General features: G+C 43.9%; 4 protein-coding genes and 1 pseudogene across 6 annotated transcripts; 2 read left to right on the top strand and 3 right to left on the bottom strand.

Moving 5' to 3' along the window:
- LOC109698548 (E3 ubiquitin-protein ligase TRIM31-like) overlaps positions 1-7730 on the bottom strand; it is a 10702-nt pseudogene extending 2972 nt beyond the window's left edge.
- Positions 7731-20277: 12547 nt separating this feature from the next.
- On the bottom strand, positions 20278-41922 carry LOC109687299 (E3 ubiquitin-protein ligase TRIM31-like). Its single transcript, XM_074084811.1, is given in 8 exon segments — positions 20278-20804; positions 29978-30046; positions 31028-31098; positions 31647-31669; positions 33186-33416; positions 34392-34487; positions 40923-41384; positions 41911-41922. Coding segments are annotated over 8 exon segments (1491 nt in total).
- Positions 41923-73960: 32038 nt separating this feature from the next.
- Trim40 (tripartite motif containing 40) lies at positions 73961-97154 on the top strand. Of its 2 annotated transcripts, XM_020165127.2 has the most exons (5): positions 73961-75222; positions 92914-93009; positions 93589-93807; positions 94115-94137; positions 94336-97154. In XM_020165127.2, the coding sequence occupies exons 1-5, from the start codon at positions 74878-74880 to the stop codon at positions 94400-94402; spliced, it is 750 nt and encodes a 249-aa protein (XP_020020716.1). In that variant the 5' UTR covers positions 73961-74877; the 3' UTR covers positions 94403-97154. The 2 variants fall into 2 exon arrangements, with proteins under 2 accessions (XP_020020716.1, XP_073938730.1); XM_074082629.1 differs by lacking the exon at positions 94336-97154 and having other exon boundaries at positions 73961-74041; positions 74689-75222; positions 93589-94126.
- Positions 97155-98454: 1300 nt separating this feature from the next.
- Positions 98455-106796, bottom strand: Trim10 (tripartite motif containing 10). Its single transcript, XM_020165119.2, has 7 exons — positions 105991-106796; positions 104738-104833; positions 103912-104142; positions 103273-103295; positions 102851-102966; positions 101492-101524; positions 98455-100710 (listed from the first exon to the last, which is right to left on the bottom strand). The coding sequence occupies exons 1-7, from the start codon at positions 106417-106419 to the stop codon at positions 100193-100195; spliced, it is 1446 nt and encodes a 481-aa protein (XP_020020708.1). The 5' UTR covers positions 106420-106796; the 3' UTR covers positions 98455-100192.
- Positions 106797-108469: 1673 nt separating this feature from the next.
- On the top strand, positions 108470-114940 carry Trim15 (tripartite motif containing 15). Of its 2 annotated transcripts, none has more exons than XM_020165107.2 (7): positions 108470-109053; positions 109415-109510; positions 110489-110719; positions 111397-111419; positions 112528-112643; positions 113091-113123; positions 113979-114940. In XM_020165107.2, exons 1-7 carry the CDS (start codon positions 108565-108567, stop codon positions 114494-114496), a joined length of 1506 nt encoding a protein of 501 aa, XP_020020696.2. In that variant the 5' UTR covers positions 108470-108564; the 3' UTR covers positions 114497-114940. The 2 variants fall into 2 exon arrangements, with proteins under 2 accessions (XP_020020696.2, XP_073937809.1); XM_074081708.1 differs by lacking the exon at positions 113979-114940 and adding an exon at positions 113738-113959.
- The last annotated feature ends 6749 nt before the right edge of the window (positions 114941-121689 follow it).

Here is a 121689-nt window from a genome sequence, read left to right as displayed (position 1 = left end):
GATTATAAAGTAATAGCACACATCTACATAAAGTCTGTTCTCAGTTGGCTTTCTTGTCATTCACCCATATGGGGCCTCATGTTCCCAGAGAGAGAGAATTCTTCCCCTTTGCATTTCTCACTTCCCCAAATGGCAGAAAGCAGCCACCAGCCCCACTTACAGCTCTTTTCCTTTTCACTCATGCTTTTGAGGAATCTGCTTTTATCATTCTTCCTATCAGCCTGGAGTTTGTCTAGGGGAAGAAATGGAAGGAAATGAAAAGTCAGAAAGGGGAAGCAAGGAAACCTGGATCACACAGTCAGGCACTGACTTGAAATACCTGGGAGAAGTGGGAGCTGTATATTTTCTCATATCTTTTCTCTTGTATTCCCTTATATTCTCCACTGTTGGTAGCCCAGGCCTCTCCCTGATGTTCTGCTCCTTCAGTGGGACCAAGATGATACAAAACACTGAGAAATGCCCTTTGGGCTTCTCTGCAGTGGCTCTCTACCCCAGGACTTTCCAGAAGAAGTACAGTAGGATTCATAAATGTGAACTTCTTAATTTATAATTTTCTAGTAGTCACATTAAAAAAGCAAAAAGAGCCATGTGTCAGTTCTCTAAACCTAGCTACTCTGGAGGCAGAGATTAGGAGGATCTCAGTTCAGAGCCAACCCATGCAAATAGTTCATGTGACCCAATCTTGAAAATACCCATGACAAAAAAGTGCTGGCAGAGTGGCTGAAATGGTAGACTCCTGCCTAGCAAGTGTGAAGTCCTGAGTTTAAGTACCACCAAAAAGTAAATGAATAAATAAAAAGAGCTGTGCATGGTGATCACACCTGTAATCCCAGCCCATTTGAGAGGTAGAGGAAGATGGATTATGAATTTAAAATGATCCTGTTTCCAAAATAAGTAAAAAGAAACTAGTAAAAATGTTAATTATTATTTTAAATAAAAAATTTTAAAATATTGTTATTCCAACATATAAAATATAAAAAAGTTTTTACTAGCTACATGGTAGGCAGTTATCAAGAAGACAGACATTCAAGGACAGACAGAGCCAAAATGTTAGTGAGACTCCATCTCAGTCAACATGGTGGTGTGAGACCTATGATCCCAGCCTTACAAGGAGGCATAAATAGGAAGTTCACATTCTGGGGAAAAATGAGAGACCCTATCTGAAAAAATAACTGAAAGAAAAAGAGGGCTGCAGGGCATGGCTAGATTGGTAGAGTGCCTGCCTAGTAAGCATGGAGCCTTGAGTTAAACCCCCAGTATTGCTTAAAAGAAAAAGAAAAGAAAAAAAATATAGCTAGCTGAGCAACATGGCAAATACCCACAGTCCTAGCTACTAAGGAGGCTAAAGTAGAAAGTTCATTTGACAAAATCAAGACTACCCAAGGCAACATAGCAAGATCCTATGTCACAAAAGCTTATTGCTGTATTTTACACTCTATGTTCACTGTGTCTTGTGGGATCCAAATGTATCCACATTTAAAGCACATTGGAATTCAAACTATATCTCAGTGCTGGATGGCACATGGAGCTTATAGCTACCAGACTGGTACATCTAGTCACTCACTACCTGATTAAGAAAAAAAAAAAAAAAAGCTGAAACAAAAGACACTTTGTGGTCTAGCCATTTAGTTGCAGAAAAATGCCTGCTGTGAGGCTAGCCATCTGGGAACAGGGATGGCACTGGATGGAAATTCCACCCTGTTCTCCCTGAAAGAGGACTTGAGGGAGAAAGGAACATGCTCCTGAAGCAGAAGCATGGCCCCCTTCTCTCCCCAAACAGACATGGATGTCCTGTCCTGTCCACATCACCTCTGTGCAGGGGCAAGAGACTCCTCTGCACAATTAGAGGATGAACTCAGAAGCCCGTGACAAAGGTTCCTTCCTGGCCTCTATTTATGTTAGTGGTGCTGGACTAAGTGAAGATCTGTAGGGTGGGGACACTAGATGAGGGATTCCTTGTGGGTCCTGTGCCCTGACAGCCGTGGAGGTAGGCAGAGGGAGAATCATGAGCAGCTCTCTTGACAGCTAATAGACCAGCTTTGGGAAACAATTAGGAGAGACACAGTGACCCTCACATGGTAGGTTGGCACACCTAGGGTGACAGGAAACAATGCTTGGGAGCACTTTATCTACTAGGTATTCAGGCATTTTGGGGTCAGGCACCTCAACTTCCAACCCTGAATTTTCAGTCTTATTCATCCTCCAACAACCTTCAGCCGAGGAAATGGTGGAGATTGGCCTACTGTAAGTGGACTCCTTATCACCCTTCCATTCCCTCATTCCTTGGGTTTTAGGAATGGTGAGGGGAGACTCTGGGTGTGTTTGTATGCATGAGAGAGAGAGGGAGAGAGGAAAAAACAAAACATACCATGCCTACCTACTCACTCTCAAATCTACCCTGTGCTGGATGGAACAGCAGAGCAGAGGGTCCCTTCACTGAAATTCTAAACAACAACCAAACGATTTTAGACTTGAAGTGACTAAAAGATTGTTGGATTGGTTGCAGTTTTACTCAGTGGGATGGGAGAGCTGGGCAAAGCTGAGCAGTTACTGCTGAAAAGAAAAGCTCAAACACCAAAGTTGAGAAATACAAAATACAGTTCCACTTATAGCTGCTTATGTGTGCCTAGAGAGTCCTGTTGGAAGGGGTGGGCTTTTGGGCACTGCTCTAGTCCTACTTGTCTGTAGGTGTCAGGAAGTTTTTGTGTGTGGAGGGAGTGTGGAGCTCCTGTCATATTTCTAGAAAGAAGACTCCATTCAGGTGTCTTTATTCCCAGCTGAGACAGCAGAGCCTTTGTGTCAAGGGAGTCCTTACAAAGGCCAACCCTGCTTCCTAAATGCAAATTCAGACAAGTTTGTGAAAAATATCTTACTGAACATCCTAAATCACCCATTTGTGTTCTGGTAATTTCTGTTTCCTTGAACTGGAAGAAGAAGGATTTCCTCACTATTGTCATCAACTTTCAATCATTTCTCTCTTCTTCTGTAGTCAGTAAGGCCCAATAGCTGGACATCACATAGTGTCTGCCTGAGGGCCATGGAAAAGCACCACCTGTCTCTTCTTTGGTCCCCAGACAACTCAATGCCAACTTGCTGACAGCCATTGCACTAAGTCTAGGGGACCACTTGGGGAATAAGTCAAGGTCCCCTCTTATAGCTGTCACAAGACAATTAGAGAAGCAAATAAGCACCACATGATAGCTGCAGAGAGAAGAATTTCATGAGAAGGAAGAAGATTAATGCTTGGAAATGCTCAGTAGAGGGTCTGGCATTTGAAGGACCCAGAAATTATCACTGGCATCATAGTTACAGGTCACTTTCTATGAGGTGATGGGGAGAGAATTCCCTAGTGTAGATGAATGGAGGAGGTGAAGCCCTTATCTTACCTTTGAATTTCTTCAGGCTGTCTGTGATGGAAGCATGACTTGATTTTGATTCACTGAGTTTCTTCTTCAACTCCACAGGAACTGGGGTTGGGTTGAGAAATTGAAATCCTTTGTGCCTGTAAAGACATAGATGAGGTGGTGAGGGATGGAGGGCCAGTGGCATGGACATGTGGGATGGAGATCTGGGGCGAGTAGGCTTAGTGCCAATCAGGAGCTAGTGAGCTGGGAGTCTGGAGGCCAGGACTAGGGATATGGGGCCTGAGTGAGGTGGGACTTGAGGAGAGGTAGAAATAAAGATGGTAGATGGAAGCAGAGAAGAAAGAAGGGAAAGGGCGTGGGGAGATTGAGTAGTGGACCTGTGACCCACCCAGATGAGCAAGGGGGCATGAGGGAGGCACCAAAAAATGACTTCATGGTGAACAGTCAGGAAGCTGGAGAAAATAGCTTGTTTTTACAAAAACCATCCCACCTGCTCATGTGCTCAACTTTGTCTTCCCAACTGCAGTCTCCATAGTTGGTTGCAAAGTGTGTGGCTATTTGTGAGGGTGTATGTGGAGTGGGTTTGGATGTACGTTGAGTGTTGTATTCATGAATATGGTAGGCATAATACACTTGAGGTGGCCCATCATACCTGCACAGGATTGCTTTGATGTCCTGGAAGAGAAAGATCAGTACAGTCTCAGTGCATGGCTGGATCATGGGAGTCAAGAAGGAGGTTCAGACCCTTCTGGATCCTCTCTCTCTCTGTCTCTCTCTCTCTCTCACTGTGTGTGTGTGGGGGGTGGTGAGCCTGTCTGTCTGCCTTCAAGAAGCCCCTGATACACCAGTAGACAGGACAGGACAGTAGTTAGAACTCAAGATGAAATGAGTGAGAGGGGAAGAAAGGATGATATTATGAAGATTAATTTTTATCTCTGAAATTGAACCAAGGTCCTGTGTGCAGGGTCATGGGAAAGGCTGAAATGGCTTGCATGGTATTTCTTGGAAAAAAAAAAAAGAAGTAGGTGCTGGAGGTAATGCTATTAAGAGATGAATTCAGGAGGGAGCTTCTTGGTTTATTTTGTGCATTGTGTGACTATTGTACACTTGAACCATGGCTCATACAAAATATATATTAGAGCTCAAAGACTCAGTACTCAAAAAACCCACATGTGTAAAATATCTCACTAATACTTTAAAATGTTAATTCAGCCACTGGTGATAGGTCACACCTACCATCAGGAGAGTCTCCATTAGGGCCCTCTCCAGCAGCAAAAAGGCAACCCATCCCAACCAATAAGAACTGTATGTGTTGGCACATACTTGTCATCCCAGCTACAAGGGAAAGTTTAAGTAGGAGGATGGGGTCCAGGCCAGGGGGGACATAAAGATAAGATCTTATTTGAAAAATAACTAGTTGGGCACTGGTGGCTCATGCCTATAATCCTAGCTAGTCAGGAGGCCAAAATCAGGAGAATGGCTGTTAGAAAGCAGTCAGGCAAACAGTTTGAGAGACCCTATCTCTCTATCCAACACAAAAAAGGGTTGGCAGAGTGTGTGTTGTGATAGGTTGCCTGCCTAGCAAGCATGAGACCCTGAGTTCAAAAGCTAGAACCATCAAAAAAAAAAAAAAAACGTTGACTAGAGGCCGAAGTGATAACATTTTGGGCATACTGGGTTAAATGGTTTTTTAAATTTTATTTTATATATTTTATCTTTTTAATGTTGACACTAGGAAAAAGTTAAATCACTTATGTTACTTAAAATATATTTCTAAATTCCATATGTGGCTCACATTATATTTCCAAATGACATGTGGCCCACATTGTAACTCTAAATTGTAGTGTGGTTCACATATTTCTGTGGGACAGAGTTGGACACAATTGGGGTAGTGTATGCTTTGGGCAATCTCAGGTAATCTCCCAGGTGGTCCATGCTCTGGCCTGAACCTAGGAATGGGCTGCTTCCGGTTTGCAGTTCTACCTCCAAAGGTCTCATCCTCAGCACCTCTCTGGGTGGCATTTGCTGTGCGGCCTTCAGGGAATCAATGAGCTTCCTGAGAGAGTTCAGCTGCACCTCAGTGGAAGTGGTGTAGAATTTCCTACCCTTGGCAACCTCATGCCCCAGCCAGCAGAGCCTGGACAGGAGGAAATTCTCCTCCTCCTCTAGTTCCTGTCACAGGTGCTTGAATTCCATGAGGATCCTTCTTCTCTCAAACTCCATGTGGGCCTGGGTCAAGGGAAAAGGATGCAGAGAAGAGAGGGTCCTTCTAGCCACTATTCAACTTTAAGTGTATAAAGTTTATAGTGAGAACCAGTGCAGAATAGCGTGCTGTGGCAGCAGAAAAACAGAGGTAAGAATGAACTTTAAAAGCATTTCCTATGTTTTCAGTTTTAGGTTACATTATGTTTTATCGCTTTTGCCTTCAAGGACCTCAGTGTCAAAAACTCATATTTCCAGAAGGCTTATCAGTTTATAATCTACTTTCACATAGATACACTTTGGATACATCAAAAAAAAAAATAGGTAAAGGTGTTGGGTCTCATTACAGTCTTTCTTTTCTACCTGGACAATCAGTCTCCAGTTAGGATTTGGGAAGGCAGAACATAGTTTTAAAGCCCGTATTTCTCATTCTTAGGTCAGTGTGGGTTTTCCATATACCACCTGTGGGCAGGTGGAGGAGAAAATCTGCCCTCCTGCTCTGCTAACCCAAGTTGGGGGGAGGGGGAGGGGGAGGAGGTGCTGCAGCCCAAGCAGGTCAAGTGCAGCAGTGCAGCCAGGGTGTGAATACAACTAACTTTGATGGCACCTTCTAGGTCCATCTCTGACCCTAGACTGTTCCTCCTGCAAAGGGTCCTACTCTGAACCATTTTCTTGGTCACTGGGTCTTTTTCAGAGGGTCAGTGTGATAAGGGATTCTAGGAGTGTAAGCAGAGATGCTTCTGCTTCTGGGACCACTTCTCTTACCAAAAAGTCATCAATCTTCTGTTCCCCTCTTGTCTTTTCTTGTACAATTTCCTTTTCCTTTTGCAGCAAGATCTGCACATGTGACTGAATCTGCTTCTGTGGTGAGCCTTTTGGTTAGCTGTGCCTGGAGTTCTCTCTGCCTCATAAAACTCTTCTTATCTCTCATGGGAGCAGTGGAGACTCTCTGAAGGGGTGGGGACTGGTGTAATTATGTAATAGATCTCCCTGTTCTTTCTCACACTTGGGACAAGGATGGGGTGATAGGAATGGAGAAATCTGGAACTTTAGTGACTTAAAAGAAGAATGTCGTTATGTATGACTAATTATGATAAATATTTGGATGGTACTTTGGGATTATTAAATGACTCCCACAAACTTGATCTCATCTGTCCCAGTAACAAGTATAAGAGATGGGCTTTATTCACCCCAATTTCTTGCTTCCCTCCACCTCCCCATGCTGAAGATGGATCCCAGGGCATCACACATGGTAGTCAAGCATGTTCTTCACCACTGAGTTACACTCCCAGTTCTGTTTGCCCCATTTGAAAGGTGAGAATCATAAAAACAGAAACAAAACACAAAGAAAAAAAGAAAGGTGAGGATCAGGCCTGGGGATACAGCTCAGATGTAGAGCATTTGCCTGGCAAGCATATTCCAGGCCCTGGGCTTCATCCTTAGCATGGTGGTGGTGTCTGGTTCAGGTAGGTAAAATGTTTTCTTGGAAGTCATCTATAAACTCAGAAATCTGGACCTGAGCCCAAAATATGAATTCTGGCCATTCTCCCTCTTTCCTCATTGCAGCATTTGCCAGACTCAGCTCTGAACCCACTGTGCCCGACTCTGAACTGCTCACTCAAGTGCAAGAGGAGGGCCAGTGGGCCTCAACCAACTAGAGCATGTGACAGTTCTTAAAATCCCCACTGAACTCCTCTGACGGGGGAAGGGGGTAGAGGCATGCAGAGAGGAGGCCCAAATGCCTATCTGATATTTCTGGGCAGTTTCTTCAATGAACCTAGCATTATGGGTTTTGTGGTCCTTGGAGTGATGACACAACACACAGAGGAACTCCCAATCTTGCTCACAGAAGTAATTGAACCTTTCCCCATGCCTCTGACATTTCCTCTCTTCCACTTCTGGTTGGATCTCAGTAGGATCAACAGTTTGTATTTTCTCCACCAGACTTGCCAACAGCCAGTAGTATCTGAATGTGGTCCTCTTCACAGAATTCTGGCAGAGGGGACATTTGAGAAAACTGTCTGATGCTTCCCCAATCTGAGAGATGCATGTGAGGCAGAAATTGTGTCCACTGTCAATGGTGACAGGCTCTTTCAAAATGTCTGTGCATATGGGGCACACCAGCTCTTCTTGCCGTGTGCTAGTGAGCTGCTGGCTGGCCATGACTGAGCAGCAGGGCTGTTTCCAGAATTGAATGTCTCCAGGTCTTAGGTGGACACTGGTTCTTGAGAAAGAGAAGGAAACAGAGAAGGTGGAGGTCAGAGATTCTACCAATTAGAGGGTCATGGAGGGTAGAAATGAAGAGAGAGAAAAAGCAAATGAATGATAGAAAAGAGTAAAAATTCAAATGTATAGAATGACATAAAGAGAGGCAAAAAAAGAAAGGTGAGGATCCGGTCTGAGAGAGGCACTCCTATCTCACTACCTTGAGAACAAATGGATATGATGAATGTATGTATGTTGCTTATAAAATGCAGTAAAGTATCCTGAACGTTGGATTAATTAAAGATATTTTTATAAGACAGATGACTAAAGTCAAAAGGAGCAGGGTGCCAAATCCACTCAAGGAGGACTTCCTGTCAGCTTCAGGTAGGGAGTGGAGGGCCTGACTGGCACTTCCCAAGAGATTCTTGACTCTGGTGGATATTTTACTTCCCCACAGCACTTGTAGCATTCAGTACTTTGCTGGGAGTTTTCTACCACATGTCTTCACTACTCTGCTGTCCTATATGCATTCTTTTGTGTCTCTTATGCATGTGTCTTCCTCCTTCTTGGTGCTTCTCTGATCCTTGAGTTATATTGTCTATGGTCTTTGTCCTGATAAGAAAATATCCACCACTGTCACTTCAATGCCTTCTGTAGCAGAGCACATTCATGTCTGAACCCTTTCTCCTTCCCTCTTGTCTCAGGAGAGAAGACAACTCTTCCCATCTGTCTGGTTTATATCTTCTACCCTCTCCACCTTCTCTTCAACATCTGCCATGTATTTCCACCAAGAAGCACAGTTGATTAATTTTTATCTGGTCTCAATCTTAGGTCAAGCAGGGATAGTGAATGACTTTATAACTATAGCCAGGGTGATTTTACATTCTGCTTTCCCTGGGACAGTCCTGGGCTTCACCTTTGTCCTGGTGTAAATACCAATAGCATTCCTTTTATTCTCAAATATACCCAGTTTGGATGGTAAATTACATGATTACCCTAATTACAGCAAGCTTTGGAAGCCAAAGACTTTCAGAAATACAGCTTCCAGGCATTTCTGTTTGTCTTAAGGTCAAATCAAAGCAGCTTAACATTTGTATGAATTTTTACTCCTCCTAAACTTCTGGCTCCTGGAGGTTGAGTTTGATTGGTATAGTGATTTAACCAAGAATGACACTTTAAGTGCCTTTAGAGGTGGCTATTTTCCCCAGCATTCCCTATTATCTCATGTTTCCCCAGTCCCTGAAGGCATTTCCTTACTTACAGGTTTCTTTTGACTATTTCATATAAGCCTCACCTGTAAATGATCTCTGTCCAGGAAACTCAGTATATTTCAGAATCACCTAGAGGGTTTGTTAAAACACACATTCATGAGCCCCAGGAGAGACACCATTTCAAACAGGTCCATGGTGGACCTGAGATTTTACAGTTTAAGGGAATTCCTAGGAGAGGTGATGCTGCTACACATTGAAAACCACTCGTTTAGAGACCACATCTTGCTCCTGCTGATAATTGAGAGAGCTGAGATTTTATCTCAGGTTTTCTATTCCATAGCAGGTGAACTTTCTTCTACAGAGTATGAATGAAAACATTTGTGATTTTAAAAACTATAAAAAAAATCTTTTCAAAGAAAATTTGGTATTACAACTTGGGCAAACCAGCAGAGAAGGGAAGTACTCAGATGAACCCCACTGGAGACTTTCAAATTCATGGAATATTACTGCCAGCTTCAGTGTGGGGTGGGGGGTTTAGATATAAAAAAAGGGGACTAGTGATGCAAAGATGTTTTACTCTTTTAAAGCTATCTTTGTTATCCTTGGATTATCTGTCCACTGGTGTTGTACCCTTATCCAAAATGCCTCTAAGTTTCAAGGGCTGTGCTCTTAAAAGAGAGCTGATAGTGTGTGTTAGTTCCAGAGGTTTATAATTTCCAAAAATAGAGTTTATAAAAACCTGCTGGGGTCCAAATCTGTAATCCCAGCTATGTGGGAGACACATATAGGAGTATTGAGGTTCAAGGTCTGCCCAAGAAAAACATTTTAAGGAGTTCCTATCTCAAACAACAAGCCAGGCATGGAGGTTGTTATCCCAGAAGGTAGAGGTAGTAGGATTGAAGTCTAGGGCTGTCCCTGGCAGAAGCTGGAGACCTTCCTGAAAGATAAACTAAAGGCAAAAAGGGCTCCAGAGTGACTCAATGTTAACATACTTGTGCAAGGCCCTGAGTTTAAAGCCCAGTATTCCCAGTAAGAACAAAACCCCAAAATGAATCATGCAAGATAGTAATTATGGACAGACAGAAAACAGATAGGAGTGTGAAGAGCAGGTGGTAAGGATCCAGTTTTCTGTAGGGAACTCAAAATGGGTCAGAGAAGGTGAAATCAAGTAGTTAATAGTGATATGTCAACAGTTGTAACTGCAGTTTGTTGAAATTTTGAAGATTTTATATATATATATAAATTTTGGATATATATGAATGTATATATATTACAATTAACATACTTGCTTTTACAATTTAAAAAAGTCATAATAAACAAAATAAAGACAAGAACAAAAAAATCACAATTAGTATTAATTTTTAGAAAATGCTTTCAATTGAACCCCCTTTTTCTATAGGTTAAAGTCTGAACTACTCCTCCACATTCCTCCTCCTTTCCATCTAAATTTACCTTTAGTTCTCATATCTGTCTTTTCTAGTCAGAATGATACACTGTGACCCGGATTAGCCAAGAAGGGTTGCCAGATTCAGCAGATAAAAGCACAAGACACCTAGTTAAATATGAACTCCAGATTCTCAATGAATAATGCAATATCTGAGATGCAGTAAAAGTTATTTGTTTATGTGAAATTCAAGTTTAAGTTAGCATCTTATGTGTTAGCTGACAACCTGCACATGCTCTTCCTTCCCCTGTCTGCTGGAATACTGCAATCTCTTTTCCATTTTCCCAAATCATTCAGTAAACCTGAGTGGGAAGGACGGGTATGGGTAAGTGGAATGAAAGACAACCTGCCTATCAATTCCCCTATTAGAATAAGAGAGTAAACTTGGGGGAGGAATCATAGATAAAAGAGCTCTTTCTTGACCTTGCTGATGACTGTCCTGTAGACAAAGAATGCATCTTTGATCAGAGAACCCTGACTGAGAATTGGGTAAATAGATGAATGTCTAAAATTCTCCCAAGGAAAAGAAACTCTATTTTAGCAATACCAGGCATTTCTTCAAAATTTTCATTGATTTTAACTTAAGTTAAATGTCCTTGTTTTTTACCCCAAGTGTTTTTAAAATTTGTTAGTATTTTTTATTTTCAATGTTGAACGATTTAAAGGACCCTTAAAGATTGGACAGTTTTTGTTTCAAATGAGGGTGCCTCTGCGTGTGTTTCCAGCTCCCTACCCTGTCCATTAGCTCTACAGAGACCTGACAGCACCTTAAAGTTGATCTCTGAGTCAGAGTCAGGGTCGTGGCACAAGGTCAACTCACATCTGAAATCTAACCTCTTATGTCTGCATCTTCTGCAGACTGATTATGCCCTGGCCCAGAGCTGCCTCAGGAGATCTGCTGGACCTAAGGTGCCAGAAAGACAGGGTGACATCCAGCAACCTCAAGGCACAAAGCTGGATAGCACCTGGTCTTGGTGATGCATGGCTGTATCCCTGCACTCGGGAGGCTGAGGCAGGAAGATCATGAGTTTGAAGTCATTCTGGGTTACATAGAAATACCCTGTCTAAAAAACAAAACAAAACAAGAAAGCCAAAACTAAGTCAACTAACTAACCAAACAAAAATCTTTAAACTCTATTTACTATGTGAAAAACAGAATGGTATTTAGCCTGTGAAATTTTGCCTAATAAAAGACAGAGATGCTACTATACATTCTTGCTTTGAATGCATACACTAGAGACTAATAAAAATATTTCCCTGTGGGGTAGACATGTGAATATGAGCAGGTGGTTTGAAGAGTGTCTCATCTTCACTTCTTTCTGGGTTCAAATGTGGCCCAAGGCTGTCATACTTGACTTTCATGACATTATAGCACTTGTGCCCATCACTTCCTCATTGTAGGATTTTTTTTCCCCAAAACTATGCTGTGCCACTTCCACTTGTTACAATTTGAGTTCTTAGTTTTTCAAGCATGGCTTTAATCTCCTTGGGCACAGCATACACATAGTTATTATAGATATTATAGAGTCTGTTTCCAATTATCCCTGTCTCTGGAGATCCTGTGGGTCTCATTCTGTTATCTGTTGTTTCTGATTTTTAAACTGACAGTCTCTTACCTATCTGGTTCCTGGTTATCTTTGCTTATTTGCTAGATGTATTTGGGACAAAATTTTGTAGAAATAAATCAAGGCCTAGGACAATCTTCTCTTCCCCCCAAAAGAATTCTAGTTTTTGATATTAGCAGTTAAGAGTATCCTTACCCAAGTTCAATATTTTACTTTTCATGGCTTGAGACTCCACCTCATGTTTCCTTAAGCCCTTAACATCCAGAAATGCAGCTTGAGTTCTACAGTCTTCTTCAGGGTCAGCAAATGGTCTCAGAACAGAAGCAACAACAAGTCTCAGCTCCCCTCCAAAAGACTCCTTTCCTTCCTAAATTTTGGCTCAGCGGTTTCTCAGTAGCCCTTTTAGAAAGATATTAGAACATTTTGTCCACCTTTTTTAGTTGTTTCTTCAGTTGGAGGGTTGGTTTGAATTACTCCTTAATTAGTCCTTGTGATCCAGGCCTCAGTCTTTCAGTGGTTTGCTCTTCTCTGTACCCTTAGCTTTCAGAAAACATTTGTATTTTGCTGCTGCTGTTTATCAGTTGATTACTAGGTTTGTTTTCCTTTAGTAGTAAAGTTTGCATGGATTTTGCTTGCACACACACACACACTATCTCCCTGGCCCCCCATTTCTGGTTAACAGAGCACCCTGCATCCCACACACCTGATATCCCAGGGAACTGGAGTCAGAGCAGTCATTACCAGGCTCACAGAGAACATGCTTTCACAGATATTCTGGCTGGGACCTCTGTAAGGCAGATGCAGGCTGCTGAGGCTTTGAGGATTCGAGCTTCAGGGTCACACCAGCACAAGTTGTTGCCCTGCATATCAAGGCCACTGATAGTTCCCAGTTTGGAGACCAGAATGTGACAAGAAGTTTGCAGCTGCAGCCACCTCTCCAGGTAGAGAGAGGAGCCAAGCAGAAAGCACTCAGGTGCTAAATGTTATAATAAAAACCTGTAAGCCCACTAAGATTTTCACAGGCTTCACTTTTAAACACAGCCTTTCATTCCATTGTTGTGTGTGTGTGTGTAGGGGGGGCTGTTCCCAGATTTTTGCTCATTGAATTGCTAGGATTGAGAAAGATTCCCAGGGAAGAAGAGTAGGAAGCCAGTTTTCTGAGGCTTCTTCTGCTGTAGGAAAACAAACATGAATCTTTTGCAGAACCACAGGCCTGTGGGGCCTGCCTCTCAGGGCTCTGTACTCAGTTTTGCATCAGTAGAATGAGGATGGCTGCACTGTGAGAGATCTGAGATCCATGGCATACAGGAACCAAGTGAGGCTCTGGTGAGTTGAAGACTACAGGGTTAAACAGAACAGAAGGAGGAGGCTGGTGGTGAATGGAGGGCAGTTGCCTGTGGGTTGCAGGCTCTACTGCTGAAACCAGTTTGGTGCAGAGAGAGGCCACACTGGAAGCCTCTATGTCAAAGGGCAGTGACAACAGTTTAGTTCAGAATGAATACCTCCTTATTTCCTGACATGGTCAATAAAACTTAAAATATTTATTTACTTATTTTTGGTTGTAATGGAGATTTCACTCAGGGCTTCCCACTTGCAAAGCAGGTGCTATACTGGTTCAGCCATGCCTCCAGTCCATTTTTCTCTTGTTACTTTGGAGATGGGGGGGGGTCTCAATAACTATTTGCCCAGTCTGGTCTTAATCTTTGATCCTCCTGATCTCTGCCCCCCAAGTAACTGGGTTTACAGGCATGAATCACCTGAGCCCAGCAATTGTTTACTTTTCATGTCAGAAGAACTTCTATTGGGTTTATGGAGAAATATGTAAAAAAAATAATTTGATCTCCAGATGCCTAAAGGTTCATGTTGCATTGTAAGTATTTTCCTGAAGATCAGAGCATCCATTTGACTAGACATTGATAAGATTGGATTTGATACTTACAATCTTCTACATCCAGGGATTGGAAGGATTTATTGGCTCCACTGGACACATTCTTATCCTGACAGGTGTTGTGACCTTGCACTTCAGTTGCTGTTGTCAGGTGTGTTGTCCCACTGGGTGGCAGAGGTGTTCCTGGAAGCCACTTCTACACGGAGACAGTGAGCAATAACCTGATTATACACAGAAGTGTTTATGAGCCATGCACATTAGAAAACCCAAACCATGTAAGCCCAACTCAGTTTTTCCTTAGCTGGATCCCCCTAAAACCAATGGATACAAGAGAAACTATGACAGAGAGAGGTTGGAATGGAAAGAGACAGAAATCCTACCTATAGGCAAAAGATAATTTTGACTCTACAGGTCAAAATACAGTTTTGCAAATTTTACAAAATAGTTTGATCCCAGAGTCTTGGGAAATGCCAGTGCAAAAGTGATGCATTCATGGTATATATATGCTCTAACTCAGCGACTGTAACTGTGAGGTGGTCTCCGACTTCAGGCTGATGCTCACTATCAGCCTCATCTTCATCATGCTCAGCGTTTGCTTAGTCCTTTTGATTCCTCTCAGAGTTTCGGTGAGTTTGGAATTGAAAATTCACAAATAACCCTATCACAAGGAAGTGTATAATAGAGTAACCCCATCTTCCTGGAGGGCCAGTGGAGGATGAGCCTTGGGATGGGCAAGCTTGCCAGCATCCACAGCTTGCCCACGGAGCAAAGGTCTTCCAGGTCCTCCACCATGTGCGGGATCTGTCTTCAAGCAACTGACTGATTGTTATGGTGTCCGAAGACAGCCTTTATCTACCAGATCACCTATTGAGGGTCCCCCTACAGTCACCCAAACCCCATCTTCGTTTTTCAATTTTCTTTTCTCTCCAATGGGGGTCAAGGGAAATGTGAAGCGGAGAGGTCTTCTTGCAAAATTAAGGTGGATGGTTTCCAGATTCTAGGTCTTTGTCACACATAATAAAGCAACTGGAAAAAGCAAAAGATTATAAACGCGGGGCGGGGGTGGGGTGAGGAAGAAGATGGGGAGCTAGAGGGAGACAGTTGTAGGGACTTCTTTTGTCCACTAGGGGGCAACCAGCCAAAGCCATAAGGAGAAGCCAAGCACGTCGGGTGGAGTGCGGGGAGAGCCTGCGGGCCTGGATCGTCTTCCTTCCATTTTGCTCGAGAACGCGATCACGTCACCTCCAGGTCTTCACCACTGTCACTCCATCTCCACTGTCGGCACCGGGCCTCTCCCCGACGCTCCGCTCGCTCCACCCGACTCTGCCTAATCGGGGCCCCGCCCGCCTTCAGCCACTCACTCAGTGCAGCCTGGACGTCCTCAGTGCCCCCCGCGTCCGCAGAGCGGGTTCGGTCTCGGGGGACATCAACATAAGAGGCCCTGCTTCGCGCCTGGAGTAAAGCTGAAGGGGCGGCTGTCCAGCACATGAGGCCCCAAATAGGTGGTGAAATGGATTGGGGAGTTTAGTTGTTCCATCGCTGTTGAGGGAGAAGGAAAAGAGAAATGAGAGGTCAGTGGCACAAGTCAGCAACAATCCTCCATGGCCAGAAAGTGCTGCTGAGCTCTGGATCCGGCAGCAGGAAAATCTAAACACGAAAGGGGTGCGCCGGTCAGTGGGTCTGATGCTTCCTTCTGAGGCGTACTTTGGGAGACAGAGGATGTGGTCACTCAGTGTCTGCCCGTCCACCTCTGGCACCTGAAGTCTTCAAGAACGATAGGTCTCACAACCTCCTTCCCCACCCAGTCCCTCTTATGGTCTCTGCAAATCCCTCTTTCTGCTCTTCCCCACTTTGAGCAATCGTTCATTCTACCTGTCTCTAACCAGGAGAGCGATCTGTATGTTAGGAGATTCTTTTTTTAAAATTTAATTTTAATTGTACAATGGGTTTTATTGCGATATTTCCATCCTTGCATATAATGCACTTTGATCAAATTCACTCCCTTGATTACTTTTGTTGGCAATAATGGCGCCGATAGGTTTCAGTTCTTACTGCGCCCTTAAGCTTCTGTTTTCTAGGGTCACGGTCCTGCCTCAAGTCTAGCTTGAATCCTCCTTCTGCCCCAACCTCCAATCAGCATGAACCATAAGATCCCAACCAATCAGATCATGCTGAGTCTCACTGAGGGGGGTATTTAAGCCGCTGCCCTTCCTGCTTCTCTCTCTCTGCTCTCTCCCTCTCCCACCCAGCAATAAAGAATCTCTTGGCCAGATCACTCCTCTCCATGTGGTCATTTTGGGGCTTACATTTCCAACAACTTTCTTATCTCTTTACAGTTTTGATTGTTTCATTGTTCTATTTTCAAGCATACATATACACCCTCTCCTTTTGCCCTCCCTCTTCCAATGGCTCCCCAACGAAAACATAGGTGACTGTTTTACATTCATATCTGTTTTGTTTTATTTTTGTTTTTTTATTTGAGGCCAAGCGCATGTACTTGCTAGGCAGCTGTTCTACCATTTGAGCCACTCTGCCAGCCCGTTTTGTTTTGTTTGGGTCTAGATTCTGACCTTGAGAGAAAACATGGGATGTTTGCCTTTATGAGTGTGGCTTTTTCTACAAATAACACAATTTAATTCTTTTTCAATGGCTGAATAATACCCCATAGGGTATATATACCACATTTTCTTTATTCATTCATCAGTTGATGTGTACCTAGGCTTTTCCATTGCTTGGCTATTGTGAATAGTGCTGCTGTAAACATGGGCGTGCAGGTATCGCTTTTGTATGCTGACTTAGATTCCTTCAGGTATATCCCAGGAGTGACATTGCAGGTACATTTTTAGTTTTTGACGAACCTCCATATTGATTTCCACAGTGGCTGCACTAATTTTCATTCCCACCAACGGTCTGTAATGAATGGTCCCCTTTCCTTGCCATCCTCACCACTAGTTGCTGTTTTTTGCTTTCTTGGTGATTGCCATTATGACTGGGATGAGGTGGAAGCTCAATGATATTTGGAGCTGCTTTTCTTTTATGGCCAAGGATGTTGAATGTTTCTCCATGCATTTATCAGCCATTTGTACTTCATCTGAGAACTGTCTGTTAGGAAGTTCTTCACCTTTCTGTGCTGTATCAGTCCAGTGCACTCCCACCTACGCTTTGGGTGGCTAGAGCATTTTGACCTGTAAACCTGAAGGTCTCTTCACATCTGCTGGAATAGTCCAGTGTGTCTGGCAGGACTCCTACCTGGAGAGGGTGAGTCTGGATTATTTTATTTTCTAAAAGTCACCCTAGAAATTGCAGAGAAAAAAATTATATTTTGGTTTTGATAACCAGAAGCTGTTATCAGTAACAACAGTCAGTAGTTAGTTCTAGGTAGGGATCACCCCCACTCCTGGGGAAGTATGGAGGTTGTCTCCATGACAGCTGGAGTGGGTCCTCTACTGGCCAATAATGCTGGGACCAGGGATGTTAAACACCCCATAGGGCACAACAAGAAACACCTGTCCAAACTCTAGCAGCAAGTCTTGTGCAGAAACACTGGTCAAATAGAATCCCTAAAATCCTGCTGTCTGGCTCTGGAATGCCTGATGTATTTCCTGACTTTGGAGAATGAGTTCTAATTTGTCCCTTTACTTAATCATCACATGACCTGGGAAATACCTCTCAACCTGGAGCTCCAGGGGCCTTACTGTAAATTGCTGATAACAACACCTACCTAGAGGGACAGGGAGGGAATGAAACAAAGAGGGAAAAATGACAGGAAACAGTAAAATTCAAATGTAGGGAATATTATAAGAGAGAAAAACAGGAAATCCTTCCTCACTACTGAAATGAGCTCTTACATGCTTCTGGTTATTACTGAACCTAACTGGGCCTAACTGGGCCTAACTGGGCAGTGACAGGAGATGCAGAAAGTACAAAGGATAGACAGACAGACAGAAAGTTAGGGCCAGGTGTTCTAGGCGCTTAGATGGAGATGCACAGCAACCTCATTACTTCTTTTCTTTATTATTCTCTTCATTTACTCTGCTTCTTTTCTCTATCTTTATTCTTTAAGGTCTTACTCCTTTACAGTTCTTTAAAATCTTGCCTCTAAAGTCTTCTTTAAAACCTTGCTCCACTATTCTTTAAAACCTCTTTCCTTAGACTCACTCTGTCCCATGTTTTCTCTTAGTTTTTCTTTAGCATAATCTCTCTTAAAGTCTTTGCCCCCAGACTTGCACTCTGCACTGTCCCATGTTCTTTTTAGCTTAGCTTTTTTAAAGTCTATGTATAAAGTTTTCCTTCAGTAATCCTTTTCCCTTCAGCAATCCTCCCTTCAGCAATTTCCCTTCAGTCATTCATTTCCCCCTTCAGCAATCTCCCTCCAGCACTTTCCCTTCAGCAATTCATTTTCCCTTCAGCAATCCTTTTCCCTTCCAAAGCCTCCCACATCAAAAAGCCTCCCTTCATCCAAAAGCCAAAAACCAAAAGCCCAAAAGCCAAAAGTCCAAAAGCCTTGCATCCTCCTTCAGTGAGTCTTTTATACCCAGTGGTAAAAAAGGTGGAGCAGCAGTTCTCAGGGAGGGGTGTGACGTTGTAACAGGAGAAACCTGCATTCTACCTCTCTGAACATAAACAACTTAGGAAAAGCAGCTGTTCTGCATTTTCCTTTTCTGTGGCTGGGGCTATGTCGATCTCAACCTGCAGAACATTGGGTACAGCTACACTAATGTCCAGTTCTCATAGGCTTCTCATAATCTACTCTCCACACACTACCTCTTGGGAACATATGGATGTTGCTGCTTATGAAATGAGTAAGGTATCCTGAACCTTGAACTAAAGATACACTGATAAGCAGTAGATTGTTGTTGATATGTTCTTTAGTCTCTTTTAGTTTGTACCTTTTCTCCTTTCCCCCCCATCAAGTGTCTTTTTATTTGAGTATATTGATTGTACAAAGGCTCCAACAAGTTTTGTTTTTTTTAATGAAGAAACCTAGTTCTTTGCCCTGTGAATTCTTCCAAACTGGGATCATCAGACTGCATCTCCATGGTGTTTTTAAAGTGATTCTGATAAATGAGGATCAAATGGGTTTTAGATTGGTTACTTTTAGGTACTTTTTTTGAATAAAGTAAAAAAAAATAAGTTTTATTATTTCCAGAAAAAACAGTATAAGTTTATATTGATTTTCCTATTCAAACTGAAGATTATTATGCATTTTTCTCTTCTTTAATGTCATATTCATAAAAATATATTAGAAACATTGATATAATTCATTATTTGCTTTATCCTACTGTGTGTATATACACAGACCTAATAGGTTCAGAATAACAACAGTAATGCTATTATTACTGATATAACTGAGAAGTTAAGAATTATTTGGAATTATTTTGTCCTTAAGACACACCCTGCTAGGGACAGAGTCAAATCTCTGCATTTCAAAGTTTCTATTTTCCTTTTTTTGGAATGGGAGTCTTACTATGTTTCCTGGACAAGTCTTAACTTTTGTGCTCAAGTGATCCTCCTGCCTCACCCTTCTGAGTGGCTGCAACTACAGGCCCACACCAAAGGCCTGGCTGAAATCATTTAAAATAACTTCTCTCTGCTGTGTAAATGCCAACTGCACAGACAGATTCATTTTGTCTCATTTAATTATAATGATGCAAAATATTTACATGGGATCAAAGTCAAATGTACAAGACACATTCAGAAAAGGCTGATTTCCACTTAGGAAACTTTTTATTAGGTTTGGTTTATTCTCCTAATTAAAAAGGGAAATATAAACAAACAAGCATGCATACATACAGATCTTTCCCTGTACTGCAGGTTGAACTCAGGGCTTTGCACTTGAGTTCTCTACAACTTGAGCCACTCTGCCAGACATATTCCTCTTTTTTCTTATATGAATGTAGCATACCGTGTGCATGGCTCTCCACCTTAAATTTCATCCAAATTTGAAGACCATTCTGCAATATACAGTCCTAATTTGCAAAATGGTGTTGGATCGGGTTTGGCTAATTCTGAAGAGTCAAAACGTCATGGTTTTCAGGTCTCAGGAAAGGATGGGGTCTAGATGGGCCCAGGCCATTTTCAGAGTCACAGAACTGCAGAAAATGAGGTGGAGGAGAAAGGAACCACCTGGGGTCAGCTGTTCAGTCCCCTGCATCTGTATCTGAGTCAGGATGCAGCTGGATTCCTTCTCATCGTGGCTTTTTCAACCTTTACCTGTTGATGGATGTTGAGCTGCTTCCTGCCTTATCCTGTTACAAACAGTGCTGTAGTGAATAGCCTTGTGCATAGTCTTGTTGGGTATTGAGACTTTCTTTTCAACTCGGCATATGGAAGGGGAGGAAATGTGTAAAACCTACATCAGGAAGCCTCGCTCAACCCTACCAGCTGCAGCACAACTCTAGGGACTCAGGGTGATCTGAGTGCCAGGCAACAGGAGCTGGAAAAAGGGAAAGATCTGCCCAGGGAAGGAGGTGTGGAAGGTGTAAATGTGATTGCTGGTGGTGGCATCGTAGAAGACGACCTTCCTGCAGTTGTGATCCACGTGGATGCCCACTTTCCTCGGACGGATGAGCAGATTTCCTGGGGTTCCTCTCTCAGTGAGGGCTTGACGGGTGGAACCATATATGAGCAATGCCCAAAAGTCTGACAAGGGTTCCAGAGTCAGATAGCCCTGTCTGCTGACTAGCTCTGAGGCCACGCCCACCACACAGGCCCCGCCCAGGGGCCCTTGGAGCTCCGCCTCCCAGGCCTGGTACCCTGAGGAAAAGCCAGGTAAGCCCTAAAAGCAGCAGACAGGGTAGAAGCACCTGGGGTCAGCGGGCTCTTTCGAACCACTAGAAGGTTCAGAGTACAGCATCACTGTCTTCAGATCTTCAGAACAGTTGAGGTTTGGGTGGGCAGAAGTCACAACCAGGGTCATAGAGGCTGTGAGAAGATAAGGAAAAGTAAGAGTGATAGCCTCCCGAAGTTGCCCAGCCCCTACTTTTCCTGCTTCCTTTGATGCAGCTGGGGGGAGGCTTTCTCATCCCAATCACAGCTCAAATTCCCAGAGAAGTCCCAGGCCCTGTCCTCTCCTTAAAATTAATCTGTAGTTTCACTATGTCTGTCCTGTAGGTGCAAAGGGGACCTGTTGGCAATAATGGCATAGATGGGTTTCAGTTCTTACTGCACCCTTAAGCTTCTGTTTTCCAGGGTCACAGTCCTGTCTCAAGTCTAGCTTGAATTCTCCTTCTGCCCCAACCTCCAATCAGCATGAACCATAAGATCCTAACCAATCAGATCATGCCAAGTCTCACTGAGGGGTATTTAAGCCCCTGCCCCTCTTTCTCTCTTTTTTGGCTCTCTCCCTCTCCCACCCAGCAATAAAGAATATCTTGGCCAGATCACTCCTCTCAGTGTGGTCACTTTGGGGCCTACATTTGCCTTCATTTGGTGCCTTGACTCGGATTGGGTTTCCCCACTAATCCTGGTGGGACCCTGATTCTGACTCACCCCACGACCACCCTGAGGACGAGACTGGCCAGGACTCATCCTCCTGATTGCCCTCCTCGCATCCAACACCAGACATTCTTTGGTGAGTCCACATACCCTTATTGGGCTCCCTTTATGGTCTCTCTCTTTGGTGTCTCCAGGATTCCAGCGTCCCCCCCTTTCCGATCATCTCTGGGGCTCAGACGGTAGAGGAGAGACCTCTTTCCCAATTAGCCTTGGCTTGGGTCTATCTTTGTCATTCTCAGTCTCAGAGGCCGCCCTCCGAAAATCCCAGCACCGGGTGACCCACAGCCCCCTCGGCCTTTTGACCCTACAAGCCACTAGAATGCAGTAATGACTGCTTCTCGTGCGTCTTTTACCATTCTCGGATATTTGAGCTGCGTGGGGATGCCCCGCGATTCATAATATCCTCCCAACCCCTTTTTGGGACCAGGTCCCAAAATGGGGGCCTCATCCTCTTTGTCATCTGACTCCCCACTAAAATGCCTCCTCAATAATTTAGACACCTTGGGTTTGACCCCACATATAAAACCAAAAAATTTGATCCGCTTTTGCACTCAAATCTGGCCCACTTACTCTTTAGACAACCAAAGTCACTGCCCCTTTTCGGGTCTCTAGATCCCAATCTCCTGAGGGACCCATATAACTCCTGTGAGTGATTGGGATGATGGGGAGAGATTCCATATGCCCAAGCTTTTCATACCTCTGTCTAAATCTGGCTCTCTGCACCACTTGGAAGCCGAAACATGTACTTCTTGCTCTGATGCCCTCAACCTCAACCTCCACCCTCTCTTCAGATTTTGACCTGGCCGATGAACCTCCTCCATACTGCTGACAGGCTCTGCCCAATCCTCCTCTTCCGCAACCTGCTCCGTCATCTTTAATGGCTCCTCCACTTCCTTCTTCTTCATCTCCTTCATCGCCACCACCTCCTATCCCCACTGCACCTTCTGCCCCTTCTCCTCCCTCCCCCTCCTTCAGACCCCCTGTTACTCGATCACACACACTCGCTGCCCAGCCTCCCCCCCTTCCCTCCTGGCACCCCTTCAGGAGGTAGCTGGATCAGAAGGAATTGTCAGGGTCCATGTCCCCTTCTCCATGCTTGATCTCTCCCAAATTGAAGCCCGCCTGGGCTCCTATACAACTAACCCCTCAGCCTATGTCAAACAATTTCAGTATTTACTCCAGTCTTACAGCCTAACCTACCATGATATATATATATATATATATCATTCTCTCTAATACCCTCCTACCCGAGGAACGTAGAAGGGTTTGGGAACAGGCTTGCACATTGCAGATGATGTCCATCAGACAACTCCCTCTCACCCTACAGGTGCCCTTGCGGTGCCTGACCATGATCCCAATTGGGACTACAATACCCAGGCTGGACTTACCCTCTGGGACCAATTTGCCACCTGCCTCCTGGCAGGACTAAAACGGGCATCACAAAAGGCCATTAATTTTGAAAAACTCCAGGAAATTATCCAGGATAGAACAGAAACCCCTGCCCCCACCTTCCTAGACAGGTTAACCAGGGCTCTCCAACAATACACTAACATTGACCCAGAATCCACAGACAGTAGACAACTCCTTATGACTTATTTTTTCTCCCAAAGTTACCCTGACATTAGTGCAATCGTTAGAGGCCCCCTCACTCCTCAGACTGAGGTACTGGCAACCGCCTTCAAAGTGTTCCACTCCCAGGATGAAAAGGTGAAATGCCAAAAATACCAGATGTTGGCTCAGGCTATGAGAAGCCCAAACCCTGAACCTGAATGGGGAAATCAACACCCACCAAACAGGAGCCCACCAGGCCCCTGTTTCAAATGTGGAAAGGAGGGACACTGGGCCAGATTCTGTCCTTATCCCAGGATGTCACCTTGGCCTTGCCCTAGATGTCATGCTCATGGGCATTGGGCGACTGATTGCCCCGGCTCCTGTTGGGGGCTGGATCAAACTCTCGCTCCAGTCCCAACCTCATAGGGCTAGCAACAGATGATTGAAGGGGCCTTGAGTCTTCCCTCCCAGTGACTACCATCTTGTTTCTGGAGCCCAAGGTAAGCCTTTTGGTTGATGGATGCCCCATCTGCCTCCTCTTGGACACCAGTGCCACTTTCTTGGTCCTGACAGAGTTTTGGGGGGCCACCAGCCCATCACAAACCCCTATTGTCGGGGTGGGGGGGACAAACCATTTTTCCCAGAAAGACTCCCATGCTTTCCTGCTCCTTTTCAGGTCATCCTTTTGCCCACCAGTTTTTGTTCATGCCCCAGTGTCCCACCCCTTTGCTGGGAAGAGATATCTTAACCAAATTCCAGGCCTCCATCTCATTTAACCTCAGAGCTATCCCTTTTCTTTCCCTTGTGGCTATGGATGGTCCCTCTGATTCCGCCAGTCAAACCCTCCCTTCGGGGGTGGACTCTAAAGTATGGGACACTGACAGTCCTTCTCTGGCAACTTGTCCTCCCATTAAGATCCCCTTATAGGACCCTCACCACTTTCTGTGCCAGCCTCAGTACCCTCTCCCTACTTCCAGTCTGCTGGGGTTACAACTAATCATTGCTGATTTACTCCACAAGGGGTTCCTCAGACCCACCCATTCCCCATACAACTCTCCCATCCTAGCTGTAAAAAAGCCAAATGGCACCTACCACCTTGTCCAAGATCTTAGACTCATCAATAATGCTGTTAAACCTATACACCCCCTTGTCCCTAACCCTTCACCATTCTTTCTTCTATTCCTGCCTCTTCCACTCACTTCTCTGTCCTTGATCTCAAGGATGCCTTTTTTACCATTGCCCTCTCCCCCGAGTCACAGGACATTTTCACCTTTACCTGGACGGACCCACACACACATCACTCACAACAACCACCTGGACGGTCCTCCCTCAGGGATTTAGGGGTAGCCCACATCTGTTTGGACAGGCACTTGCCAAAGATCTCAGGGACCTCCACCTCTCTAGGTCTACCCTCCTCCAATATGTAGATGATCTACTCCTGTGTAGCCCTTCTCTGGGCATCTCTCAATCTGACACCACTCTACTCAAACTTTCTGGCTGACAAAGGATACCGGGCTTCCCTCCATAAGGCCCAACTTTCCCAAGTTACAGTCACATACTTGGGAGTTCAGTTATCCCATGACTCCAAGGCAATTACTCTGGACAGAAAGCAGCTCATCTGGGAAATACTGGCTCCCAAGACAAAGGAGGAAATACTTTCCTTTTTGGGGCTAGCCAGATACTTCCGTGTCTGGATTCCCAACTCTTCCCTCTTGGCAGCCCCCATATATGATGCCACTAAGGAAGACCCCTCTGAACCCCTACTTACTTCTGTCAACACCCCTTTCTGGCACCTTCCACAGGCACTTCTCCAGACCCCGGCCCTCCACTTGCCAGATACCCAAAAACTGTTCACCCTCTATGTCCATGAAAATAAAGGCTTAGCCTTGGGAGTTCTGGGTCAGGACAAGGGTCCAACATTTGCCCCGGTAGCATATCTATCAAAAAAAACTTGACTCCACAGTCCAGGGATGGGCCCCCTGTCTACGGGCCTTGTCAGCAGCCTATGTTCTAGTTCAGGAAGCAAAAAATCTTACTTTCAGAGGGTCAATCACAATCATTTCCCCCATCACCTGGTGGAACTCCTGACATATAAGGGCTTAAGAACCCTTCTCCCTTGCCAGATCTTGTTGCTTCTTGTCTCCTTCCTCCATGACTCCTCCATTACTCTCCGTGCTTGCTCTTCCTTAAATCCCGCCACCCTCCTGCCCACCTCTACTGCCATGCCTACCCACTACTGCATCGAGACCCTGGAGGCCCTTCTCCCCTGCCCTTCACACATCCAGGAGGGGCCCCTGCAGGGCTCCACCTACACCTGGTTCACTGATGGCAGCTCATATGTAGAGGGGGGTGTATGGAGAGCGGGTTATGTTATAGTGTCCCTAACCCAAGTCATGGAGGCACAGCCCCTCCCTTCCAGTACCACCAATCAACAGGCTGAACTGTTTGCAGTTACAAGGGCCTTTGAGCTGGCAGCTGACCATTCTCTCACTCTATACACTGACTCTAACTATGTCTTCCACATCCTCCTCTCCCACTCAGCTATCTGGAAGGAAAGGGGATTATTAACCATGAGAGGGACCTCTGTCACCAACTCCACTTTCATTACCAACCTTCTCTGGGCCTCTCTCCTTCCTTCTGAGATTGGGATTGCCCACTGCCGGTCCCACCAAATGGATTCATCACCCATAACTATGGGCAATTCTAAGGCAGATCAGGCTGCCTGACAGGTGGCAAGGGAGAATTACTCCACTCTGGCTCTTGCACAACCTCAGGACCAGACTCCTGAACCGGCCCATGAGTCACTCCCTAGACACATTCTCCTTTCGTATTTACACTCCATCTTCCACACTAGCACTCAAAATCTCAAGCTCTTCTTAAATTCATTTTTCCCTCTCACCCCAGAGGATTCCCAATACCTATGCCACCTCACCTCCACATGTCCCACCTGTCAGAGGACTAACCCTCACACCACCTTGAGGCCTGGTTCATTCCCTACTCACCAGGCCAGGGGACAAATCCTGGGGGTGGACTGGCAAGTGGACTTTACAAATATGCCCAGAGTAAGGAAACACAATTACCTTTTGGTCCTAGTAGATACCTTTTTGGGATGGGTAGAAGCCTTCCCAACCTCCAATAAGAGGGCACCAACTGTGGCCTCTATTACTGTAACCCACATCATCCCTAGGTTTGGGATGCCTACCTCCTTCCAATCAGATAATGGCCCAGAGTTCACATCCCAGGAAACACAAACAATTATCAAGGCCCTTAATATCTCATGGCATTTCCATATCCCTTATCATCCCCCCTCATCAGGAAAGGTAGAGCACACTAACCGCACTTTAAAGGAGGTTCTCACTAAACTCACCTTGGAACTACACCTGGATTGGGTTCAACTCCTTCCACTAGCCCTCTTCCGCCTACGGGTACTCCCATGGAAACCCACACAAATATCCCCTTTTGAGGTGATGTTTGGTCACCCAGCTCTGCCTCCAGAAATCACCTCCTTCCCGGGCCCCCTTCTGGGACACTTTTCCTTTCCTCTTCTCTCCTTCATTCGAACCCAGTTATGGCGACACCATGACACCTTATCTCCAGACCCTTCATGCACCCATCTCTCTTTCCCTTTAAACCCAGGGGACTGGGTCTACTTCTCTCCCCCTTTCCCTGAAAAGAAACCCCTTACCCCAAAATGGAAAGGGCCCCTAAAAATCATCCTCTGTACTCCTACCACAGCCCAGTTAGAAGAAACCCCAGGAAAACTAACATCTTGGATTCATATTTCCAGGCTAAAGCCAGCCCGACCCCCCGGGGACATCCAGCAGGACGACCCCAACAGTCCTCCATCTCCACTTCCTGCTTCCTCTCCTGGCTTTGTTTGCACCCTCCCCCTTGGAAACCCCTTAAAACTCCACATCTCTCGGCTTCGTGTTCCCTCCCCCATCCCTAAGGATGTGCATTAACTTCCCCTTTTGTTCTCTGTTCTCAACCTCCTATTTGTGGGTGGGCTGACTAGCACTGGAGGGTACTTCTGGAGATTTAAGATATGGGAAACCTACACCATCTCACAAACTTCTATTACCAGCCTAGTTGGCACTGGTGACTGTCATCCTAAGGGATGTCAGGTCCCTATTTCAATCCCCTTCAAACCCAGGTTTGGTTCTACCCTAAGGAGTGGCTCCTTTGCATTTGCTTGCCCTTTCTTCACCCAAACAAAAAATTACTGTAAAAGGGAAGCAAAACGGACCCAGGGGTATGGGGGATGTCCCTATTGGTCTTGTCAGGTCCACTGGGTACTAGGATCAAAGGGACCAGACAACCAATTTCACCTTTATGTGGGAAAAAATGGGACTACCATGCTCCACATCCCTGACCTATGGGACAACAGATGGGTTCAGGGTGAACAGGCAGCCATTTATGCTCAGGGTGACTCCTCAAAACCCTTGGCTCACATTATGATATCCAGGGAGCTAACCCTTCCAATTACCACTCAAAAGGAGGTCGCTACTAATGTTCTACAATCTGAACAAAACTTACATAAATCCCTTCACCAGCCCTCCACCCCCCCAACCTGGCTCCAACTGTTCCAGGCCTCACTACAACTCCTAAACTTGACCATGCCCATTAATGTCACTGACTGCTTTCTTTGTGCCTCCCTCCAGCATCCTTTACTGGCCGCAGTTCCCATTAATGTTTCATCTTCTATCAGAGCTTCCCCTGCCTTGCAGAACTTCTCATGTGCTCCTCCCTTGCCCTCTGTACCTTTATGGGAACCTGAATTTACACCAGGTCCTCCTCCCACATACACCTACTATGTCCAGTCCTCAGCACCTCGGTCCAACTTTTCTCTTTCCTGTCATACAAATCTTGCAATTGCAGAACAACTGGCATCCCCCCCGGGGCTATATTTCTGGTGCCACAACACCCTACACTCCTGCATAGCTCAAGCTACTCCTGGGCCCTGCACACTGGTAGTTATAGTCCCCCAACTCACTCTCTACAGGAAAGCTGAATTCTCCCTCCTATTTGGCGCTCCACCAAAACGTGCTGCCTTCTTGCCCATCATGGTTGGTATAAGTCTGGCAACCTCCATTGTTGCCGCAGGCTTCGCGGGGGGGAACCCTTGGCCATAGTTTTATTTCAGCAAAAGACTTTGAAGATCACTTACAGATCACCCTCAAGTCCACCTCAGCCTCACTGGCTTCCCTTCAACGTCAGCTCACTTCTCTAGCCCAGGTGGCCCTACAAAATCGCAGGGCCCTAGACCTCTTAACAGCTGAAAAAGGGGGAACCTGCTTCTTCCTCCGGGAGGAATGTTGCTACTATGTCAATCAGTCTGGGATTGTAGAACAGAATGTCAAAAAATTAATAGACTTGGCCGAGGACCTCCTAAAGAGACCCACTAAAAACACCTTAACCGACCTACTAAACTCTCCTCTCGTCACCTGGCTCCGGCCTTTTTGGGCCCTTTGCTCATGCTCGTTACTCTATGCACTCTCCTACCCTGTTTACTACAATTTCTCAGATCCCAGGTAAACAAAATCTCTAATCAAACTTTCAACCAGCTTCTCCTCCAAGGATACCAACCCCTCATAGCTCAACCAGAGGACACCTATGATGGATCCTACCGGGACAATGGGTTATAAGCATCATGGACCCCTCACAGAACACCTGCTTCAATTCCTCGACTCCCTACACGAAGATGGATGGCTATTACCCACCATACGGAGCTTGGAGGAATGGCTCAAAACTCTTTATGACCTATGGCTACAAGGGACCTTCATCAACTTCAGGGAAGAGGAAATTTTCATTTTCGGAGCCTGAGTGTATGCCATCACGAGACTCACCACCCCAACATTGTTTGCCAACTAACCCTCCCTGCCCCTACGCCGGCCCTTGCCAGCTCGAAGAAGCCAGAGTGAACACAACGCCCCCCTTCTTTAACAAACAAAAAAGGGAGGAATGTTGGCAATAATGGCGCCAATGGGTTTTGGTTTTTACTGCACCCTTAAGCTTCTGTTTCCCAGGGTCACGGTCCTGCCTCAAGTCTAGCTTGAATTCTCCTTCTGCCCCAACCTCCAATCAGCATGAACCATAAGATCCTAACCAATCAGATCATGCTGAGTCTCACTGAGGGTATTTAAGCACCTGCCCTCTCTCTGTCTCCTTCTTGGCTCTCTCCCTCTCCCACCTGGCAATAAAGAATCTCTTGGCCAGATCACTCCTCTCCAAGGGGTCACTTTGGGGCCTACAATTGTGGGTGTCATTTCAAAAATGAGACCATCTCTTTCTTCCTTTTCCAGGGGTTCTCTGATTCCCATATGGAAAACAAGAGTTGGGCCTTGTAGGAGAAGTCCAGGCTCAGACTTTCTGAGCTCAAGAAATTTTCTTAAGTGGGTCGCTCAAACACAAGAAAGAGGGGGAGGGTTAGAATACAGAAGGAGGAATATTCAGACCCTCCCGCCCCACTTTTATTAGGATTCAGACATTGAGTCACAATTTATCAAGGTTAGGATGGTCCCCTCCTACCTTCCTGTCTTTGGTAAACAATTAGGAATGGGGACCTCATTCTGTCCTCTGATTTATGTAATCCCAATGTTTGGTGCGATATTACTTTTCCCTGATGGCTGTGAGGGTTGGAAGAGATGGAGGATGTGGGGAAGTGCTACAGTGGTCAGGTTCATGGAGACTGATTTGAGTCGTAATCCAGGCAAGCTTTACTCATCTCTGGCCCCCATGCACAGCTGAACTGTTAAATAGTTGTTTAAAAGTAGTGTGGGGGAGGAGATAGGAAACCAGAGGCAGATAGTTATAGGGACTTCTTTTGTCCACTAGGGAGCACCCAGCCAAAGACATAAGGTGGAGTGCGGGGAGAGCCTGCGGTCCTGGGTCGTCTTCCTTCCATTTTGCTCGAGAACGCGATCACGTCACCTCCAGGTCTTCACCACCACCGCTCCATCTCCACTGTCGGTACCCAGCCTCTCCCCAACGCTCCGCTCGCTCCACCCAACTCTGCCTAATAGGAGCCCCACCAGCCTTCAGCCACTCACTCAGTGCAGCCTGGACGCCCTCAGTGCCCCCCGCGTCCGCGTCCGCAGAGCGGGTTCGGTCTCGGGGACCTCAACATAAGAGGCCCTGGTTCGCCCTGGGAGTAAAGCTGAAGGGGCGGCTGTCCAGCACATGAGGCCCCAAATAGGTGGTGAAATGGATTAGGGAGTTTAGTAGTTCCTGGTGGTTGAGGGAGAAGGAAAAGAGAAATGAGAGGTCAGTGGCACAAGTCAGCAACAATCCTCCATGGCCAGAAAGTGCTGCTGCGCTCTGGATCCAGCAGCAGGAAAAGGCTAAACAAGAAAGGGGCGAGAGGTAGGATGCTGGTGTTTCCTGGGAGACGTACTTTGGGAGGCAGAGGAGGTGGATGAGATGCCTGCCCCAACCCCATATCTGCCCAGGCCACCTCTGGCACCTGAAGTCTTCAGGAACAATAGGTTTCACAAACCTCCTTTTCCCACTCCCAGCCCCTCTGATGGTCTCTCCAAATTCCTGTTTCTGCTCTTTTTCCATTCCTTTTTCCTTTTCTATTTTTTCCTGAGTTTTCCTGGTTTGCTAAATAAATCTTTGCTGCCCTGACACCTTGTGAGAGTCCTTTTTGTGGAACCCTTTGGAATGCTTCTCATTTTGAATTTCAAAGACCTTAATTCTAATAGCAATTGGGAAATTGGGTAGCAAACTTGCCTCTGTTATTGGAGTGTTCTCATTCCAACCTTCTCCACTAATGCAAGCCTCCACTCTGGCTATCACAAGAGCGTTAGAGATGCAAACAAGTAGCACATGATAAAGAAGAGAGCAAGAAATCCCTGAGAGGAAGCAAAGAGCCTGACACTTAAAATTTTTTTTGGTGGTATTGGAACTTGAATTCAGGGTCTCATGCTTGCTAGGCAGGAACTCTACCACTTGAACCATTCCTCCAAGCCAAGCCTGACATTTTAATGGCTCAGTGATTATTATTGGCATCTATGAGTTAAAGATCAGTTTCTATTGGGTGACAGGGAAAGAACCCTCTGGAGGTAAGTGAGTGGAGGTGGTGACAGCCCTTTCCTTACCTTTGAATTCCTTCAGGCTCTCTATGATGGACTTGTTACTTGATTTTGCTTCACTGAGTTTTTTCTCCAGGCTGGGAGGAAACATGGTTGGTCTGAGAAACTGAAATTCTCTACTCCTATGAAGACATGGTTGATGAGCTAAGAGGATAGGTTATGGGGGAGGGAGGACCTATGACCTAGGCATGTGAGATGGAGACCAGGGGTGGGGGGGTGTGATGCTAGTAAGGAGGTAGTGAGCTAAAGGAGGCCAGGTCTAGGGATATGGGGGGGCAAGTGAATCAGTACATAACGAGATATGGAAATGAAGATGGTAGATGGAGGCAGAGAGGACAGAAGGGAAAGGGGACAGAGATATTGAATAAGGGACTCAGTACCCCACCCACTTGAGCAAAGGTGCACTAGGAAGTACTAGGAAATGGACTCTGCGCTGGAGACAACAGCTGGTCTTTATACAAGCCAACCCACATGCACATGTATCAACTCAGTCTTTCCCAACTGCAGCCTCAATACTTGGTTGCAAAGAGAGTGTGGGTGTTTGTGAGGGGGGAATGTTTGGATATATGTGAGTGCTGTATTCATGAGTCAGTAAGCACAATGCACTTGGGTTGGCCCATGATACCTGCACAGGATTGCTTTGATGTCCTGGAAGAGAAAGAGTCAGTACTGCCTCAGTGCATGGCTGAATCATGGGAGCCAAGGAGGAGGTTTAGACTCTACTGGAATTTCTCTTTCTCTCTCTCTCTCCTCTCTCTCTCTCTCTCTCTCTCTCTCTCTCTCTCTCTCTCTCTCTCTCTCTCTCCTTCACTCTCTCTCTGGCTCTCTTCCCACCCCACCTACCGTGGAAGGCTTCTTCAAGAAGCACCCAATACACCAGTAGACAGGACAGTAGTTAGACCTCAAGAGGAACTGAATGAAGAGGAGTAGACAGGGGGGAGAAATGTATGCACATATGAATAATAAAAGAAAAAAAAAGAGAGGAGTAGAAAGAGGACTATTCGGTTTTGTTTTGTTTTGTTTATTTTGGTGGCACTGGGATTTGAACTCAGGGCCCCACACTTGCTTAGCAGGTACTCTTACTACTCTGCCAGCCCGAAAGTGATATTATGAACATGAATTTTGTCCCTGAGATTGAACCAGGGGTACCCTGCCAACAGAGTCATGAGGAAGGTTGGAATGGCTTTGCATGGTTTTTCTTGAAGGAAAGAAACAGACTCTTGAATTGATGAGATTAAGAGATGAATTCAGAGAGATTATCTCAGCTTATTTTGTGCATCAGCTATACCTGTACTGTCTAATAGAGTAGCCATTGGACAGCCACATAGATACTGCACCCTTGAAATATGGCCAGTGTGATTGGGTACCATTTTTTTTTTCTATGAGAGAAGGTCTCACTATGTAGCCCAAGCTAGCCTTAAACAAAGTATCCTCTTGCTTCTGCCTCCCAGCTGCTGGAATTATAGACGTGCCCCACTGTGTCCAGCCTGGATTTTTGTTGTTGATTGGTTTTGCTTGTTTCGGTACTACGGTTTGAACTGAGGGCCTCACACTTGCTAGGGAGGTGTTCTACTACTTGAGTCACTCCTCCAGCCACTGCATTTTTAATTTAATTGAACTTTCACTAATTCAAACTTAAATTTAAAAAACTGAGGCAGTTTCTATATGCTAAGCACAATTATTTTGATTCTGAAATACTACATTTTGTTTCAATATTGACAATTTAGCATGAGAATTAAGATGTGCTCCAGTGCAAAATATTTACTAGAGTTCAAAGACTCGGTACCAAGAAAAACCCCAAAATGTAAATTATCTTATTGTACCTTAAAAATGTTGATTATAGGCTGAAATGATAACATACTGGGTATACTGGTTAAATAAAATTTGAAGAAATTAATTTCATCTGTTTATTTTTATCTTTTTAATATGGCTACTTGAAATAAATTTAAATTACATATGTGACTCACACTATATTTCTGAATGACACATATGGCCCACATTATAATTCTAAATTGCGTGTGGCTCACATATTTCTGTTGGTCAGTGCTGGGTAGAGGTAAGATGACTGGGGCAATCTCAGGTAATCTGCCAGGTGGTCCATGCTCTGGCCTGAGACTAATGATGGGCTGCTGCCTGCCTGCAGTTCTGCCCCCAGGGGACTCACCCTCAGCATCTGTCTGAGTAGCATTTGCTGTGTGGCCTTCAGGGAATCAATGAGCTTCCTGAGAGAGTTCAGCTGCACCTCAGTGGAAGTCGTGTAGAATTTCCTACCCTTGGCAACCTCATGCCCCAGCCAACAGAGCCTGGACAGGAGGAAATTCTCCTCCTCCTCTAGTTCCTGGTGCAGGTGCTTGAATTCCATGAGGATCCTTCTCCTCTCAAGCTCCATATGGGCCTGGGTCAAGGGAAGAGGATGCAGAGATGAGAGGGTCCTTCTAGCCACTATTCACTTTTAAGTGTATAAAGTTTATAGTGAGAACCAATGCAGAACAGCGTGCTGTGGTAGTCCTGCAGGAAAGCAGAGGTGAGAACAAACTTTAAAAACATTTCCTATGTTCTCAGTTTTGGGTTAAATTATGTTCTATCACTTTTGCCTTCAAGGACTTGGGTGTCTAAAACTCACATTTTCAGAAGGCTTATCAGTTTGTAATCTGCTTTCATTTAGATTTTTCCCCTTGGATACACACACACACACACACACACACACACACACACACACACACACACAAAGGTAATGGTGTTGGGTGGCATTACAGTCTTTCCTTTTCTTTCTACCTGGAGAATCAGTCTCCAGTTAGGACCTGGGAGGAGCATAGAGCATATTTTGAAACCAGTAGTTCCCATTCTAAAACCAGTGTGTGTTTTCCTTATACCACCTGTGGGCAGGTGGAGAAGAAAAGCTGCCCTCCTGCTCTGCTAACCCAAGGTGGATGGAGTTGTTGCAGCCCACGCAGGTCAAATGCAGCAGTGCAGCCAGGGTGTGAACACATCTAACTCTGATGCCTCCTTCTATTCTATTTCTTTTCTTTCTTTCTTTCTTTTTCTTTCTTTCTTTCTTTCTTTCTTTTTTCTTTCTTTCTTTCTTTTCTTTCTTTTATTTTCTCTCTCTCTCTCTCTCTCTCTCTCTCTCTCTCTCTCATTTGGGTGGGACTGGGGTTTGACCTCAGGGCCTCATGCTTGCCATGCCTCTAGTCCTTGATGCTACCTTCTAGCTCCATCCCTGTCCCTAGCCTGATCTTCCTATACACAGTCTTGCCCTGTGCCAGTTTCTTTGTCACAGGGTCTTTTTTGAGGGCAAGTGTGATAGGGGATTCTAGAAGTGTGGGTAGAGATGTTTCTGCTTCCAAGACAGGATAGAGGTTTTCCTTACCTTGAACACATACAGCTTCTGTTGGCTGTGTATCTTATCTTGAACAATTTCTTTCTCCTTTTGAAGCAAGACCTCCACATGTGACTGCATTTGCACCTCCCCACAGGTGCTTGGAGTTCTTCCTGCCTCATAACACCCTCAGGGTCTCTCAGGTGAGAGGATGAGACTCTCTGGAGGGGTAGGGACTGGCGTAATTATTAATGGAACCCCTTATTCTTTCTCATACTGGGGGAAGAGTGACGGCATGATAGAAATCTGGAATTTAGTGACCTAAATGTAAAGAATGTTGTTATTTATGACTAATTATAATTAACAGGTAGGTGGTGCTTTGGGACTATAAAACAGCTCTCAAAAATTTCCCCTCATCCTAAAAACAACTTTAAGGGATAGGTTTTGTATGTTGTTTTTGGTTTGATTTGGTTTTTTTGGAAGTACCTGGGATAGAGACTAGGGCCACACATCATGGTAGGCAAGCATGTGCCCTAAGCTGTCCTCCCAGCCTTGTTTGCCCCATTTGAAAGGAGGCACTGGTTAAAGACACAGCTCAGTGGTAGAGCATTTGCCTGGCTAGCATGTTCCAGGTCCTGAGCTCCATCCTCCGCATGGTGGTGGTTACTGGTTCAAAATGATTACTTGGAGGGCATACATAAACTCAAGAGTCTAGACTTTTACCCAATGTTAGGAAAAACACTGCTCTCAAAGAAAGCTCACAAGAAAACTCATGTCCATAGAGCAAGGTTTAATGGCAGGCCCAAACTGCCAGGCTGGCCGGGGAAAAGATGGCGCAGCCCCGAGCCTGGGCGAGCAGTGGCTTTCATAGAAGGGGGAGGGTAAGGAAGTTAGTACAGGTGCAGTAGTCTCTGGTAGGGGTGGGGCTGTCTTAGAGCACGGGAATTTGTTTAAGGGTGGGGCTGCCATTTTGGCTGATTCACAAAATGGTGACATTATTGTTCTATCATTCCCCCATTTTTTCTTTAATAATGATGAGGGTAGGGGCTGAGGATCAGGAATTGGGGTGAAGCATCGATCTCTTTAACTGCTTCCTGCTGCAGCAGGCGTTGTATGGGGCAAGGTCCTCAGGCTCCTGTGGTGTCCTGGATGGGGCCTTCTCAGTAGTTCTCAGGGCGGTTTTGGAGAGGTTGGTATCCCTGGAGGTACAAGTGGTTAAATTTTTGATTAGCAATAACAGAAATGCAGTATGATAAAAGGAAAGAAGCTTAAGAATAGGAGAGCAAGAACACAGGCATTAGGATGGGCATTGGCCAGGAGAACCACTGTGAAATGTTCTCCCTAGACAATTTCAAGAGTCCTCCAACTACAGAGAGAGAAATGGGTGGCCATACATTATCTAAGACCCAAATAGGAATATTAGCAGGAGCAAAAAAAGGTGTCTGCTCAGGGACTGCATACCTAGGGATCTAAATTCTGCAAAATCCTATAACTGCCAGGAAAGCTGTAAGCTGTCTTATGGTATGGGGGTTGGGAAACAGAAGATTGGGTTGATGCATTTATGACTCAGGGAGTGAGTCTGTCCCTTTAAGGCCACACCTAGGTAGGTGACCTGTGGGAGGCAGGAGCTGTCAGGATTTAAATGTAACACTCTTGGATAAAAGAGAGCTTTAGCTCATTTTATATAAATTGACACTTTTAACTTTTTAAATGTTTGTACCATATTTAGATAAAGTATAACATAACACTGTTACAAGGTGGTCATTTAAGACACATAAGCAAATATATAAATGAACTCTGATTTAGTAGTACTTAAAAGCTTGACAAGATCAGCAGAAAACACAAATAATTTCTTTGATAAAATCTTTCTCTGTAATGAGTTTTTGTACATGTTACTCAGAGAGAACAATATTAAGATAACCTTGTTATTTCATAGACATAGAGGATTTGATTTTAGTTTGACATGACCCTAAAAATCTTTTAGACAACTCGTAGATTACATTCAACTTTAACTTTATCACACACGGAAGCTTTATCATACACTTTTCAAACTTACTTAGACCTTCATACAACATACTAAACCCTTTGATGGTTTGTTTTCATCCCTCCTATTTGAAACAATCTTTAGGATAAACCCTTTTTTACAAAATCCTTTCTTATCCAAAAACATTTATTTTTCCATTAACTTTTCAAAAAAATACATTTATTACTTATCTATATCCTTTCCAGTTGTTTACTTTGTAACTTGTATTTTAAAATTAACTTTTATAAGAATTTTAAATTTATTATAGGGGCTGGAGCAACTAATTAGTATCCTTTATTGTTTTTAGGAATAGGCATAAGGCCTCATCATTCCTCAGGCTTGAGGGGATATTGTTTTAGGTGTGGAAACTGTGAGGGATTTTTGAGTTTTATTTGAATAGGGAGGGCTGTCCTGGCTCACCCTACACTCATCTCATCAGTCCACACTGTGGAATCTCTTTGTTCCTGAAGGAGGGGACAGACGAGATAGCTGCCTGGAGGGAGGAGAATTTGAGCTTTTAATTGAGATACTGAATCCCATCCCAGCAGGGACACTGGTACTATGGGGAAAGAGTGACAGAAGAGGAGGTCTCCCCAAGAGCAGGCCAGAGGCCAGGTAAACTAGCACTCTAGGGGCTGGCCAGATTTGCCCCGAATGATAACTTTTGTCATTGGTCTGGGGACCAGGAGAAAAAGGTAAAACAGAGAAACAGGCTCCACTGTCTAGGAGGAAAATGGCCTTTTGTTTTTCTGCCATTATGGCTCCTCAACATTGATGCCAAGAAGTGGAGTGTGGCCAGGAGGCTTGGACCCATCAATCCATAGGAAGGTGGCACCTCATCTTCCATCTGGTGATGGGGCACTTAGACCTCCAGTGGTTACCCTTGCAGAGGGCAGGGTCCCAGTTGGGGGCGGGGCTGTCTCCCAGGCTGTCCCCCCTTAAGCATTCTCTGCAGAAGTGCACCTCCTGTCCACCATGGGAGCAAGTTCAGGATACAGGCCCTAGTCGGGTGGGGCCCTCTCTGAGAGCAGCAATGAGGCCATGGTTTCTCTTATCTTTTTCTCTCCTGTTAGTAAGGTCCTGGACATACAGACATAGCCATAAATACAGACATGGCTAGCTGTATTACTTCGTTCAATGGCTTTTCCCTTCAGCCACAGTCTTAGTTTTTTATGAATATCTGGGGCTGACTGTTAGAAATTTATCTTTGAGGAGAACCTCTCTCACCTGTGACTCTGAGTCCACCGTGGTATGCTTTCTGATAGGTTGTTGCTGTAAAGTAAAGTTGTTATTTTACATTGACACCTGACGCTCTGGAGAGCAAGTCTCTGAACTGTTCTGGGCCTCAGTTTCCTCACTTGAAGAATGAGGGATCTGGTCTAGGTTAAACTATGTTTTTCCACTATGAGATGGCTGAAGTGACATTGATGCCACTTATCTTCTTTACCATTTTTTATTTTTTTTAGTAATGCTGGGGAATTGAACCCAGGGCTTTACACATGCTGGGCAGACATTCTCCCATTGAGCTACTTCCTCAGCCCCAAATATTATTATTATTGTTTTTATTTTTGGCTGTACTGGGCTTGAACTCAGGACTTTCTGCTTGTAAAGCAGCACTCTACTGCTTGAGCCACATAATCATTTCCAACCTGAGTGGCCTGGACCTGAACCCATTGCTTTTCTAATGAGATAAGAGTCTGGACTAGTCACAGAGATAAAGGCTTGAATGTATTTGGGCATCAGTATGGCTGTTTAGATGTTTTTAAATATCCCTTAGATCTGATAACTGGAAGGGGACATACGATTTGTCCTCTTCCTACCATTGCCTGTTGAAGAGGGAAGCACTTGTTAAGAGGTTCTGAGTATTGGAGTGACTTAGAAGGTAGAAATTTGTATAGGGGACCTCAGTTTACTTTTTTTACTTTTATAGAAAAGGTCTATTGTAATTTAAGGAGCCCTGTGAAAGCCACTTCTCTTGGTAACCCAAGGCATACTGAGGCCAGGCCTCGGTACAAAGCTTCCAACATCTGCCAGCCAAAGATTGGAAGATGCAGGTCCCATCTAGAAAGAACAAAACGTTAGGATTCTGTCTTTTAGCTAACAGCAGGTGGCCTCTTTAATAAAGGCTATCTTTTTAACAAAGAAATCATTTGTACAGTTAGAGAAGGGAATTCAGAGGGCATTTCAGGCCAATAAGAGTGCCATATGGGACAACTAGTGTTAATATTTGGAGGGAAAAATTTATGTTGAGGCCAAAGGTATAGAAAATTCTAAATGAGAAGTTTAGAGACCACAGTAATGTCTATTTTGTTATTTCTGGAACTATAACCTCAAGCTAACAATTGGCTTACAGGGGCTGGGTCTGATGCCCTGAGGTGTGAGGTGGGGCTAGGAGCAGGACTGTGCAAGGTGCTACTCCCTCCACACACATCTGGGACAAATGACCCTGATTGCCTAGGCCTGATCCTGCAGCCGGTTGCCCCTCCCCCCCTTCCTATGTACTCTGCGTGTGTTTATTCTAGGGGAAGTGGTGGCGGGCTGCAGCCATCACTACATGTGGCTGGTGGCCCAGGATATACTGGGTCCTCTCTATGGATTTTCTTAGCTATGGCAGGTGTTTTTGCTGTGTCCAGGAGCCAGCATCCTGTGCACAGGTGCGCCTGTTTGCTTTCCCTCCTCCCCTTGTGGGGATGGAGTTAGAGCATAAGCGTGGCAGCTGCAGGTTTTTGTAAGTGCTTTTGTAAAGCAGCTGGTTTAAAGACACTTTAGACTGAGAGGCCTGGCAAACTAGTTGGAATAACTTAAGTCATAAGTACCATGCTATAGGTCTTTCATGGGAGGCAGGGTCCCAGTAAGCCCAGGGAGGGGAAGGCAGACAGAGACAAAGGACATGTGGTGGGACCATGGAGGAGGCAGAAGTTGTGCTGACATCTTAGGTAAGGGAGGGGAAGGCAGAGCCTGGAGGCATGACACACACCTGAGGGATTAGCCATCACCTGTGTCTCTAGGTTGCTCCAAATAATTGGTACTGGCAGGCTTTCAGCAAAACAAAACCTCCACTCTCTGGTCGCCAAATAAATCCGGGGCTTTGTCTCACCCCAGAGGAAGGGAGCATGAGCTCTCCCAGAGCTGGAACTGCATTGAGGCCAGAATTGGCAAGGAGTGGCTTGCTTAACTCCATGACAGGGAAAGTTTTTCAGGAAGATAGGAGGAGATAGGTATGGTAAGCAGTGCAAGAAGTCTGGTTACATGGGGAAGGAGGAGGTTTGGGAGAGGAATTCACTGACTTAGAAACTGGTTTACAGGCTGATAGAATCTGCACAGGAGAACAGAAATTACAGAGGGAGGGTTTGATGCAGAGATAGGGAAAGGATTGGACGTAGGAAAGTTCCTTCCATTTACCAGCATGCTCACAGAGATTGCATAGATCCCTTAAAATATTGGGATTGAAAGTGCCATTAAGTGGCCATTTGGAGGCATTGTCCAGTGGATATTGGGGCCAGGCCTGATTACAAAGAAAAATGAGCTTTCATGGCTTAAGATCAGGCGTTAGGCAGAGGGGCCCAAAGTTGGCCAGGAGACATCCCATTGGGGAGTCTGAAGGAATTTGGGACGGTCCATCTCCCATGGTGAAGGCCTGACCTGAGGAGAGATATGGCAGGCATCCCCAAAATATCAGGTCCTCAGGAGAGAGAGAAATGTGGAAAAACCCCCCCAGAAGGAACGTCTTCATAACCGTGGGGTCCACAGTCCCAAGTGGGGAACCCAATTCCTGGGAGGAGAGCAAGCTGAGACCTAGCGCTAGGGTTTTTGAGGAAATGAGAGAGAGACAACAGCTCAGCGTGTGAGGAGGACTCACCGAGGGAGAGAGGACCTTAAGGGAAGATTGGCCGGTGGTGGATGGTGGTTGGAGATGCACTGGGGTGGAGGAACTTCCCTGTGAGCTATTGAGAGAGTGGCGCTTTCTAGGATTGGGGGTCCTGGTAAAGCAGCTCAGATCCTGGAGGAAAGCTGGGAGAGCAAGGTCAGTGCAAGGAACTCAACCCGATCCTGGGTTTCAGCACCAAATGTTAGGAAAAACGCCGCTCTCAAAGAAAGCTCACGATAAAACTCATGTCCATAGAGCAAAGTTTAATGGCAGGCCCAAATTGTCAGGCTGGCTGGGGAAAAGATGGCGCAGCCCCAAGCCTGGGCAAGCAGTGACTTTTATAGAAGGCAGAGGGTAAGGAAGTTAGTACAGGTGCAGTAGCCTCTGGTAGGAGTGTGGCTGTCTTAGAACACAGGAATTTGTTTAAGGGCGGGGCTGCCATTTTAGCTGATTCACAAAATGGCGACATTATTGTTCTATCACCAAATATATGAATTCTGACCATTATCCCTTCTGTCTTGCTTGCAGCATTTGCCAGACTCAGTTCTTTGTGCCTGACTTTAAACTTGCTCAAGTGCAAGGGGTGGGCCAATGGGTGTCAACCAAGTGGAGCAGTTGACAGTTCTCAAATCCCCACTAAACTCCTCTGATGGGGATAGAGGAATTCAGAGAAGGGGTCCCCCATGCCTACCTGATACTTCTGGGCAGCCTGTTCTATCAAGCTAGTAGTATGGAATTTGTGGTCTTTGGACTCACGACAGAACACACAGAGGAGCTCCCAATCTTGCTCACAGAAGTAATGGAGCCTTTCCCCATGTCTCTTACATTTCCCTTCTTCCATTTCTGGTTGGATCTCAGCAGGATCAACAGCTTGGATTTTCTCCATCAGACTTTCCAACAGCCAGTTGTGTCTAAATGTGGTCCTCTTCACAGAATTCTGGCAGAGGGGACACTTGAGAGAACTGTCTGGTGCTTTCCCAATCTGAGAGATGCATGTGAGGCAGAAATTGTGTCCACTGTCAATGGTGACAGGTTTCTTCAGAATGTCCATGCAGATGGGGCAGACCAATTCTTTCTGCAGTGTGCTGGTGAGCTTCTGGTGGCCATGACTGAGCAGTGTTGAAAGTCTCAAGGTCTGAAGTGGCCACTGGCTCTAGAGAAGAAGGAAACAGAGGAGGTAGAGGTCAGAGATTCTACCAATTAGAGGGACAAGAAGGGAGGAAACGAAGAGTGAGAAAAAAGCAAATGAATGATAGAAAAGAGTAAAATTTTAAATACAGAGAATGGTATAAAGAGAGGTAATCCTATCTCACTACTTCTTGAGAACAAATAGGTATGGTAAATGTATTTATGTTACTTATAAAATGCAGTAAATTGTCCTGAGCCTTGGGCTCATTAAACATATGTTATTAGTCAGTTGACTGAGACCAAAGTCTGCTCAAGGAGGACTTCCTATCAGCTGCAGGTAGGGAGTAGAGGGCCTGACTGGCATCTCCTGAAAGGTTCTCGACCCTTGTGGATATTTTACTTCCCCACAGCACCTGTAGCAGTTTGTTCTCTGTTGTTTTTTCCCTTACATCTTCAGACTCCCTGGCCTCAATGACAATTTACAAATAAGGAAAGCATGGTTTTGAGAAAAATGAAGTAAGTTTTATTATTTGTCAGATGAAGAGGAGTACATGCTCTGCCATGCTCCTTCTGAGAGAAAATGTTCACTTTTTAAAGGGGAATTCAGGCATTCAGTTTGTGTACATGACAGAATGCATGTTCCATAAGTAAGCTGAGTAAACTGACCAGCATGCAAACTGGCTACACCAGAAAGTGTTTCCTTTTTCAGTCTTGGTTATGTTCTTTACCTCCCCACCACCCCACTCCTATCAATTTATAACCTTCACTTCTATGGAAAAGGTGCATCACAATTGTTTAACTGCTTCCTGCCTTTAGTTAATTCATGTACTCAAATAAGGAGTCAGTGCTCCTCAGCAAAAGCAGCTTTTAAGCATGTGTTGCATGTCTGCCATTTTTTGCTTTGTTTGGTTTATATATGTGTCTTCCTCCTTGTCAGTACTTCCCTGATCCCTGACTTACTTTGTCTATAGCTTTCTTCTGAACAGGAAAATATCTATCATGTCATCTCATGTGTGCTCAACACATTCATGTCTTAACCCTTTCTCTTCCCTCTTTTCTCAGAAGACAAGAGTACTTCCTCCCGTCCCATCTATCTGGGTTGTATCTTCTACCCTCCCATACCTGTTGCCAGCATCTGCCCTTTGTCCCCACCAAGAAGCACATAGTCAGTTCATTTTTCTGGTTTCAATCTTAGGACAAGCAGGGATGGTGAGTGATTTTATCACTATAGCTAGAATGATTAATCATTCTGCTTTGCCTGGCACACCCTTGGGTTTCATCTCTGTCCTGGTGTAAATATCAATAGTACTTCTTTTCATTCTCAAAGATGGCCAGTAAATTATATGGTTACCCTAATTATATCAATCTTTGGAAGCCAAAGATTTTCAGAAATATAATTTTCAGGCAGTTTACCTTAAGGTCAAATTAAAACAGTTTAACATTTGTATAGGCTTTATAGTTTATACTCATTATAAAGACCTGACCCCTAGAGGCAGAGTTTAACTTTTAGACAGATTCTGTTTGATTGGTGTAGTGAGTCAACCAAAAATGACACTTTGAAGGCCTTAGAGAGGGTGGTTATTTTCCCAGCTCAAGTGGTGGAGTGCCTGCCTAGCAAGTGTGAGGCCCTGACTTCAAACTCTAGTACCACATAAACACACACACACACACACACACACACACACACACACACACACATTTGTGTGCCCCGGCGGAGAATATGTTTCAAATAGGCCCATGGTGGACCTGATACTTTTCAGTTTACGTGAATTCCCAGGAGAGGTGATGCTGCTACACATTGAGAACCAGTAGTTTAGGGAGAAACACATCTTGCTCCTGCTGATAAGTGAGAGAACTGAGACTTGATCCATTCCACAGCAAGTGAGCTTTCTTCCTCAGAGCACCAACCAAAACAAATGGCAGGAAAGCCAGCAGATAGAAGGGAAGTACTCAGATGAATGCCAGTGGAGAGTTGCAGACAAGAATCATCAAATAGGTACTGACAGCTTCAGTTTTGGGATAGAGATTTATACATAAAAAAGGGGAATATGTAGTGTTGTAAAGGTGCTTTACTCTCCTGGAGTTGTCCTTATTATCCTTTGATGATCCATCCTCTGGATTGAATGAATACTTTAATCTTCAGTAACCTGATACTAAAATGCCTCCAAATTCCATTGAATGAGGTCTTAAAAGATAGATGATACTGTGTGTTAATCAGAGAGTCATAACTTCTATGTATGGAGCTTGTTAAAACTTCCTGCAGGGCCAGGCATGGCAGCTCCTGTGTATAATCCCAGCTACTCAGATACTGAAGTAGGAGGCTGCCCCAGGCAGAAGCTGGAGATGTTATCAAAAAACAAAGTAAATGCAAAAAGGGCTGGGAGCATGACTCAAATGGTAGAGAACTCAGGCAAGGCCCTGAGTTTAAACCGCAGGACTACCAATAAAATTAAAATTTAAAATACCAAATAAATCTTACAAGATAATAATTACAGATAAAAAACAAAATAGGAAGGGTGTTGCAGATTTGGGGGGACACAGATTAGTAAAAGAAATTTCTGAGACAGAGTAGGAGAAAGCAAAGATTTACTAGGATGCCACTGAAAGGGGGTAGAACGGTGGGCAGCTATGCAAAGGAGAGTGGTGTACTGAGATAGAGCTGAGAACTGTTTTATATCTGAAATTAGATGATTTTGATTGGTGTCCTCTTTTTGTGGAACTGACTGGTTGTCTCTCTTGGACCATGATTTGAATTTTACATGGCTGAGGACCACCTCCTGAGATCAGCCCCTCTTTCCTCATTCCATATGGCTCTTGGTGTTCTGTTCCCACCTTGTCTCCATAAATGGGGGACTTTCCTCTACAACAGGGTGTGAGGAGCTGGTAGTAAGACTGCAGTTTTCTTTAGGGTAGTCAAGTTGGCTGCAAAAGATGATAACCGGGCTTCCACTTAAAGGCAGTTTATAGCAAAAAGTCCTCAGCTGTAACTGCTGATTGGTAGAATTATAGCTATTTTCTTATATTGTTTACAATTACAGTTAACGTACTTGTTTTCATAATTAGGAAAAAGCCTCATGATGTGTATTATTTTTAGAAACACTTTCAGTTGGCCCCCATTTTCTACAGGGCGAAGTCTGAACTCCTCACAGGACTTCTACCTGTCCATCTAAACTTACCTTTAGTTCTCAAGGTTGTCTTTTCCATTCAGACTGATACTCTGTGACCCAGATTAGCCAAGAAGGTTTGCCAGATTTAGCAAATAAAAGTACAGGACACCAGCAAAATTTAAATTCTAGAAACACAATGAATAATGTAACATTTGAGACACTCTGAAAGTTATTTACCTGAAATTCAAGTTTCACTGAGCATACTTTAACCTACATGTGATCTCCTCCTGTCACCTGGAATACTGTAATCTCCTTTTCATTTTCCCAGATCTTTTGAATTAAACCTGAGTGTGGGGAGGAGAAGTATGAGTATGTGGAATGAAACACTGCCTGTCAATTCCTTTATTAGAATTAATCAGTGGAACAGGACAACTGTAAGTTAAAAGGGCTCTTTGTTGACCTTGGCTTGTGACTTCCCTTTCAATAAAGAATGTGCCTTTGGTCAGAAGACCCTGACCTAGGAGTCAAGTAAATAGCGAATGTCCAAAATTTTTCACAGTAAAGAAACTGCTTTGGTTATACAGGACATTTATTCAAAATTTTCTTCTAATTTAGGTAAAATGTGCTATATTGTTGTTTTTTAACCTGTGTGTTTTTAACTTAAAAGTTTCCACAGGCTTCACTTTTAAACAAAGCTTTTTTATTCCATTGGTTTGTGGTGAACTTGATGCACGGATGACACATGCAGGAATTTCAGGTGCTCAGGGTTCTTGAGCCTGCTCTGAGAATGAAAGCACAGACAGACTCTAACCGCAGATGTCAGAAAGATTTTATTTGTAGAGAATTTAGTTGGAGAAAAGAGAAGAGAAAGACTGCATATTGGAGAATGCAGGGGGACCCGGAAACCGATGATCTCCTGGGTCAGGGTGGGGAGTGGGTTTTATAGCCTTTTTTTGCATTGCCTGGGGGCAGAAATGTCACTCAGGTGCAGACAGAAGTTTCCTAGGGAGGAGAAGTGTCTCCTTGATCATTTATCACCTTTTGGGACCTCCTGCAGTCTGTCCTTCAGTCCTTCATTCCCCCCTCTCAATGGTCGCCCTAACTGCTGTTAGGGACAGGGACAACCAAGTCTGTTCAGTAACTGTTTCCTGCTGACAGGGGGCGATGAAGGGGCCCACAGCATCAGGGCTGACCACGAGAGGGGTTGTCAAGGGGACCACGGTAGTAGGTCGTTTTCATCTCCACCAGAGGCATTTGTAGTTTAATGGATTCTAGGCGAGAAGAAACAAACTTGACAAGTAAGTTTAAAATGCAAGGCCCAAACACAAGCAAGAGAATAAGAGCAACTATAGGCCCCAGAAAGGGTAGGAACCAAGTCCTGGAGGGGAGCCAGGATTTTATTTGTTCCCACACCTGAGTAGAAACCTGAGTTTCAAGAGATTGCTCCCAGAGCCATTTAGCTTGTTGGAGAATGTAATCTTCACGTTCCTCTATAATGTCTGAAGTTTTTACATATGTGCAACAGGAAATATTGGCGATGGCACATACCCCCCCCTTGCTTGGCCAAAAGAAAATCTAGGGCCAGGTGGTGGTCCATTACCATACAGGCAAGGGACGACAAAGACCTTTGCGTGTCCTTAATGGCAAGGCCTATCTGGTATTGAAAAGGAAGATAGCCTTGAAACAGGGTTGTAAAACATGGTAAACTGTCAATCAAAAGCTGTAACCTTGGACAGAGCTGTAAAACATGAGGAATTGCCCATTAGAGCCATGCAAAAGTTCAGGACCGAGATGAAAGGCACCATGCAGAGATAAGCACCCATTCCTGCCTTTCTTTGTCTCCACTTGTAAATAAACTTTCCAAAGCAGGACTCCCCTGCTGTTCTTATCTAAACCTTAGGTCTCTAACCCACTACTAGCCCTACTTTATGGGAGAGCACATTCCTTGTAACCTGATACCCTGCACTGCCTTTTAAATATCCTGTGAATCCTTTGTTCAGGGCTCAGACACAGGTACACATCTGGGCCCACTGGCGTAAAATTAAAATCTGAGTTCTCCACTCCTCTGAGTGTTGCTTGGTTTCGCCTCTGACTATATTGCCACAACATATGGAGGCCCCAGCGAGATTCCAACCGACTGGCCCCTTGTGCCACCAGCTGGTGGCTGGGCTGCATCTAAGTAGGGAGGGACACGGGACTGAACGAGGTGGCACGCCACCCAATGGTATTCCGGGTCCTCCTTCGCCCCAGTGCCCCAACTTTCTGAGCAGTCTTGACCCGGCTTGGACTCAAGGAGAAGTGGACCAACTCACCTGGCAGTCTCATCCAGACTCAGTAAGCACCACCCCCAGGAAATCAGTCCTAAGTCAGGTCGCGTCACACTGGATGGAAGGGGAGCTTGATCCACTCCCAGGAAACTCCGAGAGGCATTCCACAGGTCTTCAGTCAGGTCCTGTCCCACTGGACAGAAAGGGAGTTTAATCCACTCCTGGGAACCTCCTAGAGGAGTTCCACAGGTCAGGGACTTCTCCCAGAGTGGGGAAGGAAACTGTTATAACTTCGGTGTGAATGTGTGTGTGTGTGTGTGTGTGTGTGTGTGTTTGTGAATTTGTTTAAAGCATGGGCAACATTTAATCTGCTCCTGGAATTCCAGCTCATTTTATGCACGCTTAAGTTGACATTTTTTCTGGCATGCTTAATTTATAAAACGTTTTTTTGTGTGTATGTAAACATCATAAAAATGGTTCTTAAATTGCTACTATAAGGTTAATATGATACTCAAGGTAACAAAACCAGGATATTTGTTTTAAAGATCTTTGTTATAAACTGCCTAGGCTTTTACATTTAAATATGTAAACATCTTAAGGACAATTCTTATTATAGAGTAAATGTAAAAGTTATTACTCTGTTCTACTGCTACCTTAAACAACAACAAAATAAGCTTTCAAACTTATTTCAGTCAGGTCTCACTAGGATGCAGACATTCAGGGGTTAACACTCTGGCTTAGCCAGGAAGAAAAAAAAAGAGGCTACAGTCTGTAACAAAATCTTGGAATTTAGGTAGTTAAAATGACCTTAGCCTGTTTCATTCTGTCATAAATAAAATCTGGGATTTAATTCTCTCTTATAATATATGGGTCTATTAACAAATGAGCTTTCTATAAATTGCTTTTATACAAAAAAATAATTTCAGGGTTACTTTCTTTCTTTTTTTCATGAAAATGTAAGGCTCTAAGTTAAAAGATTTTATGAGTTATTTTCAACAAGTAACAAAATATATAAAAGATATTAAGGATATGGTTTTTTCAAAATAAATAAAGGGTTAAAAGAATACTTTTAGATAAAGAGGAGGATAAAGACCAGCTCCCCAGAGGATGTGAAATAAATTGTCACAAAGATACAGAGTAAATTGTCATAAAATGATAAAGCTTATAGATGGTATATAACTGGTTAAAGTTAACTGAAATCCAGTTACATTAAAGGTTTTATAACTTCAAAATTTAATGTACTGATGTTAAACTAAAACTTAAGTCTCTAAGCTCATAACAACCAGGCTACCTTAAAAATATTATATTGGTCTAGATAACATTTACAAAAAAATTGTCTTATAATGGTTTTTGTTTTGTCAAGATAACTCAGAAATTTTTGATACTACAGGTTAATCCATAAATTTGTCAAGATAACAAGAGTTTATTAAAACAGAGACAAGAGGCAGCTGAACACAGGGAGTACTGCTGCACTGATGTGAGGGTTAAGACAGATTTACTTATGTAAAGCCAAAGTGCACCCTCCAGATAGGATAAAAGTAAGTAAATAAATAAATAAAAACTCCAAAAGGAGCACTACACTGGAAGTCAAGATCTCCAGTTTTTATTAGACATAAAAGAGTAGAGGTGTTAGTCCTACTCCTTCCACATGGCAGGTGGAGGGAATTTTTCCCTGAGATGACCAGATTGGGCCTGTTATTTTAGGGGGCTCCATTGAATGCAGGTTGATGGGATCCTGCTATATGTCAAGAGCCATCTGTTAATGTCAACAATCTGGGATATGATTTCTTATCAACATCTGAGCCATGATTCTTGGCCACTATGATTCCTAACTCCACACTTAGTCTCCATAAATATTTACCTGTGTTCTCTGGTGATTTCATCAAGGTTTAACTACTAAGGTAACTGAGTCATGTTCATTTAAGAGTTGGTTTATGTTGGGGTTAACAATGAGGACAGCCATGTTAGGACTAGACCCTCCACCTTGCAGATGGCTCACCTTTGTCATCCTGGATATATGCCAGGGACAGCTGGGCAGACAGTGACCTTCCTGGTACTTTTCCACTAGCCCCCTATGTCTAGCCCAAAAGTCTGTATATGGCAATGAGCTCTTGCTCTCTTGCTGGGGTCCCCCTCCACAGGGCTCCTGCCTAAATAATAAACCCTGTACCAGTGTTTCAGCTGTCTCTGTGCCTATTCCATGCCTCTTATTTTCTAACAGTTATGTAAAACTTTCTAGATGACCTCATGGTTAAACAACTATTGTCTTGGATGATTCTAACACAGTTTGTTCCCTAGGTTAGTTTGTGACTGGGCTGTTTGGGTTTACTAAAATTGTTCTTTCCCCCTACAACTGATAAAAAAATCTAAAGTTTTACTTCAAGAGCAACAACTAAATTAATATGTGTATTAACCTCTATAGAATTGTGATGCTGTTGCTGGTTCCTGTGTATTAAATATATTTGTATTTTTCAAGTATATCAAGCCTTCTACAATACAAAATTTAGATAAACATGGTAACAAAAAATTAGTGGTACTGATGTACTGTTCTGTTAGTTGCTAAATTGTACATCAAAATTTTAACCATGGCTCTTTTGAGTTTTTGTCATTTCAGTCTGATCCTCCTGGGACATTTAGAATCAAGTCCATAAAAATGACTCTAATAAGTGCTTATGTGTCAACCAAGCTAACTATTTAGACATCTGCTTTTGTTAGATTTGGTTTTGTGTTGTCCTTATCTAAAAGACCACTGCCTAAGAGCTGTTCCTTCTAAGCCTCTTTGTTGCTTAAATTTGGCCAAAAGGGTCTAATTGGCACTGACTCCCACATGATCTTCTCATTATTCCCTCCAACGTGGGACTGAAACCAAACAAACAGAATCCAGGAAAAAAACCAGCCAATCAAGAAACATCTTCAGTCTACAGCCATACCACCCTAAACACGCCCAATGTCGTCTGATCTTGGAAGCTAAACAGGGTCAGGCCTGGTTAGTACTTGGATGGAAGACAGATCTTCAGAAGAGACTGCTCAGAGACTAACAATTTGTAGACAAAGGGGGGAATGCCATCAAAGTTCCAATGGAGTCATTGGTGCCAGACCTCTCAAAGATAACCAAGGCTGAGAGGATTAAAGAAATGGTTCTTATGCATGTGTGGCTATCTGACATTAAAGCTTTTCCAGACACAAACTCACATTTTTAGACAGGGTCTTCTACTAAAATAGAGACAAAATAACTTTTTTTACTGGATCTAAACATGTCCTTTAATACTTAAAGATGGTGTTTTTAACCTTTTAAAAAAATAAGTTTTCTTAGACATATATACTGACAGTATATTATTGCCAAGGTAATTCTACTCAGTTTAAAAAAAAAGAGAGAGATGATACATAAAAGATTAAAAAGAACTACTCCAACCCAGTTGGACGGGTCCCCATCTAGTAATGTTAGCAGCTCTTATGGCTGTTGAAGTTACAGGTGTCACTCCCGGGACTCATCACTCCTGGATAAAAGGACAGCTGCCCCTGCAGAGCCCAGCGTCTGACAGGCTGTCTGTGACTCAACTAACCCCCCTGAGATTAAGGTTCCAGAGAACTTCACAACAGCATGCCATCACTGGAGAGATCTCCAGCCCTGCCCCAGCCACATCCTAGAAGCTGGTTGGTCAATGCATGGCAGAAGCCTGAGGATTCATTCACCAGGACACAAATGTATCCTCTTTTCTGTCACCCATACCTTATCCTGCTGATTAGCATTATGCAATCTGTTTGCACTAGGACTGGCTGTCACTGCTCCCCAAGTTTGGAATGTAGGCCAGAGACTACTGCTGGCCTTCTGTTATCTCCTCATAGTAGGAAGCCTTACTGCTGTTTGGTGTTGTCTGTAGCCCAGACCCCAGTCTCAGGCATGAGGTCTCTGATGTGTTATTGCCTTCTGACTCTGCTACATTTTGAGGTTGTCCAATTGGGAGGCTGGGATGACTGCTCAGCCTGCGTAAAGCTGCTTTCCTTCCAGGGAAAACTGAGGTATGCCTTCACCTTTTATCAGTATCTGTTACTCATGTGTAGCATATCAATCTCTGAATGCACCAGGAGAGGAACAATTTACTATAAAGAAAGCTGATAGGCCTAACTGGATTACAAAAACAAAGGCAGTATAGGGCAGATGGTTTGATGGTAGAATGACAAGGACCCCTTAAAGTCATAAAACAGTGGAGGAAATAAACCTCCTTGTGTCACCCTACCCTTCCACCACACTCCCATATCAGTTTACTAAGGGGAGAGCTGCAGATCTAGGGAGGCCACCCAGAGGTGATTACCTAGGTGGACCTGGGCCAGTAAAAGACATTGATCTGCCACCACCATGACCCCCATTAAGGCTTCCTTCTAGGACAGGAAACCTTAACTTGGAATCTCAACTGTATAGCTACTGCCATTAGATGTACAGTTGACAGGTTATGGTGGACCAGCCTGGGAATCTTCTTTGTCTGAGGGACCCTTGCTTATCAGTACTTGCCAGCTAACTGGAAGGGCGTTTGTACATTAACATTCCTCACCCCAGATAAGCATAGTACCTAACAGTCAGACCTCCCCCCACACACACACACTGTACCTTTAACGGCTCATATGCGGTTGAAGAGAGCTATCCAATTCATACCTTTATTAATCGGACTGGGGATAATGACTGGGAAAGGAACAGGCATAGGAGGGACTGCCTCATCAGTTGCCTACTATAATCAATTATCTGTGGACCTAACAAATGACATAGAACAAGTGGCTAGGTCTATAGTGACCATGCAGGACCAGCTGAACTCTCTAGCATCAATGGTCCTCCAGAACCAGACAGGGTTGAATTTACTCACTGCCAAAAAGGAGAGCTTTGACTTTTCTTAAACACAGAGTGTTGTTTTATGTAAAGCAGATGGAAATAGTCAGAGCCGTGGCTCATTCCAGTACCTGGCCTCTCCTTATGCTTCTATTGGCACTTGTGTTTGCATGTGCCTTCTTAACGCCATAACTAAACACAATATTGGTCTTTGGGACAAAAAAAAACCTTATAAAATTTCTAAAGTCTAGTGTTGATGCTTGTCCACAAGTGGAAAAAGCATCAAAAGGGGGGGATGAAGAGGAAGATAGCCTTGAAACAGGGTTGTAAAACATGGTAAACTGTCAATTAAAAGCTATAACCTCAGACAGAGCTGTGAGAAATTGCTCATTAGAGCCATGCAAGAGTTCAGGACCAACATGAAAGACATCATGCACAGATAAGCACCCATTCCTGCCTTTCTTTGTCTCCACTTGTAAATAAACTTTCCAAAGCAGGACTCCCCTGCTGTTCTTATCTAAACCTTAGATCTCTAACCCACTACTAGCCCTACTTTATGGGAGAGCACATTCCTTGTAACCTGATACCCTGCACTGCCTTTTAAATATCCTGTGAATCCTTTGTTCAGGGCTCAGACACAGGTACACGTCTGGGCCCGCTGGCGTAAAATTAAAATCTGAGTTCTCCACTCCTCTGAGTGTCGCTTGGTTTCTCCTGACTATATTGCCACAACAGTATGAGGTGTCCTCTACCACTTTGGTTAGGTTTTTTGCAGTTACATGATTGGCAGTTACCCCATAGCTGATTCCAGCAAGGGCTGCAACTAATGCTGTTATCCCTAAAACTATTAGAGTAATCTCCCTTTTATCCCTGTGGGAAGCTGTTCCTGTTCATTGGGAAAATTCAGTTTGTTGTATTATAGTACTATTCCAAAAAGAGATATGTTCAGGATTAGGTATTAGTTGGGCAATTGCCCAATTTCCTCTAGTATGGTTTGGGTGTAGACATGGCAACCCCCATACCTGGTCCTTTTTCCATGACCTCCCTACAAAGAGATATCCTTCCTCGCGGCATAAGATACCTTGGGTGTTGTTAGCCTGGGCCTGGGAGGTGTCTCCTGGAAACAAGTAGTCAGAGACATTAAGGCTGCTGGTAAAAATGGAGATGCAGGGGGTGGAAAGGTAGAGTTACACAGCTTTCCTAATCCCATTGTATATTTCATTAAGATACATCTGTGATGGCCAGTCATAGTATGCAATAAGAGTTTTTACCAGTGAGGTTTGAGGACTCGTTTAGCCCAGAGACAAGGCTCCCATTACAAGCACTAGCCCTAAGCATATCGGGACTCATAAAAGTGGGGCTCTTAGAGTTATTCATACAGCACCAACTGGCAGTGAGATGATAGTCACCTTTAAGGGTGGTGAAGTCAAAAATGTCATTTTGGGATGTAGGCCCTAGGTCTCTTATTGTCGAATGACAGACTGGCATATAGCTGTCTGGGACAGAAACGTTAAACATCCAAATTTTCATCTGAGAAATGAACCCAAGCCAAGAGTAAGACATAGTAGGCTGGTTCTTCCATGGGACCCCTGTAAGAGGAACCATGGCATAGGAGAAATTGTCTGGCCTGAATATCAATGAAGGGAAGGGACCCTGAGTGAAGTTTAATAGGACCCATGCTGGTAGGTGAGTGGCTATTGGGCTCTCATAGCAAACCCAGGAGTCTTTCAGTGGAGATTTTGGAAGGGTAAATGCTCAAGAGAGATTTAAGAACCCATTGGTTTTCCATAAAGGGCTGTAGTTCTTCCCATATAGGGGTGCTAGTGTACGCAAAAGACCAAGCCCCATAGTAATATAGTTAGCAAATAAAAGGAACATGCTAATCTAGCTAGGGGGGAGTTAACCCTATTTTTAAAGTAATTCTAAGCAGAATGAATAGACTGATTGGGAGGTTTGGATAAAGAAGGCTTATAAAGGTGACTTAGCTGTATCTGTAGACATTTTCTTTTTGAACAGCAGTTTTAATCCATCCAAAGGTTCACATGAGAAGAAGGCAGGCTCCAATTCTGGGTCTGGAGGTGGAGATGTGATGTCTGCAGAGGAATTCCAGCTCTTGATTCTCGAGTGATGGATCCAGGAATCCAGGCCAGCCACTCGCACTGCCGTTGGAGTAGACAGAATAACTAGATATGGCCCCTTCCAGAATGGATTATTTAAATCCCGGGTTGGATTTGGAGACTTTATTAGGACTAAGTCACCAGGGCAAAAGAAAGGGCGTCCTTTATATCCTCCCTGGGGGAGTCTTGTTTGATCTCTGAGAGTGCTTGTTGGAATTTAGCAAGTTGAGTGACATGGGAAATTAACTGAGCTGTCTCTTTGTCAAGAAGGAGGTCATTGGTCAGGAAGGGCCTGCCATATAGAGATTCGAAAGGGATCAGTCCCTGCTTGCCTGGAGTGTTTCTGAGCCTGATGAGAGCAATAGAGAGGAGCTTGGTCCAGGGGGAGTGGGTTTCTTGGGTCAATTTAGCCAGGTGTCTTTTTAAAAGTTCACTTGTTTTTTCTATCTTTCCAGATGACTGGGGGCGCCAGGCACAGTGGAGGTGGTATTCTATGCCTAGTGCTCTAGAGAGTCCCTGAATTACTTCTGCTTTAAATGCAGGCTCATTATCACTTTGAAGGCTTTTGGGGAGGCCAAAGCAAGGGATTATTTCTGTGATTAGAATTTGGACCACCTCCCTAGCATGTTCTGTACTGCAAGGAAAAGCCTCCAACCACCCAGTGAATGTATCCACAAATACTAACAGTAGTTTTGACTTTGGTCCCCCTGGCATATGGGTGAGGTCTAGTTGCCAGTCTTCCCCAGGATAGGATTTCTGTCTTTGTGCCCCTGGCACCTGGAGACTCTTATTATTGGGATTATTTTTTTGACAGGTTTCACATCCCAGTACAACTTGTTGGACAGTATCCCTTAATTTAGTTCCCCCAAACATTTTATTGACCAAAACCAAAGTATTGTCTAAGCCCAAATGGTAGAGTTGGTGGAGAGACTTAAGAATTTTCCATTGGAGTGCCTCAGGGAGCCATAACTTTCCTCTGGGTGACACCCACCAGCCTCGGTGATCTAACTTGTACCCTTGCTCTGAGGCTTGTTTATGTTCCTCTGACCTATATAGTGTGGTCTCTCTGGGGAAAGGAGAGTCCTTTCCCAGAGGAGAGGGCCAGCTATATATTCCTGCATGGCTGCCCGTTTAGCTGCCTTATCCGCTGCTTTGTTTCCCTTTGCTATCTTATCTTCCCCTTTTTGGTGACCTTTACAATGAATCACCGAGACCTCTTTAGACAATAGAACAGCATCTAGGAGGGCTAGTATGTCACTAGCATGTTTAATCGGAGAGCCTGTTGTAGTTAGCATTCCCCTTTCCTTCCAGATGGCTGCATGAGCATGCAGGATCAGGAAGACATACTTAGAATCTGTATAGATGTTGACTCTCTGTTCTTTTGACAGTCTTAGGGCTTTTGTTAGGGCCACTAATTCTGCCAATTGAGCACTTGTATTAGGAGGTAGAGGACCTGATGTGAGGGTCCCAAATTCTGTCACAACTGCAAACTCTGCATGTCTGACACCATTCTTGACAAAGGAACTGCCATCAGTGTATAATTCTAGATCTGGGTTTTTTAAGGGCTGATCAGTTAAGTCAGGTCAGACAGCATAACTTTCCATAAGTACCTCCTCACATGAGTGTTCAGGTTTTCCCTCTGCCTCTGGTGGAAGGGATGCAGAATTTAGGCTCTGACAGGTCCTTGAAGTTATTTCTGTCCCTACCAGAAGCTGGGCCTGATATTTAAGTAGACGGCTGTCAGATAGTCAAAGTTCTCCTTTTGAGTTTAAAATTCTCCCTAGGTCGTGTGGGGTATAAACCATTAGGGGGGTGGTTTAGGATAAGTTTCTGAGCTTCAAGCACTAGAAGCTTACTGCGGCCATTGCTCTAAGGCATCCGGGCCATCCCTTGGCTACCTGATCTAACTCTGCTTAAGTAACCTACTGGCTGGGGAGTGATGCCCCAGAGCTGAGTCACCATGCCCAAGGAGAGTCCTCCCTTTTCATAGACATATAATTATAACTTGTCTTGTACTGGGAGACCCAGGGCGGGAGCCATTATAAGAGCCTTCTTTAACTGTGGAGTGCATTTTCTGACTTGTAATCCCATTCAATAAAGGGCTGGGTATCCTTCTGGGCTTCCTTAAGGATTTGATATAAAGGCCTGGCTAGATCTGCATATACCAGGATCCAAATTCTACAGTATCCTGTGACCCCTAAAAAGGCCCTCAATTGTTTTAGAGTTTTAGGTAGAGGAAACATCAGGATTGGACAGATTCTGTCTTCTCCTAGAGACCTCATTTCTTTCTCCAGGACAAGACCTAAATATGTAACCCTAGACTGACACAGTTGGGCTTTTTCTTTAGAGATCTCTATCTGCTAAGAAGTTTAGTAAGGACTCAGTGGCTCGTGAAATGACAGGCTCACTTGGTCCACAGAACAGGAGGTCATCTACATATTGTAGCAGAGTAGCTTGTGGATATTGCCATTCTGCCAAGTCTTGGGTTAGAGCTAACCCAAAGAGGTGGGGGCTGTCTCTGAATCCCTGGGGGAGGACAGTCCAAGTGACCTGTCCAGACTTTCTTGTGGGGTCCTCAAAGGCAAAGATAGATTGACTTTTAGGGTGTAAAGGAATGCAAAAGTAGGCATCTTTTAAATCCAGGACAGAGTAGTAAGTAGTACCCGGAGGTATTTGGGCTAAAAGCATATAGGGATTTGGAACTACGGGATGAAGAGGCACTACTGCTTCGTTGATCAGGCGGAGATCCTGGACTAACCTCCATTTGTTAGGTCCCTTCCTGACACCGAGAATAGGAGTATTATATGGGCTGGAGCATTCTATTTAAGTCTTTGATTATGGGAATTAGCCCCTCCTTAACTTCTGGCTTTAAAGGATATTGTTTTTGATGGGGAAACCAGGAGGGGTCCTTGAGATGAATTAGGACTGGGGCAGCTGTTCGTGCCCATCCCACAGTGTGTCCATCCATCCACACCGTGGGGTCTACTTGTTCCTCTATTAGGGGCAAGCAAAAGTAGTCTCCTGGGGGTAAAAGTAGCTGTACCCCTAATTTGGATAGAAGGTCTCACTCTAGCAAAGGAGTAGGGGTTTCTGGGACAATTAAAAAGGAGTGACAGAAATGGAAATCTCCCCAGGAGCAGGCTAAAGATTGAGTGAAATAACGCTCTAGAGGCTGGCCTGAACAGTAATTTTCTTGGAGGACCTGGGTCCAGGAGAGAAAGGAATAGCTGAGATATTGGCTCCAGTACTGATAAGGAGGCTGACCTTGTGCTTAATTTGGGGCTCTTCTGCTTTTATGGTGGTCAGAGAAGCCTGTATGGGAGGCCCCGGGACCCATAATTGGGTGGGAGGTTCTGACCTCGGTTCCCCTGAGAACCGGGGACAGTGTGCCTTTCAATGTTTTCGCCAACACATGGGGCAGGGTCCCGGAGGTAGCTTTCTCTGGGGGCACTCCCCCCTAAAATGGCCTTCCTGTCCACATTGAAAACATGTCCTCGGGTTTGGATTTTGCTCCGGGTTAGCCTCTCTGAGCGCTGCGATCAGAGCTTCCTGCCACTTATCCTTTGTCTTTTCCCTTTCCAGGTCCTTCCTTTCTTTTTCTTAATCCCTGTTATAGTATACAGATGTGGCTACACGGACCAATTGGTCCAGGTCTCTGCTCCCTTCAGCCACCAATTTCTGAAGCTTTTTACGGATATCTGGTGCTGACTGTGTTAGAAACTTATCTTTTAGGACGATTTCCTCTTCCTGTGACTCTGGTATAATGTTGGTATGCTTTTGTAAACCATCCTTAAGTCTCTGTAGGAAAGCTACTGGAGTTTCTAAGAGTCCTTGCTGTACAGCTGTGACTTGGGAGTAATTTTAAGAGGTTTTACCTTGGCTCCTCTTAGATCCTCAAGAATGCAGTGGATGAAATGGCTACAACTCCATTCATCCTTGTCATTTTCAGGGTCCCACTTAGGGTCATACCTAGGCACTGCCTGATCTCCTGTTGGAATTGGAAATTGAGGCTCCCTTCTAGGTATCCAGTGCCTTTGTCTTTCTTCTTCCTCTCCCTCCTCCTGTGAGGGCCCAGTATGAGACAGGCCTGTAGGGCCGCTTTTATCTAAGTGATAATTGTCTCCAGCTGTGACTGTCTGCTCTAGAACCCGCTGTTTCTCCAGAGAAGTGAGGGTCTGAGATAGCAATAGCATCACATCTTTCCAGCTCAGTTCAAAGTTTTGGCTGACTTCTCTAAATGCTTGGATGTACTGATCTGGATTTTCTGTGTAATTTCCTAAATCCTTTTTTATTTCTTTAAGTTCACTCACTCTAAAAGGAACAAGAGCTCTGTCCCCTCCAGGAATTAACTGGAGGAGGTAGAGCCCTGTGGGACAGCATCTAGTGTGTGAGGTAGCTGGGTAAGGGAGAAGAGGGGGAGCTGATGGAGCATTAGATGGGCTTTTTTGCTCAAGGGAGTTTGGGGGCTTTTTGCAAAGGGTTACCATGGTCTGGGTATCTAGCCTGCATTTGTTTAGCCATTCTGGGTGGTCTCTTAGGAAAAAGAGCAATTGAACGTATGAACTTCGGTCCACTTTCCCTCCTTTTTACAGAACCTATCTAATTGAAGAATGGTATTATAATTAATGCTCCCTCCTTCTGGCCATCTTTCCTCATCTCCCAGAGGATACTGTGGCCAAGCCTGGGTACAGTAAAACTTGAGTCACTTTTGCTGAAGACTTTCTGGATCAAGATCTTTCCAGTGTTTTAATAAGCAGGCAAGGGGGGATCCTTCCTGGATCCTTGAGGCTTGATTTCCCATCTAAAAAGGGAAACAAGGGAAAATTGGTCACCTTAACAGAGGTTTCTCCTTTTATCTAAGCATCCCCAGATGAGGAGAAACTCCAGTGGGAGAGGGCGTCCCACTCTCCCTTGCTCCTTCCACTGGCCACTCATGGGTAGAGTCGTGGAGGATTTACAGATAGACATCTCAGTTGCACCCACCCCCCCGAGATGATCTTGGACCAATCTCTCATCTACTTTGACTCACCTCTTTCCCCTGTGACCCAGGTAGGCCTAGTTCTCCTCTATCAGTTGAACGCTTGTAATTAAAAATAACTCTATCAAAGTAACAAGAGGGCTTGCATGGCCAGAAGATGGACCCCTTTAGAAGCATGGATGGGGACTCTTGATGAAGTAGACTTTTGTTTCCCTATATATCCTGTGAGGCATATATGCTTTCTATGAAAGGAGAGAGAGAGCAAGCTTCTGGAGGCTTTTGCTCTGATAAGGGGCAAAAATGGAGACCTGAGTTTTTGCCTTTTAACTGTTTTTTTCCCCCCTTGTGAGCAGGCTGCAGAACCTGTTTAACCAGTTAATCTGATGATTGACAAAGACAGTTAAACCTAAATTGGAGACTAGCACTTTCTGATGCCTGTAGGGATTTTTCCCAACTCCTTGAAGAAAGAAGCTCACTGCTATTTACAGCAAAGGCAGGGAGGGGGACACTCATCCTGAACTGCATGGGAAAGAGGAAGGAGAGGCTGAGGGTTGGGGAAAAAGAGAGTTTTCCAGGCTCAAAGCATGAGGGATTATTGATCATCCCTGCTGTCCAGGTCGTTCCTGACAAAGGCAGTACTGGAGCACTGGAAGCAAGAGGTGACCTCCACTCTCGGGCCATGGAAACCATGAAGAGATCTGATTGTCTGTTTGCCGCGGGCATGGCTGGGGAGGTCCAAGACTTAGCTGCCTTTGGGGCCTCAGGGCAGGTGAGAAAGTTGTGTCTCCAGCCTTTGGGTGACACCAGGGAGTGCCCCAGCCAGAACACCTTTTGTGGCTTGAAGACAAACTTTCCTTTCCACTGGCTGTTTTTGGACCTCCCCTTAAGCAGGTCAGATCTTGAAAGAGAGTCTTAGCATTTAAGGAAAGGAAAAAAGAAAAAGCCTCAGTGCACTGAAGTCGAGTTCCACCCACATAGCATTGGCAGTGCAATACAAACCCCTGCCCAGCCTCTGAGTTTCCTCAGATTGCCTGCCGTAAAGCTGTAGTGGGCTCAGGCCTTTTCCTCAGTTTCCCAAGGAAGAAACCCTCCTTAACAAGACAGAGAGAGAGGGAGAAAAAGTCGACCTGAGAGTTCCACCGTAGCTAGGCCGTGGTGGGGGGTCTCTCCTGGAAAACAGACTCCACCTGAGTGCCGGATGCTCACGGTCACATTCCTAGGCAGTCTTTCCCAGTTTGGCACAACCTATACTGGTCATGCATCACCAAATATGATGCACAGATAACACATGTAGGCAAATGTAGTCTCCAAAAGTGACCATGTGGAGAGGAGTGATCTGGCCAAGAGATTCTTTATTGCCAGGTGAGAGAGGGAGAGATCTGAGAGAGAGAGAGAGAGAGAAAGAGAGAGAGAGAGAGAGGCAGGGGCTTAAATACCCCTCAGTGAGACTCAGCATGATCTGATTGGTTAGGATCTATGGTTCATGCTGATTGGAGGTTGGGGCAGAAGGAGAATTCAATCTAGACTTGAGGCAGGACCGTGACCCTGGAAAACAGAAGCTTAAGGGTGCAGTAAAAACCAAAACCCATCAGCACTATTATTGCCAACATTCCTCCCTTTTTTGTTTGTTAAGGAAGGGGGGCGTTGTGTTCACTCTGGCTTCTTCGAGCTGGCAAGGGGCAGCATAGAGGAAGGGAGGGTTAGTTGGCAAACAATGTTGGGGTGCTGAGCCTCATGATGGTGTACACTCAGGCTCCGAAAATGAAGATTTCCTCTTCCCTGAAGTTGATGAAGGTCCTTTGTAGCCATAGGTCGTAAAGAGTCTTGAGCCAATCCTCCGACCTCCGCATGGTGGGTATCAGCCAACTATCCTTGCATTTTGGAGAAGTTGGTATCCCTGGAGGTACAGCTGGTTAAATTTTTGATTAGCAATAGCAGACATGTAGTATGATATGAGGGAGGAAGCTTAAGAATAGGAGAGCAAGAAGAAAGATAGACATTAGGATGGGCATTAGCCAGGAGAACCACTGTGAAATGTTGTTCCCTAGATAATTTCAAGAGTCCTCCAATTCCCTTCTCCATTTTTCTAATTGTTTCTTGAGAGGTGTAACCATTGGGGGAACACATTGAGCTTGACAGCAGTGGATGTCATGAGAATGACCAGATGAGGGCTGGTCCATCAAAGTCCCAATGGAGAGGGTAGAAGATCCTTTTTGGAGAACAAGATGCCCTGGTTTAACAGAAATTGTTATAGGGTGGGGCAGGATCTGGTTTGCATGCTCTCTGAGAAGTTCCCTGAGAAGGCAGGTAGTCAGCCAGAGGAGCAGAGTCTGTTGGAGGCAAGTTTTTCTAAGAGAAAGGGGTGACCATACATTATCTAAGACCCAAATAGGAATATTAGCAGGAGAATAAACAGGTGTCTGCTCAGGTACTGCATACCTAGGGCTCTAAATTCTGCAAAATCCTATAACTGCCAGGAAAGCTGTAATCTGTCTTATGGTATGGGGATTGGGAAATGGAAGATTGGGTTGATGTATTTATGACTCAGGGAGTGAATCTGTCCCTATAAGGCCACACCTAGGTAGGTGACCTTTGGGAGGCAGGGACTGTCAGGATTTAAATGTAACACTCTTGGGTAAAAGAGAGCTTTACCTCATTATTTTATATAAATTGACACTTTTAACCTTTTAAATGTTTGTACCATATTTAGATAAAGTATAACATAACACTGTTACAAGGTGGTCATTTAAGACACATAAGCAAATATGTAAATGAACTCTGATTTAGTAGTACTTAAAGCTTGACAAGATCAGCAGAAAACACAAATAATTTCTTTGATAAAATCTTTCTCTGTAATGTTTTTTGTAGATGTTACTCAGAGCAGAACAATATTAAGATAACCTTGTTATTTCATAGAGGATTTGATTTCAGTCTGACATGACCCTAAAAATCTTTTAGGCAACTCTTAGATTATATTCAACTTTAACTTTATCACACACCAAAGCTTTTATTATACACTTTTCAAACATACTCAGACCTTCATACAACATACAAAACCCTTCAGATGGTTTGTCCTTATTCTTTCTATTTGAAACAATCTTTAGGAAAACACTTCTTTCCAAGATCCCTTCTCATCCAAAAATCCACTCCTTTTTCCTTTAACTTCTCAAAAATACATTTATTACCTATCTATGTCCTTTCCAGTTGTTTACTTTGTAACTTGTATTTTAAAATTAACTTTTATAAGAATTTTAAATTTATTATAGGGGCTGGAGTAACTAATTAGTAGTCCTTATTGTTTTCAGGAATAGGCATAAGGCCTCATCATTCCTCAGGCTTGAGGGGATATTGTTTCAGGTGTGAAAACTGTGAGGGATTTTTTGAGTTTTATTTGAATAGGGAGGGCTGTCCTGGCTCACCCTACACTCATCTCATAAGTCCACACTGTGGAATCTCTTTGTTCCTGAAGGAGGGGGCAGCAGAGATAGCTGCCTGGGGGGAGGAGAACTTGAGCTTTTAATTGAGATAGTAAATCCCATCCCAGCAGGGACACTGGAGTTTCAGGTACTATGAGGAAAGAGTGACAGAAGAGGAGGTCTTCCCAAGAGCAGGCCAGAGGCCAGATAAACTAGCGCTCTAGGGGCTAGCCAGATTTGCCCTGAATGATAACTTTTGTCATTGGACCAGGGACCAGGAGAAAAAGGTAAAACAGAGAAACGGGCTCCACTGTCTAGGAGGAAAATGGCCTTTTGTTTTTCTGCCATTATGGCTCCTCAACATTGATGCCAAGAAGTGGAGTGTGGCCAGGAGGCTTGGACCCATCAATCCATAGGAGGAGGCACCTCGCCTTCTATCTGGTGACGGGGGCACTTAGACCTCCGGTGGTTACCCTTGCAGAGGGCAGGGTCCTGGTTGGGGGTGGGGCTGTCTCCCAGTCCGTCCCTCCTTAAGCATTCTCTGCAGAAGTGCCCCTCCTGTCCACCACAGTAGCAAATTCAGGATACAGGCCCTAGTCAGGTGGGGCCCTCTTGAGAGCAGCAATGAGGCCATGGTGTCTCTTATCTTTTTCTCTCCTGTTAGTAAGGTCCTGGACATACAGACATAGCCATAAATACAGACATGGATAGCTGTATTACTTCGTTCAATGGCTTTTCCCTTCAGCCACAGTCTGAGGTTTTTATGAATATCTGGGACTGACTGTTAGAAATTTATCTTTGAGGAGAACCTCTCTCACCTGTGACTCTGAGTCCACCGTGGTATGCTTTCTGATAGGTTGTTGCTGTAAAGTAAAGTTGTTATTTTACATTGACACCTGACACTCTGGAGTCTCTGAACTGTTCTGGGCCTCAGTTTCCTCACTTGAAGAATGAGGGATCTGGTCTAGGTTAAACTATGTTTTTCCACTATGAGATGGCTGAAGTGACATTGATGCCACTTATCTTCTTTACCATTTTTTAATTTTTTTTTTTTTTGGTAATGCTGGGGAATTGAACCCAGGGCTTTGCACATACTGGGCAGACATTCTCCCATTGAGCTACTTCCTCAGCCCCAAATATTATTATTATTATTTTTTCCATTCGCTGTACCGGGCTTGAACTCAGGACTTTATGCTTGTAAAGTGGCAATCTACTGCTTGAGCCACATAATCATTTCCAACCTGAGTGGCCTGGGTCTGAACCCATTGCTTTTCCAATGAGATAAGAGTCTGGTCTAGTAGAAGCATAATATCCTTTCACGTCAGTTGAAAGGTTTGGATCACAGAGATAAAGGCTTGGATGTATTTGGGCATCAGTACAGCTGTTTAGATGTTTTTAAATTTCCCTTAGATCTGATAACTGGAAGAGGACATAAGACTTGCCCTCTTCCTACCATTGCCTGTTGAAGAGGGAAGCACTCGTTAAGAGGTTCTGAGTATTGGAGTGACTTAGAAGGTAGAAATTTGTATAGGGGACCTCAGTCTACTTTTTTTTCTTTTATAGAAAAGGTCTAATTGGAGTGTGGTATTGTAATTTAAGGAACCCTGTGGAGGCCACTTCTCTTGGTCACCCAAGGCATACTGAGGCCAGGCCTCAGTACAAAGCTTCCAACATCTGCCAGCCAGAAGACTGGAAGATGCAGGTCCCATCTAGAAAGATCAAAACGTTAGGATATTGTCTTTTAGCTAACAGCAGGCAGCCTCTTTAATAAAGGCTACCTTTTTAACAAAGAAATCATTTGTAAAGTTAGAGAAGGGCATTCAGAGGGCATTTCAGGCCAATAAAAGTACCATACAGGACAACTAGTGTTAATATTTGGAGGGAAAAATTTATGTTGAGGCCAAAGGTATAGAAAATTCTAAATGAGAAGTTTAGAGACCACAGTAATGTCTATTTTGTTATTTCTGGAACTATAACTTTGAGTTAACAATAGGGTTACAAGGGCTGGGTCTGATGCCCTGAGGTGTGAGGTGGGGCTAGGAACAGGACTTGTGCAAGGCCACTCCCTCCACATACACCTGGGACAAATGACCCTGACTGCCTAGGCCTGATCCTGCAGCCTGTCACCCCTCCCCCCTTCCTGTGTACTCTGCGTGTGTTTATTCTAGGGGAAGTGGCAGCAGGCTGCAGCCATCGCCATGTGTGGCTGGCAGCCCAGGATGTACTGGGTCCTCTCTATGGATTTTCTTAGCTATGGCAGGTGTTTTTGCTGTGTCCAGGAGCCAGCATCCTGTGCACAGGTGCGCCTGTTTGCTTTCCTCCTCCCCTTGTGGGGATGGAGTTAGAGCGTAAGCATGGCAGCTGCAGGTTTTTGTAAGCACTTTTGTAAAGCAGCTGAATCAAAGTTACTTTAGACTGAGAGGCCTGGCAAACTAGTTGGAATACCTTAAGTCATAAGGTACCATGCTACAGGTTTTTCATGGAAAGCGGGGTCCCAGTAAGCCCAGGGAGGGGAAGGCAGACAGAGACAAAGGACACGTGGTGGGACCATGGAGGAGGCAGAAAAAGTGTCCTGACATCTTAGGTAAGGGAGGGGAAGGCAGAGCCTGGAGGCATGACACACGCTTAAGGGATTAGCCATCACCTGTGTCTCCAGGTTGCTCCCATTGATTGGTACTGGCAGGCTTTCAGGAAATGAAACCTCCACTCTCCAGTCACCAAATAAATCCGGGGCTTGGTCTCAGCCCACAGGAAGGGAGCATGAGCTCTCCCAGTGCTGGAACCTCCTTGAGGCCAGAATTGGCAAGGAGTGGCTTGCTTATCTCCATGCCAGGGAGAGTTTTTCAGGAAGATAAGAGGAGATAGGTATGGCAAGCAGTGCAAGAAGTCTGTTTACATGGGGAAGGAGGAGGTTTGGAGAGGAATTGGCTGATTTAGAAACTGGTTTACAGGCTGATAGAATCTGCACAGGGGAACAGAAAGTACAGAGTGAGGGTTTGAGGGTTTGAAGTCAGAGAGCCAGATTTAGATGGAGGTATGAAAAGCCTGGGCATATGGAATCTCTTCCCATCATTCCAATCGCTCACAGTAGTTATATGTCCTGTAAAAGGTTGGGATCTAAAAATCCGAAAGGGGGCCAGTGACTTTGGTTGTCTAAAGGATAAGTGGGCCAGGTTTGAGTGCAAAAGCAGATTAAATTTTTTGGTTTTATGTCTGGGGTCAAACCCAAGGTGTCTAAATTATTGAGGAGGCATCTCAGTGGGGAGTCAGACGCAAAGAGGATGTAAAGTCACCCATTGTGTGGGACCCAGTCCCGTAATGGGGGAGGAGGGTATTATGAATTGTGGGGTGTCCCTGCATGACTCAAATCCCCGAGAACAGCACAAGGTACACGAGAATCAGTCGTCACTGAGTTCTAGTGGCATGCAAATCTGAAGGGCCAGGGGCTTAGGTCACCTAGGCCTAGGCTTTTTTGAGGAAGGTCAAGGAGACCTGCGACATTTGGATCGAAGCCCGGCAGTGAAGGGAATCCCTCTACCATCTGAGCCGCCCAGAGATAGCCAAACGGCGGGGTGTTTGAAAACCCGGAGACACCGAAGGGAGAGACTGCAAAGGTTGTCCAAGAAGGGTATGTGGACTTACCAAAGAATGTCTGGTGTTGGATGCGAGCAAGGACAATTGGGAGGATGAGTCCTGGCCAGTCACATCCTCAGAGTGTTCGTGGGGTAAGTCTGAATTGGGGTCCCACCAGGATTAGTAGGGAGCCCCGATCTGAGTCATGGCACCAAATGTAAGGCAAATATAGGCCCCAAAAGTGACCATGTGGAGAGGAGTGATCTGGCCAAGAGATTCTTTATTGCTGGGTGGGAGAGGGAGAGAGCCGAGAGAGAGAGAGAGAGAGAGAGAGAGAGAGAGAGAGAGAGAGAGAGAGAGGCAGGGGCTTAAACACACTCAGTGAGACTCGGCATGATCTGATTGGTTAAGATCTTATGGTTCGTGCTGATTGGAGGTTGGGGCAGAAGGAGAATTCAAGCTAGACTTGAGGCAGGACTGTGACCCTGGAAAACAGAAGCTTAATGGTGTAGTAAGAACCAAAACCTATCGGTGCCATTATTGCCAACAACACACACAGGAATTTCAGGTGCTCAGGGTTCTTGAGCCTGCTCTAAGAATGAAAGCACAGACAGACTCTAACCGCAGAGGTCAGAAAGATTTTATTTGTAGAGAATTTAGTTGGAGAAAAGAGAAGAGAAAGACTGCATATTGGAGAATGCAGGGGGACCCGGAAACTGGTGATCCCCTGAGTCAGGGTGGGGAATGGGTTTTATAGCCTTTTTTTCCATTGCCTGGGGGCAGAGATGTCTCTCAGGTGCAGACAGAAGTTTCCTAGGGAGGAGAAGTGTCTCCTTGACCACTTATCACATTTTGGAACCTCCTGCAGTCCGTCCTTCAGTCCTTCAAACTGTTCCAAGAGCTTTTGTTCAGTGAATTGCTATGAGGTGATTTGAAGGAATCAGGAAGGTCCCCAGGGGACATTTTTGCAGGACAAAAGGAGTTGCAGGCTAGTTTTCTGAAGCTGCCTTTGCTGTAGGAAATCAAACAGGAATCCTTCCAGAGTCATAGTACTTGACATTTGGTTACATTGTCAGAGGCTTTGGGGTCTCTGGGCTTTGTTTTCCCCATTTATAGAATGGGGATGATTATTCTGAGATGGGAGGTGCACAGGACCTGATGACTGCAGTCTTAGAGGGAGCCGAGATGCCATGCAGAGATTCAGAGGAGTGGCCCATGGAGGATGGAGGGTACTTGGATCCTGGCTTCAGGTTAAGCTGTTATGCCTGGCTTTGTGCAGGAAGAGGCTACAATGGAAGCCTCTTTGTTAAATCTCATGTGAGGAAGTGGGGCAGCTCTGGTGGCCGTTGGGGCAGGATTGCTGAGTGGGCACTCAGGAAGGAGTTGGTACACTCACCCACTAGGAATGACTTGTGGTTTGTGTATGTGTTATGTATTTATATTTGCAGTGCTGAGGATGGAAACCAGGACTTTGCTCATGCTAGTCACGTGATCTACCACTGAGCCACACACCCAGCCCTTGATAGAATTTTTTAAAGACATATTTGAAAAACTTTGCATCTGGGAGTAGCTCTGAGTAGTGTTACCCCAATTTCAGTTGAGGTGAGTTTCTGTAGTTTTCTTAAAGTCCTAAAGCACATCTTCATCATGAAACTACAAAACACCTGTGGCTCAGGTGCACCTTGTGGACAGTTTTCAGCAAAAGGCAGGGTGTAGAACTAGCCTCTGGAATCCTGGAGCCACTGCAGAGACAGAAACTGAAAGTAAATTGTGCATGGGGACTGCAGCTCCTTGTGACTCTGGACTCAGTGGGGACTTCTAGGTGGACTGACGCTTGGATACAGAGATATACCTGAACTGGAACTCTGCTTCTTATCTGTCATTTCATCTGTTGGACATCGCTAGCCAGTGCTACCAACCAAATCATTTTGTGTTTCACTTTTCTTTAGAGCTTCCTGATGGAAAACTACCCATCTGGGCCACGACCTCCACAGCCTGCTCCCAAATTCCCTCAGGTAGATGACAAGACTGTCCAGGTTTGTGAGGCCTGAAGTTTGCAGTATTACACCTCTTTAAGAAAAAGGAAGCAGGCCAGGCCATGTGGGAAGATCATGCTTAGAGGCCAGCTTGAGCAAAAAGTTAGCAGGACTCCTACCTATCTCAACAAAAACAAATTGTATAGTGGTTCACACCTGTCATCCCAGCTATATGAGAGGCACAGGAGGCATAGGTAGGAGACTCTGGTCAAAGCCTGCCCCCAGAAGTGCTGAGAGCCTATCTAAAAAATAATAACTAAAGCAAAAGTAGCTACTGGTGTGGCTATCGTGGTACAGAGAAATCACAGGGCCCTGAATTCAAATCCTAGTTCTACAAAAAAAGATGCAAAATTAGGATCCAAAGTAACTATTGACTAACAATGAGAAAACCATTGCTAACACATTATAAATTTAAAAAGTGACAAATGTCACAAACATTTAAAAATCCAGATAAATAATAGCTACCTGATCCAGAGTTATATTTTCCCTATTTTTAGATTTGTTTGTTTGTTTCTGTACTGGGATTTGAACTTAGGAAATGGCTCACTTGAGCCATGCTTCATGCCCATTGTTTTGTTTTTGAGATAGGGTCTCACTATGTATCCCAGACTGGCCTAGAACTCCTGATCCTCCTTCTTTAGCCTCCTGAGTGCTAGGATTACAGCAGTGTGACACCATGCCTGGCTTGCTTTCCAATGCTGATTCACTCTTCATTTGACAGTGGTTTTCTCATGTAATTTCTCATTTGGGAATAAATATTTTATTTCCTGTAGCATGATTAATAAAACTTTTCAAAAAATTACTATGCTTAGGAAAATTGATTTCTATTTCATAAACATCACTGGTATTACCATGTCAGTTTTTAGTGTTAATTTTGTTGCAACCTCTGCTAAGAGTTTCTGATGGAAAACAAGATTTCAGGGCATTGATCTGTTTATTGCTAAGTCCTTATTGTAAAGATTGTATTATGAAATTATCCTTATAGATGCTAATATTTTATCCCAAACCAACACAAAATAATTAAGTTTCCACATGTTTATTTAGATTGTTCATTCTTCCTCAAGTGATCAACCCCAAACTGAGGTGTCTGTTCTTTGTAAAATTAATCTCCTCTCTTCAATAAATTACCAGCTTTGGTTGGAGTTGAAAAAAATGTTTGCCATTTGCTTTTTTTCTAATGACTTTTTTTTGGGGGGTGGGCAGTACTGGGGTTTGTACTCAGGGCCTCACACTTGCTAGGCAGGTACTCTACCACTGAGCCACTCTGCCAGCCCATTACCATTTACTTTTAATGTCAGAGTAACTTCTATTGAATTTTATCAATAATTTTATCTCCTGCTGCATATGGTGCATGTTGCATTGTAAGTTTATTCCTGAAGAAGAGAGCTTCAATTTGACTAGACATTGATGAGAAGGATGCTGTACTTACAATTTTCTACATCCAGAGATTGGAAGTTTTGGCCCCAATGTCCAGAGTCTTCTGAGCCTCATGTCACAGGACACATTCTTATCCTGACAGGTCTTCTGACCTTGAACTTTGGTCCCTGATGTCAGGTGAGTTGTCTCAGTGGGTGACAGAGGTTTTCCTGGAAGCCACTTCTATGCAGAGACAGTGAGCAATAACTTGGTTATACACAGAAGTGTTTATGAGCCACACATATTAGTAAGCCTAAACCATATAAGCCTAACCCTTAGCTCGAGTTTCCCTTTAGCTTGATCCCTCTAAACACCAATAGATACAAGGGAAATTAGGACAGAGGTAAGATGGAATGCAAAGAGACAGCAATCCTACCCATAGTTCAAAAGATGTTTTTTATATCTTTGCAAAATTTATAAAATAGTATAATCATGTGAACACATTGTTGGAGCCCATCCCAGAGCCATGAGAAGAGGCAGTGCAAGAGTGATGAAGTTCCTGGTAGATGCTCCTCTTCACACCCTACTGTTTCTGTTGGGATGGTCTCCCACTTCAGGCTGATTCTCACCATGGGCCTTATCTACTTCACTCTCAGCATTTGCTTACGCCTTTTGGTTCTACTTTGTGCCTCAGTGAGTGTAGAATTAGAAATTCATAAATTCCCCTATTACAAGGAAGTATAGAACAGTGTAGCCCTCTCCTTTATTGAAATAGGTGTGTCCGACGTAATACTTACAGTCAGACAACCAGCACATTCCAGTCAGGGGCTGGATTCATCCCTTTTTCACAAACTCTATACCTAAAACATCCACACTGGTCACATCTGGCTGTGCTTCTCAAGAGTTTTGTTTAACTTTAAATAAGAATTCTTTATCAACTTGGTGAATGACTAATTGCCTCAGTACATTTCAGGCTAATTGGGATTTCATTTGCTTGTTGCTTTTGTGGCTTGGTAAGAATACTTGAGTCTACTCTCATCAATTTCTAAGAATGAAGTGCATTATTATTAACTGTCGTCCCCATGATGTACTGTAGGTCTCTTGAATTTCTTCCTCCTAATTGAATCCACCTTTCTTCCTAGCCCTGGTAATCATTGTATTCTCTGCAACTTTTTGAACTCCAAAGGTAAGTAAGATCATGGGGTTATTTGAGGTTGTTTTCTCCATGCCATTGGGTGGAATTCAGGGGTTTCCACCATGAACCTGTTTCTTTTACTAGCAGCTCAAAAGGTCTCTGCTAAGTTCGCCATGTCTCCTGAGTCTCACAAATCACCTCATTTCTCTAAAAACCATATCATCAAACACAGAGACTTGCACCTTTTCTGTGGTTGCTTCTCACTTAAGTAGTTGTCTGTAATCTATTCACTTTCCTAGAGATCCAGGACAGATGGTGTTGACCAAGGAGTGGAGGCTGTGTTTCACTTCAACAAAGGACACAATTGCAGAGCAGATATTGGGCATTTCCAGTCTTCAACATTCTTTGACTATTTCTACCATGGGACAGTTCTCACTGGCAAACTTTCCTCAATTCCACTGCCTTCTGCTGCCCTGCAGGCTCTGCCTCTCACAGTCTCCCTCTTCCTTTTACATGGTTTTGTGCCCTGGTGCCTTCTTTCCTCCTCCAACCTTCATCAGCATATTTTCAGGGCTAACTTTCCACAGATGGATATTCCTTACCCTGAGGAGTTACACTGCCAGTTTTAAAACCACCACTTTTAAAAGAAATATCTTGGTGCTCTCAGGTCATGGCAGTAGCTGTTTATCTTCTAGAGATAAAAGGAAGAAGCCCATCCTGCCCTGGGAGATAGCGCCACTTACTGTCCACCAACAGACAGCTGCTCAAAAAATACTAAACTGAAAAGGCTTTCTCCATTGCCTGTTCTGGGCAGAGAGGCAGATAATCTAAATAAGAATAATTTAGATGGTACATTGAATTTAAGAGGTTGAGGGGACATCCAAGGATGGACAAAATTTAAACTCCATAAGGAGATGAAGACCAGAAAGGAGGATTTGAATGTATTGGGTCTCTGGGAGGTTACAGGACCTGCGTAGGGTTAACCACAGCAAAAAGGCAGTGGTGATCTGAACTTGGCCACTTTGCCTTCAAAGTTCATATAGTTACTCTTTGCTGCACCAGAAAGGAGTGGGCTTTCTTTTATGGATATTCAGGGAGGTAAGAAGGAACTAATGGCCAATGGAGAGAGAATTTCAGAGGGGATTGCTAGAGAACTAAAGTTTGAGAATCATCAGTTAAGATGTGAACTGAGAAAGTATCACTGGGATTCAAGTTTAGAATTGTCACTCTAAAATTTATAATTCAGAGAGGTTCTCCAAAGAATGTTTACTTGGGACTCTCACTAAAATAGGAGTAGCAGAACATTGCGAAGAGACTAAGCATACCATATTCAAAGAGGTATTCAGTGAGGCTGAGGCAAAGGGGAAGTTTTTTAAAGATGAAAATGAGGATTACATCAGACATTTTGAAAAAATAAGTCTTGCTCACAATGGTTAATAATAAGAGTAACATCAGCCCAAATTTGCACAGACAACTTTGGAATAGATAGACATCCTTGTAGAAGTATGTTTTGTGTAAGGTAACAGTGACCTGTGTGCAAGCGTATGGTCTGGCAGAGTCTTTTGTGATAGTTATAAGAATGCTTGCTTCATAACCTTCCTGCCTTATTTGCCTTTTTTTTCTTCTTTTTAAGTGAGTATAACTTAATTAGAGTGGACTCCTTCCTTTAAGTTGCTCAATAAGCCTGTAGGAAATCAAGAGAAGTACCTAAAAATTGTAGTAAAAGTTGCTACTTGATTATCACTCCAAGTTAGCATAAAGTGTTATTTCTTCATCTGTTTGACCATACATTCACTTATCAGTCTGTCTGTCCATCTGTGCATTCACTCATCCATTCTGGAAACCCTTACTGAACTCTTTCTAAGTAAAGGTGTGAGGAAAGATAACATTTTGTGTTGATGAAGCTCTTGGGCTGGGATAACAGACATCCAGATATGAGATTTCCCCTTCTCATATTAGCCCATGAGATAGGCCAGGGGTCGAGGGGCCAGGGACTACAGGTTATAGAATAGGTGTGGCAGGCAGTGAGAAGCTTAGGGAAAGAACTAGATTAGGAAGAGCCTAGATTTGTGATGTCAGGTCATGAAATCTAAATTGTGACTTGGTTCACAGAACGGTCACAGGGTAGGTGGCAAAAGTGAAGGTAATTCGATGTGAACAGATTGAGGAACTGAAAGGTCACAGTGTTGGAAGGCCATTTATATAGTCCTCCACTGGATAATGGCAGTATATGGGGTAGGAAAAAGCCGGAGAGCCAGTCCTCAATGAATTAAGGAAGATGCCTCTGTGGAGAGTTCCCAAGAGGAGGTAGAGTGGGCAACTAGAGCTCCACCATGCCCTTCTGCCATGGTGTTCTGCCTCACCATGGGCCCAGAAGCAATGAACTGAAACCATGAGCTAAAATAAATCTTTTCTCCCTTTAAGTTGTTTTTCTGAAGTATTTGTCACAGTGGTGAAAAGTGTGACTAAGATAGCAACCCTAAAAGAAAAACTGTTTCAACATACATACACCAAATATATCAGTTTTCCTCACTCACTCACATCAACTAATTTTCCATAATTTGACTCAGGTATAGCACTACCTGGAGTTGGCACAGATACCACAGGTATCTCATCCCACAAGACTGCTCCTCACTTCAAATGCAAATCACAAGTAGTGAGTCCCAGTTCACTCACACAACTAGCAGACATGGCTACAAACTGAAAGTTCCTACAACCCATTCCTTAAGTTTAACAATTTGCTATAATGGTTCACAGAAGTCAAGAAAACACTGTTATTTACTGTCACTGCTTCAGTATAAAAGATACACAAATGCATAGCAAATGACAAGGTACACAGAACAAGGTCCAGAAGTGTCCTGGGCACAGGAGCTTCTGTGACCGTGGAGTTTGGAGTGTGCCATCCTCCCAGCATGTGCCTGCAATTCCCCAATCTGAAAGCTCTCCAAACTCTTTTGTTTGGACTTTTTTACAGAGATTCCAATACGTAGGCCCAATTTATCTAATCATTGGCCGCTGGTGATTATTCAGACCCCAGACCCCTCTTTCCTCCCGAGAGATTAGGAGTGGGGCTGTAAATTCATCAGAGGTGCTCCTCTAATCATGTAGCTGACTCTTCTGTCAATCAATTCCCATCTTCTAAGAGTCACCTGATTAGCATAAACTCAGGTATAATTGAAAGGGATAACAAAAGACATCCAGCACCCCTATCAACTACAAGGGTTGTAGGAATTTTGTGTCAGGAACTGGGGATGAAAACTAAATAAACAGCTATTATATCACAATAGCGTACAATCCTGCACAAATGGAGGCAAAGTGGGATTGAGGGGAGGCAATAAGAATTTCAGGTCCTTAGACCCTGAAGTGTCAACCCTTATTAGTGATACCCCCATAAGCACCCCCAATGGTAGTGCTGAGACCAGCCTGACTGGAGGTTCTCCAGTTTGAGGACAGCAGGGTGAACAATTGATGCTCCAGTATCATCCAGCAGTAGTTGTCATGGTCCTGTGATTTCTGGATCCTGAGGTTCCACAAACTGGTATTCTGGGGACCTCCATTCTGTGAGTCACCTACCTCTCAGGTCATGTGACATATGCATTGAGGCACCAAGACTTTCCCCTTTTCTATGAGCAAACATGCCACACCTTGCAGCAACCAAAGTTCATCTCACCTTTCAGTTACCCTAAGTCATGAGGACTTTTATTTTCCTGGCAATTCAGTGTTTCTATGATAGGGCATGTCTCCCCACCTTTCCTCAGTTTTACTGACACATGAGCATATATAATTGGAATGATTGAAGAAGAACCATTCACCTGCTTGCCTTCTCTCCAGGTCTGGAGTACAAGAAAACAACCTGAAATTTAAAGGGAGAAATTGAGGTAGGATACTAAGAGAGCTTTATTGGCAGCAAGAATGGGGTGCTCACAGGGGTGCCACTTTTTAAGAAGAGTAGGATGAGGCAATGAGAGTACAGTATTTAAGGGAAGTGAGCAGGGGGGTACTTCTTGCTTTGGGTAATCTTTGGAAGTGGTTTGAAAGGAAGGAACAAGATGGCTTCAAACATTACGCAAGTCTTTGCCCTTTTCCCTGTCTTATTCTCTTTCTCTTTCACAATGGAATTGGTATAATTCTACAATGGTTGCGGGTAAGGAAAATGACTTGCTGACAATGTGCCACTGTAAATGGCTGGAGTGATAGTCAATAGCGTTAAGCCATCTCAGACTATGGCAAGGGAGAGAACACTCGGAACGCCTGCCAAGTTCTCTTAGCCAACAGCAAATCAGAGAAGACTTTTAACTTGAAAGCTATGATGGTTTCATTTCCGGCTGCGATGTGACACCTTGGCCTTTTAACTTGGAACTATAAAAATATTCACAGAAAACCCACAAAAGGAAAACTGAATTGGTTTTGGAATCACCTGCTTCCTCCAGGTGTATGAAAAATAGAGGAACTTCAAGTTTAGCAAATACAGGGAAACCAGAGGGTGTACCCCAAAGCTGATAAGATGTTTCTGAAACTCATGCAGAATCGTGGTTTGTGTGATCCATGCTTTGGTCCTCTTGATGGAGAGTGGAAATTGCCTGAAGTTGGAGCCTGAGTCCTGCCCTCTAGGCTGCTCCAGGGCTGCTTCTGGCTGAACCTTCTCATCTGGGGCTGTGGAGTGCCAGACCTTCAGAAGACCTAGTGGGGAGGTTGGTGGGGTGGGGTGGAGACCATGGTCTCTCTGCATAAGGACAGCCAGGAGGAAGGCATCTGCCCCATCTGCCTGGAACTCCTGAAGGAGGCAGTGAGCACCAACTGCGCACACCTCTTCTGTCGTATGTGCCTAATTCAGCATGTGGAGAAGACCTTAACCTCTGGAGTCCTCTGCTGCCCCGTCTGCCGGAAGCCCTGTTCTGAGGAGGTGCTGGGAGAAGGTTACATCTGCCCCCTCCACCAGAAGAGGGTGTGCAGGTTCTGTGAGAAGACAGGAAGTCTTCTGTGTGTGGAATGCCTGGAGCTGCCTGAACACCAGTCTCATCCTGAGCCTACCATTGAAAATGCCATCAGCCACTACAAGGTAAGCCAGGTCATCATGGCCACTCCCCGTTACTGGCTCCCCAAGTTACTCCTTCCTATTCCTGGCACTGCATAGAGCCTCAATAACTGATACCCCTCTTCCTTTCTCTTCTTCATCCTGTTTGGATTCCTGTCTTTGCTTTTCTGTGTATATTTTGCTACTGATGTTGTACTTCTGACTCATTCATGGGAATCTGTCACTGTGATGGCAGATTTCCAGGGAGCATGGGCCACTCTGCTCCTCTGTAGACTGAGGAAGCTGCACTAGATAACACAAAACCCTTTCCATACTAAGACCACATGGCTCCCTACCACTAGAAACTTGACTAGAAGTATAATCGGGCTTTACCTGTGCTAACAACAATTATCCTGCAAATATACAGAAACCTGGAAATTAGCACATGATTCTTTTTCCACCTTTCCTTTGTCTTTCCATTCCTTTTTCCATTGTCTTTCCCCCTTTTTCCTTTTTGTCATGATTACTTTTACCTTATTTATTAATTTATTTGTGTGTGGCACTGGGGATTAAACCCAGGGTCTCATTTATCAGGCAAATGTTCAACCACCCCAGCCTTTTGTTTTTATTTTTGTTTTTGAGACAGAGCCTCGCCAAATTGCTGGGGCTTGCCTCAAACTCTCAATCTTCCTGCTTCTGGATTATACCCAGCTACTCGCTAGTCATGCACCACCATACCCAGCTCCAGCTCTTATTATATTTATTTTTCAAATCGAAAATCTTCATGCTTTTGGTAGTAAATTCAGACAACACTGAAAGGTATAGCATCAAAACTAGGTATCTTTCTTTCTTCCTGTCTCCCCCTATTTTCATTCCCCAGAGGTAACTGTCATTAGATTTTTGTGTGTCCTTCCAGAAAATTGTGTGTGTGTGAGAAAGAGAGAGAGAGAGAGAGAGAGAGAGAGAGAGAGAGAGAGAGAGAGAGAGAGAGACTATGCACTCTTACAAAAAACCCACAAGGGTTTTTCTGTATCTTGTTTTTATCATTTACAAATATGTTTCAGACATCCAGATCTTCTGAATTCTTATCAATGGCTGCATGGTATTCAATTCTATGAATATACCATAAATTGGTAAAGTTTGAGTTATTTCCAAGTTATTGTTCTGTTTTGAGATTACAAAGAATGTTGCAATGAACAGCTTTCAACATATATTTTGGAGAACGTAGAATATCCAAGATTATTTTGGTGAAGGTGAAAGGTAGGAATCTTTTTTTTTTTTAATAAAACTTTTTATTTAAAAATTGTTATAATAAGACCTTTTTTTTTTCTTTTATTATTCATATGTGCATACAAGGCTTGGTTCATAAAAGGTAGGAATCTAACTTCACTTTTCCTGACTTATGGTAAACTTGTCCATATCTGTCCTATTTATTGAGTACTCCATGTGGTTACCTCACTAATTACATATCAACTTCATAATGTGTTATATGTACAAATTTGTTTACATATTTTCTTGACTCTACCTTGTCCTATTATTCTGTGCATTTCTGTCTATGTGCCAAACCATTTTAAACATTATACCTTTGTAATATGTGGTTTAAAATCTTTCAATGTTTATTACATGCAATACAAATTACAAATATGTATCACATTATATTACCACCCAAAAGAAAAAAATGATACACAAAATCTTTATGATAAAATTATTGCATTTAATATCTTTTTTTGCTGGACTTGGGTTTTGGTCTTTTTTGTTTCTCTTTTTTTTTTTTGGCAGCACTGGGGTTTGAACTTAGGGCCTCATGTTTGCTAAGCAGGTATTCTTACTACTTAAGCCACTCCACCAGCTCCATAGGGACTGGGGTCTTGAATTCAGGGCTTCACTCTTGCAAAGCAAGCACTCAAAAAAGTAGGTGCTCTACACTTGAGCTATGCCTGCCGTCCATTTTGCTCTGGTTACTTTGGAGCTAGGAGCTCTTGAACTGCAATCCTCTTAATCTTAGCCTCCCAAATAGCTAGGACTACAAGCGTGAGCCACCAGCAACCCAGCTTAATAACATTTTCTTGAAAATCCAAACATAAAAGAATACCAGTCCAAATTAGAGGACGTGTATGTCAATACCAGCTCTGACAACAAAAATAAGAAAGCTATGGTAGAACACATGCCTATCAACTGTGAATTCAAATTCCAATACTGCCAACAAAGAAAAAAAGGAAAAAAAAAAAGCTAAAATCCTATAATTTGTCTAATTTACATCAAGTAATTGTAGAAACAGAGGATTCAGATGATTTGTTTTATAATTATGCAATTGAAGGAAAGCATAATAGACATCATAGCTCTTCTCCACCATAAAATTACTTACACCATTTATTTAGTTAGAAAAGTCTTTTAAGAGATACTAGTGTATTCCATTTATGATTCCTCTCCAGTAAACATTGGAGCACATAAAAGAAAATATTGTCTCATAAACCTTTTATTGTTCTTTTGAATGTTAAGCACTAAAAGTTCAAGATACTTTGGGAGAACCCTGGTGTCTTAGATGGCCTGATGGATGTATTAAAATCAAGCAATGTGTTTGTATTCTGAAAAGCTCTTAAATCCTTAAAACGACGCTTGATTTGTGGTGCTCAGATTTTGTCCTGTTGCTTTTTCATTAGCTGTTATGATTCTTTTCCATTTCTTCTCTTTCCTGTCCTACTGCTCTTTTCTCTGCTATTTTTTCTGCTGTCTCAGAACTTCTTTCTAGGCCCTATCTTCTTCCCATGAATTGCTATTTCTTTTACTTTTTCCTCCTCCTTTCTCCTTTCACTTCTCCTCCTCCTCCTCCCCATTTTCTTCCTCCTCCTCCTCTTCTTCCTTCTTCTTGCAGAGCTGAAAATCAAACAAAGGCCCACTCATGCTAGGCAAGCACTTTCTGCACTGGTATTTTCCTGTCACATATATAATTCAACTAATTCAGAAGATTAATGAAAAAAAGGCATATTTTGTATGATTGCTAATGTACTAGAGAAACCTGTGCTACTACCTGGGTGCAAAATCTCTGTTCTTAACAATTTTCTGACTTTTCCTTATCTTTAATATCATGTCCTTCAAATACTCAGATTTCAGTCGTTCCAAAGAATTCTCTCCTAGTGTTGCCACATGACCATTCTCTCCTTCAGTCTTCATACATGTGGCTGATCCTTCTCCCAGGAAGTCCACTCTCCAACTTCTGTGTACTTAGGAACTGATGAGGAGTCATCTGTAGTTGGCAAAATATTTGGTCTCCACTCATTTTCTGTTCTCTGCCAGATCTACATATTAATCTCTTTGAGAATGAGAATACTGTTGATAGGAATATACAAATTTTAAATAACTGGAGCTACAGGATAGCAGTTCCTATGGTAGGAATCAAAACCTGCTCTTTCCCCTCCCTCCTCTACAGTATGTTTTAATATCAGGTGGGTCTTGGAATCCTCATAATACTCTTATTTCTCAGAATTTCTGTGAATACTCACATTTGCTTATTTTTTCAATTCAATTTAGAATTACTTTCACCAATCTTTCCCCCACCCCAAACCAATTACTAATTGATTGTATGAAAGACAGATAATATATACACCATGATGATTTTTTATCCAATAATGAATGCTGAACTTCCAAATTCTTCTTTTTAAGCACATGACTTTTGGAGAACATTGTTATGATACAGGATGAAAAAGAAGGGAGTCCATACTGGGATGACTATAGAAAGGTAGACACAACTCAGAATGTTAACGAGGTGAAGTTCTCCTGAGTTCTGTACCCTCCAGGTATAGAGTACACAGGAGAGCAGGGAGGAGCTTTCCACAGCTGACAAGTCAGACATGGGGGAAAAACCTACTCATTCACTAAATGATTTACTCAGGTCTGCACTTTGGGTAGAATGTCGTGCTAGGCGTTGGAGGAAGTACAAAAATGATTCATGATTGTTACTTCAAATTCATGTTTAAATAATGACAGGAAATGTAGAACAAATAAATAACAACAATATTTGTTCATTTAAAGAAAACAGAATGAGTTCCTATTTGTTAGGAAAAACGCCGCTCTCAAAGAAAGCTCACCAGAAAAGGCTCATGTCCATAGAGCAAAGTTTAATGGCAGGCCCAAACTGCCAGGCTGGCCAGGGGAAAGGTGGCACAGCCCAGAGCCTGGGCGAGCAGTGGCTTTTATAGAAGGGGGAGGGTAAGGAAGTTAGTACAGGTGCAGTAGTCTCTGGTAGGGGTGGGGCTGTCTTAGAGCGTGGGAATTTGTTTAAGGGCAGGGCTGCCATTTTGGCTGATTCACAAAATGGTGACATTATTGTTCTATCATTCCCCCATTTTTTCTTTAATAATGATGAGGGTAGGGGCTGAGGATCAGGAATTGAGGCGAAGCATTGGTCTCTTTAGCTGCTTCCTGCTGGCAGGGGGTGTTGAATGGGGCAAGGTCCTCAGGCCCCTGTGTCCTGGTGGGGGCCCTCAGAGCAGTCCTCTGGACAGTTTTGGAGAGGTTGGTATCCCTGGAGGTACAACTGGTTAAAGTTTTGATCAGCAATAGCAGACATGCAGTGTGATACAAGGGAGGAAGCTTAAGAATAGGAGAGCAAGAAACATAGGCATTAGGATGGGCATTAGCCAGAGAACCACCGTGAAATGTTCTTCCCTAGACAATTTCAAGAGTCCTCCAACTACAGAGAGAGAAATGGGTGGCCATACATTATCTAAGACCCAAATAGGAATATTAGGAGGAGCATAAAAAGGTGTCTGTTCAGGGACTACATACCTAGGGATCTAAATTCTGCAAAATCCTATAACTGCCAGGAAAGCTGTAACCTGTCTTATGGTATGGGGGTTGAGAAATGGAAGATTGGGTTGATGCATTTATGACTCAGGGAGTGAGTCTGTCCCTTTAAGGCCACACCTAAGTAGGTGACCTGTGGGAGGCAGGGGCTGTCAGGATTTAAATGTAACACTCTTGGATAAAAGAGAGCTTTAGCTCATTATTTTATATAAATTGACACTTTTAACTTAAATGTTTGTACCATATTTAGATAAAGTATAACATAACACTGTTACAAGGTGGTCATTTAAGACACATAAGCAAATATATAAATGAACTCTGATTTAGTAGTACTTAAAAACTTGACAAGATCAGCAGAAAACACAAATAATTTCTTTGATATAATCTTTCTCTGTAATGGTTTTTTGTACATGTTACTCAGAGCAGAACGATATTAAGTTAACCTTGTTATTTTATAGACATAGAGGATTTGATTTTAGTTTGACATGACCCTAAAAATCTTTTAGGCAACTCTTACATTATATTCAACTTTAACTTTTTCACACACTGAAGTTTCTTATTATGCACTTTTAAAACTTACTTAGATCTTTATATAACATACTAACCCCTTTGATGGCTTGTTTTTATCCCTCCTGTTTAAGACAATCTTTAGGATAAACCCTTTTTTACAAAATCCCTTCTCATCCAAAAAACCATTCCTTTTTCCTTTAACATCTCAAAAAATACATTTATTACCTATCTATATCCTTTCCAGTTGTTTACTTTGTAACTTGTATTTTAAAATTTACTTTTATAAGAATTTTAAATTTATTATAGGGGCTGGAGCAACTAATTAGTAGCCCTTGTTGTTTTAAGGAATTTATGATACACATAAGGCCTCATCATTCCTCAGGCTTGAGAGGATATTGTTTTGGGTGTGGAAACTGTGAGAGATTTTTGAGTTTTATTTGAATAGGGAGGGCTATCCTGGCTAACCCTATACTCATCTCATCAGTCCACACTGTGGAGTCTCTTTGTTCCTGAAGGAGGGGCAGCAGAGATAGCTGCCTGGGGGGAGGAGAATTTGAGCCTTTAATTGAGATAGTAAATCCTGTCCCAGCAGGGACACTGGAGTTTCAGGTATTATGGGGAAAGAGTGACAGAAGAGGAGGTCTCCCCAAGAGCAGGCCAGAGGCCAGGTAAACTAGCACTCTAGGGGCTAGCCAGATTTGCCCCGAATGATAACTTTTGTCATTGGACCAGGGACCAGGAGAAAAAGGTAAAACAGAGAAACGGGTTCCACTGTCTAGGAGGAAAATGGCCTTTTGTTTTTCTGCCATTATGGCTCCTCAACATTGATGCCAAGAAGTGGAGTGTGGCCAGGAGGCTTGGACCCATCAATCCATAGGAAGGTGGCACCTCATCTTCCATCTGGTGACGGGGCACTTAGACCTCCAGTGGTTACCCTTGCAGAGGGCAGGGTCCCAGTTGGGGGCGGGGCTGTCTCCCAGGCTGTCCCCCCTTAAGCATTCTCTGCAGAAGTGCACCTCCTGCACACCATGGGAGCAAGTTCAGGATACAGGCCCTAGTTGGGTGGGGCCCTCTCTGAGAGCAGCAATGAGGCCATGGTGTCTCTTATCTTTTTCTCTCTTGTTAGTAAGGTCCCAGACATACATACATAGCCATAAATACAGACATGGCTAGCTGTATTACTTGGTTTAATGGCTTTTCCCTTCAGCCACAGTCTGAGGTTTTTATGAATATCTGGGACTGACTGTTAGAAATTTATCTTTGAGGAGAACCTCTCTCACCTGTGACTCTGAGTCCACCATGGTATGCTTTCTGATAGCGTCCTTAAGATACTTTAGAAAGGTAAGAGGATTTTTTTTTTTAAGTTGTTGCTGTAAAGTAAAGTTGTTATTTTACATTGACACCTGACGCTCTGGAGAGCAAGTCTCTGAACTGTTCTGGGCCTCAGTTTCCTCACTTGAAGAATGAGGGATCTGGTCTAGGTTAAACTATGTTTTTCCACTATGAGATGGCTGAAGTGACATTATTGCTACTTATCTTCTTTACCATTTTTTATTTTTTTTAGTAATGCTGGGGAAGTGAACCCAGGGCTTTGCACATGCTGGGCAGACATTCTCCCATTGAGCTACTTCCTCAGCCCCAAATATTATTATTATTATTTTTTACTTTGGCTGTACTGGGCTTGAACTCAGGACTTTATGCTTGTAAAGCAGCACTCTACTGCTTAAGCCACATAATCATTTCCAACCTGAGTGGCCTGGGCCCGAACCCATTGCTTTTCTAATGGGATAAGAGTCTGGTCTAGTAGAAGCATAATATCCTTTCATGTCAATTGAAAGGTTTGGATCACAGAGATAAATGCTTGAATGTATTTGTCTGGGCATCAGTACAGCTGTTTAGATGTTTTTAAATTTCCCTTAGATCTGATAACTGGAAGGGGACATATGACTTGCCCTCTTCCTACCATTGCCTGTTGGAGAGGGAAGCACTCATTAAGAGGTTCTGAGTATTGGGATGGCTTAGAAGATAGAAATTTGTATAGGGGACCTCAGTTTACTTTTACTTTTTATAGAAAAGGTCTAATTGGAGTGTGGTATTGTAATTTAAGGAACCCTGTGGAGGCCACTTCTCTTGGTCACCCAAGGCATACTGAGGCCAGGCCTCAGTACAAAGCTTCCAACATCTGCCAGCCAGAAGACTGGAAGATGCAGGTCCCATCTAGAAAGATCAAAACGTTAGGATATTGTCTTTTAGCTAACAGCAGGCAGCCTCTTTAATAAAATGCTACCTTTTTAACAAAGAAATCATTTGTAAAGTTAGAGAAGAGCATTCAGAGGGCATTTCAGGCCAATAAAAGTACCATACAGGACAACTAGTGTTAATATTTGGAGGGAAAAATTTATGTTGAGGCCAAAAGTATAGAAAATTCTAAATGAGAAGTTTAGAGACCACAGTAATGTCTATTTTGTTACTTCTGGAACTATAACTTTGAGCTAACAATTGGCTTACAAGAGCTGGGTCTAATGCCCTGAGGTGTGAGGTGGGGCTAGGAGCAGGACTTGCGAAAGGCGCCACTCCCTCCACACACACCTGGGACAAATGACCCTGATTGCCTAGGCCTGATCCTGCAGCCTGTCACCCCTCCCCCCTTCCTGTGTACTCTGCACGCATTTATTCTAGGGGAAGTGGCAGCAGGCTGCAGCCATCACCATATGTGGCTGGTGGCCCAGGATGTGCTGGGTCCTTTCTATGGATTTTCTTAGCTATGGCAGGCATTTTTGCTGTGTCCAGGAGCCAGCATCCTGTGCACAGGTGCGCCTGTTTGCTTTCCCTCCTCCCCTTGTGGGTGCAGAGTTAGAGCGTCAGTGTGGCAGCTGCAGGTTTTTTTAAGTGCTTTTGTAAAGCAGCTGACTTAAAGTTACTTTAGACTGAGGCCTGGCAAACTAGTTGGAATACCTTAAGTCATAAGGTACCATGCTACAGGTTTTTCATGGGAGGCAGGGTCCCAGTAAGCCCAGGGAGGGGAAGGCAGACAGAGACAAAGGACATGTGGTGGGACCATGGAGGAGGCAGAAGTTGTGCTGACATCTTGGGTAAGGGAGGGGAAGGCAGAGCCCGGAGGCATGACACACACTTAAGGGATTAGCCATCACCTGTGTCTCCAGGTTGCTCCCATTGATTGGTACTGGAAGGCTTTCAGCAAAATGAAACCTCCACTCTCTGGTCGCCAAATAAATCCAAGGCTTGGTCTCAGCTCTCCCAGAGCTGTAACCACCTTAAGGCCAGAGTTGGCAAGGAGTGGCTTGCTTAACTCCATGACAGGGAAAGTTTTTCAGGAAGATAGGAGGAAATAGGTATGGTAAGCAGTGCAAGAAGTCTGCTTACATGGGGAAGGAGGAGGTTTGGGAGAGGAATTAGCTGATTTAGAAACTGGTTTACCGGCTAATAGAATCTGCACAGGGGAACAGAAATTACAGAGGGAGGGTTTGATACAGAGATATGGAAAGGATTGGATGTAGGAAAGGTCCTTCCATTTACCAGCATGCTCACAGAGATTGCATAGATCCCTTAAAATATTGGGATTGAAAGTGCCATTAAGTGGCCATTTGGAGGCATTGTCCAGTGGATATTGGGGCCAGGCCTGATTACAGAGAAAAATGAGCTTTCGTGGCTTAAGATGAGGGGTTAGGTGGAGGGGCCCAAGGTTGGCCAGGAGACATCCCATTGGGGAGTCTGAAGGAATTTGGGACGGTCCAACTCCCATGGTGAAGGCCTGACCTGAGGAGAGATATGGCGGGCGTCCCGGAAATATCAGGCCCTCAGGAGAGAGAGAGAGAAATGCAGAAAAAACCCCCCAGAAAGAACATCTTCACTACCAGAGGAGTCCACAGTCCCAAGTGGGGAACCCAGTTCCCGGGACGAGAGCAAGCTGCGACCTAGAACTAGGGTTTTCGAGGAAATGAGAGAGAGACAACAGCTCAGCATGCGAGGAGGACTCACCGAGGGAGAGAGGACCTTAAGGGAAGATTGGCCGGTGGTGGATGGCGGTTGGAGATGCACTGGGGTGGAGGAACTTCCCTGTGAGCTAGTGAGAGAGTGTCACTTTCTAGGATCTGGGGTCCTGGTAAAGCAGCTCAGATCCCAGAGGAAAGCTGGGAAAGCAAGGTCAGTGCCGGGAACTCAACCCGATCCTGGGTTTCAGCTCCAAATGTTAGGAAAAATGCCGCTCTCAAAGAAAGCTCACCAGAAAAGGCTCACGTCCATAGAGCAAGGTTTAATGGCGGGCCCAAACTGCCAGGCTGGCCAGGGAAAAGATGGCACAGCCCCGAGTCTGGGAGAGCAGTGGCTTTTATAGAAGGGGGAGAGTAAGGAAGTTAGTACAGGAGCAGTAGCCTCTGGTAGGGGTGGGGCTGTCTTAGAGCATGGGAATTTGTTTAAGGGCGGGACTGCCATTTTGACTGATTTACAAAATGGCGACATTGTTGTTCTATCACTATTGAATGTATGCTACCAACATCACTGTGCCAGGAATGAATGGTGAGAAAGTCTACTACTATGAGTTTGCAGTTTAATAAAGAAGACAGTAAATAAGAAATCAAACAGCCTTTAGGTTTTCATGAACCAGGAAGAAAATAAACAAGAGTCTGAGATGGTGACCCATCCATATGGTCAACCAGGGCTTCATGGGGGAAGTGACATTGAAGAAGAGACCTAAAAGAAGGGGACCAGCACAAAGATGGGGGAGGGGAGCAGATACAGAGACCCAAGTCTCAAGAAGTCTTGTTATATTTGAAGATTTTATAATCAGAGTTTGGATTGACACGATTTACTGATAATTAGAAGTAGGGTGAGGGAGGAGGATAATAAAGATGATCTCATGAGTTTCTGGTTTGAGAGACTAAAGTGATGATATGGACGATAAGGACCAAAGAGAACAGGTCTGAATGAAACCTCAAGAGTTTCACTTTGGACAAATTGAGTCCAAGTTGAAACACATCAAAGCAGGATCCTAGATATGTGGTTGGATATCAATTCTGGATCTTCAAAGGGAGTTTAGATAGTATTCCCAGAACCTTGAACAAGAATCTGCCAGAATGAAGATGATATTCAAACCCAAGGGAATCAATGCAGTATACTCAGGAGAGAGTCTGCAGAGAGAAGAAGTTGCAGAGAATGTTCTGGGAAAGGCTAATGATGCTGATGTGTGTAGGGTAGAGAAGGACCCAGCACAGGAGATTTAGAATGACTCACAGAGGGGCAGGAGAAAAACAAGGAGAGTGGTGTTCCAGTGTAAAAACAAGAATATTTTTGTTGTGTTTGGTGGTGATGGGGTTTGAACTCAGGGTCTTATATTTGATAGGCAGATGCTCTACCACTTGAGTCATTCCACCAGCCCTTTTTTTTGTGTTAGTTATTTTCAAGGTAGGGTTTTGAAAAATATTTACCTGGGCTAGCTTCAAACCATGATGCTCCTAATCTCTGCCTCCCAAGTAGGTAGGATTACAGGTATAAGCCACCAGCACCTAGTCTTATTTGGGAAATTTTATGCTAAAATTAGTTCTTTTCTTTTTAAAGGTAAACTCTCCATGTCAAATATTCAGAAATTAGTCTCATACGATTATGCTGTTCTGTTTTATTTTTAAAGATTTATTAATGTCTGGCATTAATAAATCTTTATTAATTGTGTGATGTGAAGGATGAATCCTTATTAATTTTTCTTTATTCTGATCTCCAGTTGTCTGCAAAAGCATTTCTATAATAGAGAGACCTACATTTCTGTGTTGTTTTTGGTTGGACATAAATCAAGTTCTTGTAATAGTGGAATAGGAATGTTTTTCACTCCAGTCCATTGATTATTGTTTCTGTTTTTAAGTTATTATGTGGTTTTCATACTTTTTGCTTTATGGTTTACTTTTAAATCTAGCAGCATGTTTGCCATTTAGTACGTTTTGTAACCTGATAGTCTTTTTGATTATCCTGCTAAAGGAATGCTCTTAGACAATGGTTAAAAGTTGTTTGTTTGGTAAAAGGGACTTTGTGTTTGCAAAGCAGGTACTCTATCCCTTGAGCCATGCTTCTAGTCCATTTTGCTCTGATTATTTTGCAAATTGGGGTCTTTCCAACTATTTGCCTGAGATGGACTCAAACTTCAATTCTTCTGATCTTAGCCTCCTAAGTAGCTAGGATTACAGGCCTGAGCTACAGGCACCCAGCTCAATGTTTCTAAGTCATGAAGCATCTTCCTAATATTTTAATGTCATTGCATTCAATTTGTTGACAACAGTAGACCCTTGGTGTCCATGGGTACATCGTGTCAGGAAGACCCACTGAGGAAAACTGTGAAAGCTCAGGATCCATAGAGTTCAATGCTGGACTGTGAGCGCTTGATTCATTTTTCCTGTACGCCATCCAACTTGGCTAAATTGCAAGTTTTCACTTTTTCATTTTGATTAAGCACATTAACTTTCACCTCGTTTTGGGGCACTATATGTTTTTTGAGAGAAATAGTTTCATAAAATTAAAGGCAAGGAAATAGTCAGCAGACCACACAATTTAAACACTACTGACTGAGATCTTCACTCCGACTGAGCTGCGTAATGCACGGGTAAGAATTTAAATTGTTTGTTTTTGAGATTTCTTTGTCTGCATTGTGTCAAAACTGCATGTAATAAGCCTGCAAATAAGGTAGGCTTTCTGTACTGTAAGAATCATAATTTTGGGGGTTTATTTAATCTTCATGATGAATAGCTGGATGTATTTCTAATGTTTTCCTCTGTGTTTCTAAATCAACAATTAAATTGTCGGTATTTAAACTTCAGATACCCTGACTATTGAGAGCAGCTGTACATTTTATAACACTGGCTTTCTGGAAGTCAGTGCTCATAGATTCAAATGAGTCTTTGCTTAGCTTATACATTCACTCATAAATCTTTAAGTTAATTTCTTGACATTTCCTAGAGGATGATTGTGTGTGGTCATTCCTAACCATATTTTGGGACATTTCTTGTTCTGTAGAAGCATGCCTTTAGAAAGCTGATAACTTTTTTTTTTCACTGTATCCTCAGGGAATGGTACCTTTGTTAACTATTTTTTTCTTGTATGCTTTTCATTAATATGTTGTTTCAGAACAAATTTCATTGCTTCTAGGTTCTCATGCTCCATCACTGCTCAATGCCCTCTTTGTCAAAAGTAGTTTTGTGTGGTTATAGTTTAGCTGATAGCCTATAGGATCACAGACTTTTAAAATGTTCACTAAAGACAAAACAGGCATTGGCCTATTCTTTGTATTTCAGTTTATCTCTCCACTTCCACCCTGCCCAGGAATATTTGTGGTAGGAGTTTGTAGAATTTTACTTTTCAGTTCTAACGAGTACCTTATTCACATGACAGGCCCCATTAACTATTGTAGGAAAACAGAACAATGAAACTTGTTGAGGGCTGGCAGAGTGGCTCAAGTGGTAGAGTGCCTGCCATCAACTATGAGGCCCTAAGTTCAAACCCCCAGTATCACCAAAAAGAAAAAAAAATTGTTCTAAGAAGGTTGGGGGTGGGGAAGGATGAGAAAGAACGACAGGTGAATCTAATTAAGATATATTGTAAGCACGTATGTAAATGTCACACTGTCTCCTCCATGTATAACTATTATATGCTAATAAAAATAAAAAATTAGTATTTTCTTAAAAAATAGAGAACTCTTCCTACACATTTTGAACACTGTAAATGATACAGCTACACTATCTCAGTATTCAGTTGTTTCACGCACTTATCTTTATTGCTGTTATCTTTGCTTCTTTATTCATTTACACAGTGTTTGTAGTTGACTTAAAACCCTTTATTGAATTTTAAACTGCCAGAAGATAAGACTCTTGCTTTTTGAACTGGACTTTAGCAATAGTTCCAAGCATAGTGGTACACTTCTGTAACCCCAGCACTCAGAGATGGAGGCAGGAGGCTAGGGAGTTTGACTCTGTCTTAAAAAATAAAATAAGTCTGATTTTAATGGGCAAAAGAGAGCGTTTCTGGCAGGAGGAAGTCAATAAGCCATGACTCATGACTTGCCTGGTATGTTCTCAGGGGCAGAGTATGGAGGGACCAAGAGAGAGAACACTGGAAATGTAAATTGTGGTTTGTCTCAACAGCCTTAGATGCCTGGTTGGGAGAGTTTGAGGTTTGTTTTTGTCAACAAGAAGCCATTTTGTAGGGAAGAGTAGCACAGATAAAAGGGGAAATACGAGAGGTTTCAAGCTGCATAGCAGATGGAAAGTGTGCCCAATGACAGACTTATAGAGGTCAAGAGCAATGGGTTAAGCTGGTGGAATGGCTCAAGTGGTAGAGCATTTGTCAAGCAAATGTGAGGCCCTGAGTTCAAACCCCAATACTACCAACAAAGAAAAAAAAGAGCAATGAATTGCAGAAATGGGTGGGAAAGGAGATTACCAGTTTAATTTTTTTATTTGACTGTTTTTTGAAACAGAGTCTCACTATATAGCCCAGGCTGTTCTAGAATTACAATCCTCCTGCCTCAGTCTCCTGAGTGCTGGAATTACAGACATGTACCACCACACCTAGCTCCACGTGATTTTTGAGTTGCTAACAGAGCAAGAGGAGATACTTAGCTGGAAACTATTAGGAAAAAGATTTGGCTTGGGAATTATGGTAAGATTGGAATACCCACCAGAAAGAAAAGCTAAGGACAGAAAAGGGCTAAGAGGGCTGGCAGAATGGCTCAAATGGGAATTTTACTTACTAAGACAAGACGAGACATCGACATTGAAAAAAGCCGCTCCAGATTTCATTGCTGGAGATCACAGGTCACCATAGAGAAGAGTTCCAAATGTGATGAGAAACAAGGCAGACAACTGAGGAGTGAAAGGCTGTGAGGAAGTGAATACAGCAAGGACAGACTCTTGTAGATGTTTTATTGTAAGGAGAGAGACACACAGAGAGAGTAGATTGGAGGGTGAAAGCTGTTTGTACTTTTAGAGACTGAACTTCTGTGCTCACTGTAAACAATTCCACAGCCCATGTCAACCTGCCACCTTTCTAGGTTGCCCATTTCCTGCCTCCCTCCCATCCCACTCCTCCTTTGAGGTGTTTATTTGTTTATTTATGCTTTATTTGGCAGTACTGGAGTTTGAACTTAGGGCCTTGCACTTGCTAGGCTGGTGCTCTACCATTTGAGCCATTTGAGTCATACCCCAGCCACACTTTTTCTTTTCCTTCCTTCCTTTTTTTTTTTGGTCAGGATCTGGAACTGGCAATTTTTTTGTGTTTTTCTCTGGAGTGCTGGGAATATAGGTGTGTACCAGCACACCTGGAGAATGTTTTTTTTAAATTTACTTCTTCCCTGCTGAGAAATGCCTATAGGGAATACCCAGTGAGGTGACAAAGTTTCACTAACTTCCTAGGGACATCAGTATCTCCTCTACAAGTGAGGCTTTGTTTGCCTGAGCATTCTTGTTGACCTCTCACCTGCCCAGTCTCTAGACCTCAATTTCGCCAACAGAATCTCAGCTAGAAAGAACTTTCAGGTATTTCCCAGCCCTTGACTCATACCTGTACATCTCCAGTAATGTGGGTTTCTTCTTTTCCTGAAGCAATCCATTTTAAGAACTTATGAGAGGAGGATTGGAGGCATGGCTCAAGCAGCAGAGCACCTGCCTAGCAAGTGCAATTCCCTGAGTACATCCGAAAAAGCCTAGTATGTCCAAAAAAGGAGAAGGAGGAGGAGGAGAATTTATAAGAGTAGGGCTGGGGCCGCAGCTCAAGTTTGCTAGGCAGGCATGATTTTGAGTTCAAACCCCAGTACCACCAAAAATTTGTAACAAGAATGAGGCAAAAAACAAAACAAAACAAAACACACACACAAAAAAAATAAAAACTTTTCCCTATAAACAAAAACAAAATCTCAAAAAAAAATTTTTGAACTGGTGTGGGAAGAATTTAGTTAACAAAACATATTCTTCAATTAATAACTTATCTTTAGTTCACAAATCCCTTTTTTCTATATACTTGCTTTTTATTGAATTTGTTAATTTTACAGAGTTCTTGCACTGCCAAACCATGCCTGAGAAAGAAATAGTACAATGGACAGCCTCACCCACAAATCCCTTTCTTGTCTTGTTTTCCATTTTATCGCTCCTCTCACGGGCAACTATTTAAGTATTTGTGGTTGTTTTTTTATTTGTAGACCATTTATCTAAATATATATTGCTATATTGTGTGTTTGTGTATTTAATTTACAGAATGATATTATGTTGTAAGCCCCATTCTATTTCTTGCTTTCCCCCTCTGTACCACATTTTTAAGACCGATTCACGTTTTGTGTGTCACACAGCCCATTGTTTCCGACAGTTACAGAATGACACATTTATCTATGTCTCCAATTTTCCCCAGAAATGGACTTTACACTACTCCAGCTGTCTGCCAGCACATCCTCTTAGAATTAAGCGAGGAATTGGGGGACCATTTACCTAGAAACAGGACCTATGGATCCCAGAGGAAACACCCTTGGTGGTTTGGACCCTAACCAGAATGACTCTCCCAGTGTACAGCCCTTGGATCTTCATGCATCCCTCACTGGGTGTTATCCAGTTATCGAGTTTTTACTACTATGATGAGTGTCAAACAATATTTCACTGTTGTGTTCATGTCTACTCTAATCATTAACCAATTTGGGCATTTATTCACATGTGCAATAGTCTTTTGTACTCTTTCTTCTGTGAATTAACTATTCATACTTTTTGCAAATTCTTCTGTAGAGTTCCTCTCTTCTTGCAGAATTTCTTTTCTCTTTTGTAGATGTCTCTTGTTGGTTTTAGACATTACCAATATCATTTCCTAGTCTGTCACTTCTCTATTAAGTTTGTCCATGCTGATGTAATTGTGAATATTTAATTTTAATGTAGTTAAATTAAACAATTCCCTCAGATTCTGTACTTTAGGGGAGTGACATTATTTCCTTACACTCCCTGTTCACAAATGTGTTCTTGAACACTATTTTCTATTAACTTTATTACTTAGTTATTTAATTTGTTTTTGTGATGTATCCAACCCAGGGACTCCAGCATGCTAGGTAAGTACTCTGCCACTGAGCTATAGCCTCAGTCAAACTTTATAATTTCATCTTAAATCCATCTTCACATATGATTCTAGAAAGGGACCTGGTTTTATTACTCTATTAGTGTAAGCCAGTTTTTTCTTGACCATCTTCCGCAGATTTGGTTCCTTTTCCCACTGACTCATGTGCTATCCTTTCTTTTAAAATTCCTTAACAAGCATGATCCATCCCTCAGCTCTCTTTTTCTTTTCATTTTTCTTCTTGTACATATGCTATTTATACTACAACTCTGAATGCTCTTCTATGTGGTAGGACAAATACATTCTGTAACTAGTTTAGCGAGTAATTACAAGAATGTTTCCAGAGTCCTTGGTTGACAGTCTTCCCTTTCTCCACTTTGACTCTTCATAAGTTTCTCTTGATATCAATATCAGCTTTGTTTATGTTTGCTTTCCTCATAGATTATCAAAAACCTGAAAACAAAAACAAAATAGAAACTCAAATCATTCATTCTATCCATAGCTTCAGGGATTCAGTAACCTACCTAAATTCTGATTTCACATTAAGAGACGGAGACATGCCTGCCTCGACTATGGATTTCCATCTAATAATGGGCTTTTGCTGTCCATCCTGAGACAGGATTTGGTAGGGCCAGGGAGTGGTATAGAAGCTTTCCATCTCCTTTTTAAGGCTGTTCTTTTCACAGTGCTCCATTTGTTAGGGTGAAGTAGGAGGAAGTGCCAGAAGCTCAGCATATGAGGCGAGGTTGGCCAATGGGTACTAAGTTAAAGTTAGATAAGAGAAAGTTCTGATGAGCTATTGACAGTAACATGACTATAAAAAATACATATATTTCAAAAAAAGCCAGAAGAAAGGATTTTGAATGTTTTCACCACGAAGAAATAACTCTTTGAGGAGCTAGGTATATTTATCCTGGTTTGGACATTATCCAATGCATATACATATATGTTGTACGATGTTGTATCCAAACATCACATTTACCCCATGAACAATTTTTATGCATCAATTAAAAATAAACGCGTATAAAGAAGATTGGTATATGATGCTTACATGTGGGGAGGAAAACACCCTGAAATCAAGTAAAAATGGCTCTGTAGTTATGTTACTTTTGTGTTGTTCTAAGACTTAAAAACTACTCATTACTTTTTTCCCTTCATTATTCTTTAAATGACCTTCAAGTTCCGTACCCCAAGCACGATACTCAAAGGTGCCTATTTTTAGGCAGAATTTTACATTAGCCTAATCCTGGGTTCAGGATCCCTCTGTATTCCATTGAGTACCCCACACACAGTGGGTGTTGCCCTTGCCCCCAGTTTGAAAAACAGTTGTGCCTGTCTCTTTAGGAACGACTCGTCCGCCGGAGTAGGAAGCTCAGAAAGGACATAGGAGAGTTTCAGAGGCTCAAGGCTCAGGAGGAGGAGAAGCTGTGTGCTTTGCAGGTACGTTGCTCAGAATCCTGGGAAGCCTATGTCAGAGTGTCCTCAAGCCCCTCTCTTCCTTCCCCCAACATCTGTCTGTCCCCAGAGTAGGGTGATGTGGAGTGATAGTTGTGGAGGCTGGAAACCTGCGTGTCAGTGTTGGTTTCTGGGTCAGTTTGCAGAATGATCTGGAGCATGTTAAGCCCTCTGACCTTCATGTGACTTACATGTTAACTAAAAACAAATCTTGTTCTCTCTGCTGCATGATGAGAATCAAAGGAGACAAGTGTCCCATCAATTGAAAGTTACTACACAAACGATAGTTTGAATACCCATTCTGTCCCTGACAGTCCACATCTTTGTTCCTCTTACTCACTTGGGTTAGTTCTTTCCTCACCTCTGACCTGAAAGATGTGCACAAGAGTGTGAGGTGAGAAGGGGAGGTGCTCCACCTTTATGAGGAACACAGCTGCCTCTGCCGTGCCTGTAGCAGGTGAGCAATGCCGCAAGGGGACTGTCAGGATTCCCACTCAGCTCTTCAGATCCTGGAGGGCCAGGAGGGACTCCATCTAACTTTAAGCCCCTTTTCTTTGGTTTTAGGTAGACTTGCAGAGCCCTAGGCTGGAGGCTGAGCTGGAGAACCACTGCCAAACCAAGGGACAGTTGGATGCTCTCTCTCAGCAGCAGCTGAACAGGGTGGAGGACACACCAGCAGAGGTGGCCAGAATCCTTGACCTCTCTAAGGCAATAATACAACTCAGCAACCTAGTTGCTGATCTGGAAAAGATGGCCAGGGAGCTGGATGCCAACACGCTCAAGGTGCACACGCTGAGACATCTCCCAAATCCTGGGTCTCTTCCTGAACAATAGGAGCCCACCTGCAGTGCCCCTCTGCGAGGTGCATGTGGGGGCACTCCCTTGACACATGGTCACAAGTGATGGTGATGGCTTGTCCAGGGCCACCCAATACTGCTGCAGCAGAGTGAGGTGCAGAAGTAGGGTGTTATCCCCTTCAGCTTCCGAGGTGGCACCCCAGAGTGGCCTACAAGAGTGAGCTGGGAAGGGAATTAGGTGACAGGAGCCTGAGAACGGATTGTAATTCTCATTGTCTTTTTTTCTCTCCTAGAACGTCAGTGACTTGTTGAACAGGTATGAGTCGTCCCTTCCTCCTTCCCACCTATGCAGACACATACAAACATGTACAAGGTAGATGTGCACATGGGCTTTGTCTAGGTCAAGGAGAACCTCTTCCCCATTCATTTTTGTGCCCTAATGCTACACAGACAGTGCAAATTGAACAGAATATGTGATTGCGTATGAATTTAGGAAGAATTTCTTTGTTTCTAGGAGCGCTCCACAGAAATTAAATGGACTGCTCTCTTTCCTTCTTCCAACTGGACCAACTCCCAATTAGTTCTACCTGGTACATCTTCAAGTCTTCTGTCTCCTGAATTCCTGCCTACTTCCTCATCCTCACAGCCATCACCTGATACCTTATCCTCCAACACTTGGACACAGTCCCCTTCTTGAACCACACTCATGCTTGTGGCTCCCACTGTGGTGGTCAGATCCATGATCTCCAGGATCATTTGCACAACCTCCATTTTGCCTGTGAAGCTGTGGTAGCACCCACTGCTCACATCTCATATTGAAACAGGAGCACTGGACGGCAAAGATCACCAGCAGTGAGGCCACCTCAGCACATGGAGCTCAGCAGGTCTGTTGAAGGAATATTCTTGCTACACTCCAGTAGCAGATACTGTCTGTACTGCCTAACTGGCACTTATTCATCATTGTTACAGCAGACAGACTCAAGGGTGGCCCTCATGGCCTTACCTCTGGGTGACCATGCTTGTGTGATCCTCTCCCCTTGAGTGTGAAGTGGAATCTGTGACTTGCTTCAGTAGAATAAGACAGAGGTGACGGAGTGTCACTCCAGTGGCTATGTTAACTTTCACGAAACTTCTTGCTATTAGATTCATACTAAAGACTCTCCTTGATGTCTTTTGAAATTAGCAGCCCTGTGGGGAGGATCTGCAGGCAGCCTCTATTTGTTAAGAACAGCCTCCATTCTCTAGCCAAAAGGTATCAGGGGTCCTCAGTCTCACAGTTGTAAGAAAATGAATTCTGCCAACAACCTGTGTAAGATTGCAAGTAGATCCTTCCCTAGTGGAGCCTACAGATGAGACCCTGGTCCATCTGTAGCCTTGTAAAACTCTAAGCGGAGGACCCAGTAAGCTATGCCCCCAGTTTTTGACCCATAGAGACTGTGAGATAATAAATATAGGTTGCTTTGAAGCAATAAATTTTGGTAAGTTTTATGAAAACATGGATAACTAATACAATTATTTATCAATTATTTCTGCATATGTGCCAGTTCTTTAGGTGAGCAAAAGCAGTGCTCTATCTGTATTCCCAATGTCTAGAACAGTGCCCAGCTCATAGTTTAGTGCTCAGTATAACTTTAAATGGATGCACAAGTGAATGAATAGAAAGAATAGGGCCCTTCTTCATCCTCCATGCTTAAAGGGAATCATCAGTTGCCTTCTAACCAGTATTTCTTGAACCCTTGCTGAGGCAGTCGATACTGTACTAGGGTCTGAGGGACAAAAGAAAAACATGGTCATAAGGAGGTGCCGTAATGTGGTGCAAGATGAAAACTGAGGTGTCATACTTGAGTTTAAGTCCAAGTGGTGACACCTAAGACCTCTGTAACCCTGGACATGTTAGCCTCTCTGGACATCAGTACTGGCCCCCATAAAATGAGGACAATGGTACTTGTTGCCTGGGATTGTTGTAAGAGTCAAATGTTATTATACATACCCAGTGTCTGCTGCAGTGTCTAAACATTGTAAACATTCAAATACATGAATTCCACTTTCCTATCCAGAAAGTGACTGGATTAAATTAAGTGTCATAGATGCTAAATGCTTTGAGAATTTGATGAGAGACACAAGTGATGCTAGGAAAGTCAGGGAATTTTTGTGGGGAAGTAGGGATTGGATAAGTGGGGGAGAAAGGTAAGACCATCCCAGGTCAAGATAGCCACACAAATGAAGGCATGGAGACAGGAAAAAGCCACAGCACAACTGTAGGCAAGGATGGAGGGATAACTGACTGGTTAATCTAGAATGTTCAAGAATGAGGAAGATTAGAAGTCCAACAGGCAAGATGGATGACATCAAGACATAGAGAACCATCAATGGCTTTTGAATCAAGGTGAAGGGAGGAAATGATGTTAAAAGAAAACTACTGTGGATCTTTTGAGTAAGACTGATTGGGACAAAAGGAATTGGAGGATAAGAGAGAGGTGGAAAAAGAAGAATGCTAGCATAGATGTTCAGGAAAAGAAGAGTATAGTTACTTAACAGGAAACTATAGATCTCAGAGCAATCTGAGACTCAGTGTCTCAGAACATTAATCAAGGCAAGAACAGCTCACAATCCCACACCCTCCATGGAGTTAACATCTCACAGAGAAGTCATCAGAACTACCCCTCCAGGAGTGGTAGGAGATGCAGGGTCTCTCTGCACTGCAGGTGCAGCCACGGCCTCTGCTTTCTACCAACATGACCACAGAAGATTGGGCATCTTGCCAGAAGATAGTTGACCAATTGAGTCTATGAGGCAGCCTGTCAAGAAAGATGTGGTTGAAGAGTAACAATGATAATTAACTGAAACCATCAGGTCTCCTTAGAAATTCAAAGGGGATCCATGATGACCACATCATCAGGTGGCAGGAAGACAGCAGCAGAGAGCAGTAGAGCCACCTGCACTGCAGGAACTGAAGCACGTGTCCATGACTCATTGCTGAGCGGCCACAGAACATCCAGTCTCCACTCTTCCTTGGACCTGAACCCCCTTCCTACCAGTGCTTGGGCACGCAACGTGCCATTGTATAATAAGCGTGAGCACAGGTTTGGGAGCCAAACCACCTATGTTTGGGCTGCTATTCACTGTCAGCTGATTTGGGGCCATACTTGACCTCTATGTTTCAGTTCTGATGTATAAAATGGGGTATTAAATAATAGTACCTACCTCATAGGGTTGTTGTGAGGGTTGCATGAGTTAATGTATAAAATATTTATTATTTAATCTGACCAAAATGAGCTTGATGTGTGTTTATTGTTCTTTACTAACATTTTTAATTTCTAGTTCTTCCCATGGGAACCTGTGGTGTCCCCCAACTCCCTATCCTACCTCTGGATAGTGTACCATGAAGCCTGAAAAATGGTGGGAAAATCTCATTTTTCTTATTTCCATGTCTGTTCCTATAGTAAACTTTCCTATTATTTAAACTACCTGGCTTGCAGGTCTCCCTTCTTTGCAAAAGGAAGAGCTGCTACATTGCAAGCTGTGAAAGAAAAAAAAAACAGGTGTAAATTGTGGGTATCATAACAAGCCTGTGACACTCCACTGAAGTCTGCAAAAGGGGCATTGGGTGCAAAAAGGGCGTTGGGACTATGGGGCCTCCAGACTTTCAAACTTTCTGGGGAGGCAACAGAGTCTGGTGGGCTATAGGCCATCTTATCTTGAAGTCCTAGTGTTTCAGGATCTACCCACTTCCTCCAAAAGCAAGTTAAATTCAAGTAAAATTATCCTAGGGGAAGAACAGGTACAGATAGGTCAACATGAGTATTTTCACTCACTTGCATTTTTATTTCCCAGTGTAAGAAACAGAAATTGTTTTTCTGGATCTAAGTCACTTGTAGGGAGCATAACCAGCATTAAAATATTCATCAGGACCACCCAGACATCTGTTTCTGAATGAGGCAGTGTAGCATAGTGGTTAAGAACTCTTGAGTCAAACATGAATTAAAATCTTGGCTATATGATCTTGACTGAGCAGATAATTAAACTTAACCAGACCTCAGCTTTCTTCCCTTTAAAAGGGGGGATAATAATAGGACCTGCTTCACAGAGTGACCAACACAGGTGACATAGGTGAATAAAGCCCTCCGCCCAGCTAAGGTCTTCAAACACATACATACACTTTAGAGATGCTTAGTCATTTTTAAACACTTTGCTAAAACCAGTAAAAATAGACAGAAAAAATACAGATTGCTTTTTAGCAGAATCGCAGTTTGGGGACTGTTTTTTTATCATTGTATGGGCACTTGAGTGTGTCATTGCTTTTGCAATACACAACATTTTAATTGTAATAGAAAGATTTCCAAGGAGAGCCATTCAGTCCCCCTCTAATCCATGCTTCTGATCCTTTCTGCCTGCTGAGCTAAGGATGAACAACAGGATGTCTCAGGTGCTGCTAAGCCTGGCCCCACATACTACGGTGCCCTCACCTTTTGCAGTTGCACCCTCACAAGCAGACCCATCAGGGAGATGGTAGAATATTGTAGTTTATGTCTGCACAGAGTCAACAGAGAGGATGCTAAAGAGACTATCAGCAGAAGGCATGTTTAAGCAGAATAAAATGCAACACCAACAAGAACTAGGAAATAAATCATGGTTACTCAAGGCAATCAATATTTTTATTATGCATAGAATTTTTAAGTCCCACCTTGGGATGATGGATATCATTTTCCAAATTCTAGGCAGCCATGTGTTGGTGTCCATATCTGTCCCAGACTCAGTACCAGGCAGGGCCATTTCCTGAGTTCGCCAGGCTCAGCATGACCACAGCCTTCCCTATCACTGCCTGACTTCCTGTGTTCCACAAAGTTCTCCACCTCAAAATCTGCTCTTCTCCAAATCCCCAGTATTCCCCTCTTCCACCCCATCCCTCCAATGTCACTTTTTGCCCAGCTCTAAATAGTCTTAACTCTAGTCTGAAGGTCACAGGTCATCCAAATCATCCCCCAGCCTCTATGTGGGATTCTTTTCCCCAGCGCAAAGGGGCAGATGGCACTACTTCTGCCACAGCTGAGGTCTTTTTGATTGGTTCTGTTCCATCTTGACGTCAGCTGGTGATCTGCTGATCAGGAAGACGGTTTCCCCTTGGGGGGGGGCGGTCCTTTGGGTAATATTTATGGCCAAGACTCCCCTGTCTCCTTGCCCCAAAATGCTCTGCACCTTCATTTCAGCCAGAAAGTGACACCACCAGAAGTCAGTGTGTGGAGATAGGTGGGTGAGGCATGTCTGCTCACAAGGACCATGGAGATGACTCAGTGCCCACAGGTCACAGACATCCACCCAGTTCTCTGCCATTCCTTCTTCTTAAGGTGAGCTTCCCCTTCTTTCCTAGCTCACCACATGCATGCTTTAGAAGGTTGTCCAGGCTCCCCGTCTCCCTCCAGACAAGACTATGCCCCTCTTCTGAGTTTCTACAATGACAAATGTATCCCCTGTCACAGCAGCCACCACACCATGCTGGAATTCTCAGAGCTCCTCCAGGACAAGCTCTTTTCTTTTTATTTTCAAATCACCTGTGGCTACCACACTATTGGTTCATAGTTAGCACACAATAAGTGCTTCTTGAAGGTATGAGTAAATTAACTCTAATGTCTTTGGAAAAAAAATGAGATGAAGAGCTTGAAAGCATACAATTGGTTGGTTACAAGGCTTTGTCTAGAACCCAAGTCTTCTGGCTCAAATCCAGTACTTCTACACAGCTACTTTTTGGTTGGTTGGTTGGTTGGTTGACTGGTTTGGTTTTTTGAGACGGGGTCTCAATATATAGCCTAGCCTGACATTGAAATTCCAGATTCTCCTGCCTCAGTCTCCTGAGTACAGGGATTGCAGATATTATCCACCATGTTTGGCAGGAATGGTGATGAGCAGAGCTGGCAACAGCTGAGTCTGCAGATACCCTGAGCATTCACTGGGCATTGAGAACAGGCTTGATCAGTGGGCTGAAGGCCATGTCACCTCCTCTCTTACCAAATGGCACCATTACATAGTCTAAAGAAGTCATTTCTTTTTCTTTTCTTTCTTTCTTTCTGTTTTTTTTTTTTTTAATTCAGAGTCTCATGCTTGTCAGGCAAGCTCTCTGCCACTTGAGTCACTCTGCCAGTGCTTTTTCGTGTTGGATATTTTTGAAATGGGGTCTCGAAACTATTTGCCTGGGCTGGCTTTGAACACCAAGCCTCTTGATCTCTGCCTCCCATATTGCTAGGACTACAGGTGTTAGCCACAGCACCGGCTTGAAGTCATTTCTACTTCAAGTCTTCCAGATGACCAAGCCAGGGGTGAAGTGCACACCATACTTGATTGGAGTCTTCAACTTACAGGAGGGTAACTGTGCCCTTTCAGCAGTTCAGGGAGAAACTGGACCCTCGGCCCCAGAGCCCAAAGAAGGGAAAGACTTCCCGGGTGAAGGAAGCAGTGAAGGTATAGATGTGTTCCTGAGTGACCGCATTGGCGAAGGTCACCCAGCCCACCTCGTAGTCGAGAGACACCTGCACCTGCCGGGGCTGCTCCTCCAGGGCCAGCCGTGTGGGGAAGGAGCCCAGAGCTGAGACGAAGCCCCAAGCCAGCCTCACGGCCCACACCCCCTCCTCTGGCCGCAGCCGCAGCTCCCCCTTCCGCCGCACGTCCTCACTCACCACGCCCACGGTGCAGCTGCCCCCGTGGGCCAAATCTACACTCACCACCCAAGCGTGTCTCCCCCCTGTGAAGCCACTGTGTGCCAGGACACAGGTGGCCCGGTCAAAACGCTGGGGGCTGTCCGGAGAATTCTGCCATTTGTAGGAGAAGCGAGCCCGCTGGAGATCCTCAGATAGAAGGAGCTTGGGGTGGGAAGTCTGGGGGTCTAGAGATATTTGAGCTGTGGCAAAGAGAGACAAAGATATCAGCTGAGGTGCTATGACCTTCAAGAACGATTTGAAAACCCTCTTCCTCCACCTGCTAGTGTTAAAGCACCTCTGTGAACCGGCATCACTGGGAACGTGTTAGAAATACAGACTCTCAGAATTTGCATCCCAGGATGCCCAGGGTACTGGCGCACATCTTAAAGCCTGAGACTCCTGCCTGCGAGGGCACACTTGCTTCAGGAATGCAGGTGTGCCTGTCCTTTCTTCATGGGTCTTCCCCCATGGCAAAGCCATATATACATACACAAGTCATCCCTCGGTATCCATGGGAGATTGGTGCCAGGACCCTCTCAGATACTCAAATAAACAGATGCTCAGGTCCCTTATGTAAAAGGGCATCTACATACAATCTACACGCATCCTCGTAGACCTGAACTCTCTAGATTGTTATAATACCTAATATGGTATAAATGCGATGTAAATCATTGTTACACTGCATTGTTTAGGGAATAATGACAAGGAAAAAAGTCTGCCCAAGTTTAGTACAGATGCAAGTTTTTTCTGTGTATTTTGTCTGAGGTTGGATGTGGAACCCAGGAATATGGAGTGCTGACTCTGTGTATGTGTGTGCTCACATACTCACAACTATATATGACATACATATACATATGTGTATATATGACAGGTGTGCATGAGTATATATGACTAGTGTACTACCCTGTACAGAACCTTGCAAAATTGTTTCTCTTTTCTAGAGCCTCCTCACTATCTCCCATCCTGATGTAGGCCGCTTACCTGGCTCATAGTCCAACTCAAAGCAGAGTTTTTCTGTAAAAAGGAAATGATGGCAAAGTGAGATTTTATTAGTTTTAAAACCAGAAAAGACCCAGTGGTGAGGAAACTGAGGCCCAAAAGGGGGTAGCAACAAAAAAGCACTGCATCAAAGCTGGAGCCTCTAGACCAGTGGTGGTAAGCTTGTACTTGCACCCTAACCTTCTGGAGCTCTGGCTAACACCCATTTCAAATTCAGGTGCTCTGGGGTGGGGCTGCACCCCTATGGGATGCTGATGCTGCTGGCTGGGAGCCCCTCTTTGAGGCTCACTGACCTAGCTCTGAGCGGGCATAGACCTGTCTCCCTTGCTCACCTCTATATCCACAGAGCCCACACCCACCTAAATAAATGCTCAATAAACATCTGCTTAGTGAATAAATAGGTGGGTTCATTTCTTTATTGTTCTGTTTGAAAATAATTTTGGAGTTAGCCAAAGGTCAGCCTTTAATTTTGCAAGTGCTCTACTGCCTGAGCCATGCCTCCATCCCTTTTGTTTTTGTGTTTTGTTTCGGAGATACTGTGATAGGGGCTCACTAACTTTAGCTGGGCTGGCCTGGAACTTGCCATCCGCCTGTCTCTGCCTCCTGAGTAGCTGGGATTGCAAATACGAACCATCATACTGGTTAAAGGTCAGCCTTTGAATAAAGTAGAATTTCCTTCACTAACAAGTCACAAGGAATATTTGCAGGAAGTAGACTTACGAGACAAGTGATGCTTTTGAGGGTGGGACATTTAGAAATAAATGCTATCATTCATAATGTCACGGCTGGGGAAGAGCAGAAGTCACATTGCATTCCCAGCTCTCATCTCAATTTCTCTTCCCTCTTTCCCATCACCATACCCTGTTCCTGAAAAGGGCTGGGGCACAGGCTCTGTGGCTCTGAGAGCCACGCTAGCAGAAGGAAAGTGAAGGAGAGTGAGGGATGAGTCAGCTGCTACAGGATAAAGATAAATATTGCTACTGGCTATTAATTAACAGTGTTCATTACCAAAAATCTATGGTGTATTACAGATACTATTATGGATTTTTAAATTATTGAGAATGATAGATATTGTTAAACATTATCTTTTATATTGTTATACCAACTGGTCAGATTTAATAATTCTTCAAATCAGTTAACTTTTTTTCAGAAATATTTGCCTTTATTATTCATCATCTTTAGAAGGAATGTCTTTAAAAAATTGCAAATAAGGAAGTTGAGGCTCTGAAAGGGGATAAACCTCACCAAAATTTACCACTATTGGGGAATGAAGCAAGGAGGTCATTCCTAAACCCGAGCTTCACTGCCACCTGTGCTTTGTGGAGGCCTGGGTCCTCTTACCCAGAAACTTCTTCATCTCTCTCTGCAGTGGGAGAGCCTGCTGGGGGAAATCCCGGATCCTCTGGCCCAGCTCAGGGGACACAGCTTCTGGTTTCCGGCACTTTCTGGTTTCACATCTAGCACAGAAATGATAGGGTGTGGCAATTAGTCTCCATGATGCCTCCAGACTCAGCCAGTCATCATCTGACAAGGCCTGGAAGTCCCAGTTCCCAAAGACATCCTTTCTCTTGGACTGACCCAACTGCTGCAGGAGTACATGTGTATCTACAGATGCTTGTGAAATGCATTTGGGTGTGTGGCAGTTTACATGTGAATGTGTGTCCTTAATGTGAGACTGTTGAACATCGTATGGCAATAACTAAGCAGGCGGTGCATGTATGTGTGTTTATGTGGAAAAAGAAAACAGGCGTTACATGACTTACCTTATTAGAGTGCTTCTGATATCCTAGGGGAGAGAGAGAAAGAGAGCAGGGATTCAGCTTCCAATTTTTTTCTCCTGCTTTTCTCATGACTACAAAAGATAAAATACCATATTCTTAACCCTGGACAGAAATGGGAAGCCAGATCCACAGAGTCACAGAGTGTTAGGATTTACCAGACTTTCAGGATCAGAGCCTAGATGGTAAAATGACCACTCCCTGCTAATGGATCTCCCTAAATCATGCTGCCTTTCTGATGCTTTGTTAGGATCCCAATATCTCTACTCTGGTTTGAGGAAGAGAAATAGAATGATTTGGAAAAGAATGGTTTGGAAATAGCACCTGGCATTTGTTTGCATTGTACCTGATACTTTTCAAAGTGCTACTTTCACTTTCTTTTTACTGTTGGATCCTCACCCTTTCACAGTGGTATCTGTGCTATTCAACAGATGGTAGATGGAGAGACCAAGACCAGAGCACATAGTGACCAGGACAGTCTTAGGAAAGAATGGACAATAATTCAGACCTCTGGTCCTGTGACCCAAATCTGGGATGTGGAGATGCCTTTGAGAAGGAAGTATGGCTTAGAAAATCCAAATGCAGTGATCCCAGAGAACACATGTGGGCAGGCTCAGGCCTCACCGTCAGAAGCTCCCTTGCTGGCCTCTCATTCTTCTCCTCCAGCTCTTCAACCAAGGTACTAAAGCGGTAGATCTCCCCAGAGATGAGGAACTCGAACTCTTCCTGTTGCTTCAAGATGTCCCCATCTAGCTTCTCCAGTTGTGCTAAGAGAATGCCCTGCTGTTCCTCCAGCAACCGGCTCAGATGTGCAAACTCGGAAATCACCTGTTGTCTCTTGGTGGCCACCTGAGTCTGAGAAGGCAGGATGAGAGCCAAGGAAGATGTTTTCCTCTCCTGCTTCCTCCATCAGCAACATCTCCTTCTCTTTTCCTTCTTTTCCCTTACTCAATCCCATCTCCTTCTAGGCCCAAAACCACATGTTCCAAGGTTTAGTGGTAAAATCAGAACCCCTTCCACCTCCCTGGTCCCCAGACAGATTTGGAACTTTGGCATGGCTTCCTTTCCACTGCAGACAGTCCAGCATTGCCTCAGTACCCTCTGCTGTTGCTTCTAAAAGGGGGAGGGCTCAGAGGAGGTGCAGGGGACACCTGACCCCCTCCCTGCCTTGTAGGAAGCACACTCTTATCCACAGGAAGGTACCTTACCAGCATGATCTTACTTAATCCTTGCCGCAATTCAATGAGAAAGTGACAATTTTTAATCTCCATTTTACAGATAAGTAGACTGAAGTTAGAGTTGCTTGAGGCATATGTTGGTGTTAGAATCAGGATTCAAACTCAGAATGACTCAAACCCCTGTCTGCTACATTGCCTGGGATTCAGGGAGATGCTGGAGTTCACCCCCGACCCTGAAAGGGGAGGGGTCTGGAAAAGGGGTGGTGACCTACCAGGAGGACTTGTATCCTTTTGTTTTCTCTTGATTGGATTTCTTGAATCTCCTCTCTCTCTTTTCTTAGACATGCAAGACACTTCTGTATTTGTTCCTGGGAAACAAGGAGCACAAAATACTAAGACGGAAAAAGGATTTATTAAGGAGTATCATCCCATCCAACCCTCTGCCTCTGGGAAGGAAATGCCCAGGAAAGGAGTCTGTCCCTTACTTGATGGTACCTGAGCCTTTGTCACCTTGACAGTGACTCTCTTTGGGTCTTATTCCTCTTGATTTAGGCTTTCCCCTTTGAATTTTTTCCCCTTCACCGCCCCCCAACACACACTTTGATTTTTGATCAGGGCTTTCCACCTTTATCATGTGCCATTAACGGCTATAGCTTTGTTCCTCCCTGTTTCTTTCATCCTACTTGCTTTTGTATCTGGTAAGGGGTAGGATCTGTCCTGACCATGACGTGCGCCTCATTAAAATTATTCCAACTTTCCAATACGTCCCATAGGGAACATGTATAAGTAGAAACCCTTCCTTTTTATTGTAATCAATTATCTAGGTATGATTCTGGATATGCAAAAACAATTGCTAAGTTGTTTTAAGAAATTATTTCCTCTAGAATAGAATTAGAACAGGTCTACACATACAAGTGTCCTTATATGTATATTCAAAAATGCACACAGAACTCACCATCAAATGCTAATGGACTACTTGAGGCATTCACGCATACAAACTTGTACTAAAATACAGTACATAAACTACAACCAGCACACACATTTAATGACAGATGAAATTGCATACTACATACATTTTCCTAACCTATCTATGTAAACTAATGTATTCATACACAGGAACAAACAGTTACACTTACACACTCAAATACATACTTACAACCCCCCAACACATCACTCACTCTTGTAAACATGCAAACATTAATACATTTACATACTGATTATTCCCTGAAATACAAACGTCAGACACTGACCGATAGGTGGTACAGAAACACACACTCATGTTTTCATCATTCATTCATTCATCAAGTATTACTGAGCTCTTAATATATGTAAGCCACAAGTAAATACAGAACTAACTCTAAATCACAAACGTGTAATTTTCTGTGCCTAGGTCTATTGTCTGGATGATTATATAAGTACAGGGAAAGAATTTCGAGATCAGGGTGGCTGAAAAACTCCACAACTCTGCTCTGCTTCTCTTATTCAAATTCCAGCTCCACTCTGGGATCCCCGTCCCCTCTCCTACCCTGTAGGGACCTGCTGCGTCCTCCAGGAAGCGCACAGTGTGGGCTGCATGCGCCCCGGCCTCGCGGCACACCACGCACAACTGCGCCTCATCATCCTCGCAGAAGAAGTAGACCTTCTCCCCATGCTCTGGACAGTCGTCCTCCTCCGCTGTGCCCAGCGTGGACACCAGCTGGAGGCGCTCAATGTTCTCCACCACGTTGGCCAGCTGCCAGTTAGGCCGGAAGGTCCCTGGGCGGAAAGGTTCTTTGCACAGGGGACAGGTGAGGGACTCCTCAGATTCTGGACCAGGGATCTCACAGAAGCGAGTGAGACAGCCACGGCAGAAGTTGTGCCCACAGTCGATGGTGACCGGCTCCCTCAGGGTGCCTTGGCAAATGGGGCAGTTGACCTCATCTACCAGGCTGGTCACAGAGGCAGCTGAGGCCATGCTGGTACTGCTGGACGTGTGGCCTCCTCGAGGTCACAGTCTCTGCTCTGCTGAGGAGGAAGGACACAGGCACACACCCACATGTGCCCAAGCCCAGCCACAGGCAAAGTCACACACACTCAAAGAACCCACTTGCATCTCTGGCACCAGGGTCCCTTGTCCTCTCTCAGGAACAGACACACCTGCCAACAGCAGAGATAGAGAAATAGCAGAGGAGGGGAGGCAGAAGGTCTCACAGCATTCCAGAGACAGCCCCAGGTACTCTTGGGGCCAGTGTAGGTGAACTGGGGTCCACAACCCCTCACAGTAGATGGAGGTGTTGGTACCTCAGCTGCCCACTGTTGAAAGCGATGGTTCTTATTTAGGGGCAGGAGGGAGACTGGCTCACAGACTGGTGATTGCCACAGTCTCTACAATGTATCCAGCTGTTTCCAGGGAGATTGGAGGTATCAGCCAGCCCAGGACTTGTCAGTCAACAGGCAGGGGAGTGTGGGGACTCAGATAAGGCCCTCTTGCTGGGGTGTGCACAGCACAGGCAGCTTCACCAGTGATGCCCCAGCTGGCCTGCCATATAGGCTTCAAAAGAGGATGTGAGGGGGAGGAGAAAAAAATAGTCATGGCTGACAGCATTTCTTTATGATGACTCTACACCTTACACTGATATAAACACTTTGAACATATCATCATATTTATTCCATCTGTCTGCTCTATAATGTCATGCTGTTAGGACCTTCATTTTGCAAATCAGAAGGCTGAGGCTCAGCCAGGTCACCTCAGCTTGCCCAAGGACACAAATAGGAAGATGAGTGACCATGATTTGTAGTTGGAGCCACACATCTTCCGAGCAATGCCATCCAACAGAAACACAATGCAAGCCACATATGCAATTTAAAAATTTCTAGTTGCCATAGAAAGAGTAAAAAGAAGCAGATAAGTGACTTTTAATAATATATCTTATTTGGCCCAAGAGTTCCAAAATATTACATGCTTTCAACATGTAATCAGCATGAAATGTTATTAAGTGAGATATTTTACATTTCTTTTTATTTATGCTAAATCTTTTAAATCCAGCATATATTTTACACATACAGTACAGCTCAGTCTGAACTGACCATGTTTCAGTGCTCAGTAGCAATGTGTGACTGGTGGCTCACTGGACAATGTTGCTCCAGCACTGCGCTCTTGGTTGGGGGTAGGGGGAGAGGGTTGGAAGGGGAGCTGGTGCACAAAGGAGGAACATCGGGGTGCTGGGATGGTCCTTCAGTGGCAGAGTGGAAGGGGGCCTGTTTTTTTCCATGGACATAAACTGCTTGATCTTTGTTTTGGCGTGGGGGAAGCACAATGTTTGGAGCCAAAGATTTGGATTGTCCCCAGCCTGTGATTGTCAAGCTCTGCGATCTTTGGAAAGTCACTTTACCTTTCAGTTTACATCTTCTTTGTAAAATGAAGATAATAATACCTGTTCCAAAGAGTTGTTTTTAAAATTGGTTGTAAGAATATGGGAATAGTAAACCCTAGATAAATGTGGTTGAACCCATTTATCTTTTTGGCTAATTGGGTTTCCTAAAGCTTATCAATGTTTACCTCGTGGTTATTTGCCTTCTCCTACCTGCAACTAAAGAATAAAATTGAAATCCAATGTTATCCAAGCTCCAGCGGGGGTGATGGTACTCGGCAATGAAGGATTTAGAAGTACAGAAAAGACCAGATGACCAGAGGAGGTGAGGTGAAGAGTAGAGAAGCTGCCCTATAGCATTTGAACGAAGTCCTCTCAGAGTGTCACCTCCCACACCAGGCTGGACTTTGAAGTGGCAGGCACACCCCATAGTCAGAAGTTTATGGCTCCTACCTGCTCAATGTGACAGGAAGTGACTCCTCCCCAATTCTTCCCACCCTACTGTGTTTGAAGGATTCCAGGAAACCTCATCTCTCAGTGACCTCATTATATGCACTCTACTCCCCACCCCAGGGACCAGAAAGGAGCAGAAGGAGTGGAGAAGCAGCTCACCTGGCTGCCACTGAGAAACGTTACATAGTTCAAGATGTCCTGGAGTTTGGACCTACATAGCTGATGGGTGGTGTCCAGCTCTCTGGGGAGCTCAAGAGGCGGGGTCAGGTGACTCCTTGTGCTGACATTCCTGCCTTATGCTCCTTTGCCTCAGTGACGCACTTAAAAGTGACTTAATCTCAGGAAAAGAAATTCTTGTGGACAGAGGCAGAGGCTTTCATGGACAGGCTGGGGAAGGCATCATAATGCCTTCAACTCCATCCCTGAAGGTGGTCCACAAAGGGGCTACCTGTCCTGCCTGCACGGGGCCCCTACAGGATGCGGTGACTACCACCTGTGGACACACCTTCTGCCGGCTCTGCCTCCCCCTGCCCGCCCAGATGGGATCCCAGCCCTCAAGCAAGGTCTTGCTCTGTCCACTCTGCCAGGAGGAGGAGCAGCCAGAGACCATGGTGGCTCCTGTGCCCCTGGGCCCTCTGGGGGAGACCTACTGTGAGGAACACGGAGAGAAGATCTACTTCTTTTGTGAGAATGATGCTGAGTTCTTATGTGTGTTCTGCCGGGAGGGCCCCTCCCACCAGGCCCACACCGTGGGGTTCCTTGATGAGGCCATCCAGCCCTACAGGGTAAGAAGCTAAGGAGTGTGGCTTTACCTGCTTGTTAGGGGCAGGACAGTGTCCTATTGTGGGTGACAGAAATGGGGTGGGAATCTACTTTCTAAAGCCTTCCCTCAACCCTGCAGGCAGAGGGGTCTTCCTCTGTGTTCCCATCTTACTGTGCACACCTCTACTACAAATTTGTCTATCTGTGCACTAATCACCCTTGACAGACTCCTGTCCTAGATACTGATCTCTTTAGGGACAAGGACTGGGTCTTTGTCACCTTTGCATCCTTAACACTCAGTGCTGTGCCCAGAGCCTGATAGGTAATATTTGTGAATTGAGTAATTAATTGTTTACCTCTCTCTGCCCCTTCTCCTCCCAACAGGATCGTCTCAGGAGTCGGCTGGAAGCTCTGAGTGGGGAGAGGGACAAAATTGAAGACATAAAGTGTCAAGAAGACCAGAAGCTCCAAGTGCTTCTGGTAAATACAATGCCATAAGCCACCTTTACCTTTAGGGTTTTCTTAACAGACTGGGGGAGCCTGTTGGCTCATATTTGTTGCCTGGCTAGAAAGAACTGACAAACTGGTCATATTTGCCTTCCTGTAGCTGCACAAAGGCATTTGGGAATCTCAGAACATCAGAGCTGGAAGTGGTTCTGGCACATTGTAATCCAAGATACATTTTATTAATCTTTTACAGAGCAGAAAACTGAGGTCCAGAAAAGTGATGTTCCCAAGGCTACATGGTAAAGCCCAAGTTCTTGATGAGATGATTAGAACCTGGGTCTCTTGACCTAAAGGACATTACTCTTCTGGCCTCAGTGTGTCTGCCAGAAAACAACATCTTCAGCTGGGAAATCTGAGGGCACAAGGTGTATATTTTGTCTGGATTCTAGTCCCAACCATGAGGCTCACCTTAAGGACAGCAGGCTACTGGTGTGGCTCTATCTGGCTCCTTCTCACTTCTTCTTTCATACTACAAAGTTATCAAAGAGAAAAATCCAGTGTGGGAATTTCTGGTACCTTGACCAAGGATATAGAGTGTCTGGACAGGCAGATCTCACCAGTACTCCTCAGCTCCCATCAAAGCATGCCCTGTAGATGTTCACTTGATGGCTAAAACCAAAGTCACACACTCTCCGGCAACCTGTGGAGACTCTAACTGACTCTAATCACAACGTCCTTTTGCCATAACTGCCCTCTAAGAAACATATAATCATCTACACCTAACTCTAAAGAGATAAGGTAGGGTGTTGTAGATACAGCATAGCTCAGGTCATTGGTAAGTTTATCTCAAGACATATCTACTCTCCTGTAATACTATTTGGAGGAATGAGTTTTGGAACTATGGACTCTCTATTCATCTTACTCAATAAAAAGTGTACAGATGATCCTTCTGGAAGCCAGCTTTGTGAGTCCTTCCCTAACCATATCCATCTTTCTTTCTATCCCTTGCAGACTCAGATTGAAAGCAAGAAACAACAGGTAGAAACAGCTTTTGAGAGGCTGCAGCAGGAGCTGGGGGACCAGAGGTGTTTCCTGCTGGCCAGGCTAAGGGAGCTGGAGCAGCAAATCTGGAAAGAAAGGGATGAGTATGTCACAAAAGTCTCTGAGGAGGTTGCCCGGCTTGGAGCCCAGGTTGAGGAGCTGGAGGAGAAGTGTCAGCAGCCAGCATATGAGCTTCTGCAAGTGAGAGACACTCCACCACCCTGTGGGAGAGCAGAGGGGTTCCCCAGGAAGAGGACACTGTGCTGGGGGTTGGAAGATGCTAGAGAGAGAGAGAGGCAGGAAAGGGAAGTGGAGATTGTCTCCAAAGGGAGCCATGGATGATTGTTTGCTTCCTCTTTCCCACAGAGCCTGGAGACTTGCCCAAAGCATGTGTTGTGGTCATGTTAAGATCACTGGGGTCACACTGCCTTAGGTTTGAATGCTGGCTCTTCCTATTGTGTCACTTGGGCAGGTCTCTTAACTTCTCTTCTCAGGATTTTGTAAACAGTATAAGAATATAATGCTCACCATGGGCCTGGCACACAGGAAGAACTGTAAACTGTTCCTGCTGTGGTTATCACAATCCCTTCTCACATTAGTTCCCATTGGAACCCTGGTCTCTTAATTGTTAGAGGCAAACCTGCTCCCAGTATAAGGCTGAGACAGGGTACCAGCACAAAAGGAACTGACTGGAGAGTCCCACATTAATAAGGAAACATGACATAATAGAACAATTTAGTGAGTGAGTAATTGAGTAGATCCAGATCTCTGAGGGTGGAGAGCTTTCAGCTAACATTTTAAGGGAGAAAGGATGTACAGAATTCTTGATGGGAAGGACATGTGGAAACTAAGTGCATGTTCTTGTCTTTCTTTTGTAGGATGTCAGAGTCAACCAAAGCAGGTAGGGCCCACTTCCCAGTCCCTCCTCCTTTGTATGTGTCCATGACATACTCACTGACCACCACCCAGAAAAATACCACTCTGACAGACATGGGCAACTGACTCACACACTCATGAAAGGTCCAAACTCATGAAAGACCTGTGTTCCAAACTGATAGGATGGTATTGAGGACACAATTTTTTCTCCTTGAAGCAAAATTATAAATAATAATTATGGTTTTAGACTGGTCCAGGAGCATCTTTAATCCACGAAATTGTTAATATTTGAGTCAATACCCAACACCATTTGAAACATAATTTGAAAGGGAAGTATTTTCTGTAATCTATGATAAACACGGATCCTGGGAGGAGGAGGCCACTTGTTCATTCACTTTCCCCATGGCATTTCCCATTTCCTTCAGAGTTTTCTGATGCTACCATAACAGAACAGACACCAGGTGCTGAAAGGCACTGTAAATGTCTGCTCCTTTCCTCTCTTCTCTGCTGTATGCATTTTCAGTCTTCACTGAGATGACAATGACCAGGGAGCACTTGTCATATGCTTTGTGCCCTCCCATGGGGGGCAAGGATAAACCCAGGTGTTCATGAACCAGGAAGTGTCTCTAAACATACTTTTTCAAAGAGTGTCAGAAATCTGGAAAAGTCTTGGAGGTATTTTAGTCTGATGAAGAAGCTGAGGTGGGAGGGGGTGTGATGGTGAAGTGCATATGCAAATTCCTATGGCTAGGAGCTAACGAGGACTGAACTGGGGCCAGAATTGGGGTCTTTTTAACTGCAATGTGTATTTTCTTTCATCTGCTTTTTTTCTTCCTTCCTAGCTCCTTTCCCCTTATGAAAATCCACACATAAATTTGACTGGTTAAGGCTGTTTTCCAAATGGTACTATACTGCCCTCTAGATGTTAATAGGGGCAATGATCTCTGTTCCTTTTGGCCCCAAACATAGATCTAACTGATGCCAATTGCTGTAGTAACTATACATTTTCAGCAAAGATTTAAAAATGGTGCTTAATTATTTGCCACAGATACAAAGACCATTCTGTACCCGCCAAGTAGGTATCAAACTTTATTTTTTAAATTTGACATAACTGGTTACCCATTTGTCTGTAGGTATGAAGTGAAGACTTTTGTGAGTCCAGAGGCCATTTCTTCTGACCTTATCAAGAAGATCCGTGACATCCACAGGAAAATACTCACCCTCCCAGAAATGATGAGGACATTTTCAGGTAAAGGGGAAGGGAATGCAGCCATCCCAACTCCCATTTGTCCTTCTGCCTTCCACCTATCTTTCTCTACCTTGGAAACCTGGCTCAAACCACTAGGCATGGTGGCTCATGCCTATAATCTGATCACCTAAGAGGTTGAGGAGGAAGAATCGAGTTCTAGGCCAGCCTGGGCTACACAGCAAGGCCCTGTCTTAAAAAAAAACAACAAAACAATAAAAACCTGCTCAAGCACCTTCTCTTCCCAAACTTTCCTATAGAGACTCCACTCTACTTGGAGCCCTTTCCCCATTCTCCTGGAGAATGGGCACTGGACTGAGTCCAGGAAGGTTATGCCCACTTCTTCTGTCCTTCTTCTGTCTCTGACCTCACATTGTAGCCAGGACACCCTGTTCTTTGAGTGCCTGTAAGAAACAGTAAGTCACACATCTTTCTTTCTATTTCCCTCAGAAAACTTGGCACGTCATCTAGAAACAGATTCAGGTAAGCAGCTAGGGGTCTTGGGGGGAGGGTCCAATTCTTTCATTTAACCATTCAATCCTTGGCGGCAAGCAGAGCCATGTAAGGCCTGCATCCTGGAACCTGAGTGCTCAGGTTTTCTGTTTTAGCTCTTACTAGCTATGAGACACTGAGCAAGTTATTAAACTTTTTCTTCCTGCTGTTTATTCATCTATAAAATGGAAAGACTAATAGTACCTACTCTATAAATAGCTGTGAGGATTAAATAAATTCATCCAAAGAGCTTAGTGTAGCACCTGGCAGATAGCAAGTGTTCTACTAATGCCAGTTGCTTGTATAGATATTATTCATTCAAAAATATTAATCAAGCCCTTGGTTTTTTTGGCCTGGAATTGTGCTAGATTCTCTGTAGGTTTGAACAAATAATGTATCATTTTCAAAAAATAGCATTTACTTTTAAATTGGCGCTTAATTTGGAAATTGTTTTCCCAAGCATCACCTCATTCTGACATTGACCAGTGCTTCTTAAACTTAATGTGCAGAAAAATCACCAGGTGGTTTTGTTTCAGTATGATCTCGGTCTGGTTTAGCTGGTCTGTGATGGGGCCCAAGATTTTGTGTTTCTAACAAATTCCCAGGGGCTGATGCTGGTCCAACTGCCGCCCTTTGAGAAGCAAATCTTACAGCACCGCTTGCCGGTCAGGGAAAGGAGCTGTAATCGTCTGTCCGCGTGGAACTGAAGGGGAAACTGAGGTTCAGAGAATCAGGCCGCACAAGCCCGCGTTCTTCCTGCCTCCTGCACACACCGTTTGTTACCTACTCTGGGGACCTTTCTGCTTGCCACCAGCTCTGTTGATGTCCCCGCTCTCCTTCCTCTAGGGGCCATCACTCTGGATCCTCAGACCGCCAGCCGCAGCCTGGTCCTCTCGGAGGACAGAAAGTCGGTGAGGTACACGCGGCAGAAGCGGGACCTGCCCGACAGCCCCCAGCGCTTCAACGGTCTCCCGGCGGTGCTGGGCTCCCCGGGCTTCTCCTCCGGGTGTCACCGCTGGCAGGTGGAGGTGCAGCTGGGAGACGGCGGTGGCTGCACTTTGGGGGTGGCCGCGGAGGACGTGAGAAGGAAGGGGGAGATGGGCCTGAGTGCCAAGGAGGGCGTCTGGGCTGTGATCATCTCGCACCAGCAGTGCTGGGCCAGCACGGCCCAGGGCACCGACCTGCCGCTGAGCGACATCCCACGCTGTGTGGACATCACCCTGGACTATGAGGCCGGACGCCTGACCCTCCTCGACACTGACACCCAAGTGCCCATCTTCACCTTCACCACCTCTTTCTGCAGCAGGGTCTTCCCTTTCTTTGCCGTCTGGAAAAAAGGCTCCTGCCTTACTTTGAAAACCTGATGTTGGGCGCGCTAAGTGTGGTGTAGCCCAGACAGCCGCGCCCTAGAACCCAACTCTGTCTCCACGCAGGGCCAGTAGATATGAGGTCTTGGAGGCTTGGATAGTGGTTGCTTCTACTTTATCGTATGTCCTTCGGCTCGCTGACGTCCTGGTCCTCACCATGGCGCTCCTCTGAGTGGGGAACCAGAGGCAGGTCAGGCTGTGTCCAAGACACCAGTGAAGTTGGCGGCTGGTGATATTTAGGGGAGGAGGAGGACTAAAATACAATTTTTAGAAGCTTCAACATATTATCATGGGGGAAAACAGAACTTTGTTGGGTTTGCATTAATTTATGCAGTTGACTTTTTATTTTGACATACACTTGGAGATGCCTTCACCTATGTAGGACTTTGGATCTCTTCATCATCTCTGGGTGGACCCCAAGGCCCCTTCTTTTCTGACTCCCTTCTGGTCAGTCCTCTAGACTTGAGGAAATGTCTTAATAAAGGTATGATCCACAAACTATTGCATTCCATGTGTCCAATCTGTCTGTTGTGACAACATGGGGCCTTGGTGGGTGAGATTCTATAATTTGGATGTTGAATGTCACCTAAAGACTCATGTGTATAAAGGCTTGATCCCTATGGTGGAGCTACTGGGAGATGAAGGAATCTTTAGGAAGTGGGGGTCTAGTGGGATGTTCTTAGGTCACTGGGAGTGCTCTGGCAAGGGACTGTGGGACCCTGGTCTCTTCTGTTTCCTGGCTGATGAGGTGAGTGCTTTTGCTCCACCAAGCACTCCTACCGTGATGTGTTGCCTTGCAAAAGGCCAAAGGCAATGGGTCATTGAATCTTGGACTGAACCTTCAGAACTATAAGCCAAAAGAAACCTTTTCTTTTTCAAAGTTGATTGTCTCAGATATTTCATTACAGTGACAGAAAGCTGACTAATACAGGGAACTCTGGAAAGCTCCATTATGACCTTACAGGGCAGAAAGAAGGAAAAGCAAGGGGGCCCAAAATGAGGACATTAGGAGGATTAGTAGGAACTGCAAGCCCCCATGATTAAAGGGCACAACTGATCAGAATGTTGAAGGCACAGCCAACTGAAATGTTGCTTTCTGCACATCTAATTAGCATAGAGATTGAGCAACTGCTCTGCAGTAAAACTCTAGACCATGTCAACTCACAAGCAACCCATTTGAGACCCCTCGCTGTCTCACGTGGGCTTTCTTGCCTACATGCTCGCCCTCCATTGTCTGTGAACTGCATTCTTTGTGTTCATGAGACAAGGAATTCTGTGTGAATTGGGAATCCTCTGCCACTAAGCTAAAAAGAGCTGTGACCTAGCTAGCGCAGCAGATCCCGATCTCACAAGAAGATTCCAGTATCAGAAGGGGAGGTATAGAGGAGATGGGTCCTGATCCCTCTGTGACCAAGACCTAATCCTGTCCCTTCTTTTGCTTAGGATTTCCCTATTAACCCTGAAACAATCACAAGACTCCACTGTTTAATAAAGTGAGAATTTTGTTTAAGTCTAACTAACCTCCCAAATGTTTATTACCATTACTGTTATTATTATTTGGACATAGAAACAGATCACACATAAAAATAACTTTGCAAAGCAAGGTGGTGCAAGTAATGGCGATAGGTTTTGCCCCTTTTCTCCCCACCACACTTGCCACCATACCACCCTTTCTGGTTCTACTGTTCTTCCTCTCCAGTCCAGCACTCACAACACCACTCTCCCATCCCTAAGTAGGACAGTCTCAGGAGATCTTGAGACAGCTTGTCATGTAAAACTGTCCTCTGTCTTCCCTACAGGATTCTCAGCATAATCTATGTTGCCTCCAAAGCCTTTGCAAGAGCTGCTGATTTCTGGAGAAGATGAGAGCTCTGAGTTCTGGAGGGGTGGGGAGGCAAAAAGAGACCCCACAAATTGCCAGGATTATGTATGGAGCAAGTAGACACATAAGGTGCCTCAGAACCAGAAGGGTTAATGTTAGCATCCAGGTGGGGTCTGGAAGGGAATCTGTACAGAGCCCAAAGACAGCCATTGCCATAGCTGGAGGAGGTTCTAGGAACCAGAGCTGTGGCAGATGTGTCTTCTCTCTGCTCCACTTGCTTCTCTCGGCATGTGAGACCCTCTCGGTCGAGGAGAAGTCTTGCTAGCTTTTCTCATGTCCTTTATTTTCCCCTCTCATTTTAAGTTCTTTTCTCTTCTTGGACTTCCATTATACAGAGTTGACTCAGTCATACTCAATTCTTGGTAAACAGTCATTATCGGTCCATGCAAGGTTTTGCTTTATTTATATTTTCTCCTTTACCTCCAATTCTTATTCCTATTCTCTTCACCTCTACAGGCTCTTCTCTCTAATATCTTTCATAGGTCCTTGGTTACATAGGAATCCTTGAATATATAATAGTTTTAGTTGTGTTTCTTACACTTAAAAAAACAATTCAGTACCATGGTTTTAAGATCTAGTCATGGGGATTTCCAAGATGGCGGCTAGAGGGAGGAAGCAGAAAGCGTGCTTCCTAAAGTAAAATCTTGGAGAGACGCTGGAGATACACAATACAGGAAAAACCACCCAGAAGAGGCAAAATTTTGACTCCTCCACACCTCCAGCCCACACATAGCATCCGCACTTCACATTAAATGGAGAAAACAGGAGGGCTCCCGCGCCACCACCAGACGCCAGTGCCTAGACAGCTTGGGAAGATGCAGACCACAAGGTGAGCTAAGTGGTACATGGTACTCCCACAGACAATCCTGGGCCAGATCAGTATAGTGCTCTGGACAGACTGACCCCTACACAGGGAAAAAAAAGAGAAACTGAATAATAAGCAATAACAACAAAAAAGACACATAGCAAAGAGGGTGGGGCGCCCTGAGCACCGAAGGGGGGGAGGGGAAATCCCTTCTTCCTGCTGGAGAAGACAGGAGCAGCAGCACATGCCCAGCAACCAAGAGCAGGAAAGCTTGTAAAAGCAGAGGTGGGAGGAAAACTCCACAGGAGAGGGGGGAAGGCCCACTTCCCATGTGAACTGTAAATAAACACGTTGGCCTGAGAAAGCTGGTGCAGTGTCACCTCTCCCAGTGTGCTTGGAAAGGGGAAGGCTTGTAGCAGTGGCATCACGCCCAGGAGAACTCTGAGTAAACAAAGCCTGTGGGGCCAGGTGAGTGTTAAGCTCACTCCTGAGATCTGCATAAATAAAGCCCCCAGTAACAGCAGGCTGACAGCAGTGGGCAGGTGAGCCTCAGCCTCAGATGAGAGAGTCTGTCTCCAGACTCTTTTTTTTCCTCTCTCCCTTTGATGAGACAATAACCGATCTACACCCGCATGCTGAAAAACTTACTGAAACTGTATTGCATTTGAACTTGGGACACTTTGTGGGTTTTTTTTTCTTTTGTGCTGTTTTGTTTTGTTTTTATTAGTTTTGCTTCCCCTTTCATGAGAAAATGATAGAACTACTTCTGCAACACCATCTCCAGGACTGGAGCTGAGGGACAAACAAAAAATTATTAAGACTGAAATTTTATTGCATTTGAACTTGGAGATTTTTATTTTTTTTTCATTTATTTACTTTTTAATTTTTATTTTCTTTTTATATTTTTCTTTTTCCTTGTTTATTTTCAATCCTCTTTCTGTCTATCTAATGCCTGTTCAGCTTACTGTTGATTAGTACACTATCCCTGTTTATATCTTTGAAACCTTTTTTGTTTGTTTTGTTTTTTTCTACTTATTTATTTGTTTTTCCCTTTTTCTTTAACTTCTTTGCTTTCCATCTCTTCTCACTCATCCATTCTAAGTATCACCATTGTTATTATTACAAGCTAGAAAATACTTAATTGCACACAGTACAGGGACAATAACAACACCAGGAGCAATGACAGGAAGACAGAAAAAACAGGGAAAGCAAAAAATTAGTACAGGACCCAGAGGGGAATGAAGAAAACGGATACTCAGATTCAGACTCCAACAAAATGAAGATAAACTATGCCAAAGAACCCAATGAAGCCCACAAGAATAATCTAAAAGAAGAAATGCTACAGGTAATCAATGAGAATTTTATAGAGATGATACTGGATATGGTCAACCAAAATGTACAGGAGATACTCAAGAAATTCCAAGACAACAAAAATAGAGAATTTGAGAACGCACAAGAAGAAACAAAAGAAACCATAGAAGCACTGTATAAACACCAAAGTGAAACAAAGAACATGATTAATAAAGAGACAAATGAACTTAGGACAAAAATAGACAACATTAAAGAGGAAGGGACTCAGGATATGGAAAACCTCAGAAAAAAGAACAAAACAGAACTGCAAAACAAAATGGAAGGCCAATCCAGCAGAATAGAACAAACAGAAGACAGAGTCTCAGAACTCAAAGATGAAATGGTAACTAAAGGAAAAAACCAAAGAACTATTAGTTAAACAACTCAAGACCTATGAAAAGAAAATGCAAGAACTCACCGACTCCATCAAAAGACCAAACTTGAGAATCATGGGCATTGAAGAAGGAGGAGAGGTGTGAGCAAAGGGAATGCATAATATATTCAACAAAATGATAACAGAAAATTTCCCAAATCTAGAGAAATCTATTCCCACACAGATGCAAGAGGCCTCCAGAACACCAAACAGACCAGATCAAAATAGAACTACCCCACGACATATCATCATTAAAACAACAAGTACAGAAACTAGGGAAAGAATATTGAAAGCTGTAAGAGAGAAAAAACAAATAACATACAAAGGTAAACCCATCAAAATCACAGCAGACTTCTCAACAGAAACATTAAAAGCAAGAAGAGCTTGGAGTGAGATCTTCTGGGCACTGAATGAAAATAACTTCAACCCTAGGATACTCTAGCCAGCAAAACTATCATTCAAAATAGATGGAGCAATAAAAGTCTTCCATGATAAGCAGAAACTAAAACAATATGTGACCACAAAGCCACCACTACAAAAGATTCTTCAAGGATTCTGCACACAGAAAGTGAAACCCAACATAACCATGAAAGGCAGGCAGCACCAAACTACACAAAAAGAAAAAGAAAGTAGAGAGTAACCTCAACTTAGGTAGACACAACCAAACCTTCAAACAACTAAGACAACTGAATGACAGGAATCACCACATACCTATCAGTACTAACACTTAATGTTAATGGACCTAATTTCCCCATCAAAAGGCACCATTTGATGAAATGGATTAAAAAGGAAGATCCAACAATTTGTTGCTTACAGGAGACCCATCTCACTGACAGAAATAAGCATAGGCTTAGGATGAAAGGCCCCCGAAAACAGGCAGGAGTAGCAATACTTATCTCAGACAAAGTAGACTTCAAACCTACATTGATCAAACGAGATAAAGGACATTTCATACTAATAAAAGGGGAAATAGATCAAAAGGAAATAACAATTATCAACCTATATGCACCCAATGTCAACGCACCCAATTTCATCAAACATACCCTGAAAGACCTAAAAGCATATATTAACGCCAACACAATGGTTGTGGGAGACTTTAACACCCCATTATCATCAATACATAGGTCATCCAAACAAAAAATCAATAAAGAAACCCTAGATCTAAAATAAACCATAGAGCAAATGGACCTGCTTGATGTCTACAGAACATTTCACCCAACTTCTACACAATATACATTCTTCTCAGCAGCCCATGGAACCTTCTCCAAAATAGATCATATCCTAGGGCACAAAGCAAGCCCCAGCAAATATAAGAAAATAGAAATCATACCATACATTCTATCTGATCACAATGCAATAAAACTAGAACTCAACAACAAAATTAAAGACAAAAAACATGCAAACAGCTGGAAACTCAGTAACTCATTCCTTCATGAACAATGGGTCATTGATGAAATAAAAGAGGAAATTAAAAAATCCTGTAAGTCAATGAAAATGAAAACACAACCTACCGGAACCTATGGGACACAGCAAAGACAGTCCTAAGAGGAAAGTTTATAGCCATGAGTGCATATATTAAAAAGACTTAAAGATCCCAAATCAATGACCTAATGATACATCTCAAACTCCTAGAAAAACAAGAACAAGCAAATCCCAAAACAAATACAAGGAGAGAAATAATAAAAATAAGAGCTGAAATCAATGAACTAGAAACCAAAAAAACCATACAAAGAATCAATGAAACAAAAAGTTGGTTCTTTGAAAAAATAAACAAGATCCACAGACTCCTGGCAAACCTGACTAAAATGAGGAGAGAAAAAACCCAAATTAATAGAATCAGGAATGCAAAAGGGGAGATAACAACAAACACCATGGAAGTCCAGGAAATCATCAGAGACTACTTCAAGAACCTATATTCAAATAAATTTGAAAATCTTAAAGAAAGATTTCTAGAAACATATGATCATCCAAAACTGAACCAAGAGGGTATTAATCAACTGAATAGATCTATAACACAAAATGAAATTGAAGCAGCAATCATGAGTCTCCCAAAAAAGAAAAATCCAGGACCCGATGGATTCTCTGCTGAATTCTATCAGACCTTTAAAGAAGAACTGATACCAACCCTCCTTAAAATGTTCCATGAAATAGAAAGGGAAGGAAAACTGCCTAACACATTTTATGAAGCCAGTATTACACTTATCCCAAAACCAGGCAAAGACACCTCCAAAAAGGAGAACTATAGGCCAATCTCCTTAATGAACATTGATGCAAAAATCCTCAATAAAATAATGGCAAACCGAATTCAACAACACATCAAAAAAATCATTCACCATGACCAAGTAGGCTTCATCCCAGGAATGCAGGGGTGGTTCAACATACAAATATCAATATATATATAATAAACCACATTAACAGAAGCAAAGACAAAAACCACTTGATCATCTCAGTAGATGCAGAAAAAGCCTTTGATAAGCTCCAACACCATTTCATGATAAAAGCTCTAAGAAAACTAGGAATAGAAGGAAAGTACCTCAACATTATAAAAGCTATATATGACAAACCTACAGACAGCATTATACTTAATGGAGAAAAACTGAAACCATTCCCTCTAAAATCAGGAACTAGACAAGGATACCCACTATCTCCACTCCTAGTCAACATAGTACTGGAATTCCTAGCCAGAGCAATTAGGCAAGAAGAAGGAATAAAAGGAATACAAACAGGTAAAGAAACTGTCAAAATATCCCTATTTGCAGATGACATGATCCTATACCTTA

Source organism: Castor canadensis, chromosome 8 (genome assembly GCF_047511655.1).
Source record: "Castor canadensis chromosome 8, mCasCan1.hap1v2, whole genome shotgun sequence".
Classification (NCBI taxonomy): domain Eukaryota; kingdom Metazoa; phylum Chordata; class Mammalia; order Rodentia; family Castoridae; genus Castor; species Castor canadensis.
This window is presented reverse-complemented; position numbering and strand designations above follow the sequence as displayed.

Coding starts and splice junctions, on each gene's coding strand:
- Trim40 (XM_020165127.2), top strand. CDS start 74,878: ATGGTCTCTCTGCATAAGGACAGCCAGGAGGAAGGCATCTGCCCCATC. Junction 93,010..93,588: donor AGAAGCTGTGTGCTTTGCAG/GTACGTTGCTCA, acceptor CTTTGGTTTTAG/GTAGACTTGCAGAGCCCTAG. Junction 93,808..94,114: donor TGGATGCCAACACGCTCAAG/GTGCACACGCTG, acceptor TTTCTCTCCTAG/AACGTCAGTGACTTGTTGAA.
- Trim10 (XM_020165119.2), bottom strand. CDS start 106,419: ATGGCCTCAGCTGCCTCTGTGACCAGCCTGGTAGATGAGGTCAACTGC. Junction 104,834..105,990: donor ACGCAGCAGGTCCCTACAGG/GTAGGAGAGGGG, acceptor CTTGTTTCCCAG/GAACAAATACAGAAGTGTCT. Junction 104,143..104,737: donor AAAGGATACAAGTCCTCCTG/GTAGGTCACCAC, acceptor CTGCCTTCTCAG/ACTCAGGTGGCCACCAAGAG.
- Trim15 (XM_020165107.2), top strand. CDS start 108,565: ATGCTCCTTTGCCTCAGTGACGCACTTAAAAGTGACTTAATCTCAGGA. Junction 109,054..109,414: donor AGGCCATCCAGCCCTACAGG/GTAAGAAGCTAA, acceptor TCCTCCCAACAG/GATCGTCTCAGGAGTCGGCT. Junction 112,644..113,090: donor AATGATGAGGACATTTTCAG/GTAAAGGGGAAG, acceptor TATTTCCCTCAG/AAAACTTGGCACGTCATCTA.